A 127,507-nucleotide genomic window follows, 5' to 3' on the forward strand; every position below is an offset into this window, starting at 1 on the left:
TATGCAACTTAAATTCAGTCATGGTTGGTTTTTCCAACTAAGATTTATTAAAATACTTATTCATGTCATTTAAAGAAATGAACACAGTTCATTACTAATCGTGGAGTAAGAGTAAGTTGTTTGTAGATCAAAATAAGCTTGTTTGTAGATCAAAATAAGCACTTACTTTTAACAAAAATATAGTAACATACTTGTCCCGGAGTAAAAGTAAGTTCTTTCTTTGTATATCGAAATAAATTGTTATTTTTATTTAATGAGGAGTGATGAAAAATGTATTTGTTAAAATTTCAATTGCATTGAAATTTCATCATGATGAATATTAGAAATATCCAGTATTTTATTACCTATTCTGAGTATCTCATTTATGAAATCAAGTATTTTAAAACTGAAATTAGGTACTTATCAAGTAAACTAAGTACTTTAAAAGTTTCATGCTTAGTTGGAAATTTGATATTTTTTTTTTTACAAAATAGACATCACATGAGAATGATATGTCGTCCAAATACATCTTTCGAGGAAAGACCAATAATTGGTGAATTTACGTTGCATATTCGAATATCCAGTATTTTAATACCCATTATGAGTATCTCATTTATCAAATTAAGTATTTTAAAATTGAAATTAGGTATCTCGCAAATAAAAGTAAGTATTTGAAAAAATTTAATGCTTAGTTACGAATTTGTTTTTTTTTTTTTTTGTTTTTTACAAAATAGATATCACATGAGAAGGATATGTCGTCCAAATGCATCTTTCGAGGAAAGACCAACACTTGGTGAACTTACGTTGCATATTCGAATATCCATTATTTTAATATCTATTATGAGTATCTCATTTATCAAATCAAGTATTTTAAAATTGAAATTAGATACTTCGCAAGTAAAAGTAAGTATTTGAAAAAATTCAATGCTTAGTTACGAATTTGTTTTTTTTTACAATAAAAAAATACTTAAATGAAATGAACATGTCATCCAAATACATTTTCAATGGAAATGCGAGCATTTGGTGAACTAAAATTGCATATTCGAATATTCAGTATTTTAATATTCATTCTGAGTATTTTATTTACTAAATCAAGTATTTTAAAATTGAAATTAGGTATTTCGCAAGTAAAAATAAGTATTTCAAAAAGTTCAATGCTTAGTTGTGGATTTGTTTTTCTTTTAAAAATAAAAAAAATATTTAAATGAAATGTACATGCCATCCAAATGCATCTTGGATGGAAATGAGAGCATTTGGTGAACTTACATTGCCTACTAGAATATCTAGTATTTTATTAACTTTTATGAGTATCTCAATTATCAAATCAAGTATTTTAAAACTGAAATTAGATATTTCGCAAATAAAACTAAGTACTTGAAAAAGTTCAATGCGTAATTGCGAAATTGTTTTTTTAAAAATAAAAAATAATTAAATGAAATGAACATGTCATCCAAATGGATCTTGGATGGAAATACGAGCACTTGGTGAACTTGAATTGCATATTCGAATATCCAGTATTTTAATACCTATTCGGAGTATCTCATTTACCAAATCAAGTATTTTAAAACTGAAATTAGGTATTTCGCAAGTAAAACTAAGTACTTGAAAATGTTCAATGCTTAGTTGCGAATTTATGTTTTAAAAAATAAAAAAAATAATTAAATGAAATGAACATGTCATCCAAATAGATCTTGGATAGAAATACAAGCACTTGGTGAACTTGCATTACATTTTCGAATATTCAGTATTTTAATACCAATTCTGAGTATGTCATTTACTAAATCAAGTATTTTAAAATTGAAATTTAGTATTTTCAAGTAAAACAAAGTATTTCAAAAAGTTCAATGCTTAGTTGTGATTGTTTTTTAAATAAAAAAATATTTTAATTCAATGTACATGTCATCCAAATATATTTGTGAATTATGAGTGGAAAGAGAATGACTAACAAAAATAAGAATTTAAATAGTTTTTTATTAGTTAAAAAGGGTAAAAATGTAAAAATACTTGAGACAAGTAGTAAAAACTAAGTTGATCTTGTGTCAGGTACTAAAATACAAAAAAAAACTTGTGGGTACTAATTCTTAAATAAATAATTGACAGATGCATTTTTCTCAAAATTACCGATAATAATAATGATATATGCACATTCACGTACTTTTAGATAACAAAATTTGGATCTTAACAGTAATAATAAAATTTGAAATATTGAAGCAGAATTAAAAAGATGTATACAAATATAATTTTATTTAGTCATTATTTTTATTTTAATTGGATTTGCAATTTGGCACGTTACATTCCTTGTATAAAAAAAATTAGAATCTCTCCTAAGTCCTACCCAATATACGACTAGTATTTCTGTAAATTTTTTTGAGAATAAATATATATATATTATGAGATAAAATTAAACATATGTGTAGTAACTTGAATATTTTAAAGATCACTTGATAATAATTAGGAAATTAATGTCCATACATGTGCTTAAAGCTATTGCGAAGGAAAATTATTTTGTAACAAATATAAATAAACTATATAAAACGTCAAAAAGTCAATCTAGAAATTAAATCTGTGTTGAAAAATTACACCAGAATAATAAAAAAAAGTTTAGAATTTGAGGAATAGCTTTAAGCAGAAAAATCTTATTTAATTTCGAGGAATAGCTTTAAGCACATTCCTCAAATTCTAAGGAATGTGTTCGGCTCATAAAGCTGAGGAATAGCTTTGAGAAATGGCAAAAATTCGTGTGAGACGGTCTCACGGATCGTATTTGTTAGACGAATCTCTTATTTGGGTCATCCATGAAAAAATATTATTTTTTATGCTAAGAGTATTACTTTTTATTATGAATATGAGTATGGTTGACCGATCTCACAGATTAAGATCCGTGAGACGGTCTCACACAAAACTCACTCTTAAGAAATAGCTTTTAGAATTTTGAGGAATATCTTTGAGGCAAAATATATGTCTCAAACTTTAACATTTGACCATAAACATTAGAAAAAATGGGCACCTCGATAATTTATGCACGGTTCCACAATAATATAGTGTGACACTTATAAAATGTTTATATCATTATTTCTCGATATTCTAATTGGATGTCATTCACAGTTCTCCAATGCAATTACACGTATATTCGACCAATTTAATTCATTGATTTATTTGATAACTTTTATGAATGAATATTTTATAATATAATATTTCTTTTAACATTAACCAATTAAAATTAAATATTCAAAAAAAAAAAACTGAAAATATTTTTTTTATAATTATAATATATACTTGCATAAAAGAACCGAGACAGGCTGTTAAATATATAAATTCCACGGAGACTGGCAAACTGTATTATTATATTACTTTTTTCCACGCTGTCCAGCAGTTACAGTCCATCGAGAAGCCCAGCGAGGTTCAGGATGCCGTTGGGTGGCGGCGTAGTGTCTAGGTTGAGATCCTCCGCTTCAAAAAAGCCTCCCGAGCCTCTGCGTCGAGCCGTCGCGGATTGTTTGTCCACCGCCGCTCCGACGAATCTTGAAGCATCCCGGACATTACGGGTTTGGATACATGCCACTTCTTGCTCAATTTTTTGTTTGCCTTCAGCTTTTGTTTATTGTTCTTTACTCGAAATAACTAGTTCTTTGTTTACCTTATTTGGTATTTTTTTGGGGCTGAATTTTGATTTTGAATGTGCATTGTGGGAATTTTTGTAGGGGATGGGTTTTAGTGGGTGAATGGAGGTGGGGGTCGATTCCGGGGTTGTGGATTGTGAAAAGGGAATATTTTTCCTGAAAATGTATGTGATCAAGATACCTTGGTTATATTTTAATGTAGCTCTTACTCATAGTTTCAGTTCAAAGTTTACTTTTTGTGGTGTTGATACCATTTTTGTGCGATTTCTTTTTCCTTGTGTAAATGTTGTGCCCATTGAGGCTGAAGAATTTATGATGAAAACAGCCAAGATCAGCTCCAAGTTCTCTTTATTTAGGCCTCACTTCAGTATATTCGTGTCATTTTGCTTTGATTTACTTTTTATACTTACCCTCTAATGGGTAGGTTCCGAGAGGTGAAAGGATTTCTAATTTTGTATGACTTAGATTTTTTGTTTAAATGGCAGGAATACCTGGCAACACATGCGACAATAGACCTGGCATATGTCGTGATTCTAGAGCACACTCTTGCGGAGAGGGAACACAGGTATACTAACACTTCTTATGTAATGCTTCTGGTTGTTACATTTAATAAATGTTTCTTTTAATCATGTTCTTCCAGTAGCTTCATAATTGCTATTAATTTGTAGATTGGACCGCACATTACTCAAAATATTTGTTCAAGGCCATTGGCCATGTGGATCTTGAAATTATAATCTCGATGCCTCTTTCATAGAGAAACTTAATATTTTTATGCTCTGATGGTAGAGTCCTGCCGAGGGATCTGTTTTGAGAGTATTTGGATCCTTCTCTTGGAGAAACTTGAGATTCCCTATCGGGATATTTATTTTTTTCCATATCATGCCTTATTATGGCATGCATGAATATTGATGTTGCTATTATTAGTGATTTTAAGATTCTGAACTTGTCTTGGGATGTCATATTTTTACTAGGACAGAGGAAACTAGGCAAACAGATATATTTCTGTCACTTTCGTAGTACTCGCGGATAAAGAATGATACGCTGGCAGGGATATACGTTACCTTGATACTGCTTGATTAACTAGTAGCTTGTGTATTAAATGTTAAAGTGAGGTATGGATATTTTTTGTCGTGCATGTTAACACTCTGTTGTTTTCTTTTCCTCGAGATGAACAGATGTGTGATATTCTATTCTCTCAATTGTGCTTGAAAGTAGTCCATATGCGCCAAAGATTCCAGTGATTCAGATTGGAAAAGGAAGGCAGAGGGAGCAAAGTGTTTCTATCTTGATGAGAACCTTGGTCAGGATGATATTATTGGAGATACGACAAGCAAACGGGGGAAAGATGTACATTTTTCAAACTTGGAGACTGCATCCATGGCAGCGCTGCTTCTTCATGGACAAGTCATTGTTCCCATGCAATTGGTTGCTCGTGTTCCTGCAGCCTTATTTTATTGGCCTTTGATGCAGCTTGCAGGTGCCGCCACAGATAATATTGCATTGGGTGTCTCTGTAGGTAGCAAAGGAAGAGGCAATCTTCCAGGTGGAACATCAGATATGAGAGCTACACTTCTCTTACTTTTAATTGGTAAATGTACAGCAGATCCTGCTTCTTTCTCTGAAGTTGATGGAGAAGAATTCTTTAGGTAACTTCAAAGTTCACGCTCTTTGACGATATTCTTATATTTTAATGACCATTTAAAATAATCTATTTATACGCGTATTTGGCAGGGTATTGTTGGATGATACAGATGCTAGAGTGGCATATTACTCTTCAACTTTTCTTTTAAAGGCAAGTAATATGATGTCCTTTGCTGACGTTGAGCTGTAAAATGTGATCGTAAAAGAGTAAACCTCATAACAATTTATATTTGGCAGAGGATGATGACAGAGGAACCAGAAAGTTACCAACACCTGCTTCAGAGTCTTGTTTTAAGAGCTCAGCAGGTGAACTTTTAATTATTATTTGATTGGATGAAACATGTGGTATTGGGTTAGCTTTGGCTGTCATACCCTTGTGCGTGACTTGTATCTGGAATTTGATGCAAACAGTGGAAACATTAGTGATCAGTTATTCAATTCCTGAATTGGATAACAGCATTCTCAGAAAAGCATGCTGCTACCGAAATAGAGGAAAATAGAATATATGAATAGGAAGTTCAGTTTGTTTTGCATCCTTTGTTGTCTAAATATATGACACTGGGTTTGTTTTGATCTTAAATTTTAGTTAGTCCTTGTTCTTGCACAAGTATCATGTGTGATGTAAGTACATTGCATGACATTTGTGCCCATTTATTTACGAGCATGAATATGTGGAACTACCGAGGGATGCCTGTAACATGCAAATGATGTTTGGCGTTTGATGTTCTGATAGAGATTTTCCTGTTTCTTTCTCTGGTTTACAATCTTCTTGGCAATCTCTTGTCTTGGCTTGCTAATAATTATTGTCCCACGAAGAATGGACTTTTCATTTATTCTGTGAATTTAGTGCACAAAACACAATCTTCGAAAATACACTTTCTTATGATCATGAAGCACTCTGGAGTTTCATATGGGTTATGCTTCTCTTTACAGAGCAACAATGAAACGCTTTTGGAAAATCCATACCTCCAGATGCGTGGTTTGCTCCAACTGTCCAATGAATAGTGCTTTTTAATTTGATTGGTCTTATTTGAGGGCTTTATCTTTCACCAAAATTGATGATTGGTTTCTTGCTATGGAGTAACGTGTTTTGAAGTGAGATGCGAGATGCGAGATGCATATCTTTTATCATGCATCTTATGGAGTTGGCATATGTTCTTCAAGAGCTTTTGTTCATCAGAGTGGTGGTCATATCCAAGTGGAACAGTTGATCTTCTCTAAAATGCTGAAATATCCAGCCTGCAAAAGAAGATGTGTTTTGCATTAGCCTGATAATCATGAAATGGCTGCATGTTTGCAGTAAGATTTGCCTCTACAGACTGAAATACGAAGATCTGATCTTTGAGCCATCTTCATGTACTTACCTCCACCTTCTGTTTCCAAATAATTATCTAAGAGTGTAAATATTTCCATTTGTAATCCAAATGTTGATTGGCTAATGTTTACTATCTAAAGCCTTTGGATTAAAAGGTTTACTGTGGTTTCCTGTGTAATTGGTTACTGTGGTTTCCTGTGTAATTAGTATATATATATATATATTTTATTATTTAAGTGGGAAAAATAGTTGATGATGAATATTTATGAATTATGATGTGTTGGGCCGCCGTTGGCAGATGAAAACACTTGCTGGTGGGCCAGTGAACGACAGCCCATCAGTAAGAGAAACTTTACATTTCCACTGTAATTTCCTAGTTTTGCCACCCCTCCCCTCCACAAATACATTAGGTGTACGGTCTATCCCCTTTGCTAAATTTCCATTATGCTACTCATGATTCCTGGTGAGAGTTTCTTTCTGGATCTGTTCCAGTCGGAGTGAGTGGTTCCCCCTTTCTCCAATTGGAAAACTTGACAATTTATATGCAGTTTTATTTTTTAAATCTATTTATCACCTCATATCTCCCAATTTCTTGAGTCAGCCGAGTCCAAGTTAATGCAACTGTTACTTACTTTCCTGGTGATAATTATTATCCTTTCTCTGATGTTCATGTGGAAGCAGTATTTGGCATGTACATATGATGAATATAAAGTCTGCAGATCTGGAATTCTTTCTGATATCACATCCTTGTTCATCCAAATTGCTGCACTCTCTGGGCAAGCTTCAGAGCTCTCTGTATTTGTTTTTATGCAACTGCGAGAGGAGGGTTGGCAATAACAGAATAACCCGCACGTATAATTTGCTTAAAATTTTGGTGGCTTTTCTTGTTCTGGAACATTTATTTTTTGAAACTTTCAATTTTATATGGAATTGCTGTGTTCTTGTTTGTTTAGTTAGTAGAATCATCCTATAGGCAAAATAGAAAAGATTGTCTGTAATTATAGAACATGTGAATTACTTAATTTTGTGCAACTTTTAATGCGTACAAAAAAGTCCTATATTGATAGCTTCAACAATATGGATGGATAGATAATTAAATTTAAAAAAACGAGCAAATAAAATAAAATTTAAATAGAACCCAAAAAAGAAATCCATGAAGGATAAAGGAAAAATCTGTCTGAATTTAAACCATCAAAATAAATAAATAATTATAACCACATATTAAATAAAATAAAAAAGACCTCAAATTTGATGAAAATTATGAATATTTATTAAACTGAGCCATGAGAAATTTATGGAACACAAACCTAACCAATTAAAATACCTAAACAACCTTAGAAAATAAGTGGAAAAGACGGAGACTACCACGACCATCATTAATGACAAAGGACAAAAAGACATAATCGTAAATTCATAATTGAAGTGCCACAATTTTATATCTATATATATATATATAATAAAATAATATATAGATAAATTGTAGGATTTAACCTCCGATCCGAAAATCTCCATATCAAATTATCTATTTATTTAATTAGATAAAAAAAATTCTCTACTCGAGTCGAATATCAAATTTTTTGTCAAATTTTTGAAAATAAAATAGTAATCTCTATTAAAAAACTGTTGATATTTTGTTTGATTGTAGCTTCTAGAAATTTGGTACGAGGTATGTCGAAAACATTGTCGGAAGTCCAACATAAGAAGTAAGGGCCCACAAACTTCAAAAAAGCAAAACAAACGCTCCAATATTCGCGCGGCATCGAATATTTTTTCATTTCCTTAATTATTTCTTAATTATTGTAATTAACTATACATTGAATGGCCATCAAATCATCACCAGATATGATTACACAGGCGCTTCTTTTCACACTGAAAACTTTGATCCAATAATATCTTTTCCTTTCTATTTTCTTGGGATTCCAAGAATTCAGATTTTCGTCATACTATTGTTATTCTTCACTTCTCCGTCGAGTAAATCTCCGTCTCTTTCTGTGTTTAGTTAACTGTTTGTATCTGTCTGTTTATGTGCATTCGTCGAAATTTTGCATATAATGTGATATGGGGAAGTTTGTTTTTATTTGTTAGTTTTGATGGGGTTTTGTTATAGGATTCTTGGAGTAACTGGATACAGTAATCGTCTAAGATTCACCATTCCTTGATTTTATTTTTGCGTCGGAGAGTTTTTGAATTTTTTTGAAAATTTAGGACTTATATTAGGCAAGTAGTCTCGAGCAGTAAATCTTCATAATGACGCTTCATTTTCGGTGGAAGTTTTGAATCCTTTAAATTTTTTCATCTGAAAACATGAAATGTATAATTTCTTTAAGGACTTCAACGGTAACTTTCACTGCTTGAAGTTTATAACACTAAGGGTGAAAGAACGAAGTGATTTGTGAGTATTGTTTTAATATCTTGTTTCTTTTTTTACTTTTTCCTTTTGGGTGGAAATGTGTTGTAAGAGAGGAACCCAAGAATGTAATTTGGGACTCGTTGGTCAACTTTTTCTTGCAATTTTTAATAATGAGAGCGTACTGAATCTGATATGGGTTTTTGATTTATTGTTCTTTTCCTTTTGTTATTGGTTTGAAAATTTGTGTACAGAAAAATGGTCCTTACTTTCGGTTAAGTTTCTTTTTTCCTGTGAAGAGGTTTTTTTTCACGGAAATTGGATAAATGGAATGGACTTATGTGTTTGGAAGAGTGAAGGTCGAGGAATATGGGAATTAATGGTAGAGTGGTCTTTAAAGCAAAAGAATCAGCTGACACCAATGACAGCTCCTGGCCACCAATGTTTTTCTAATCATGAATCAGAAGCACGTTGGTTTTTTTTTTTATGGGGTCTAATGATTCTTGTTAATGGTAAAGGTTGTGAATAACTACTGTATTTGTATAATTTACGTGAAGCTTTTAGCATAATCATTAATGTTAATTCAGCAAGGATATCATTATTTTTTAAGCAAAGGTTCATTTACTTCTGACGGTATTGGGTTTTGCTTTCTGATTAAATTCGCTTGTGTTGCTAGTTTGGAGGTATTGTCCATGGTATACCAGGATATCTTCTTCGCATAGAACATATATTGTAGGATGCATAAAAATATACATTGATCCCACACAAAATTCATCCTGCTGTATGGGCTACACGGGGATTATTTCTATCGATTTAGGATAAGATATACCATTTTTTGATAGGTTATTTCTCTAATTCCTAATTTGTAAACCTGGTTGTTAAGCTGGTCACCTTCCAAGAAATTCTTGATTGATGATTTGTAACTGGCGACCATGATGTTCTGGAGAACATATATTGGCGTTTCACTTGGTCATAATGCTAAAACATTGTACTTATTCCAAGAGGTTGAGCTTTCTACTGTTGCAAGTTCACTTAATCGTCTTTTGTTCATCCTTCTTCTTGTTGTACTTTTTTTAGCAGATCACTTACAAGTTCCATGATAGATGACCAAACGTGGAGTCAAGTTGCCAAAATGAAGAAGCTATTCTTTTTCAGATCCAACGGCGGAAATGGTAATCATATCTCCCCATCATCAACAGATAAGAGAATTTATTGCGAAAAACTAGCAGAAAAGTCCAGAATAAACAAACAAGATTCCGAGGATGAGGTATTTGGCAACGCTCCATGTCTAAGAAGAAGCCTATCGTTCTCTTCCGGATCTGTTTATGAAAAGGGAAAAAAGATAAAGAACTACGCGGACCAAAATGGATCTCCATGCAGTACGAATCATCATTCTCGCAAACAATCAATTCAATCGTCCTCACGGTTGGCAGTTGCTATTTCTCTATAATAATTTTTTAGTCTATTCCTGTTTTTGCTCTTATAAACATATGTTTCAACAATTATTGTTCAGTCCTCGTGCTTTACCTCCTGAGAGGCAAACCAGGATTAACTGCTCTAATGCTGCTGTGGTTAACGATTCACGGAGAGTGGAGAAATCTGATAGTATCATTTCCGGAGTGCACACTGATTTATCTGAGATCTCTTCTCATTGCTCCAGTAATGTCTCGAGCAAGGTTTTGGACCGTTACATTGATGGTGAACAACATAATGAAAGTAATGATGTAAATATGCATTTCTCCTTGAATGATCAATTTGACAAACAAAGTGTTGTGGTTAAGCGATTGCCTTCGGGTTTACCACAAGATTCCAGGAAACAGAAACCAAAATCCCAATCTTTTAGAGAAACCAAATCGTCCCACTTTCATCCTTCTTCTAGAGTCTCAGGCGATGATGGGTTTCACCATAAGTTCCCTCGAAATCTTGCAAGAAAAGTGGTTGAGAGACTTTCCCATTCTCAACTTTTGCCTGAAATGAGGTCCAAAGAAGTTTACCCTGATAACCCTATCACCATTGAAGACATCTATGGAAGAAACTTGATAAGGTGTTCCACTGAATATACTGATGAAATAACTCAAAAAAACTGTGTAACCGATTGGAATAGCGAGACTGGTGGATCTCATCGTGAAGAAATGTCCAAATTCTTTGAGAGGCAGTCTTGTTCTGGTGATAAAATTGAAGTTAGAGAAAATATTGATGCTTTGACTGAAACAGATTTGGAGCTGTTCAAACAATTTAAGGAAGCCGAGGACCGAGCTGCACTTCTCTCAGAAGAGCTTGAACAAGGAAACTTTCTTGAGGTTAAAGGGCTTAGCTTGCCTATACTGATTCAAATCATTAGGAGTATGACAGAGGAGAAGGCAAAAATGGCCCTTGAGGTTTCATCAGTCCTGCAAGATAGGATTGCTGAAAAGGCGTTATTTAGAGAAGAACTTAAAATAGCAAGAGGAGACTTAGATTCACATACTCGGCGATTGGAGAAGGAAAAGAATGAGTTGCAGTTTGCACTTGAAAAGGAATTGGATAGGAGATCAGTTGAGTGGTCCCTGAAACTTGAGAGATACCAGGCAGAAGAACATAGGCTTCGCGAGAGGGTAAGGGAGCTAGCGGAACAGAATGTGAGCCTTCAAAGAGAAGTATCTTCGTTCAGCGAGAGGGAAATGGGTGCTAAAACCAAAATCACAAACTCGGAGAAACAACTTGAGGAATTAGCCATTCAGGTCAGAGAAGCTAAGGAAGAGAATCACTTTCTGCAGAAAAATCAATCTGAACTGAAAGATAAGGCTAGAGTTTTAGAAGAAGATCGAGACTGCACCAAAAGAAACTATAAGGAAAAGGTTACCGAGTGCAAGGATATGCATCAAGCTATCAGTAGACTTCAGAGAACCTGCAGTGATCAGGAGAAGACCATTGATGGGTTGCGAGGTCTTTGTGAGGAACTTGGAAAGAAGATTTCTTGTGAGAATTATAATTTTGGGTTGGCGAAGGTGCAAATGGAACAAATGAGACTTACTGGAGTTGAGCATGCACTAAGGAAAGAGGTAGAATCATCGAGGATAGAAATTGATTCACTTCGTTGTGAGAACATTAATCTACTTAATCGTCTGAAAAACAATGGGAATGAGGGAAAGTATTTAACTTTCAAGTTGGATCAAGAACTACAGAACCGTATGAGCTGCTTGCAAGATCAAGTGCTTCCATTGCTGATAGAGAGCAATCAAATTTGTCAGAAGTTACTCGAAAACATCAAATCAAATGCCTGCCAAATCTTGAAAATGGGATCGAATTCTGACAACGGTTTCACAGGCCAAGTTCTTGAATGTGAAGTGAAACTCCAAGGTCTAGAGAGGGCTGCTGAAAACTTAACGAGCAGCATGCAAACCATTTCAAGTGTCTTGCACGAAAAGTCCACAATTTTGCATGATAAGGTGCACCCTGTTGCTATGGATTCTCATGAATCACCCAGAAGAAAAGATGCAAAATCGGAGGTGAATTTTATTTGTCTTTTTTCCACACATTAATTTGGATTATACACATTCCATTTCTTGAAAACAAATTTTGGTTTACTTTCCAGGACATAATCCTTTCGGAGCTGAAAGCCGAGATCTTATTGACAAGTTTATTGCGTGAGAAACTTTATTCCAAGGAGCTGAACATAGAGCAGCTACAAGCTGAGGTAGCTGCAGCGGTTAGAGTTAATGACACTCTAAAATGTGAAGTGCAAAATGCGATGGATAATTTTTCTTGCGTTAACCACGAGAAGAAAGATCTTGAACTTCAGGTGAACTTAATACCACTTTTTTTACGTTTAAATGGATTTTAGATTTGTATTTCTGAATGGCCAAACTTTTCTTGTGCTCGTAGCAATCCGGCAGTATGTATGATGTGTCTATTGCACAAATTCTATTTTTAAAATAAAATCTCCTCTTCTCTATTTTTCTCTGCAGATGATGAAAAAGGATGAGATTATTGATCAACTTGAAGGTGATTTGCAAGAAAACAAGAAAGAATTGGCTATAGTAAAGGGAATACTACCAAAGGTATCCGAGGAAAGAGATCTCATGTGGGACAAGGTGAAGCAGTGTAGCGAACAGAACATGTTACTAAATTATGAGATCAATGCTATGAGAAAGAAGATGGAGGCCCTTGATGAAGATATACTTCTAAAAGAAGGCCAAATCACTATTTTGAAAGACACTATAGGTAAACCTTTCGACCTTCTCGCTAGTCCAGATTCTACCGATAATTTCTGCTGGAAGGATTGATCCTAAATTGACTGCAGAAAGAACGATTATCGTGAATATTGATTGTTATTAGAGTTTTAAGTCTTTGTTCTGATCGATTTTCTATCTTTTGTTAGCTTGTTGCATAACAAACTTAGGAAGCTTGTGATTTCTTGTAGAATTCTTGGTTCTCTTCTGTGTTTTAATAAACATAAACATATAATTGTGCAGTTGGTATTTTTTTCCACCAAGTTAGCAGTATGATTGTACTATCTGTGATTGCTTCTCAGTTCATATTATTTTCTGTATAGTTGTGGAGTTTGGTTATTCAGTTAGTCACATTTCTTGTTTTCTTAGTGCTAATTTTTCCAACTTTTGAGCTATATGATATTTTTTTTAATAAAAAAAGTAAAGTTTTAAGCTACTTGCTTGTAGATTGAACTTTGAAGGCTTCAAACTCTTGGGGGACCGGAGCCTAGGGAGGGAAAGTGCAACCTTTGAGCAAATTAGTTCATACTATTTTTTTTTTAAAAAAAATTAATTATTCTCCTTGCAAATTGAAATAAGAGCCTAATTTTTGTTTAAAAAAAATGAATTTTAATTATGAGAGATTAAATTATTCTGCTTAAATAAAGGATACAATTTAAATTTTTTTAAAAAAAAATTCAAAATTGTTGGATGGAAAATCCTCTTTATTTATTTAGATTAACTTGTCTTGCTAAAAACAAGACTTGTGAGTTGTCACTTATATCAAACATTAAATAAAAAATTTACGGATAATGTTAGTTTTAGCCCATTTAAATTGTTTGATTTGGTTAATAATGAAATTGTATTGAATGAGTAGTATCGTGTTTGATAACAGAGAGAACGCACTGAATCGACTAACGGTACTTCTCACCTCGCGCTAATGCGATTTTGATTTATCAAAAAATTAAAAATAAAAATTAACATACTGATTATTTTATTTTCAAAAAATTTACAATTTTCCCATTGTATTTTGTATCTTTTGTACATTTGGTTATGTATATTTTCAAAACTAGAATTTTAATTATATCTTTCCATTTTTGATAATTTTAGTTTATTTTATAATAGAAAATATTGATATAATACTATACATGTAATATTTTATATCAAGTTAGAATTGAGTAGACACCACATCAACATCAACGTTAAAAAAAAAGAGCTAAAATTAAGAAAACAATACAAAAACAACTGAATATCACAAAAATTTCACAATATATATAGAATAACAAAAATACAAAAAACAAATATACATAATCAAAATTATAATAATCGACGTTACGTCAACACCAAATCAGAAAAATATCAAAATTGCAAAAAAAATACAAAAAAATGGAATATAACCTAAATTTCACTATATAATATCAAAATCACAAAAAAAATAGGTGGACTATAAAATTGTTAATGGCTCATACAATTTTACTTATGAAAACACAAATTATCATATCAATTATGTAAATATAGTAAATAGAAATCAATGCATAAAATATAATATAGTTATTTGATTGTTATTTCCATGTTATTTTAAAAATCAAATTATAATATTTCAATTCATGATTTTACGGCATCAACCATAACTATACCCCAAGTGAATATTTGCGCACCTCGATGAACCATATCATATGAGGGGCAAAATGAGTAATAATGTTATAATACGAGGATTGAATTGAAAATTAATCTAAAAATGGAGCCATTTGAGAAGAAAGCAGTGCGAGAGAGAAGCAAAAGATGATCACCACAAATCTTGTGCTTTAACCGTTCGTGTCGTGATTTTGTTTGTGGAGCAAGCAGAAGCTAAGGTAATCGCGGGAGATTTTTTTTTACTGAGAATTCTGAAGTTCCTGCCGGAGCTGCGGCGGAGATCGAGATGTTGTTTCAAGTCGGCGGACAAGGGACACGTCCGACTTTTTTCGAGATGGCGGCAGCTCAGCAGCTTCCGTCCAGTTTACGCGCTGCCCTCACTTACTCCCTTGGCGTATGTGTATTCATGCTTGTCAATTCCTCGATTTTTTTTTTATCAATTTGAACTTTTTAGTCTTCATTGGATTGTTATAGCTGATGCGTTTAATTATTTTTCTGCAATTCTTTGTTGGAAAATATGATACGGCCGCGGAAATGAGTGAGATTTATTCTTATAGCGCTACTCTTGTTTTTTGCACTGTCGAATACTCAAATTTTGAACTCAATTTTCCACTCTTCGTTTCTCTGACCTGTGGAAATTGGCGGCACCATCCAAAAATATGAAATTCACTACCACTTTCTGCAGGTATTGGCCTTAAGAAGACCATTCATCCACAAAATATTAGATTATGAAGATGAGTTTTTCGCCTTGCTAATGATGGTCCTTGAAACTCACAGTTTGCGGACCACAGGTAAAAATGTCTATTCTTGGTTCAAATTTTGTTTTTAACGAATTGACATGAAACTATTAAATATTGTATTTATGACTTGAAAACATTTATAATAATTTGGATTTTGCCATTGGGAGGGCATTAATTATCCTTGAGTGACCCGTCAGTTTTTAACTGCGCAGTCCTTTTTCTGATGACAGCTCTTATTGATTTGTTTTGTTCCCCCAGATGCTTCTTTTTCGGAGTCTTTGTATGGCTTAAGAAGAAGAGGAGTTGAGATTGTACTTAGGAAGAGCAATGTACTTGCAGACTCCGGTGCTGAATTTCGTCAGACTGGGTTACAGAAACATCAAAAACTTCTTTCAGTGATGTTTCTGGTGAATACTCTCTCTTAATATTGATTCACTTTAGGAGATGGACCAATTTGTTTTAATGGGTTGAGCTAAACTATTATCTAATGGATCCAATGTTTTATTAAACTAGATCATTCACAATCCTTCGATTGTGAACTTCTATTGATTAATGTATGATCAATTGATGCTATTGTCATCTTTCCTAAACTATGAATATTATGCAGTATCCATAACTTTGAGAGAAACATTCTTAAATCTACATTCCCCTTTGTAAAGTACAACACATTTTAAGTTGTTAATTGATAAAAGGTGAAGAGTTAATGTTTGGCCTCAAATTTAACCCCTTTTTTCAAAGGAGATCTTAAAAATTGACTAACTCTTACCCCATGTAGTCCCACTTTTTCAATTTTTTGGGAAAATTCAAGAATCACCCATGTTAACACTCATGTATAGAGGCTCGTCATCAAACTTCTTCCATTTTCAGTATCAGCCTGTTTATGAGGAAACAGGGGAGTTTCCTGAATCTTATACTGGCTCGAATGTATCGGCAATATGTAGTGGGGTTTTAACATCATATTTTTTTATATTTAATCCTTGTTTTATCATTGAGAAGAATGATCTTATTATTTGGTTTCTATGTCATTTTTTTTTTCTAGAATCATGAATGCCAGCAGTTGGTGAGTAGGGTGCTTCACTTGTACTTTGCAGGTTGTATTACCGTATATGAAGTCAAAATTGCAATCTGTTTATGATAAGGACAGGCAAGCTACACTCCAGGCGAGTTTATGGGGGGATAATGATGAAAGGTATGGTGATAGTGACTACCTTGGCAGAGGTGATGATTTATTTAGGTCAAGGGTCAACTTAGATACCAGAACATCTGCTAGAGTTCGTTGGACCCAGAGGCTGCGGAAGACTGTGGGTGCTTGCTATCCTTGGCTACATGCTGGAACTGAAGGTAATTTTTTGGGGGGGGGAGGGGTGGGGTGGGGGTGGGTTCTATTGTAGAATTTTTTGTTACGCTTTTGTTTATGAGCATAATCTTTCTACATTCTGCAGAATCTCTTGTTGATCAGCCTTCTGATAAAGTGCTATTGTTATGTTCTTCAGGATTATCGTTTGCTTATCAGCTATTATATCTTTTGGATGCCACTGGTTTCTACTCTCCAGGATTACATGCACTCGGCATTCATGTTTGTCGAGCCACGGGGCAAGAGCTGGTATTTACTCCGTAAATATGAATTAGTTTTCTGGGTTTACATACTGTTATTAATACCAGCATCGCTGTATAGTCTATGTCTCTTGAAGTAGCTTGCGCATATATTGATTTTTATCCTTCTGAGGGCTAGTCTTAAAGAAATTTATTGCATAGTTGCATGTGATGTCAGAGAAGCATGCCGATCATGCTTGTATGGATATAAAGTTGTCATAATTCTGTGCCACTTGCTTCTATTCTAATTCTAACCAAATAGGTCAGCAGTCATGATATTCCTGAATTAACGGTTTACTTGATTGTGTGATGCTACTTGGAGTTTTGAAGTTGCATCCTCTTTTCTTTTTGTTGTTGATTCAGTAGTACATTTTATGTCAATGGTCAGCGTGTGTGTTTTACTTTTACTAGTTCTTGATTAACGAGTCTTGAATTTCAAGGCCATCTCATATTCTTAATAGCACTTGATTTTTCATGCATGCAATTTGTAAATTAAATTTCCTAACCTTTATTTTCACCCTTATATACTAGAATATGTGTCGTTACATCCTTGTACGCTATGTGCAATCTCTCCGGAAGAAATTCACGTATGTCATGTGTGCCAATTTTCTGAGTTTGTTTTACATAGCTTTGATTATTTCATGTGATTTATAATATTGTCTTATTATTTGTCCTTTTTTGATGTCAAGATAGATGGATACATCGTCCCAAATTTCAAAAATAAGAAGTCGTGAACGGGAGAGGCTTCGTGGCCCCCCTTGGGTAAAGGTACAAGCCAACCTCGTTATTTTATTAGCTTGGCAATTTGCACGTGCATATTTTAGTCAAGTGACATAACTAGTTATTCAATTTTCCTTGATGCCGAACAATTTCATTGAGTCCTGACTAGTTTGAGTTTGTGTAGGGTTTAGATGAATATTCGGTAGATGTTTTTCCTTTTTCAGAAGGCTATGCTATTCATAGATTTGCATCAAATGCTAATTTTCTTTGACTAATAAAATAGAAGATATCTTATATCCTATTTTCATAAATTTTAGGCTCCCACCAAAGAAAAGTCACTTTTGCTTTGTGTTTAGGTATTTTTATTAAGTTTTACTTACACCTCAGGCAATACAAGGTGGATTGCTCAGCTGCATATATGCTGTCCTGGACTATGCCCAAACTGGTTTGATTGCATCAGTATTTTTCTTTAAAGTGAGTATCCTTCAGCCTTTCATGACATTTTTCATATCCTCTTCGTTTTCTTCGTTTATCGTAATTATTTTTAGAGGCTAGGATTCTTCATGATTTGTTTCTCGGAATTATATCACCTCTCCTGCTCACTCCTATGCTTGTTTCTATTTTGGATTATAAAAACTTACTTTTTTCATTACCTGGATATAGATGATGGAATGGTGGTATCAGTCTGCGGAGGATAGAATGTCTGCTTCAGCTGTATATCCCCCACCACCACCTCCTATTCCCCCAATGGTCAGTGGCTCTTTCTGAATTAAAATTTCATTTTGCTTAATTTTCCTGGATAATTTGTCATCTATAGAAGGGCGTTCTCGGAGATAAAGGATGTGTTTGGTTGGCATTTTTAAATCAGTTTTCTCAATCTCAAATTGCTGACCAAGTGAAAAGATGTTTAATTTTGGATGTCATTTCTATTTTGTGAATGATTTTGTTGTTGTTTTGAAAGAAGAACAGTAAATAAGAAGAGTAAACTAGAATCTCCACGCTTTTCTCTTGATCCAAGTGAAGATCAATTAAAATATTCCTCAGCCATAAAGCTTGATTAGCAGCAGCCGTTAAAGCTACAAACTCTGCCTCAGCTGTGGATTGAGCGCTACTGGTTCTTGTTTTTTAGAGCTCCATGAGAAAATGCCGGAACCAAATGTGAAACAGTAGCCTGAAGTGCTTTTCATATCATCAAACGGAACCTCCCCAATCACTGTCTGAAAATCCAACCAACTTGAACTCTTTGTTGCTTTTGAATTTAATGCCAAAATCACTTGTGCCTTCCACATATCTAATCACCCTTTTTGCAGCCTTGAGATGCCATTCACTTGCACAGTGTATAAATCGAGACAAAATGCTTACAACATTCAAAATATCAGGTCGAGTTGTTTTGAGATACATCAAGCAACCAATCAAACTTCTAAAATATGCTTGATCAATTTTGTCTGCTCCATCCTCTTTACAGAGCTTTTCCTTTTGGTTCATGGGAGTGCTCATTTCTTTGCATTCTTCAAGTTTAAACTTCTTCAGATTTTTCTTGGCATATTTCTTCGGACAAATGAAGACTTCGATGCTCAATATGTTTAATTTCCATTCCAAGAAAGAAGGTCATCAATCCAAGATCTGTCATCTCAAAAACTTCCATCTTCTCTTGCTTAAACTTTTGCACAAGACTTGTGTTATTTCCTGTCACAAGCAAATCATCAACGTAAAGTGAGATGTTAAGAATTTCAGCTCCATTGTACGTGACATACAATGTTGATTCAGATTTTCTTTTATCAAATCCCAACTTCTGCAAATGTTCGTTAATTCTACTATACCAAGCTCTTGGAGGTTGCTCTATGTAAATCTCCTCCTGCAGAAAACCATTCAAGAAATCCAACTTGACATCTAACTGGTACATTTTCCAATTCTTTGCTACAATGGCGAGTAAGAGCCTGAGGGTATCGAGTCTAGCAACTGGTGCGAAGGTGTCTAACCACTCCACACCAAATATTTGAGCATATCCTTTGACTACGAGTCTAGCTTTATACTTGTGGTTAAATCAACAACATTAAACTTCGTTCTATACACCCGTTTGACTCCAATTAAGCTTGGTTAAATCCTATAGCACAATTCTGAACAGATATATTAACCGTCTATTTGGATGCTTAAAATTTTGAGTTTGGATTTGGATTTGGATTTGGAATTGGAACTGGATTTAAAAATTCATGGATTTAGAATTCCATCTTGTGTTTGTTTGAAATTTAAAAATTATATTTATAATTTCATTTCTTGTTTGAAAAAAAATTGAATTTGAAAATTTAAAAAATTTTACTTAAATAACTTCAATTATCTTTTACACAAATCAACATTTAAAACCTATTATTCACATTATTAAAAAACTGAAAAATTAAAATTAATTTTATTATATATTTCCCTGTACCATTTCAATTATATTTTTGTGTTATATAAAATATTAACTCTTATGTAATGAATTAACTACTTTTAATGAACACAAAGTGAATTATTGAAATAAAATAATCAAACATAACATCTAAATATTCAAATTTAAATTCTACGAAATAAATTTCAAAATTAAATATTCAATCATATCCTAATTTTATAAATAGAAAAATAAATTATTATTGAATAAAGCATTGTTCAATATTCATGACAACTATAATAATAGATCTCAAATATCAAAGGCAAAAACTTGTGTGAGACGGTCTCACAGGTCGTATTTGTGATACGAATCTCTTATTTGGGTCACCCATGAAAAAGTATTACTTTTTATGCTAAAAGTGTTACTTTTTATCGTGAATATGGGTAGGGTTGACCCGTCTCACAGATTATGATCCGTGAGACGGTCTCACATTAGACCCACTCAATATCAAATATGCAAAATAAAAAATAAATAAATTTGTCATGTAATCCAGTCGTGATATATAAAGATGGTAGAAGGATAATAATTAAAACAATTTGTTATGGATATTTTTTTAGGTTTATTCAAATCCAAATCTCATCAAATCTGAGCAGTGTTGAAAAGTTGAAAAGATTTATTTATACACAATCAAATCCAATCAAATCCCTTGGAATCTAATTCTATTTTTAAAATCCAACTAACCAAACGGTTAAAACCAGCATTTACAAATCCAAATCCTCACGAATCCCTCCAAATCCTTACTTCCAAACAGCTCTTTTATGTAGCCCAGGATCATAAAGTGACATTTTATGTCCTTTGTCATACTAACAAACTTAATTCCGTGCTTTGCAAATTGAATTTTGTTGCCATACAGGTTGCGAAGGATGGAATCCCTCTTCCCACAGACAAGACATCATGCCCTTTATGCTCACAAAAGCGCGCCAATCCATCAGTATTGACAGCTTCAGGATTTGTTTTCTGCTATACTTGCATATTTAAATATGTCACTCAGGTGAGACTCCTTTAACTTTGGCCTTGTTTTTCAGCATGAAGATTTAAAGCTGTTTTATGGTTTCCGAAAATGGCATAAGCATAACCTCTGGATTGAGAATCGACATCTTCTTTGGATTATAGTTAGTTTTACCATATTATTTTACCAGTAGATCGGAAAATGACCAGTTTTGATATTATTTAAATGATTACGTCTAAAGGAAGTTTCAGTCCATTTTATGAATAAGTAAAACATGTAATTTTCTCACAAAAAATCTCATTCAAATGCTTGATATCATAATGCTCCTCTCTTTCTTATTCATTACCTTTTCTAATGCCGTTTTTTCCTATTAGTAGTCTTATATGTTTTCTGCATTTTGCATCGTTACTCTGGTGAATTCATTGTTTTCGTGGTCGCAGTACAAGCGTTGTCCGGTTACATTGATGCCTGCTACGGTAGACCTTATCAGAAGGCTTTTTCATGATATATAGAAACTGGGAAAGGCAATGTAATACGGGAAATCGGTGGTATTGTTGAATTTCTTCCATAACCTACCAAGAATAATATTTTTTTCCATGAATGCGGAGAATTTTCTGTGTACTGCATATTGTTAATGTATGCAATCATAGTGCAAAAAATAATCCGATTTTATATTCTGAAGTTGAAGAAGTTCCAGCAATTAAATAAAATAAGTACCATCTTCACTATGTTACAGTAGATGAGTTTGATAAAATAGATGATTGTGGTGTAGGAGTAAGTTTGCTAAAATGAGAATATATCTAAATTTTTTAAAAAAATGATATAATTTTTTTAAAAATTATAATTTTAAAAAAAAAATCCATACCTAGTTAGTTATTTAAAATTATTATCAGAAATCAGACAAAATATATCTTTAAAATTCTTGGTTTTGATTACTTTTACAAACTTTTTAAATAAAAATTATTTAACATCGAAGAATAGTTTACGGAAAAAATAATTTATTCTCCTAATTATGATCTTACGATTATTACTATATTTATAGACACGCACGCATCAGTTCATTACATGGTCAATCAAATATTAAGTAGGAATTGATACTGTGTGTCTGAAAGTTAAATAAAAATTAAGATAATTTTAATTCATCATTGAAAATTATATCTAATAAAATTGAAAAATCGATCCATTTATTGTATGAAGTTTGAAAATGTTTTAAGTTTTTTTAGAGTGAAAATATCAGAGTTGGTACAAAGCACTCATTTATGTATAAAATAATTCAAACAATTATTTAGTTTAGAGTCTTTAGGCTGAAAGATATGTTATGATATCCAACTAGATTACAGCCAACAATTTAGGCCCACCAAACAAAAATCGGGTGTATATATGTGATATTATTAATTTTGTTTTTTCCCCAATTCTACTATTCGAATTTTTTTCAAAAATGTAAATATTATATTCTTTGAATTTCATTTTATGAATTTTCAATAATAATAAAAAAAAAAACCGATACCTAAAAATCACTCATCTTTGTGTAGGTTATACCATATCTCCTGTCACAACTTTATTGGCAAGTTTACATACCTTAGCAAACAAGGTTGGGTTGGTGTTTCATTATTTTTTAAAAAAAAAAAATAATAAACATAAAATATGGAATGGATGTAATATTATTCCATCTCATATTATGTGCAATAAATTAAATGTTGGCCGTAAATAAGCCTTAAATTATACACAATAATAGTATTGTTAAGTAACTGATACGTTAAATTCATTACAAATAACGTAAGGAGGACCACATAATTATCAAAATATCAATTTACACATGTTATGAAGGAATTCACACACATAATTATCCCAGTGACTTTTATTGAATAATTTGTGGGATAAATAATAATTTTTTATTAGAATTAAATTTAAAAGTTATCACTTACTTCTTTGTATTTTTTTTGGGATTTGAGTTACCAGATGCTCAATATATCTTAACAAATACTAAATACTAATGTACGATAAAATTTTGTGTGAATAAAATATTATCATTGTAATTTTTGTCTCTCTCAAATTTTATGTATGTTATTACTTAGTTTTAATATATATATATATATATATATATATATATATATATAGACACACACACACACACACTCGCACCATTGAAATATGAAGTGTCACATATAATTTATTTGAGGTGTAAAAGGGAAGGCATTATATGCTATGATTGGGAATTGTTGTGGTACCACCAATGCTTTCACCAGTTCATCCACATAAAAAGCCTCAACTTTATTCATACTTTATCGTGCATATAAAATATAATATATTTCCATTTTACATCAATCCAAAAGTTTAGATGATAATCTAAAATAATCAATATATATTATTTTTAAAAAAAAAAGGAAAAAAAATGATAGGTCGCAATTGTAAATGATAAATATTTTGCATGTTACGATGTATATATATAGTTTTGATATGACGTTCACTCATTGTTCAACTTTCGTGTTCATCTATAAAGTCATGTTCATTTATTAGATGTATAATTTGGATAAGTTTTTATCACATCTAATAGATAATTGTCAACTCCTTTTAAATTGTCTTATAATTTAAACTTCTGAAACTTTTAAGTGATCTATATATCTTTTTAGTTGCTATGTCAAAGGAAAAAAAAAGTTGCAATTATCCTCATTAACTATAAATTGATTTGTAGCATTTTTGTAAAATATTATATCTATTGATTCTAAAAAAAAAATATTATATCTATTGCTAATGAAACGGCTTAAATATTTTGAATTAAATGATAATTCTATTATTTAATAATCACTCTCCCAGAAAAACAATTATTGTTATTTATAAATTATATAACATGCAAATAATCAATTGAGGATAAATACCATCAACATTTGAAAGTTGAAAATTTGGAAATCTACGTTTTGTATAATAAGAAAATGTACCAAACCATCTGACTCGGCAAGAAAAAATCATCAATTATTTCAAAATCTGTTTTGTTAGATAAAAGTTGAAGTAATGTCACACTTGGGTAAAAAATTTAGAAGTTCATCTTTCTTGAACATTAAACAATTTAACAGTTTGTATACTTATCCAGACATCAACAAAAGATTTGATTTTTTTATCTCTGTTTTTCTCCTTCATCCACCAACTTCGGCAGAGACAGCTAGCTTCTGAAAAGAATCGGCTAAAAAACAACTTCCCTCAAATCAAAGTTATTCTTGTAAGTGATCTGAGTCAATCAAGTGAGTATTTAAAGTTTAAAACATAGAAATATTTTATGTATGACATCTTAAAAAAATAAAAAGAAAGAAACAGTGTTCCTAGGAAACAGAGCACCAGCACTACTGAAGACTATGAGTGATTGTTTCCACGGGGAGAGTTTGCGTTATGTCATGTTACCTCTAAAGTTTTCATTATGTATATATATATATATATATATATATATATATATATATATATATATATATATATATATATATATATATAAATGTGTATATTATATACAAAAGATTCCTCTCTGGTGCAGTGTCAGTCCCGTCTTCTTGGATTTACTGATCTCTCTTTTTTTTTCTTTTTTTTTTTTTTGCTCTTTTCTGTTGGATTTTTGGCAGAAAACGCCATTTTTGGTGCCTACTTTTATGATATTCTGAGGACATACAGTTATCTTCATTCATCTTTTTGTTGGTGCCTTTTTTTAAATCGGAGGTAAATGAATTGGATTGTTGTTACTAAAATATGTGGGGGCACATGTGTCTCTTTGCATGTCCATCTGTTGCTTCTTTCCTTTCTTCTTCCTTCTTCCTTTTGCATCCACTTGTTCTACCATAATTACATATCTTTTTCTTTTTTTACCTTCTTGGAAATTGCTGAAAACCAGTTTGAAATTAGATTACTGCTCAACTTTTTCAGTTCTGATTCCGTATTTTCACCCACTCTTTTATATGTGAAAAAAGAAGAGTGGAAAATGGATGTTTACTTTTTTCTGATAAATTTTTATGCTTTCTTGCAGCTGGGAGAAAGGTAGAACACAAGAAACACGTATAAAAATACCCAAAATTATCCCTTTTTATTCCGAACTTTTTTTGGAAAACGGGAAGTTAGATAAAGAAATTGCATGTGATTGCAGTTGGGGATTAGTTGAGAACAGATCACGTTTCCTTTTACTAGTGTTCCATTTTGAGGTCACTGTTTTCTTGGAATTGAATGAACAGTCCTTTTGTGGCAAAGAAAAGGGAATGGAGCCATTCAATTTGAATCACAAGTCTCTGGAGAGAGTTGTTTCACAGAGAGCAATTCAAATGAGCAGTTCATTTTCTTGCCAAATTTGTGCGATTGGTTTTCTTTGTGGGATTTGTTTAACCTCGTTGTTTATGGCTGCTCTCACTTCATTTGGTGCTTTTGCATTGTGGGGCAATTCATTTTCTAATGGAATTCCGAGTCTGAATTCGAGCTCCATCGGTTTCAGTAAGTTCATCATATATCCATTTTCTTGATTCCCATTATTCATTACTTGTTGAATAAATTTCCATTACCATGTTCTGGTTTATTTTTCTGATTAATGTTCTTGGTATAATTGCAATTTTTGTTTTTATCACTTTCTTCTTATTTGATGTTAGTGATTACGCTTGACCTTTTAACTTGATTTGAGGTTATCTAATTTCATCCAAAACTCACTGTTCCGTTGCTCTTAGAATACTGCTCTCATATAAAAATATATAAAATAAATAAAAATTTCACCTGTATAAAATGTGACATGATAGTCAAAACGTGCATTTTAGAAAAATCAAAGATGAAATTTGTAAACTTCTTTAACCGAATATCCTTTGTTTTGATCTTATGGAATTCGCTCCCGAGGCGATCTTTAAGGTTTGAGTCCCCGTAGGTTGCGAAAATAAATAAAGAAAAAGTGTCAAATGTGTCTTGTAAGGAGTTGGACTATCCCTAACGTTAAAAGATGCATCAACTTTACTCCCCTGTTTACAGCCAACTCCCACTTTTTTCCTTGGCAAGAAACACTGAAACCCACTTTTAAAGTTATTAATGTTAAAAATATAATGCATATTGAATTTTTTTTTTATTTCTTTACATGACAGATGGAAACTGCGATGGATTACCGAAAGAAAAGGAAAAAATTATGTATCCAAATGAAAGTATTAAGCTTGAAACAGATGATGAAAGAGTTTCCATGCTATACTCAGCATGGAGTGAAGTTTTTAACATAAGCGACGAATCAGTAGACAATGAAGCTAAGTTCTCTCATAAAGTTCGAATATCCGAAGTTCTGCCAGACGCTCCTCACCTGGAGAATTGCAAGTTAAAAGTTCAAGCGAATGATCATCTTGATCGGAGACTTGAGAACATGAACCTCCCACCGTGGACCATCTGGAAAGGTCGATTAGACGACCTTTCACTATTGTCGAATGATGAGCAACTCATGTACAACCGGGATCAAACAATATTTCAAGGAGCTTATCCTCCTTGGGTATGCGAGTTTTACTTGAAACAGATTATCTATTTATGTTTCTCGTCTATGATTAATATCGCAACTTATGAACCTGTTCTTAAACTGTAATGATATTTGAACCAGGATGTGAAACATACATTTTAATTTGTTTTATCTCTGCCATTCATTGAGATTGAGAATTCTTTTTTACCAGATTGAGGGATCCGATGAAGAAAACTATCCTCTAACTAGAAAAGTGCAACGAGACATATGGCTTCATCAGCATCCAGTCAACTGCAGTGATCCTAGTATAAAGTTTTTAGTAGCTGATTGGGAGAGATTGCCTGGATTTGGTATGGGTGCACAAATCGCGGGTATGTGTGGTCTTCTGGCGATTGCCATCAATGAAAAGAGGGTTCTCGTTACTGATTATTATAATCGAGCCGATCATGATGGCTGTAAAGGTTGGTTATGGCATACTGGATCACACTTGCGTCAAATATGCTTCTCTTTTTTGGTATACTCTGTTTCGTGATTTATTATATATTTGTGTGCTTTGTAGGTTCGTCTCGCTCTAGTTGGTCTTGTTATTTCTTCCCAGAAACTTCTCTAGAATGCAAGAGACGTGCATTTGAACTAAAGCAGGATAAAGAAGCATGGGACAATATGGTTATAACAGGGAAAGACAACTATTCTTCAAGAGACATATGGTCCGGAAGAATTCCAAGGTAAAAAAACGTTTGCGCACACTACTCGTTTGCTTTCCGATTAAACATTGTATTTGTCTTATAAATTTACTTTTTAGGGTGTGGGGTAATCCTTGGAGTATGATTCAGCCAACAACGGAGATAAACGGGAGCTTAATTACACACCATCGTAAAATGGATCGGAGATGGTGGAGAGCACAGGTAGAGTGAATCCCTTTCCAGGTACTCGATGGATGCTCAAAAATTGATATTATCAAGCTCGAGCATGAGAAATTCAATACACTGAGAAATTCAATACGTATGAGAGTCTGGCTTGAGTTTGAAATTCCTGCTCAACTCAAATTTCAAGTATTCTTAACTCTTAATCTAGTTGTGCTTGGGTAGAGCGACTTGCCTAAACTCATTTGCAGCTGTAGCCATTCTTGAAATTTTTAAAATGTTACAGGCAGTTCGCTACCTGATGAGGTTTCAGTCTGAGTACATGTGCAACTTAATGAATGTTGCACGGCATCATGCCTTTGGATGGGAAGCAGCTAAAACGGTTCTTGCATCTCATGTACAGGTTTGCCATTTCTTGGAATAGCTTAAGATACTAATAAGAGTTAAATGCACATAACAGGTTATACGAGCGATCATTTCCATATTCCACTGAAAATAAAGCTTCACCTTAGGATCGCAATCAATCTCTGTCCATTTCTTTTTCATTTTGCATTTCCACGTGATATGAATACGCAATTATGCCGTGTTTATAAATAGTTGTAAAAAGAAGACCATTTGTGATAAAACGTTACTTTTTTGAACTGAAAGGAATGTTGTTGATAATGATGTGCATGTTCTCTTGCACATTTCTTGTTTTTGCAAACTATATTTTCTTTCCTAGTCTTTCTTCACGAATCAGCCTTTTGTATTTGCCCCTTTCACCAGTATCCTGATGAGGGAAGCCGAAGACAATTTGCATTCTAACGTCCAGAGTCTCTAATCATTCTGCAGGATACAGAAGATAAGAACTCGCATGACATAGATAAATATGTATGGTCGAATCACGAACTATGGATTCCTCGTCCATTATTGAGCATGCACGTTAGAATGGGAGATAAGGCATGTGAAATGAAAGTGCTTGGACTTGAAGAATACATGCACCTCGCGCAACGAGTCCGAAAACGCTTCCCACATCTCAACAACATCTGGCTATCTACTGAAATGCAGGTTCGTGTTAATATGCACGGAGTGTTGATTTCTCAAACAGTTGTGGAGCCAAAGGGGGACTGTAAGGTCATTTTTATACATTTACATGAAAAAGTACATATAATATTATATTTTGCCCCTCATAAATTATTTCAATTTTAGTTTCATTGTCTTAATTCAAACAAATAAAATCATCCGACTCTGCCACTAGTTTCACATGTAGTTTTCTTGTAGAAATTTGGTAGCATACTGAGAAAGTCAGCTGACAATATAAATGCTCATCACTTTCGATTAGGATGTCATCGATGGATCAAAATCCTACCGGCATTGGAAGTTTTACTACACGAATGTGACACGACAAACTGGCAACATTTTGATGGCGACATATGAGGCGAGTCTAGGGAGGGAAACAGGCACGAACTATCCACTTGTTAACTTTCTGATGGCCACAGAGGCTGATTTTTTCGTCGGAGCCTTAGGCTCAACATGGTGTTTTCTCATTGATGGTATGAGGAATACAGGAGGAAAAGTCATGTATGGTTATCTGAGTGTTAACAAGGATAGATTTTGGTAGAGTTGTCAAAATTCACTGGTGTTTAGCACGATACTTTCCGAAAATCTCATCAATGGAGGAACGATATCACCTTTTTTGTTCGATAAGATACAGATATTCATCATATGTACAAATATAAGATGAAATCTGATGAGCAAAGTGAAACATGTGACAAATATTCTATCAATGATAGAATAGATGAATAGATGATGATAGGTCTGTTTCATGAAATAGGCGGATGTATGGTGTGTGGATATGAACGTTTAGGCAATAATGCACGACTTAGCCGCATCTTGGGTTCCGTTGAGACCTGTAATGGTCTTTCTGCTATTTTTATTTCCTGTTTTTGTTTAGTGAAAAATTAGCTCGTGTATTTCTTCGACAAAATAATGGATATGTATCTATTTGAATATTAAATATATACAATTTTAACAAATAAAACAAGAAATAAATGAGTAAAAAACTATGTTGTTTAATAGCGTTTTATCCATTTCAAAAATAAAAAAATAAAAAATTATCTTTTATATACATTACCTCTTTATCTAAATACATTTAAGTAGCAAAATAAGATGATATTTTTAATGAAAATGATAAAACTTATGTCAACAAATACTAAAAATTAGATTGTCCAAAAGATATAATCATATCTCAAAAAAATTTACGAAATGGTATATTAGAGAAATTTTTAATAGTTTGTATGATAAGAATCACAAAAAGAATGAAGCATTCAAAAAAGAAAAATGAATGTGAACAAGTGCGGAAAAGTGTAAGTTTTTTGATGGAATAGACTCAGCATGGGGTGTGAACATGAAATTAGATGACATTCCTTTTTTTGTTTTTAATCATTTACGGTGTTATTACCGCGTTATGTTCGACGTGCAAAAGAAAAATATTTTATGTTTTTGAGGTATGTTAAATGTCTTGTGACCAATTATGAACGGATTTGAAAGTCGTGGCCGATGACCTCTCCACCTCGGTAAAGCATGACCGAGTTTAGATCAGGATTGAAAAACGGTAAGGGACCAATCCATCCGGTAAAGCATGACCAGATATCTTATGTATGTTGTAGTGGACTTTCTCTGCCAGCCAGTACTGTGTTTTAGCATGATCAGGCGTATTTATTATGAGTCACTTGCTTTGAAAAATATCTCTACGGAAAATGATGAAGTTTATGCATTTTCAAGTATGTATGATGCAAGTATGCTTATGACAAGTTTTATGATGATGACACGTCTATGTTTATATTATTACATTCAAGTTTGAGTATGTACGTTCTACTTCAAAGATGTATGTGGTTCTATTACATATTACTTGTTATTCTCGATTTGTAGGTGAGAACGAGTATGAGGAGACGAGAAGTGGGGACCAATGAACCGGCTTGGACTGCGCAGGAGGCTAAACCCGAAGACCGCCCATATTTTAAGAATTTATAAATGTTAATTCAAATACTCTAATTTTTACGAGATTGTTTACGATGTTAAACGTTTAACTTTTTGCAAACTTCAATTGTAATTGTTTTTATTTCAAATATTTATAGACAAACAATTTATTTATAACGCAATTTGAAAGATTATTAATTTTATTTTTCTGTAAATTTTATAATAGATTAAAAAATACAGTACGTTGTATTTATTCTCGTACAATTTACATGCATCTCATCATATTATTTCCCTATAAAACGTATTTTGCAGTTTGGAAAGTAAACCACATAATAAAATAAATTGTAGAAAATGAAATCTGGTAAAAAAAAAAAAAAAAAATGGACGAATTCAGCTGTCAGCAAAAAAAATTGTGATAATAATCGGGGCCCAATTCCAGTTATTTTTAGTGGATCTATCACCAAAAGAATTTCAATAGAAAGCAAACTCGGAAATAGAATACATTTGAATCAATCTCAAGAAAAACGGGACATGAATCATGTTTTGTTACAATTTCCAAATCAAAATATCAATACAACTCAAGAACATGAGACATTTTCTAATACAACAAGGAGGTGATTGCAACAGTTCCAGTCTTCGCCTATTACAACTCCATGAACAACAGTGATCAGACCTTACTCAAATTCAAGTTTAGGATTTTTTTTCAAATCTTCTGCGACATGTAACCTACAAATTTATTATACTGACGAGATGTTTTGACACATCGAAAGAAGCCACTTTATGTCATGAAGAAGATTCGATACAAAGCTTATACCTCTACTCTTTGGATGATGTTGAAATCTCGGGTTCCAACAGCAGGACCGCGGGCATAAATCAAACCTTTTCAACTACTCAATCTCTTCGCACGGACGATGTGTCCCATTCCCATCTGGATTTCTAGTCGTCCCATGCCTTTTGTGTTTCTTGCTCTTTGCTTTTTTGGCCTTCATGCGGCGCCTTTTCTCGTTGGCATCAACCCATGTGTAGTCAGATGGTATGTGGAAAGGGTCAACTTCATCACGAAAGCTCCGGCCTTCACTATCATTTGATTGACCTCCGCGGCTGCCCCTCATCCATGAAATCCAAGACGTTGAGCTTTCCGACTCCTTTGATTTTCCATCTTGAAAATGTGCAGGGCTCGAAAGAGGGGTAGAGAACTCCTCCGTGGGTTGAAGCTCCTCAAATTTCGTAAATGTTACCAGCACTCGTATTGTTGGGACGATTGGGATGGCAATCTGTACGATAACACATTCATCAGTCAAACATGGGACAAAAACATCCAGTACATTCGAGCGAACTCTGAGCAAGAAAAGAAGCCAAGGAAAGTATCAATTTATTGCAACAGGCTCAACTATCTTTCAAATCATGCAGTATTAATCTGTACAAGACAAGTACTCCTCAACAATTACGAGAGCGTGTTCTTCCTCGAACATCAAAACTTTAATAGCATCTTCTTAACACACTATATGTGCCTTAAATACAAAATACATGACAATGTGGTTGTTTCATTGCAAAACACACGAGGGGTAACTTAAAGATGTTATATAATTGGAAATTAATTTTATCACGATGGAGTTGTATTTGCTTAAAATTTGAGAAAAGGTGATCATATTTTTACAAAAGGCTCCACAATCTAGACTAATTAATAGATATAAAGATATTTGGATGGAAAGAATATAAGGAATCATTAGAAAACATTTTGTGATGAATGCACCGTTTTATAGGCCATTTGTTCCTATTAGATCAATGGTAATAGAGAAAGAAGAAAACTAACTAAGAAACCAATCCCGGTCGTCATCTCTAGCTTCACAGCAGCTTATCTCACAATATTTCCTCATGAGGCCAACATACTGTCAATTCTCACCCTAGGCAGTGACTGATGTTCCCACAACAAAGACACCAACCACTCAAATTTTTGCATGCTACAGTATCACCATGTACACATCAAAATGGGGAGAGAGCAATCCACAAACAGGAAAGGAGATAATTTTTCCCCTTTTCTTCAGTAACTCAAAGATTATTTAAACAAAACTAATGCAGAAAATACTTGTATTGAAATAAAATTTAACATGGGACGGACAAATTTTTTGTGGTATCAAGGTAGAAATTGGGCATAGTTGGTTCCGCATAGACGTCAACTGGTTCCGCATAGACGTCAACATATCAGCTTTGCACCATCTTCGATTTTACCATCCTTCGGTAGTATCCACTTTAAAAGAAACGTGGATTATTAAATGAACTTTTCCAGTTTTTCTCGAAAGGTACGAGGTATTGGACCCTATGCTAACTTACTACACCCACCAGTTAGTCCAGAGCTCTATACATGCATGAACCAACATTTGCCAAATTATATCATCAACAAAGTGCATGAGAGGAGAGTATCGGTACATACCTTCACAGGGAAAGTGCCAAGAGGAAGTTTGGTTGTCAGCAGCTCCCGCAATCTTCTAACAGCTTTTACCTTGTTCGCGAGAATGTCAAGCAAGGGCAACAGCTCTTCCGTTTTCAAAGGGAAATCAGGTGTCAACCATAAAACAGGTCTTAAACCTTTCTTATACTCGCTTTCATTTTTTGGTTCACCAGAAGTCCCTTTCTTCTTTTTCTTCTTGCCACTTTTATCTTTTGACTTTTTAAGGTCCCCACTATCTTCCCTAAGAAACTCAGACGAAGATCTTTGGCTGTCATTGGACTTATGCTTGCTATCATCGGATGCCAACTTTGAGAATTTAAGACTCTTTGAATCCTCAGGCTCGTCTCCAGGGGTCTTTGCACCTTTCTTATTCCAACCAAACCAACTTTTCTTCTCTTTGGTAACGCCATTAGATTCACAACTTCCAAAAGAACCACCATTTAAGTTTTCATGACAGTCCTCTTCAGAGTCTTCATCCTCCCCAAAACCAGCTCCCGTGTGAAGTGCAGAATCTAACTGCATTCTTTCTTCAGCTGTCAATACATCATCATAATCGTCATGCTCACCTGCACCGGCCATTCTGTCATCTTCATTAACTGAAAATAGTTCCTCATCGGTCATAGCCCCTGGAACCCTCCTCGACTTCACACTCACCATCACATGAAGCATATCATAAACCTTGGCCTTCCAAGTTCCAACCATCTCAGTTCTTTCCTGTCTTCTCCAATTTAAATGGGAAACAAGCTCCGCCTGAGTGACATCAATTCCCGGCCTGTACATGTTAGTTTGAGACATCAAAGCCACTTCATGAGCAACTTCAGCTTCCGATGGTTGCACGCCAGCTCCTTCAAAAGCATTTGTAATCTCTTTTTCCTTGTGGGCAAGCACAATCAAAGAGCCCGGAGGCAAAGAGACATTTCCATCTTCTGATGAATGCCCCTCTCCAAGAAAGAGAAACGTTTGGTCAGAGCGTTGAATACGAAACCCATCAAACCCAGCAAGGGTCATATCTGCTCGTAGATTAGAACCACGTTTCCATATTCGATAAGTGTCTGATGGGGCAATTCTACCGATGAATGGTATAACTGAACTCTCAAAGTGGAAGCTTATCTCCATATAGAAGTCACGTATTCGGGCTGCTGAAGCCACAATCCTAGGAAGTCTACGGCACCATTTTGCCCAGGCAAGAGGCTGGTAGTGTCTAGCAATTATCATGGCAATATTCTCCTCCCGAGTACAAACTGCCTCCTGGAGCGCACTCCATCCATTCTCATTCTGAAGACTCCAATCAGCACCTGCGGCCATTAAAATTTCAGCTGAAATCGCATCACGCAAACGCACAGCGAGGTGCAATGGGGTTTCCCTTCCAGGAACATCCCGTCTGTCAATCACCGCGGACACAGCATCAGCATCACGTTCAGCAGCCACAGACTCGGCCTCCGTGTTAACCTCCCCTGCTTTCGCTAGCCGAGGGAGTGCTGCCACGATCCTTCTCAATGCTACATAATCACGCCGCAGCACAAACAAATGGGCGGGACTATGTGCATATTTTGACGAATCCTCCATCGTATCTCTTCGACTAACCCACCCCCTTGTCTCTAACCAGTTCTAATCAGCTGCAATTGCTTCTCCTATTCAACTAAACCACAGATGAAAACCAAACTCTACCGCATTATGCATAAACAATTCCCATCACCCATGATCTAAAGAGCCTAGAAATTAGAAAAGCGATACCGTTGTTAAAACTTGCAAGATAATCGCAGATATTCTCCAGCACATAAAACTTTCAAACCCAATTCAACAACAGACAAAAAAAACCCAGCCAATCTCGACAATCATTCCACTACTTCTCAGGAAATTCTGACAAAATTCAAAGCAATAAAAGTGCACAGGATTGGTACAGCAGGTAGGGCTACTGTACAAATTCCAGCTCCAAGCTGTGCTTTGGCCAGATTTAGAATAAATATACAAACGAAATCGAATAGGTTAAAGAATTACCAGCGAAGCGTTCACATGTGAAAAACTGAGATGATTTTCGAAAGAGGGAATGGAATCAGTAGAGCTCCAGATCTCAACACCCCTCGTTTTCTCTCTCTAAAGTGACGTGTGTCAGAAATTGCAGTGTTATATGGTGTATGTATAGATAGAGAATGTGTATGTATATGTACATACATTATATATAGATTTATAGAAAGCTGTTTCTGGTGAGGATTTATTCTCCTTTTTGCCCTCCGATTTTGGTTATATTACCAATTTCCACCACGCGTGACTTTTTATTTATCATTATATTCTTAATATTTATTTTTTGTCATCCACTTTTTCAAGCACAGCTTATAATATAATAAAAGTCATTAACGAACATATTTATAGTAGGATGGTATTTATAATTATGTTAAAAATGTCAATAAGATCTGGACGAGATTTGACGCTCAAAAAAACATGTTATTTCATTTTGCCATCTGTTACCATACTAAATTAAATAATGCTCTTTTTCAGATAAAAAAATTACCACAGTATTTTGGAGTATATCATCAGTTCAAGCATTATCCATTAATCAACCAACTTTTTCCCCCAAACCAGCAAATCAGACTATATTGGATAAGAGAACAATAATAGTAAGGCATAATTTGGTACATGAGATAAGAGAGAGATTGATAAATAATCTTTCATATCCCATATTTGGTACGTTTTTAAAAAGCTCATGATAATATCATGAGCCCTTGATAAATAATTTTTTAGAAGGATAAAATATCCCTAATAGAAGGTGTGATAATTTTAATCAAATGATAAAATACACAACAAATGACTTAATCACCCTCAATTTATAAATGATTTTTTATAAATCTATGCTAGTAAGTAAAAATTAAAATCAAATAAATATTTTTTTTTATTTTTATATATTATATAATATGATAATTATATAAATGATTTCGAGATAATTATATAAATAATTTTTATAAATATCAATAAAATTATTATTATCACTCGATTAACCTTAAAAATTGATATTTGATTTGACTCAAAAAATCAAGGGCTCAATTATCATATTATATAATATATAAAATTAGGTAAAAATAAATAAATCATACAAGTACTATCGGCACATGAACAAATAAAAAATATGAACTCAAGCAACAACTTTGAAATTATAAAATTTATTATGATAAAGTTAATTTTGTCATTACAATTTAATATATAAATTTAATCACTCTTATTAAAATCATATCAAACATTAAATATAATATCCTACATCTTATTTATCCTTAACTTATCTTTATATTATATATCACATATTTATCCTATCATGTGTACCAAACTATGCCTAAGAGTGAACAAAATCCACCTCCAACACGAAATGCTAGTTATCTATGTTGTTGAAGTAAATACTATATACATTGGATCAACTAAGGTACTCGGCAACTTGATGTACTTTTGGGATGTCAAACTTTGATTATGAAACACGTCTATATTTCGTCTACATGTCCGAATTATGTGCTGAAATACAAGTGTAAAATAAATGCATCAGTACCCCATACTAAAAAGACACCTGCTCCATCCAATGCATCTTTACATCTGACTTAGAATATAAAATCCAGAACCCGATACGTCGGATGATTCAAATAGTTGAAAGGTCACAACTAAAAACATGCACAGACGGTAAATAAAGCATAGCACATAAAAAAAAAAAAAAACAAGTTTTAGGAAAAGAGCTAAGAATTGGCTCTAAAAGAAGTAATTTAATAGTCGTAAAATCCTACCTCTACGTAAAGAAAAATGGACACATTTGTGATTCAAGAATCCGTTGACTGTTAGTTGCCAATCAACAATTAACGAGATACCACCAGAGCCTTTCCAAGCGTCCAAGCATGGAGAATCGAATCTTAGCTTGATGAGCAGGCCAAGCTCAAAATTTCCAATACAGTCTTCAAATGGTACCATTGGTGGGACTGAGCGGAAAGCAGATCGCTATTTGATGGATTGTCTCACAAATACAAATTTCAAGAGAGACACCTGATCACATCAACGGAGAAATTTATCAGCAGGATGAAAGAGTTGTAAACATTAAACATGTTCAATAAATTTCTTGTTTAGCATTATAAATTAAATTTGAAGCCACATACTGGGACCCAACATCTCAACAATGAATAAAAGTCAGGCCGGTCAAATATAGCATTTCTACAGCGTCAAAATGTTGCATGTAGCCATAGTTAATTCCTTCTCCTAAGTTATGTCCCATGCCAAAGAAAATAAGGTTTCACCCAAACACTGAACATGCTTTGATAAGAAGAATAACAGAAAAATCCTTTTGCCCCAGTTTTCGACTCTGCTATTTCCCAAGAAATTTCACTTATCAATTCTACTGGTCTAAAGAGTCGCAACATAACATCAAATTATCTCAAATTGGACATTGCAACGATCATAATGTCATTAGGTTCAGAAAGAGGCCAAAGGTGATAACATAGGAGCTAGGATATCATAGCACATCAAGGGAGAAAGGGGCTTGAAAATGCCACTCTTGGTGGTGCATAAATTATCTAGTGCATATGCGAAATGAGTCACATCTTGATTCCCCATTCTGATTTTGCTAGCAGAGAATGCCGGGGGGGGAGGGAGGCAATATAGCATATGGTATAAAACATAAATAATTGATCAGTTGATAACTTGTGAAAAGGAAAAACTATATTGAACACCAGCGGAGATCTCACCAAACAGACTCAAAATGGAGCCTCAAGTGAATCATCCCAGATGTCTGCACTTCCATTAGAGGCATCTTCGGCATCTTCCTCCATCGAGAGCCTGATATATTCTCTGTGTGCAAAGCGGTCCCACTCGGACAAATTTGGATTCTCACGCTCCTGTTTATAAAATAAAGGAGAAAAAAGAGTGGGGGGAGCAATCCTACGAAGCACATCCACTTTGCATTTTATTAAACATCAACTAAGAAAAAATCTCGTATTAATTTTACCTGCCGTATTAGAAAAGGATCTCGAGTCTCAAATGCCATGAATTTATTGAGGTTAAAAAGGATATTGAAAACACTGCCAGAGAGTTTAGCTCCTTTTAAGTCATTTAACGTAAAATAGCCCTCATCCTGCATGGAAGTAATTTTACGTCGTGAAAATGTCATAATGGGTAGATATCAACAGCTCAACATAAGAATTATAACATGTTCTTAATGACCTAATTGCTAATTTATAAGAATGTTGATGTTATCAACTTGTCTAACCACAATGGTTCACAAGATACTGTATGATTCAGTGTTATAAACAATCTCACAAGTTTTTACATTGGTGCTTTAAACGACCGAGTCAATACAAGCCAAAAGTTCCAGCATAATACTTAGTTCATAGCAGTCTATTTCATCTTCTGTTTCCTTTTAGGACCTTTCTGGAAGGTCAAATATTTATCAGAAAATAAATCTAAGTCAAGAACGATCTCTGGCTTACACAGCGAAAACCTGCAAACACAAGGTTGCGTACAATTTGAGAAAGAAACAACGCGGCCATACAAAAAAGTACACAAAAATACCAGGGGGTATAGTCTATGGCGAAGCAAAAGGTAGGAGCATGACAACTAGCATCGCAACAGTGCATCATAACAGAAAAATGTTGTTCAGAGAAAGGAAAAAGGGGGTCATACTGCTCAGAACTATTTTATAAACATGAAGTACATGTAAAAGAGATGTATAAAACTCAAAAAAAAAAGAATAAGATTTCCGAGGGAAACTCACCTCTGGATTAATCATGTCGACTATCTGACATAAAATATCCTCAAATAGCACAGGCTCTTGGGCCATGCACTCCATTCTGTGCAGCTGCTCTTCATAAAAAAATTGCATTTCATTTCTTGTAACAACTCCATTTCCATCTAAATCTATGCATTTGAACCTGATATAGGATTACTAGCAGGATTGTTAAAAATGCTGGCAATTATGTTATGGGTTTAACAGACAAACAATCAAACTTCAGAAGATTTATTTCAGAGCTAGTGTGCAACATCAACCAAAATAATTGTGAAAAGAGATAATGTAATGAAGTGTGTGACAAAGGAGCATAATATAACTCTCTAGGCTATGTTAAACATAAGCAGTTGCATTTTAGAAAATAAAATAATGTCAGATACAAAAGTCCAAAATGAAAAATAAGAGAGTCATTTGCATACTTTTCAGCTCCTATAAAAGAGTATAAGATAGAACCAATGCTCAAACGCTTTCTCCGTGAAGCCATATTCTTCCATTAAGTGATCAATCAGCAAAGATATGACCAGCAGCATTATGACTTTTCTAAGCCACTTATGGAAGTCGGCGCTGTTCAACCCATCTAGTGTTCTGAAAAAAATCAACCTCACAATTTCCTGATTACCCATCTTTTTCCTCCACTTATGAGATGGGAATACAAACAATTAAGAATCATAAATCTCAGGTACTATTTTAGCTCCCACACCGTGAATATCAAGCACCAAATTGAGAACTTCATTTACAACACAGAAATTATGTAAAACTCAGAATGAATGGCCTATAAAGCTGAAAAACCAAAGTCGACCCATTGTTTCAGTTGATTAGTAAAACCACACTTACCAATACTCAAGACTGGGCTCAGATGATTTATCCTCCTCGGACAATATGAAGTAAACAAAATCTTCATATCCCATCTTTCCTTCAACCTTGCTCGTGAACTTTCTGGGTACCTAAGAAAAATCCAAATATTTAATACTTAGAAAGATTAGAGAAGTGTTCTGGTACAAGAAAATATTTCTTCAATTAATCAGAAAGTGTGGCTGGTATAGAATAAGGCACACACAGAACACAAACCTGGGAAAATATTCTACCAACAATCCTGTAGGTAAGTGCGTGGTTACCATATCTAATAAGGTTCTCTTTGTCAATCAGGAAATCATGGTCCGTGTCAAGCTCCCAGAACTTGCAATATATAACATAAAAATGCTCATAGGAGAAGTACCTGAAGCAAAATAGGAAATGACGAAGGAAAAAGACGAATCATGAGGAAAAAGCAGGTACGTGCATTTGGCATAGGACAAATACAAGAAAGATGCAAAATAATATCACTAGGATATGCACACTCTTACATTAATAACATGTAGTACAACTTCCTATATCCCAATTCGAGAATGTGACTTTTAAATTGACATTACTAGAGTTAGGAAAAAGGATGCTTTCATATTTAACATGTAAAATGTGAGCAAGCAAACCACATATAGCTGCTAAGTAAGAATACTTTTGAAAATTTAATTCAGAGCTCCTCACAGAGAGATAAGTAGAGCCTTACTCCATTCCCTCTGTTCGGAATGATCAGCACCCATTCTCTCGCTCCTGCCTTCATTTCGAATAATGTATGGAAGTGTTCAAAAAGTAAATGCAAGCAGTCAATAGAGAAAGAGGAGCAATATTTTTCAGAATCATTTTTGGCAACTCAATGAAAGCAAGAAATGAGGCAACATCAGGTGGGAAACCTAGAAGATATGGATTAAATCTAAGGTTTCCCTAGTCCAAGAATCCCAACATGCAAAGAAATATTACAATAAGCAACTACTTTCCTTACCGCAAGACTTTGTTGATATCCTCTTCCTCATCGGCATGTTGCATTGCAGCAATTAAGTTTGAACGCCTAAGCTCCCTGAGGGTAAGATGGCCATTACCCGATCTATTCACGTAGTAAAATATTCGGTATATCACTGTTTCAGCTGGACATAGGAAAGAAATGAACTGTCAACTCAACCACAGAACATGATTTTCATGTAAAAGAGTATCAACGGGAAATCAGTGAATCAACGGAGCCGGTATCAGGAAACAACATCATTGACTATCTATAGGTCTACAAAAATATTATACATAAACCCTAAGATACATAGGCGGTGCTCCGACAAATACGTAAAACAGAACCTAAAGACCAAGGAAGATAAACAGTATATTGATACCACCAAACATGTCTTCACCAAATCTCTTAGGCAAAAGACAAAGGAAAAAGTGTGAAATAATTTATTTTAGGCACATCAAGACATAAAACTTCGAACCTAGCATCTGAAGTTAGTTAATCATTTATGATTAAGTTAGTTCATGGCAATGGTTCAAGCCTTCAATACTCTGATAACTATTTAATTAAAGCATATTCACGGATGACACAACAATTAAAATTGTGAATTCTAAGTGGGATTATAAATATTATCTTATGTGTTACAAAGAGAGGGACGACGAAAAACAAAATGAGATCGCCTCTACATGGAATGTCAGCCTTACATTATGTAGGACACTCATCAATACTTAAGGCATATCCTTAGATGACACAGCAATGAAAACTGTGAATACTCAGTGGGTTTATCAATCTTATATCTTAAGGAAATCAAAACATACTGAAACTCTACATGGACTGTCAGCCTCACATATATGCAGGGCACTCCAATTTTCCAAACTCAGAACATACTATCAGTTGAAGTTTTCTATTCTTGCTTTGCTTCTTTCAAGAGTAACCAGCTGAAAATCTTATTCTGCGATCTTTCAAAACAAGTATTGATACATTATGTGCAGAATATAATTTCAACACGGAATCAAGAGTAATATAACAGAAATCGTGTCAAAGAGGATAAAGAGGCACTGAAGAAAATCATGATAAAGTAGTATTGTACATTTCATTCAATACTAAGGGTGTGGTAAAGCATCTACAACCACCCTCACTAAAAATCGATGATAATCTCTTGCAATACAATGTTTATTACTCTATCGACGTCGGTGGAAGTAGATTATAATTTTTCATGCTGATCCCACTAGTGAGTAATCTAGGATTCTACTGGTAAAAGTAAATTCACAAAACACCACTTTTTGGTCTTTGCAAATATAAAACAAGTTAATGTGAGTTTAACAAGATAACAACACAAATTAACGTGTGGCTATCCTTATGATCCAAGTTTTAGAATCTCGACTAAATTTTAGTAATACTTTCGAATATTTCTCCACTTGTGCATTCCTGAAATTCAAATTTACAAAAAGAAAAATACAAGACTGGGCTCAGGTGAAAGAAATTGAGTTTAGTGAACATGAAACCAAATTGGAAAATACAGAAGAAAATAATAATTGCAAGGAAACCATTTATTAATTAGTACAACCACGTCCAGGCAGGTAATAATCTGAAAGACATCTTTCAGGTAACTGTGAAAGCCTGGCGGTGACAGTGGCAGTAGCAATTAGATACAGTATAATGAATATTGAAGAATAAAAAGCAGCAGAAAATAACAATCAAATTAAACCATATTCAGATCCAAACATAAGTCGAAATAAATCAAACAAAAAAGAATTTGGGACACGTCATTGAGAGCATACCATATCTTTCCTGAAATTCAGGGGTACTCTGCAAGAATTCCAACCCCGGATGAGTTGCCAGAAGTTCGCGAAGCACGGGTTTGAAATCATCCTACAGTCAAATGATGATATTCCCGACAAATGCATGAAGATAAGTAACACTTGCAACACCTCGTCTTGCTTAATATGTTAAAAGAAAATCACTATCAGCCATGACGTAACCTGAGTTAAATATTTCAGATCAGGCTGCTTCAAGATTGTGAATATTTGTGTTCCAGCATCACTTGTGAGCAGGTGTCCATTGATCCAATAATCAACAAAGGCATCCCTGCTTGCCAGTTAAATGGTCTAAGCATGTACATCACCCGTAACAAGATTGGTCAAATACACGAGTCAAGGTGTAAAAGCCAACCGCTAACTAACTGTAACTTATTCAAAAAATTGTGAATGCTAACCCAAAAATAATAATTTCAGTTGAATAAGAGATCAACTGTCAGAGTAAGGCTAGGTCTGTAAAACAATTACCAAGCTATCCATTTGCACTTGAGTTACTTTGGTTCAGTAAGATGTTTAGAAATGCAATTAAATAAAAGTGATTACCCCAGTAACAGCTAAACCAAGAGCTCAAATTGAGCTTTTTTTAAATCACTTAAATAAAAGGCTCTGGTTGAATAACATGGGGAAGGAAGATTTCCCCAGGGCAGGCAGATTTTTGTGGGACTAGCATCAGTAAACTGCATATTAAACTTTCACATGATGAATCTTTCATTGGATACACACAAGGAGAGCGAAAAAGATGAAACACGAATCTTTCATTGGATACACACAAGGAGAGCGAAAAAGATGAAACGTCAAAGCGAAAATAATAACACGTGTTGATGAACACTAAGTAAGCCCATCCGAGTGAAAGGTAACACTGAGATCAACGTTGGAATAATAGAAACTATAACACCATATAACAACAGATGAATTTACATTAATGAGGCTCACTTTCTTCTGGCACAATAAATTCAATAAATGTGACTGATTAAGAGTTAAGAGTAGCTAAATTATTTTGTTTCCTGTTTGGTTAAGCCAATTTCTTCTCATCGATGTGCAAGCACGAATGACTTAGCATAAGAAATCTTAAAAATGTGGAAAGATCAACAGAACAATGCAATCGCAACCATAACAACACACCTGGTCACGATTCCAGTGCAATCACTATCAATCTTCCTGAAGAGAACGGTAGAGAAGAATGATGGGAGCTTGCAAATCTCCTTCGTCACCAGTTTAAAATCTGATAATATACGACATTATATGCGCAAAATCATATCACGTACTAATAGATGACATTTGTGTTCCTCGTGGTCAAATCAAAAATCCCAAATGTGTTATAAATAACCACAATAACTATTAAACTTGAATTTTTAAGAACATAAAATGCAAATATTTCGTGAAGCACACCATTCATTTGGAGTCCATCCATGTGACCATAAAAAAAATGATTCACTCTAAACAAGCATCGCTCTTTCAACTCATTTGGTGGTGGGCGGCCATTCAGAAAATAAAACTGCAAAAGTTGTACAATACAAATGACCGCTTATCAACAAAAGCAGTGATGTAAATAAAATTTTAACGCTTTCCACAAACATTTCAAGCTCAAACATATTCACCTGAGGTATAAGCTCTTTTACAGGCTCATTCACTAATTTCAGGGGAGAGCCAAATGCAGATGGCCCTGGCCTATGTTTCATGATTCGAGGTGAACCCGATGAGCTTCTAGGTGAAAGTGGAGGTGTACTCCCAGCAGGAAACATAGAAGGCAATGCATTATTTGCTCCAATATTTGTGCTAGATGACGTACCAGATACATTAAATGGATCACCTCCCTTGGCATTATTTAGCAAAGACTTTACCTGTAATTCATAATTGGATCTTTGAGAATTATAAAAATTCCTCTTTCGGCTAAAAAGCGAGAGCATGATCCAGCGGTGTCTTGAATCATGATCCAAGTATTAGGTTACTAGTGATTAATTTTTGCAAATAACTAGAAACTTTCTTAAGGTGAATAAAATCAAATTAAGATAAATATAGAAATGGCAAATATATATGCAGATATGTGAAACCCCAGTTGGATATTTAAGCAACAACTTACGCCAAATGTCAATAGCTCCGTTAACAAATAAAAAGTACAAGCACAACTATAAACTTGACCAAAGTGTTTGAGCTCTTAAGTTCTTTGTGATTAAAACTAACAAGCATAGGACAATCTGGATCCAGCTCCGGTTAGAAAAGAATTGCCCCTTTACATCCCTGCCTTCTGACAACAACGATAATAACATTAACGGACTACAAACAAGCAAAAAATCAGATTCCGAAGAAAGGATTTGCACACTGGAACTCACTTTGTGACTTTAATCCTATTTTTTTTAGCTAAGACCCCTTTTTTCCCCAAGTAAGGGTCAAAACTGGCCAACCCATGCCAAGCTTTGAAAACTTCATCAGGTTCAAGAACGTTCTGTCTTGAGTTGAACTCAAATGATACAAAATTCAGTGGTTGTTAATATCATTGTTTCATCTCGGTTCTTATCAAACCAGATTTCACGCCCAGAGTTGAGAAAAGAACATTTTCCCCATTCTTTTCCTTCCAGTACCTCGTTTAACAAGTGACAATTACATCAATGAAACCATACCGTCAACCATTTCACGCAAATCGGTGAAAGTATATTAACCAAATATAACCTACCAAATAACAAAAATGAGTAGCATAAAACATATAAGTAAGAAAACTTCCAGTACAGAAAAAATTATTGTACGATCATGAATTATCACCAATCACCAACAGACTAAATGTCCAACAAGTTCAAGAGAAAAATACCAAAGAATTGGCTTCAGGAAGCGAAAGCCACTGATCAAACAGATTCTCGACGACGCAAATGTTAGCTTTTATAGCCAAAGAAGACACCTCGGGAAGCTGCAGGAGTTCGGCATCGAGGCTCGCAATATCGGCATTGACAGCATCCATATCTTTTCAGAACCTCAACTTACAAATCCTAAAATCTACGAACGCGCTTTGAAACATCAAAAAGAACCTTAAATTACTCAAAATGACGGATTTCGATTTTCGTTTCTCCGAGTTAAACAATTCACGAATCTTCGTAGATTCCAAATCGGAGACGGGTTCCAAATGTGCGATAGCTACGAATCTGCGCACAAACCCTGGATTCGATTGAAAGTCAGATCGGAGAGCACGTCGATCGATCGCAAACCCTTGAGAGCACTGTAAAAAAGGCGTTTATTTGTTGGGAAACTCGGATCTCTTGAAAGTAAACGGGAAATTTAGGGAAAAGGGATAGTGATTTATTTAAAAAAAAAAGGATTTGAGGAGTCAATTTACATAAATGTTCTTATGTTTAAATATAAATATATTATTAAATTTGATTTAGAAACTTTTAACTATATTCACTTTCATTTCAGTCGACTCCAAATCTAAATTTTTTTTCCGTCGACTTTTTCTCAAGACAATTTATCTTTCACGTTTATTTCGATTCATTGGGATTAATCAATTTACTTGAAAAAAAAAATAAATCCATACTTAAAATCGACCACTTAAAATCGACCAAAATTTTGGTCGACCAGACTCCTAAGCAATTGGTCGACCAAGACCAAAATTTTGGTCTTGGTCGACCAACAAGTTTTGGTCTTGGTCGACCAAGACCAGAATCTTGGTACTTGGTCAAAAAATATAGGTCGAACAAAGTTTGGTCGATCTCAATGCTTGGTCGACCCGAGCAGCTTTGGCATGGGAGAACATTCCCTTGGTCGACCAAGGTATAAAGACCCAAATTAGCGACGGATTGTATTAACCTGTCGCTATTAGTGACGGATTAAAAAAGTCGTCGGTAATCCGTCGCTAAATAAATCCGCGACGGTTTTTATAAAGCGTCGCTATTAGCGACGGTTTAAATAAACCGTGCCACTAGCGACGGTTTAATACGATCCGTCGCTAAATAAATCGGCGACAGGTTTAAAAAGTCGCTAATTAGCGACAGTTAAATTCAAACCGTCGTTAATTTCTGGGTTGACCTTGTTATATTTGGGTCGACCAGGTTGATTTTGGGTCGATCAAGGTTGCTTTTGGGTCAACCCTTTTTTTAACACATGAATCCATATATTTGACAAATATGACCGATAATTTTTTAATTTTGACGGATAATTACACAATTTTTACCAATGTTGCATGTTTTTAACATATGGAACATATAATTTCACAAATATGTTCTATAATGTTACATGTTTTGACATATGAGTCACAATTTCACAACTATGTTACATGTGCTTTGACATATGAGTCACAATTTCATAATTATGTTAGATGTTTTAATATATGAATCACGATTTCACAACTATGCTACATGTTTTAACATATGAATCACAATTTCACAACCAACTATGTTACATGTTGTTTTAACATATGAATAATAATTTCACAATTATGTTATATGTTTTAACATATGAGTCACAATTTCAAAACCAACTATGTTACATGTTGTTTTGACTAATGTTGCGTATTTTTAACATAATTTCACAAGTATGTTCTATAATGTTACATGTTATGACATATGAGTCACAATTTCACAGCTATGTTACATGTGTTTTGACATATGAGTCACAATTATGTTATATGTGTTAACATATGAACACAATTATGTTATATGTTTTAACATATGAATCACAATTTCACAACCAACTATGTTACATGTTGTTTTAACATATGAATCACAATTTCACAACCAACTATGTTACATGTTGTTTTAACATATGAATCACAATTTCACAATTATGTTATATAATATTACATGTTTTAACATATGAATCACATATTTAACTGGGTCGACACAATTTCACAATTATGTTATATGTTTTACCATATGAATCACAATTTCACGACTATGTTACATGTTTTAACATATGAATCAGTGTTTTAACATATGAATCAGAATTTCACAACTATGTTACATGTTTTAACATATGAATCATAATTTCACAAATTTCACAATTATGTTATATATTTTAACATATGAATCACAATTTCACAACTATGTTCCATGTTTTAACATATGAATTACAATTTCACAAATTTCACAATTATGTTATATATTTTAACATATGAATCACAATTTCATAACTTTGTTGCATGTTTTAACATATGAATCACAATTTCACAAGTATATTATATGTTTTAACATATGAATCACAAATATGTTACATGTTTGAATATATAAATCACAATTACATAATCACAAGTATAGTATGTTCTATAATGTAATATGTTTTAACTTATTATGTTATATGTTTTGACATATAAATCTCAATTTCACAACTATGTTACTATTTTAACATATGAATACAATTTCAATTGAATTAAATGGTTTAACATAAAAATCACAATTATATGTTATCACAATTTCAATTGAATTACATGTTTTAACATAAAAATCACAATTGCATGTTTTAACATATGGATAATAATTTCACAACTATATTGCATATTTTAACATATGAATCACAATTTCATTACATAATATTACATGATTTAACTATATTGGGTCGACAAAGTAGCATTTATGCATCAACTTGGGTCGACCCAAAGTTCCAGCCTTTTGAGTATACCCAAAATTCCAATCTTTTGGGTCGACCCAAAATTTTATTGATCGACTAAGAAGAAATTTCTTTTTGGTGGACCAACATTTTGGTCCTTTGGTCTACCAAAAAGAAATTTCTTCTTGGTTTCTTCTTGGTAGACCATGGTCCTTTGGTCTACCAAGAAAAAATTTCTTCTTGATCGACCAAAAGACCAACACCTTGGTCGACCAAGAAGAAATTGGTGTTGGTCGACCAAATTTCTTCTTGGTCGACCAACACCAATTTCTTCTTGGTCGACCAAGGTGTTTTTCTTGGTCGACCAACATCAATTTCTTCTTGGTCGACCAATTTTTCTGGGTGGAAGGATAGATGGCTCGTAATTTTAATTGGGAAATATGTGTGTCGACCGAGAAGAAAGAGAAGAAGACAATTAATTGATTAAGTTAAAAGTTTAATTACGGCTAATATAATAATCAGGAGTCAATTCTTTGTTTCTTAAAAAAAAATTCAGAGTCCTCGTTTTTTAAATAACTTGTTTCTCACTCCTACTTTTTAAATTGTCCCAAAGTAAACCAGACCAATAATGTGCGAAGAAAATATATTTTTTGAAAAATGATATTTATTATTTATTTAGGCAAAAAATTGTTTAAGACGATGTCACCACATATCTTTTATTTAGGTCATTCATGAAAAAAATATTATTTTTTATGCTCAAAGTATTACTTTTTTTGTGAAAATAGATAAAATTGACCTGTTTCACCGATAAAGATTCGTGAGACCGTCTCACAAGAGACATGCTCATTTACTTAATACTATTTTGAATTTTTTATCAGTTTTATTTTTAGACTATATTAAAATAATATTATTACAAATAGGATACTTTTACACGGTTGTTTGATCACACCTTCGTAAAATTCTAGTTAAAAGTTTAGCCATAAACATGATGTGCGTAAACACAGAATAGTTTAGAAGAGTTCACGAAATACCTGAAATGTAGCTCCAACAAATATTTTTGGACAAGATAAATATGGTAATAAAACAACAATGAATCTTTGTATCCTAACGAGTTACTATGAATCACTGGATACAACAACAATTGATCTTTATTTAATAACTTTCATCTATCATTATACAAAATTATTCATCAATTTTGACAACAACGTACAGAAAACGTATAACATCAAAAATTTTCGAAACCCATACTGTTTTTTTCTATTCTTGTTGGTGGAACTGAGTTAAATGTCGAACGCATGTTCAAAAAATATGAACAGTCTTAAAAGTTGAAGACTTATATCCAAAAATAAAAGTTTTAGACTTGATATATGCATACAGATAGAAATTGAGAATGAGTATACAGCCGTTTTCTCACAAATTCAAGCAAAATCGATCAATGTACATGCCTCTGACCATAAAAATGTTGCTTCAACCAAGTAACAATTTATTCCACAACATGTCAATTCACAAAAAAACAACTAATGTGACTCAAACCCATAATCTAAATCCTACAAAAGCAAAACCCCTCTTCAAAACATATTTACATACAAACTACTGTTTATATGAAGTTCAAACAACTAATCTGCCAGTTATTTGACCAAGAAACCAACAGAATTCCATGACAACTACAGGTTAGCATTCAGGCGACTCGAAAAAGGCGACAAGCACAAATACAGAGCGCTTTCAGGAGCACTAGAAAAGAACTAAGCATTGGCTTTACAAAGAACTAAGCATTGGCTTTACAGAAATAAATAACAGTATCATTTTCCTATATCTAGGGAGAAAGAAAGAAAATTAAAAGCCAACATTTTATCTTTGGCCGATAACTTGCAAAGTCAGCAAATGGTGTGCTCTCATCAAATCTTCTCAAATGATCATGGTATAGAATTAACAATATTATAGCTTGCTCAAAATTTTCCAAACAATCCTCGAACATATTATCAGTAGGACAGAACGCAGAGATGTATCCCGTTTGGATGATTGTCCCACAAAATACTGCTACATAGCCATCCGGATTGATACAAGGAATTCACTATATACATCTGCATAAAGGACCAAGTGAAGTCGAATAAAAATAGAAATATGCAGGCGTCATCTTGTCAACGCAAACAGGTGAAGACTAGTTCCATTTCAAACTAAAACAAGACATCAGATTAAAATACAAGACAGGCAGTGAAAACTAGAGTCTTTAGAGGTTTAAGTTTTAACTCGTCAAAATATCGTCATGAGCATCCCATCCATAACTGGACCGGACCAGTCAGCAAAGTTTTGCGAATGTGAACAAATCAACCCAGCACATCAATGGGATTGAGAAGTAAAACAATGAGTTCAGTTTTCCACATCACCAATTCTACTCCTTTCTAATAACATTTGCTTTTTTAAAACTTCTTGCCAAATAATATTAAATATTTCCCAACAAAAACAAGACTTCCACCAAAAAATAATCTCAATATTGGGTTTTTTCTTATAGTTGCGAATGTGAACAAATCAACCCAACACATCAATGGGATTGAGAAGTAAAACAATGAGCTCAATTTTCCACATCACCAATTATACTCCTTTCTAATAACATTTGCTTTTTCAAAACTTCTTGTCAAAATATTAAATATTTATTATTGAGTTTTTGTTATAGTCGAGCTTCGTACTGTTTCAAATTTTTCATTATGTCGGAGACATGACAGCAGGTAAGTAAACAAGCTATCCTCTTAGAATGAGGCTCAGGGAAAGGAGGTGCTGGTCATATACGCGGACATCGAGGATACATTTTTCATTGTGTTGGAGAAAAGCCACTGGGGAAGTGAAAGAGCTATCGTCTGAATGAGGCTGAGGGGAAGGCACTACGAGGTGCTAGTCTTGTAGTCATGTACACGTCTACAATCCTACACGAGTCATGATTTGTTTCAATGGCTGATAATGAGGCTGAGGGAAAGGAGGTGCTGGTCTTAGAGGCGTACATCAAGGATAAATTTTTCATTATGTTGGAGAAAAGCCACCAGGGAAGTGAAAGAGCTGTCATCTGAATGAGGCTGAGGGGAAGGCACTAGGAGGTGCTAGTTTTTTAGTCAAGTACATCTACCATCCTACACGAGTCATGATTTGTTTCAATATTCGTGTTTCAATGGCTGATAATGGAAGGATATATCAGCTGGTAAAGCATTCTTTTTAAGGGTAAACAGAATAAGCATGGCCATCATCCATCACCTTACAACTCTTGGTGTTGGCTACATAGATCTCCAGCGCTTCTTTCTTCCTCAAATGAAAATCTAAATCATCTCCAAAATGACTATGGGCCAAGTGGATTTAAGGCGTTCTCTCATATTTTGAGTCATCGATCTATATTTCACCCCATTTCCTCCAAAATGCAAATAACTGATGTTAGCTTCAGTTTAACCACACACATCTATCAGTAATCTCATTGTCTACCCAATATGTATCTATTCATCACATTTCAAATTCAATTCAGTCTCATGTAATTGCTCATCCACCAAACTTCATGACTCTGGACTATCTTTTCATGTACCTACATTAAATGACAATTAAAAGTGCAGCACAATAACTGGTTGTCTTTTCCAACCACTGTTACTCACAATCAAAGTGGATCATCAGATACAAAGGTCTCCAAATGCACATAAATCATTCAGCAACGGAACGGAATTAATATGTTGAAATGGATATACATCTCAACTCCGGTAGGGATCTAACCTCACAAGTCAAAAAGGAGCCTCGAGTGATTCATCCCAAACATCTGCACTTCCATCTTCTGCATCTTCCTCCATTGAAAGCCTAATATACTCTCTATGTGCAAAGCGATCCCACTCGGTCAAATTTGGATTTTCACGCTCCTGTTCATAAAACTGAAATTGCTCAAAACAGAGTAGGCCAAGAAACTCTGATAAGCACATCCAAAATCGCATAACACTTTAAAGAACAAATTTGCACCGACTTACCTGGCGAATGAGAAAAGGATCGCGAGTCTCGAAAGCCATGAACTTATTGAGATTAAAAAGGATATTAAAAACACTCGCTGATAGTTTGTTTCCTTTTAAATCGTTTTGCGTAAAACATCTCTCATCCTGCAATAATATAATTTGTATGTCACGCAAGGATGTAATAATTTAATTAAGCATAATAGAAGGATGCATAAACTCAAACCATCAACTAAGACATTTGATATAAAAATGCACCAACAAAGTCTTGTTCAACTATAGCAATTTAAAGAGATACTGCATGGTTCGGTACAGATTCTAGTTCAACTATGGTAATTTAACAGATACCGGATGGTTCGGTTCTCTTAAAAATCTCGTGACTTTCAATATTAGTAAGTGCGTCAAGCAGACACTATCCTATTGTGGTCTAGTCCGTGTGCTGCTTCTTTTTAGATGTTTTTTGGGAGGAAACAACTAATTAATTGTTTTTTTATTTAATCGGATAAGATTCAACTTTGCAAAATGACGTCATTAAAGCAACAGGCTATAATAGCAGAGGGAGACAACAAAATCATACATGAAGTGGCAATAAGCACAAGGATTCTATGGTCTTCAATGACAAAACATCTGAAAGACACGAGCTAAAGTACAACAAAAGCTTGAAGGGGGAAAATTGACTCAAGGGAAGATAAATAAATAGGCATTTTGCTTTCTACCTCTCTTGATCACTAAAAGCACATGCAGGGAAAAGAAAGATGGGCATGAAATAATCTCTTAAGCAGATTCACCTCTGGATGGATCATGTCAACTATCTGGCATAAGATATCCTCAAAAAGTACAGGTTCCTGGGTCATGCACTCCATTCTATGTAACTGCTCTTCGTAAAAGAATTGCATTTCATTCCTCGTAATAACTCCATTTCCATCTATATCTATGCATTTGAACCTGATAAAAGAAATTGTGTTTCAAATGAAAACCATAGATTCAACAGATAAGCCATCTCTCTTCTTGAGCACGTGGGGTACTACTGACCAAAATAGTGGTGAAAAGAAACAGATGCGATGAACTGAATGCTAAAGCAGCACAATCTAACTCTCTTGGCTTGGTTAGCTGGTAAATAATAAGAATTTGGGAAAAAATGAGAACTAGATTTGAAGTACCTCAACAGAAACCAGAGTAAGAAATTGATAACAATCCTAAATTCATCTCTAAGCTTTATCTCCCACTCCATGCATTTCAAAGAGCATTGAAATTTTAGTTTTTTCTCCAAGGGAAATTTCGCAAAACACTAGAGAGGGAAAAAATCAACCCATAAAGTCAACATCACAAGTGTCCACTTGTTGAGAATAGCATCACACTTACCAATATTCAATACTAGGATCAGATGATTTATCCTCCTCCGATAGTATGAAGTAGACAAAATCTGCATATCCCATCTTTCCTTCAACCTTACTTGTGAACTTTCTGGGAACCTTTAGCAAAAAGTTCAAACATAAATTACATAGAGAGATAAGTGAAAAGTTCAAATAATAATATATGACTTTCATCAATTAACCAAACACTGTGGTTCGACAAGAAAACGGCGAATAGAAAAATCAAACCTGAGAAAATACTCTATCAACAATCCTGTAGGTAAGTGCATGGTTACCATATCTAATGAGGTTCTCTTTGTCAATCAGAAAATCATGATCCGTGTCCAGCTCCCAAAACTTGCAGTACATAACATAGAAATGCTCGTAAGAAAAATACCTGCAATGGGAAGATGGCGAAGAATGGGGATTAGAAGATGAACAAAAATGTGAATTGAAATTGGACTCTTGAACATAAATCATCTGCTACTCAATCTCTTTCAATTTAAGGAAGTACCATGTTAAACTGAGACACGGTTTAAATATATAGTAAAAGGTATGCACTTTGGATATTATTTGGTACAAGTCAAATTTTTACTTTTAAGTGAATAAAAGACATTTGGATATCAAGAAAAAGAATATTAATAGTCAACAACCAATAAAGAGAGTATTAAAGCGAGGACATGATCATCTGAGATTGTTTTAAGAATCTCATCACACAAGGCATATCATGAACAACCAGAAACACAAAAACTGATGACGTTGACTGTACGAATAGAAAATCTCCTCCAAGCAAAAAGGAAAAAAAAAACCTTGTGTTTACCGTAAGACTCTGTTGATATCCTCTTCTTCATCTGCATACTGCATAGCAGCGATTAAGTTTGATAGTTTCAGCTCCCTGAGGGTAAGATGCCCATTACCCGATCTATTCACGTAGAAAAATATTCTGTATATTACAGTTTCGGCTGGACACAGCAATTGAACTGTTAACTCAAACATTGAAAGCTGATTCCTCAACAGTCAAACAAATAAATGAACTAACTCCAACAGAAACCAGCAGATCACACAGAATCAAGATTGACACGGCTTTTTATGGTTATAGAAAGTATAGGGCAACGTGTACATTGACTACCTGAAGGTAAGGGGAGAAATTTTCTTATGGTCTTTTGTCATCTGACTGACAGGTTTTAGTCTGACTAACGCAATAACAAAACCTTAAGACCAAGGAAAATCAGCAGTTTATTTTTCAAAACATAACAGTGTGATCTCTTGGGAAAAAGAAAGAGGAGAAAGGCATGTGAAAAAAAAGTAAGATGGCGTAAAAAAAATTACTTCGTACCTAGCCACTTTTAGTTGGCCTACCATTAAGTGTGAAGTGGCTCATGGTCATGGATGAAGTTTTTAAGACTCCAATAGTCAATTCTTGAAGTATATTCACATATGATAAAGATAAAGAGATGGTTAATAAGTTCACCAATTACAGAAGAAGTGAGAGACAAAGAGAAATACAACAGACCCAAAAACAAATGGAATGTTAACGTGAGGTTAAAAAGAAGGTCTACGGAAATTTCTTGAATCTTGCCACAAAATACTCCACTTTCTAATTAGGAAACATAGAGATGTTTTCGGTAAGAATAGATAACAATCATATAAATAACCATTCTTCTGTTTCATTATTCAACAGCAAAAATTGAGAGACAGAGTTATTAACATTGTGAAAGGCAGTGCTTCAGGTTGCAGTGGTAACAGTATATTTAAGCAGAAAGACCGTTTTGGACATACCATATCTTTCTTGAAATTCAGGTGTACTCTGCAAGAACTCCAGCCCTGGATGAGTTGCCAGAAGTTCTCGAAGCATGGGTTTGAAATCATCCTACAATAAAACATAGCCAGCACAAGGAGAGAGATAATCGTGACAATCCCTAAACTCAACTTCCATAATTTATTAAAAGGTCATGGATGGTTGTCGTGTAACCTGCACCAAATATTTGAGATCAGGCTGCTTCAAAACTGTATATATTTGTGTTCCTATATCTTTTGTCAGAATGTTCCCATTGATCCAAAAATTTACAAATGCATCCCTGTTAACATATCATTAAATGGGGTAACGAGAGTATGTTGCATCAAAACAGGACTGGCTAAAAACACGAACCAAGGAAATATATACAAGCTGATCATAAATAAGTCCCTAACTGATCCATTATAATATTGCTGAAGTTCGCTTTCATATTGGCGACCACACTTATATATGTACCGATCACATTCTCATCCGATAAATGGTTAAAACTTAAACAATGTGTATGATTTGACAAACACTTGGTATAGAGTGTCTTCTAGATTTAGTTGATTATTCTATCTCCTTTACCCGCATTCATGTAAAGAAAGTAACAATTCATTCAATATCTATTACTATTTATCAAGGGAGAGACTCTTAAAACAACTAATTTTGGTATGGATGGTGAAGCTCTTTTTGCTTTACCTAAAAAACCTTCATTATTTCAAACTTACTGTCCTATTCTAAAGAAGTAAATATTACTAAATATTTTAAAACATTATTTAAAAAAATCCATAATTTATACTTTCATTTAACTTCTTTCAATTATATATATATATATATATATATATATATATATATATATATATATATATATATGTTTTTTAATAATAATTTTTTCCAATTTAATTTAGATTGTAAAAACTAAAAATATTAATTCGAATACATAAATTTATATTATATTCAGTACTTATACACACGCTAATATACTAGTTTGCATGAGGTGTGGGCAAAAGTTAACGATAGTAACACGGCAATTACCTGGTCACTATCCCAGTACAGTCAACATCAATCTTTCTAAAAAGAGAAGTGGATAAGAACGATGGGAGCTTGCAAATTTCCTTTGTTACCAGTTTGAATTCTGAAAACCAATGAAAAAATAAACATAGAAACATACCATGACTTTTAAATGTATGTTCGTTCCATATGATGCTGTCATAAGTTCCAAATGCATTGGTTGACAAAATAGCAACAAATAAAACTGAAAATTTATATCGTTATTGACTAACCATTGATTTGGAGTCCATTCATGTGACCATAGAAAAACTGATTGACTCTAAATAAGCATCGTTCTTTCAATTTGTTTGGTGGTGGACGGCCATTTTGAAAATAGAACTAAACATGTTGCAATAACCAAGTAATCAATATATATTATCAGAGATACAAACAAAAGCAGCAGCATTAATTTCAACAATACTAATGCAACCTGAGGTATAAGCTCTTTCACAGGTTCATTCACTAATTTCAGGGAAGATCCCAAAGAAGACGGGCCTGCCTTATGTTTCATGATTCTAGGGGAGCCTGATGAACTTCTTGGCGAAAGCGGTGGTGCACTACCAGCAGGAAACATTGAGGGCAATGAATTGGTTGCTGAAGCATTCCCAATAAATGACGTTCCAGACATATTCAAAGGACCACCTGCTTTGGCATTATTTAGCAAAGACTTCACCTGCAATTCATCGTAGGATCATTGTGAATATCTATAGTTCTTTATTTAGCAAAGACTTCACCTACAAATTCTTGAGTGTGATATGAATTTGCGAGCAGTACTATTGGTTTAGGCTAAGAAGATCACAATAGAGCCAAACAATACTTAGTTTACTATTTGGTTTATTTCCAATATATAATTTTTCTTGATTTTAATTATTGATTTAGGTTGGTTTAGTATTTATGGTTAACAATCTGATCACTTATTTACATGCATGTCAATTAATCACAAATCGGAATATGATTGATAAATATAGCAACATACTTCAATCGACACATGGTTAAAACTCACTAGAAATAGTACCTAGTACTTTTAATGTGTGTTTTTAGGTAGAAAGTAGAAACTGACATTCTATAAAGATTTAATCATTTAAATATGATTAAATTCAATTATGAATAATGTGATGTTAGAATTAAATATGTTTATTAACTCAATTCATCGTTTAATAAATAAATTAGGGATTTCACGTTGATTGTCAAGAATTAAATGATTAATTGAATTTTAACACTAGTCAACATAGTAAATTTCGGTGTCATTATGTGTTTTAATTCTTTATTTGAAGTTGAATCTGTCATTGATTTTTGAATTGGTCGTTTTTGAATTGTAATTGTTTTATTTACATATTTTCACTATAAAAAACATTCGTTGAAAAACGCACATGCATGCATCCCTAGTTATACGGTGTTCTTGGCCCTTTTTTTTTTAGCTGATATAGTAAATTAAAATATGATAGGAATAACATCGATAGATCTCACACATGATCAAGATTGATGTTGGATTAATGAATAGTTTTTTTGTTGCAGTGTAATAATTGTTTACAAGAAAAATATAGAATTACATTGTTACCACCGGTTAATATAAATTTTGTTAAAACAGCGGATAGTTTACGACTTTTATTTATATTTCCAGTTTGATATGTTGGTCTACAAGATATTTGTGTGTGTATAGTAGAGTAATTAATATTTTGAAAACACTAAAGTGAGAAATTAAATACATAATCTTGAACTATCTTTCTAGAATGCACGACTTTCTTGAGATTACAAATGGCGTGTGATGTGGAATATAATAGCTTATCAAAGTTGAACCTGTTTCTTTCGTCTAAAGTCAGATGAAGTGGTCCTAATTATAACAATAATTTAATTATGTTTCCCTTAAATTTCCTGTTCAAGACAAAACGACGACTAAGTTGGTCAGCTTATACATTTGGGATCCCTTTCCTACACAATATATCATGCTATATATTCAATTCAATATTGACCAAGAAGTGTTGGGTTTCACATATTAATTTGATGTTTTGTAAGAAAAAAATTGCTCCATATTATACTTTACTCTTATGATAAATATGTAATATACTGTGTTCCTATCAACGCAAGCTACTACAGGACGTAAGTTTTACTACGTTTTGATATGTTTTGAAATTATGATGTCGTTAGAATTGAATACACGTCATATATGTTGTTCTTGACATGTTAGACAGCGTAGAATCGAAGTCAGATTAAGAAACAGACTGAATATGGAATTGTTATGAATTTCAGAGTTGAATTGACTCATAATTGATATCAGATTTGTGCGGTGGTTGATTGTAAATTATTGGAATTGGTATAGACTGATATAGTATTATCAGTATCGCAAGATTGTACTGTTGTACCGTCAGAATGTGATAAAACAGAGATGTCATGATTTGATTAGAAAATTGATACAGTATATTGATATTGTCATTTCCAGATTGAACAGTGACAGACTTTGAATCAAGACTTCGACTGTATCAGAGCGACAACAAGAAAGGTATAAATAAATGTTGATTCGGGATTGCACAACTCGAGTTAGGTTTGACTGGAGTTTCCCAAAATCACATACTTTATTTTATTGCATTGATATTTGGAGATTATCAGATTGATATGTTTAGTCTATTGAATGATAGCAGAGCCCGAGTTTGAGTCTAGGGCAGAACAACCTAGCTAGGGCAGAACCGCCGAGTCTTTCTCAGAACCGATAAGACCCTAGACTTACGGTGTATCGATGAGCTTTAGATGTAGATCGACGTCTATTGTAGACACTCGATACAGCATACCAAAGTCTAAATTTAGATCGGGATCCCTAGATTTGAAATGAGTCTTAGATTTAGGTACAGATTTATATCGATTCATGTAGTCAGATTTGATGCATTTTTGTATGATTGTTTATGCTTTTATATATGTTTTATATGATTGCATTTAATACATTGTTTGTACTGGGATATTTATATCTCACCGGAGTTATCCGGCTGTTGTCTTGTTTGTATGTGTGCATGACAACAGGTGGGACAGGTACAGGGTCACAGAGGTGAAGAAAGATCGAGATTAGAGTGGTGATTCCGGACTTGGACTAGAGATAGAGTTTAAACACTTGATAGTTAGGTGTTGAACCTGAGATGTAAATTATTGTATGTTGTATTAGATTTATACTTTTATACTGATATGTATAAGAATTTGATTCCATTACCTTCCGCATTTTAAAAAAAAAATTAGACCTTGTTTATTATAATTGATTAATTTAGTCCCAAAGACGATTAAGAAAATGATTAGCGTCCGGGTCCCCACATATAATATAAGGATAAGTTAATGATAAATAAAATGTAGGATATTATATTTAATGTTTGGTATGATTTTAATAAGAGTGATTAAATTTATATATTAGATTGTAATGACAAAATTAACTTTATCATAATAAATTTTATAACTTCAAAGTTGTTGTTTGAGTTCATAATTCTTATCTGTTTATGTGTCGACATTGTTTGCATGATTTATTTATTTTTACTTAATTTTATATATTATATAAATATAATAATTGATCATTTGATTTTGTGAGTCAAGTCAAATATCAATTTTTAAGGTTAATCGAGTGTACTAATAATTTTATTGAGATTTATAAAAAATATTTATATAATTATCTCGAGTTCATTTGTATAATTATCATATTATAATATATAAAATTAAATAAAAATATTTATTTAATTTTAGTTTTATATTAAGGTCGAAAAGACATTAGCTTTTTACAAGAGAAAACTTTAAGTATTTATATAATTATATCGAGTTCAAAACACCTTAATTATTTAATAATTAAGTCATTTGTGTTATTTTTTATCATTAAATTAAAATTATCACATCTCATAAAAGGGATATTTTATCCTTGTATAAAATTATTTATCATGGACCCATAATATTATCACGGACTTTCTAAAAAGGTACCAAACTTGGGATAATGATGATTTTTTTATCAATCTTTTTGTTATCCAGTGTATCAAACTATACCTTAGATGTAAACATTCAAGCCGATTCAGGAGTTTTTGAAGCCTGCTCTCGAAAATATTTGATTTGTGTTCGAGCTTATCGAATTTGAGTCGAATTCGAACATCTTCGAACTTTTTTCAAGCTGAACTCGAGCCTAAGTTATTTGTTTAATAGCTCACGACCCTTATTATTTTATTAATATAATAAAATCGTATATTAAATAAATAAATCTCGAACATTTCTAATATTTATTTTCGAACAATAGTTCGCGAACTATTTCGAATCTTTCCAGCTAATCCGAACCAAATTCGAGCAAATTTTTAAAAAAAATTCCAAAGTTCGAATCCAGCTCGAATTCGAAAAAAACTAATTCAAACATTAAAATTTTCATCATATCAAGCTCGTTCGGTACGTGTACACCCCAAAACCCTTCCCAAAAAAAATAACTCCATTTATTTATTTATTTTTCAACTTTCATCGTAGTAAAACATTTTAAATTACACAATTGTAAACAAATCACATGGGAGGGAGATTTATAAGTGGATAACAAGTGACAAATATTTACATATAGTGGGAGGCCCTCAAGCATATTGCACCACAAAATACCAGTAGAATAATTAATGCAGGCAATATTTTCATGAGTGGATCTCATGTGAGACCGTCTCACGGATCATAATCTGTGAGACGGGTCAACCCTACCCATATTCACAATAAAAAGTAATACTCTAAGCATAAAAAGTAATACTTTTGTATGAGTGACCCAAATAAGAGATCCGTCTCACAAATATAATCTGTGAGACCGTCTCACACAAATTTTTGCATATTTTCATATATTTAATTTCTTCAGGTAAAGATGTCAAAAGCCGGCCTAATATAATAATGATGATAAATTATTATTTTTAGAATGATAATAAATGTTTTATTAGCGATAAACGTTGGAATCTCGGTATTGACTTGAGATCCCTTGTTCACCGGTATCAGAGATTTGAATGCGCGTATAAAGAAAATACAAGATAGCTTATCAAATTGCAAGGGACCCGGCGACCACGTGAATTTTATACATGTTCTTATTCTTTTTGGCATTGTTTGGTGCCAAGTATGAATCCAGTCTTGGTTATGTATTTTTTCCATCCCACGTTTATTAATTATAATAATGAATTTATCGTATATTTTTCGTCGTCTCGTACAATAATCCAAAATGTACAAGAAAAAAAGTGTGTCTAATGTGAGACCGTCTCACGGATCTTAATATATGAGACGAGTCAACCCTACCAATATTCACAATAAAAAGTAATACTCTTAAAATAAAAAATAAATAATATTTTTTCATGGATGACTCAAATAAGAGATTCTTCTAATAAATACGACCGATGAGACCGACTCACATAAATTTTTACATAAAAAAAAATGGAGAAATTGATATTATTATGCTTCATGCACATGTTAAATGACTAATTTATTTGAAATAATTTAAATTACACATTCAAATCTTGGGACAAAAAAAGATGACCAACAAAGACGCAGGGGCTTTGAATGTAGACGTTAAGCCTAATAAAGTAATGTTGGTATTTTTACTATTTCACCTCAGATAATTCACCAGTCTGTCCGTCTGTCTGTCAATTCGGCGATGATGACTACCGGGAAAGAATATTCTGTTTATATCCATTTGGTAAAGTAAAACAAATATTATTTCAAATAGAATATTTAATTTTCTTCATTTTCTCATTTACCACCGAACAAAAAAGACTAAATAGCCATTTATAATAAAAAAAAAAATTTGTGAGACGCTCTCATATAAATTTATATTTATAAAACGGTTCGATCGATTCATATTTGAAGTAAAAAATAATATTTTTAACACAAAAATTTATATTTTTTGTATGTATCGGATAAAATGAAAAATTTATCTCATAAAATTATTTTGTAAATTAATAATATCTGTGAGTTATGTGACCTATCTGCTCAGTTCCTTAATCATCTAATTTTGTTACATATTTGAAATTTACCTGACAACTTTAAAAATTAATTGTTTTTATTTTATGAAACACATCTAAATTTACAATTCACCTATAACAATCATTTCTAGCGAGTTTCTTAAAATTCACTATTATAAATATGTTTATTAAATTTGAATTATTATTTTATTTAAAAATCACATAAAAAAAACCAACTGTAGAGATAAGCAAGGGAACAATATTGACAAGAATAACGCGAAGGCCACATCAAGTATTTTTTTTAGTCGTGTCTCGAATTTTGCTGCTTAAAAAAAGAGAGGACAAAATTACACAGACTTTTTACAAAATTATTGCAAACTATATTTCTCTGCATCTCAGTTACAGCTTTATACGGAAACCCGGGGAAAACTCGGAATTGCCACTCTCGAGTTCACTCTATGTACATCTCCACGGGAGGAAAGAGAAGAGGTACGAAAGTCATTTCACATGCCTCAGGATAGATCCGCCATTGATGCTGGCTCTCCTGCGTTTATGATCCAGGGATGCACTGAAGAAAATTTACCAAAAAAATTTGAGAAGTGATTTTAAACAAAATTAGGAAAAATTATTTCCAAAAATCGAATCGATTCAAGAAGCTTAATTGTACAGACTACTCACTCAACACTTGTTCAGCGGAGAATCTTCTGAAAACATCCCGACAGAGCATCTTCCTCAAAAGATCCTTCGCCTCCGCCGACACAGATCTGAAAATCTTTGGCGGAAACCTAACGTTCCCCCGCAGAACCGCCTCGAATGTCTCCGCCGGACCGTCGCCGTAGAACGGCGGCACTCCTGCGAGCATAATGTACAAAATCACCCCACAGCTCCACACATCAACTTTCTCATTGTAAACCCTCCCCATCAACACCTCAGGCGCCACGTAATAAGGCGTCCCCACGACCCCACTCATCACCCCTCCCTCGGAAACTCCGAACCACGCCGCGGATCCGAAATCCGCCAATCTCAACCGTCCCCGAGAATCGAACAAGATATTGTCAGGCTTGATGTCCCTGTGAGCTATTCCCAAACGATGGCAGGAGGCGACGGCGATGATCAATTGCTTGATAATCTCAGCTGCTTCCGGCTCGGAGAACCTGTGACCCGAAGAGATACGGTCGTACAAATCTCCACCGTCACAGAGATCGGTGACGAGGTGGAGGTAATCGTCGTCCTCGTAGACGCCGTGAAGGCGAAGAATATTGGGAGAACCGGATAGAAGGTGGAGGATTTTGGGTTCAACGTCGAGGCAGAGGCGGTCGTCTGGGTCGTCCGAAAGGGAATGCTTGTGGATGGATTTACAAGCAAAAGAGTCGGAAGCAACGGCGGAGACGGCGACGGAAGAGTGAGGGTAACAGCGGTAAACGACGCCGAATCGGCCGCGGCCGATCTCTTCGCACAATTGGTAATATGTCTTCAGGTTTTCGCACATTATAGGATTTTCTGGGAAAAAAGAGATGATAGTTAGCTGTCGGGGAGGGCTTATTTATATACAAATATTTAATATTAGTAATAAAAGGTATATAAAAGGAATATTCGGATGGGAGGGATTCTGGGGAGAGGGGTTTTGGGCTATACGGTGTCGTGTGCAGCAAAATTAAACGGCAAATTTGGTCGTTGCAGTCGCACAGGTTTACTTTATTTAATTAAAATTATTAATAAATAATTATTATGTTTTGAAAGATAGATTCAATTAATCAACCTTAAACTCTTCAATTACGTCTCACTCTCACAGTTGATGTCATTGGTAGATTTCATGCCGCATCGGCAATCTTGTCAATTTTTATTAATATATATTAGTAAATTATTATGTATATACGTATGAAAGTATAATCATAATTTATATAAAAAAAACTATTTTATTAAACGTTTAGTTTAATACTAATTTATAAAATTTAGTGAGATGTTATGTTTCAATTTCATACAAGTTGTAATGACAATTTTGAGAACACAAATATGGGTGTAAGTTTTAAAGAGGGATTCTCATGTAAGACCGTCTCACGTATCCTAAGTTGTGAGACGGGTTAACACTACTAATATTCACAATAAAAAGTAATACTCTTAGCATAATAAGTAATAATTTTTCATGGATGACCCAAATAAATATCTGTCTCACAAAATATGACCCGTGATACCATCTCACACAAGTTTTTGTCAGTTTTGAAATGTTATTAAATGTTTAATTTTGTGTTTAATTTAATAGTAATAGATATAAATTAGTGAGGGTCGTAATGCAATTTCAGAGAGATAATATTGAAAATAAGTTCTAATGACAATTTTGAAATAAAATATTGGTGTAAGGGTAATTTGAAAAACAAAATATGTGATAATCTTTATATAACAATATAAATTTTTTGAATATTTTGTCGATATGTGAAGTTAACGTGAATTGTTGGGAAAATCATAAACAAAATTAAAAAATATGAGGTACAACATTTGGCAAAAGACAAAAACTTGTGTGAGACAGTCTCACAGATCGTATTTTGTGAGACGCACATCTTCTTTGGAGCAAACATGACAAAATATTATGGAGTAGGTATCTTGTGAGACGGTCTCACGAATCTTTATCTGTAAGACGAGTCAACCCTACCGATATTCACAATAAAAAGTAATACTCTTAGTACAAAAAGTAAGACAAAAACTTGTGTGAGATGGTCTTAAGGGTCATATTTTGTGAGACGAATATCTTATTTGGATCATTCATGAAAAAATATTAACTTTTATGCTAAGAGTATTAATTTTTATTGTGAATATCGTTAGAGTTGACATGTCTTACATATAAAAATCCGTGAGATTATCTCACAAATCATTTATAACATTGATAGTTTGTTATTAGTTTTAAGTCGTACAAATGTACATGCTTCATGTTTCAACTTTATATCGTGAGAATCCACTTTTAAATGTCAAAGTGGATATAGCGAGTAAATTATGTGGAAAAAAGATAAGTAGCACAAATAATAAATTTAAAAGTATTGGGAAATAATATTACTTATGTCAAAGTGGATATAGTGAGTAAATTATGTGGGAAAAAAAGATAAGTAGCACAAATAATAAATTTAAAAGTATTGGGAAATAATATTACTTAGTGGGAGTAATTGTGAAAGTTTTTTCTAATGTAAAAGTGAAACGTATACGTGTGTTCATTCGAAATTTGGTGTACCTTGAATGTCCCACCACATGAGGCCACGTTACTAGTCATGACAAAATTTACGCTTTCACGATACAACGACATTATTTTATATGGTTTTTTTAATTAAAAAATAATTTATATTAAATAATAATATGGTTTTTTTAATTAAAAAATAATTTATATTAAATTATAATTAATAAATTTGACACTTTTTTAATTTGATAAATATTAACTGAAAAAACTTCAAATCGCAACTATATAGTCTATTCTTTGTTCACCATCAATTTAATACGGATTGGATAATTTTTTATCACCACAAATTATTTTGAATTTTTTATCCATACATTTTTTAAAGATTTCTATATTTCCGTACATAATTATTATTTTCAACCGAAGAGACCTACTCAATTTATTCCAAAAATCTCATGAAAATAGACACGTGAGATGGTCTTATGATAGACATACTTAATTTACTCATCGTTTATAGGAGTGGTTCACTGTACAGAAAATCATATATCGTATATCGTACTAACAAATTAAGTTATAATAAAATATATATCGATATCGTAACGAAACTTTCGTTTATTGAGTCTCGGTATACGAAATTTTATGTACGTGTAACTAGTATATCGATTATACCAAAAATTGCGGTATACCGAGATTTCGATATTACATCGATATATAATGTTTTAAACTGGAAAAAGCCTTATTTATTTTTTTAATTTTTGACCTTATTATCTAAAAATATATAAAATTTTATATATTATTTTTGTATAACACAGTGTCGTACCAAAAAAATTGGTATCTTTACTGGATCGTATCGAAATCTTGGATATACTAAAAATTTCGGCAAATTCAATATTTTTCAGTACGATAACCTGGTGTACTGAAATTTCGATATTTTTTTTACCACCTTATTCATTTATATAACTTCGAACAAAATTTCATAATATTTATCAAAGATAATATGCATTATTTGACGTGAAAATGAAAGATTGTCTTCTCCGGAAACATTCGCGTATTCTTTCTATACCTCTCAAACAAATGCACTATGTAAAAAAAAAAAAACCATTTCTTTTATCCTGTAACTTTTCTAAAATACACGTTTACCTCTTTTTTGCAGATAAAACAAAATCGACCATCATATATATTTTCTCAACATATTTTATTTTAAAAAAATTAAATACCTTTTACATTTTTAAAATGTTATATGTATGATATATATTAATATATATATATATATATGATATATAATAATAATATATATATATATATATATATATATATATATATATATATATATATATATATATATATATATATATATATTAAAGTAAAACTAAATATACTTCGAATATAAATTAGTTGACGAATTCTTTTACCTATCTATTTTAGCTAGAATCGAACTATGAGGTTTAAAGTCTTGACGTTGAATGGTCACTTTCATAAAATAAATAGATAAATACACGTTTCTGTCCATTTATTGCTATTATTTTAACCTATTCTCCATGTATAATGTAACCACAAGAATGATACATGATGTAAGCTAACACACACACACACACATAATATGTTGTCCACTGACTCCGACCACCACTAAGATAGGATTCGCTTAGCGTATGTATAATTTTGATATATTTCATCACGTCTAATAGATGAATGTCACTTCAATGATAGACATATAACTAGTGGTGTAAACGAACCGAACACGTTCACGAACTTTTCGAGCCGATTCGAATAATATTTGGTTCGAATTCGAAATTATCGAATTCGAGCCGAACTCGAACATGTTCGAATATTTTCCGAATCGAATTCGAGCTAAAATTATATTGTTCGATTGTTCGCGAACTGTTCGCGAACTTTAGCATTATATTTAAAAAATAAATAAAATATTATTATTATTATATATATATAATATTATATATAATATTATAATATATAATATATATAATATTATTCGAGTTCGAATCGAATTCGAATCAGTTCGAATCGAATTCGAATCGAAAATAATAAAAGTTCGAGTTTCGAATCGAGGTTCGAATATGTTTATTCGAATTCGAGCTCGAATACTAAAAATTTGATAAAATTCGATTCGATTCGATTCGTTTACAGCCCTACATATAACGTTCAATAAATAGATAAATGTCAACTCAGTGATAGGCACAAAGATGAATGTGGTTGATATATATATATATATATATATATATATATATGTGTGTGTGTGTGTGTGTGTGTGTGTGCAGAGGCGGATTCACGGCGCCCCCGAATTTTTTTAAAATAATTATTACTATATAAGATATTTTTTATTATTTAGTATATATATTATTTGACCATAAAAAATAAAGTATCTATAATTAGTTTAATGGTTATAGACTTTCAAAATTTAACGTTCCATTCTCTGCAAATTTTTTTCAAAAAATTAAATCAAAGGATCAAAGGCCCAACTTGAAACTCTCATAGTTGGTGGTGAGCCTGCCCCGCCAAAAATATAATCATGGATCCGCCTCTGTTAATATATGTATGTATATATGTATGTGTGTGCATGGACGTGATGTAAGCTTGTGTGTCATGGTAGTAGCCGGCAATGCGTGATAATGATATGTAGTGTACACATATTTATTTTAGCAGTTATAATATAATGGCCGGGATTATTGTATGGTCATACTTTATTATTATATTAAGGGGCGAGGATGATAAATGACATGTGATATACGAATTATAAAATCAATAAAAATATATATAATAATTAATTTATAAATTTAATTTCTTATTAAATTTGTGTCAAAATTTGCTTAAAAAGATATACAATCAGATAATATATATATATATATTTTTTATCTCGCACCAAAGGATGTCTAAGAAATATTTTAAAATTCTTTAAATACATATTTTTCTTTCTGAGAATTGATCATATGATATTATTAATTCAATTATTTGAGTGGCGAAAGAAAACAATTGTTTGATGCTGATTTCTGAGTTGAAATCAGGTAATTGAGGGAGAGAATGTTATTTTTCTATGTTGGATCTTTCAACACGGCACTTTTATTGTACAATTACACCATAATCTTATTTTTTTTTTTTAAAGGAATATATATAGATTGGAAAATTTCAATTTTGCCTAATTTTTTTTAATTTTTATTTTAATCTTATATGTAGTTAAATTTCAATAATAAGAAAGTATTGTTTATTTAATTTTTTTTTACAAATCTAATCATTTTTCATATGAAATGTTAATATAACACCGCATAATTGGTGGTCGGATATGAGGATTTCTGGGTATGAGTATGGGTATGGAGATGGAGATGAGCAGTTAAAGAATCATATTCATACACGAAAACACAATTATAATAATATATATAATTTTTCAGATATGATGTTAATTCCAATATGCTTTTGTTTAATGATATTTGTTAGATGAAATGCAGAAATTATTAGTACAAATTTGATGCTATTTTTATTGGATCATGATATTAGGATAAATTATTTCTAATATTTTTGTTATATTTTTCTATATTATTTAATTTGATGATTTTTATATTTTTCTCCTTTTTATTCTAAAAAATTTAATAAATATCCATAACTTACTAGAAATAAATCGAATTTAAGAAAATGCAATTATAAGTGGTAATAAGATATTTGGATTGTGTATGAATATCCAATCATCTGAAAAATATAGAATTGAAGACGAAAATGAAATTAAATACCCAACTGAAATAAAAAAAAATAAAAATAAAAATAAAAACGAATAATATAAAATCTTACTTAAATTCGACTCATTATCATATATATGTTCCATGATATTTGCCGTTTATTTAAAAATAATATATTTATTAATAGTCAAAAACATTGAAAATGGGTATGCGGCATGCAATTTTCCAGGTAAGCAAAAAGTGTGAAAAGGGATTACAGGGGGATCCACTTGACATGAATGGTTCGGTATATGTTTTTCACAAAAAATATGAAATTTATTAAATTTGTCTGAATGTGAAATTTATTCATTAGTTTTTTTTTTTAAAAAAATAATTTTGCCTAGTTTTTAACACTGACAGAACCAATTTAGTGATTTTTAACTATATAATATTATCGGATCGATAGATTTTAAATAGTTGAAAATTTCAAATAAATAATAACAAATTCATTGTTTCGTACGAGTAAATCCACTTAACGATGAATTTCAAATCTCACACATTTATTTTTAAATTATTGTGATAAAAATTTCAATACATTCAATATAGAGTTATCATGAATCGTGTCTTCAAGTACTTTTCAAATTCAAATACTTCAATCAGAATAAAACCAAAAATAATTTATCGTAGTTATCAGTTGTAGCAGATTATATATTGTTATTGATATAATTTTTTAAATTAGTCAATTGCTCATCGACCCAAAATTGTTTTAAACTATAAAATGTATAAAAATTATTTAATCGAGACATAAATTTCATTTTCCTCTTAAATTATTGATTTAGATTGGTCAAACCACAAATTTTCTTCCCAAAAGGGATTCAAATAGTCATGTTCAAAATCACTAGAAGGATTAGGGGGAAAAAAAGACTTTTACTCATTTTCCCTTATTTTCTCAAGAAAGACTTTCTCGATCACGTGATTCCGATTATAAAACTATAGACCCAAATTATACACACAAAATATATGATTTTTGATTGTTTTGATGAATTTATATTGCATGAATTTTAAATCAACGTTAACTTTAATTTGTGTTAATATAACGGTGATTGTGATAGATTTGAAATATATCGATTTCATTTCATATCCATTGTTCGTATCAATCTCTTGTGATCAAATCATTATGTCCAAACGAAAAAAAGTAAATTCATTCACATCTTAATGAAGTTTCATCATTATTTGGTATATTGCTAGCAATTATGATACTGTTGTGTGTTATTTTCAATCAATTTGTTTGTAAACACTTAGTTGATATTATCAATTTTCGATTTTTTAGTAGGTCTCTTATGAGACGTTCTCACGAATCTTTATCTGTGAGACGGGTCAACCCTACCCATATTCACAATAAAAAATAATACTCTTAGGCTGTGTTTGGTTGAGTGGATTAGATAAGGATAGATTAATAGTCAAATATATATCGTTAAAATTTTAAGATGTTTTAATAATAATTTTGACCCAGTTTAAGATTCAATTTTATTAATCAATTAGTTATCCATAAAATTGGATCTTAAACCGGGTCAAAATCATTATTAAAACAACTTAAAATTTTAACGATAAATATTGGACTATTAATCTATCCTTATTTAATCCGCTCAACCAAACACACCCTTAACATAAAAAATAATATTTTTTCATGAATGGCCCAAATAAGATATCTATCTCACAAAATACGACCTCTGAGACCGTTTCACCTAATTTTTTGCCAAAATGCTTTTATATATTCAACTTACATATCTTTTATTTTTTTCCATAAATTTTTTAAATCAGTTTTAGAGAAATTATTTTGATTTTCTTCCTCATGATTTGAAATACAAATTCTATTAAATTCTTCATTGTTCAATAATTTAAATAACCGAACTATTGTAGCTCAATACTCATCTCTCAATCGATAATAACAAGTAACGAGAAAATTGATTCTTATTTCAAGAAACTATGTTTTGATGATAATATTGTTTTATTTTGTTTTTGTTTTTGTTTTTTTTTTTTTTGAAATTCTTGTAATAACTGGTTGGAATTTCGATAATTACAATAATTTTATATTTTTGTGATGTTTTTTTAGGCAAAAAATTTATTTCATCTAAAAAAATGTTTAGCTTTATCCACATAAAAAGTGCAACCTCACGTCAAGTTCTTTTTTAAAAAAAGAAAAAAGTGCAATACGAAACTCAATCATTGTTAACAAGGCAAACCAACATTGGACACTTGTAGGTTTACACTTACACTTGCACAAAGATAAACTCAATAATGGATTAATTATTTCATGTCTGAATTTGTACACACATTTGTCGTACGATGGATAGATTAAATTGGTTCCACATATTGGAAATTGCTAGTCTTGTGGATATGATTCATTGAATGGTGGAAGCTTTTGGACAATCCATCTTTATATTTGTTTTCAATTTTGGGGAAGGGTAATGGTGCTGGTTACGGGTGTGCAATCCGCCAATCCAAAGCGAATAAGACCTAAAAGCGATTTAACCGATTTAATAAAAAAAAATGAACTAATCGGAATAGTATAAAAATCGATTAAATCGAATAGGTACCGAACTTTTAAGTACAAAAATGAGAATTTTGTGATATTATTTTAAAAAAATTCATTGATAGAAGTAAAACTGTTATATTGTGTAAACACGAAAATTCTCGTTAGACATCTCATTAGTCAATTTTGTGAACATATCTTCAATCTTGGTCATCCATGAAAAACTATTACTTTTTATAAATAAATATAGACATACAAGCTTTTTCGGTTACTAAGACGAAAATCACACAGACATGGTTTTAAAACCTGAAAACCGAACTACCGATTGATTGAACCAAAAAAATCGGTTCTGTCGATTTTTTCGGTTTAACTGAATAGTTGTGCACACCTAAGCCTAGTGGATAATGATAACCGAATTACTTTTTTTTATCAAAGACTTCATCTCGAACTTGGTTTTAAGTCAGAAGTATGTGGAATTTGGTGGATGGAGATGAATTTAGATGAGAAAGGCAGGACTATTCTCATTACAAGTTTTAGACTTGGATGAGAGATACAAACCCTCAATTAAATGATTTTCAAATCTATTTTTTTTTTTGTTACTTTTTAATCATTGTTATATTTCAAATTCTTATTTAATGAAACAATTTGAAATTTATCGATAGGTCGAATCAAATCATTCAATCTGAACGAAATTTGTGGGACACAAGACAAAAGAGAGACCTCAAAGAATCCACACGTATTAAGTTCCTGTACAAAATTTTAGAACATAAATTGAATATATGATGTCAAAATACATCCCCAATCTTGTAAAAGGGCCATTCAAGTCAGGTGATCTAAACAAACGTAGAACAATTTTTTTTTTTAAAAAAACTACTCATTTGGAAAACTTTGTCAAAAATAAATTAGCCATAAACAGAGTTGTTAGTTCGTTACTAGCTTAACACATGATCCGCCGCCGCTCCATCTCAGGTCGGGTTCTGGGCCTTTGGTTCCCATCAGTATTTCATCTCATGCTCCAGGTATACAGGCGAGCCAAGCATATCATCAATTCAATACAACAACAGCATCATTGGGTCATACAACTAGCAGAAATAACAGAAGGTCCTGTTTCTTTGAGCGTCCCTATCTCCACAACCCCGGATAAACGCTCTTATTGAAAGATGCTCCGAGGCGTACGTTGCGAATGAAGCCAAAACAAGGGCTCCCACAACCATCAAGCCTAACCTGTTCATAAAGACATATAGTTAAGTTGGTAATAGTTCTATTCAACATGCTGATCAGTAGGCGCCTGATTAATCACTCCCAAATCCTTTTACAAATTTCCTAATTACTGTGGTTTATTTAGCAAATAGGTTAGCCGTGCAATCCAACAACTAGGTTAAGTATAAATCCCAAGTTAAGTAAAATTAGAATAGTAGTGCATCAGCAAATGAACGGTACCAGTAAGAAGCTGAAATATCACAAATTTGAGCAAGATTTATTAGTTCTTTATTTGTCTAATGCACTATCAGAAAGAAACATATGAAGTAAAAAGACAACGTTAAAAAGACCAGCAATAAAGGTTTCCTGGGGAAAAAATGAACCTAATTAACAATCATTAAATTTCAAGTCAGAAGAATGGAATTAAAATTTTAGGAGTGCTTTATACACTTCCAAATATCATTCCATTCTCCGCAAACAAATAATCAATTGACAATTTCAAACAAACATATGATAACTGTTATGGGGACGAGGGCCAAGGCTCTGCCTCGGTCCACCCACTGCTTGTTCGAGCTGATTTGCTTATCTTTTTATTCAACATTGAGACTCAGTAGTCGGCGATAAACCATCTAAATCATCACAGATTGTTCTCAACAGGGTTCATCACGTCCTTCCTCTTTAACAAAGGCAGAAAGCGAAAATAACACCAACCCATAGTCAGCAACAAATTCTAAAATCTAGTTCAAACAACAAGCTAATATATCATGTGAACCCGAACACATTCAGGACTACTCTAGATATATTTTTCTGGGTACATTGTCTCGTACACAGGTATTATAGCCCTTATGAAGGAAATCTGAGTTCATGATGCAATGTATCATCGCTTTCAAATGTCTAGACGATAGGTCCATTTGTTAGGCACAATTTCATTGGATTTCCCATCTTCCTGCCAATATTCTGTGTTGTTGTAAAAGTCAGAAATATTATGATTCATGACTAAATGAACACATGAATTAGGATTTCAAATATAGAAGCATCAAACTCAAGCATTTCATTACCTGTCCTCAACAACTTAGAATTCAACACTTAGCAATCCTATGGAAATGCTTAGAACTAATGACTTGAATTTTAAAAAGGCATTTTAAGATTGAAAACCCACAGATTAACATATAGGTAATCAGAATATCAAGCTTCATCGTTTCTCATTAAAAAATATATCAAGCTTCATATTTTAAATAAATCTTCACAGAGCATCATATTTTACTTGGGTCCTCTAACTTCACCATAAGAGTCATTATTTGTTTCAAGTGGTGGCTATCCAAATTATTAAGCTTCATATTTTAAATAAATCTTCACAGAGCATCATATTAATTTTACTTGGGTCCTCTAACTTCATTCACCGTACACATAATTATTTTCTCAAGTGATAGTTATCCAAATTTTCATGCATCCTTTGTCAATTACTTGAAGGGGGTCAATGTTTAAACGGAACTTTATGGTTAGCTGTCAACTGCTTAAAGGGCCAAATTTTGATCCAACTTGACTATTAATCTTTTTGTCCTCCACAAAATTTTTAACATTTCACTAGAAATAAAATGACTAAGACTAAATCTAAAAATAAGAAATAAATAATATCCCCCTCATGAAAAACTTGAAAGAAAAGAGTACTTCTGAGTTCTGAGCAACTAAGCAAATGTTTAATACCTGAATCCAAGTGCCTGACATGTAAATTGATACTATAGGAATAACCCAACTCAAAAGCAGGTCAAACAGCAGATCACTAGAGACTTCCAGAGCATATAAAAGGAACATCTTAGCAAGCCTAGTTGTAACTAATCAACACTCGCACCATCACAAAAGCTGAAATGGTGTAAAATGTAGAATTTTGTACACTAAAACTAAAAAAGCTGAAAGACAATGCCATTAACACACAAAAATACCTTAAAAATAAAGCAGTGATCCCCAAAAGACAAGGTAATAGAGGAGCTGCCAAGGCTAGTGATGCCAGCCCAAGTCCATAATACCATGCAGAGGCATCACAAGACGACATTTGTCTTAAATGACCTGAAAAAAACCAAACATTATAACTCCAGTCATATGGATACACGAACATGCTAAACTAGGTACTTTTCTGCAAGTATAATACCTTTTCCAGAATCATAATCGTATGATGCAGGACTAGATGAAAATGATGATGCTTGATTGCCCACATGCTTCCCCCATTGATGGATAACAAGTAGATAACTTCCAAACAGTATGAAGAAAATTGTGAAGGTCCATTCATACACAAGAAGCAAACCAGTCCATGGCATTATTTGCCGAGGCACAATCAACATTGAGAATGCAAGGGACAAAATTGCAGCTGCGAAACATATAACCACTGACATCGCACCAAGAAAAACAGGCACCTTATTATACGCAGCCTTTGGGTACTGTATTCCAATACACCATCACGTGAAAATAAAAACCAGAAGGTATAGAATATAGCTCAACAATTTATTGTATCTGTACATCACATCTGCTAAATAGAATGCAATATCAGTATGCAGAGTGTAGCAAACTTTTGCGTGGAAGTGCTCAATTTTATTTTTTTTTACGAAAATCGGAATTAAGGATCATCCACATAATCTTAAAAAGAATATTTCAGTATAATCTTAATCTGGGAAGTATAACACACCTGCTGACTAGAACTAATGGTAGAGGAACTGACCGCAGAGTAACTAAGAATACCTCCAGATCTGAACTTGTAGAAGATGTGTCTAACGTGATCAAACAATGATCGTGTCTGTGTGTACGAGCAACCATTTCAAAAATAAACAATAGAGAGTACATTTACAAGCATTCGATGAATAAGAAGATTAGTTCCAAACCTGTAAAAAGGAGCGATAATAACAGAAAACCAGGAATACAAGTGGAAGCAGAATTAGAAATTTGACCACTACTTCATCTTTTGGATTTTGACCCCCAGCAGTTCCTGGGAGACTTGCTTCAAGCTTTACCCTAGCATTCTAGGTCATATCAGCAAAAACTACAATAGTCAACCAATTGGTGATGTAGGAGAGACACAAATATCGCATCCCTTAATAAAAGCAGATAAATCTCAATAATACGTGGACTTAAAATTTCAAAAATTACCTGCCAGACATCGACTGGCTTAACAAGCCAAGATGTCCACCAATCCCAAGGCTTAAGAGGACCAAGCGTATAATGAATAACACGGAGTTCTTCCTCATCAACCATCCACTACAAGTTTGGACCAACAAAAAGGAGGAAAATCAGAGGATTTTCGGTACATAGGTGGGAGTTGAAGAAATTCAAGGGAGTCCAGTAACTTCCTACTTTGAAAATACTCTGAAAATTTTCAAAAGATAGCACCTAAATCGGAGCTCTCTTTCTTTATTTAGTTGAACTAATTCTGTTAAACAGGACATTTATCAATATGTAGCTATCATTTTTGAATGAATGCACATTATTTGCTTGAAATGTCCCTTCTTCCTCTAGTACATGCCTCTTATTGCACCTTGACATTTTTAATCCAAATGTACATATTACCGCTGCTTCAACGGTTACTATCCACCACCAATTTTTAAGAGACGTTTAAATGTGATGGAATATAATAAGTTCAGCTCCTGTAAAACCTATACAAAGTCTCAACTCTTGAAGCACATATTTCAGATTAAACTTCTGGTGAAGCACATGTTAAATCTTGTCTTCATAAATATAATAGATAAATATGTCGAATAACTACGCCACCCAACCCATGTACCAATAAGAAGAAGAACATTTGGCAACACACAATTGACAAATAAAATAGAAAGAGTTACAGATATACTGAAGAGGCACCTTCCTTGTGCCTGCTCGCCAGCCTGAAGTAACCGCGTTGTACCTTCCCTCATATATTCGTCACATTTATAAACAAAAATAAATCAGCTATGGAGCTATGAGATGTTACCTTATTGGCAAGCATATAAAGACCAACATCTGCATTGTATAAAGTAGAAAGTCTCTCCATTTTGGGAATGGGTCTAGATTTCAACTCCTTTGGGGATGCATGAGGGTCAAATAAGCGTGCACTGGCAAAGTCGGGGTAGTATGAGTTGAGAAATCCTTGGTCACCTGCAGAGTGGAGGGAAGAGTTTGGAAAAAAAGGAGAAGGAAAAAACTCAATTAGTCCTTGTGACAATTATTTGAGAAATTTAGCACTAAAACAATTATTCAAGGTAAACATGACATCTCCATCTTAGTTTAATGACACAAATAGTCACACCAAAATATTATTCATGCAGCACGTGTTCACCACAAAAAACCACAGAAATGGAGGAAAACCAGTATACTATACCTCCAGTGTAAGAATACATGGTGGTCACTTTTGTCATCATGTCGTTGAACACTTCTTCTGATGGTTCAACCAACATCACTCCTGAATTCAGCCTTTCTGAATGCTTTAAGTTGGCACAAAAGTTTCGACACTTGAAAAGATCATCAATGCTCTTAACCACAATTGTATCAGCATCAAGATATACCACTGCCAAAATACGAAAAGTTCCAGAAAGTTTTATAAAACACAAATTATATAAGAATTTAACCTACAACAGACTTATTGCCTCATTGTTAATACAAATGGTGATCACCTTTTTTGTAGTCTTGTCATATTAAATATTTTAAGCTTTGTGTAGACTCCCCAAAACCTTGATGGACGCACTTGATTGGGATTTTCCAACAAACTAATTGTTTTCACAATCCAGCCATCTGCCTGCATGATAGAAATCAATTATAACTTTTGAAAAATAAAAAAAAAAATAAATAGCACCTGCACTATCATCCTTATCATCACCATCTCAACACCAATTTCATTATCCAAAATAAGGACCAATGAACCGATGTCCCTGGTTCTGAGACTGGAAATAGAAGAAGCCACCAAAGATCCTCCCCTTTGGTAAAAAAAACAAAAAAAGGTTTAAACAGGAAAAATTAGATCTTCAAAAGCACAGGACCAAGACCCTTTGAAATACTTGTGCTGCCCATATTAAAAAAGCAATAAATTCTACAAGGATTTTGTTGCAACGCAATTTCTGATCAATAACGTCATTACATGTATTCATCAAATATACTAAACAACAAGAACGGAACAATATCACAACCCCATCCCAGTCAGCAAGGCAGTGTCTCGAGATTACAGCGTATTTGTAGGAAAGTACAATTACGGCATCCACTCGAAGTTATTCATTACTTCGAATTCAAAGTAAACTTTAGATGAAAATAACATATCCCAATACTGACGAAGGAAAACCAAAAAAACTTTCCCAGATGTAAAATTTAAGCTTGAAATTGGATTATCCTAATCTCCACAACAAATAAAGCCAGCGTCGCCCTTAATTACAAAAAACTCAAATCAAAGTACAGCCACTACAATACTCAACACCAACAAGGAACATCGCGCAATTCATAGCATACGACCTATACTGGGAACATCGCGCAATTCATAGCTTACGACCTATACTGTCAATCCATTAAGCAAGAAAAAAATAAATAACGGAGAAAATAGCAAATACCTTGAGCAACTTTTTAGCATAATTGGAGACTCCATCAGAAGCCAAAGTAACCATATCCTTGGTAGAACCCGTGTCGCGAATCGACTTTCCCAAAACCCGCACGCCGAGTAGGAATTCATCGCCATAGAGTAACGTGACGTAAGCTTCTTTCGAATTCTGAGATCCCAAAGTTTTCTCGCAACTGCATACTCCGATCATCAAAATCAATAACACCGAAAGAGTAAATCGTAAATTCAACTTGTTCGCTTCCATAATCCTTCAAAAATGGGATTTTGAGAAAGGTTCGAAGATCCGTCGATCCAATTCAACGTAAAACTGGATGGGTTTTCCACATTTCGTTTTACCCGGTCTGTTTGTCGTCTCCAACCAGGACTTGTCAACTTAAAGGATTTAGTAATCTTATCTTAATATAAACTTTATAAAGTAAGTAAACTCAAAATAAATAAAAATATCGATAAAACAATTTAATTTTTTTAGACCCTCAATAAGTATTGCTTTAAATCTTTTTAAATTTTTTTGAAAAAAAACTTATAAATCCATGATAAGGAAAAAATTTGTGTGAAACAGCTTTATGAGTCGTATTTTATGAGACAAATCTTTTATTTGGGTCATCTATAAAATAATATTACTTTTTATGTTGTGCATTACTTTTTATTGTGAACATCGGTAGAGTTGATCCGTCTCACAGATAAAAATTCGTGAAACCGTCTCTCACAAAAGACCGAATTATCCATTAATTATGTAATATTTGTCCTTACAAGATTTACTAAACAATTCGAAAAAAGCTTGTTTACTCCACAAAAAGTTAATAAAAAAACAGTTAAAAATATTTTAATTTTGGATAAATATTAAATTACATTTAAAGATTAATTTATTGAGTATGTATTTTGTGAGACGGACTCATGAATTTAAAAGTTTTTCTTCTTTCTTAATTTTAATTTTCTAAATTAAGATTATTTAATTTAATTTTAAATTCAAAAGAGGAACAAGTTCATAAAAAAAACACTAAAAAAAGAATAAACAATAAATTATAAAAAAATACTTAAAAGCAGGAGCCGGGGTTTGTCATTACCGGTCTATAAAAAAAAAGAAAATTTTATTTAATTCAAGAAACCCTAGATGGCCTAGACAAGGATCGTTATCCTGCGTTCACTCACTTCCCTCCCTCCCCACCACTTCGCACACAAAATTTTCCAGCAAACCCTAGATCCAGCGACAGGGGAAACCGAAAAAAGTTGCGAAGATGAGGATCATGATTAAAGGTGGTGTTTGGAAAAACACCGAAGATGAGATATTGAAGGCGGCAGTGATGAAGTATGGGAAGAATCAGTGGGCACGAATTTCTTCTCTTTTAGTTCGTAAATCCGCGAAGCAGTGCAAGGCGCGTTGGTACGAGTGGTTGGACCCCTCAATTAAAAAGGTAAGAGCTCGATAAAGTAAATTAGTGACAGTGCAAATTGGGGAAAATGGGGGTGGGGGTTGAATTATATGGATTGAACTACTGTTGCTAATTTTATCTGATAATACGTTTACATCCCTTCTTTAAGCCATTACGATATTATTAGTTTTCTTTTTCCTTATTTTTGATACCTTTGGGAAGGGTTGATTATGTGTTTTAGATGTAGAGTTATTTCAAAGTGTATAAATTTAAGCGACTGTTAACGCTTTTGCACCTGGAAGAGTGATGTGTTTTTCTCTTTTGCTATGCTGCATGGTTGAGTATGTTTATGTAATTCAATATATCTACCAGAGAAATGTCGGAGGAGATTTAAAACCTTATAGTCATTATAACTTTTATCATGTCATCCATGATTACTGTGCTAGATAACACAATCTGTGTATGTGCTATGTAGACTGAGTGGACCAGAGAAGAAGATGAGAAACTGTTGCATCTTGCTAAGCTCATGCCCACACAGTGGAGAACTATTGCCCCGATTGTGGGTCGTACTCCATCACAGTGCCTTGAACGATATGAGAAGCTCTTGGACGCAGCATGTGCTAAGGATGAGAACTACGAACCTGGTGATGACCCAAGGAAATTGCGTCCAGGAGAGATTGACCCAAATCCGGAATCCAAGCCAGCTCGTCCTGATCCTGTGGATATGGATGAGGATGAGAAGGAGATGCTTTCTGAAGCTCGAGCTCGGTTGGCCAACACAAGAGGCAAAAAGGCAAAGAGGAAAGCTAGAGAAAAGCAACTTGAAGAGGCCCGGAGACTTGCTTCTTTGCAGAAAAGGAGAGAATTAAAAGCTGCTGGGATTGACATCCGAAAAAGGAAGAGAAAGAGAAGGGGAATTGACTACAATGCGGAAATTCCCTTCGAAAAGAAACCTCCCCCAGGCTTTTACGATATTGCTGATGAAGATCGTCCAGCTGAACTAGTCAGCTTCCCAACCACCATTGAAGAACTTGAAGGTGAAAGAAGAGTTGACAGGGAAGCACGTCTCAGAAAGCAGGACATTGCGAGGAACAAAATTGCTCAGAGACAGGATACTCCATCAGCGATACTACAAGCCAACAAGCTCAATGATCCTGAAACAGTAAGAAAAAGATCTAAACTTAATCTCCCTGCACCACAGATCCCAGACCATGAACTAGAGGCGATTGCTAAGATGGGTATTGCTAGTGATCTTATTGGGAGTGAAGAATTAACTGAAGGGAATGCTGCAACACGTTCTCTTCTTGCAAACTATGCAGAGGCACCCCGGCAGGGTATGCCTTCATTGCGAACACCTCAGAGAACTCCTGCAAGCAAGCAGGATGCCATTATGATGGAGGCTGAGAACCAGCGGAGGTTGACTCAATCTCAGACCCCCCTGCTTGGAGGAGAAAATCCATTGTTGCACCCATCAGACTTTTCTGGAGTCACTCCTAGGAAAAAGGATATTGCAACTCCGAATCCCCTCTTGACTCCCTCAGCAACTCCTGGAGGTGCAGGGCTCACTCCTAGAATTAACATGACACCTTCACATGATGGGTATAATTCTTTTAGCACGACCCCCAGAGGTACTCCAATGAGGGATGAGCTGCACATAAATGAAGAATCAGATATACATGACAGTGGCAAGTTAAGGCAATCTGATTTGAGGAAGGAACTGGTTTCTGGTTTGAAAAACCTTCCACAACCCAAAAACGAGTACCAGATTGTTGTTCAATCCTTCCCCGAAGAGGATGAAGAACCTGAGGAGAAAATCGAGGAGGATATGTCTGACAGGATAGCTAGAGAAAAGGCTGTGGAAGAAGCAAGGCAACAAGCATTACTCAAGAAAAGATCGAAAGTGCTGCAAAGGGAGCTACCTAGACCCCCACCTTCTTCCCTGGACCTTATTAGGGGCTCTTTAATTAGAGCTGATGAAGACAAAAGCTCTGTTGTACCTCCAACATTAATTGAGCAGGCTGATGAGTTGATACGAAGAGAGCTTCTTTTGTTACTGGAACATGATGAGGTGAAATATCCATCAGAAGAAAAACCTGCCAAAGAGAAGAAAAAAGGGTCTAAACGTGCCGCAAATGGGAAGTCTGTGCCCTCTCCTTCAATTGAAGACTTTGAGGAAAATGAGCTGACAGAAGCTGACACATTGATAAAGGAGGAGGCCCAGTTCATTCGAATGGCTATGGGCCACGAAAAGGAATCACTTGCTGAGTACATAGAGGTGCATGAAACATGTTTAAATGATATCATGTACTTTCCCACTCGTGATGGCTATGGTTTATCGACCGTTGCCAACAATATGGAGAGACTCACCGCTTTTCAAAATGAATTTGAAAACACAAGGAAGAGGATGGATGATGATACTAAAAAGGCTCAGCGGCATGAGCAGAAGATTAAAGTTCTTACTAATGGCTATCAAATGAGAGCTGGAAAACTCGGGACGCAGATCGAGGCAACATTCAAGCAGATGGATACTGCGGGAACAGAACTTGAGTGCTTCCTTGCTTTGCAGAAGCAAGAACAACTAGCAGCCACACGGAGGATCAGTAATCTCTGGGAAGAAGTTCAGAAACAAAAGGATCTCGAGCGTATTTTACAGAAACGTTATGGTGATCTATTACCAGAACTTGAAAGGATTCAGAATCTGACAGATTTGTACCGATTGCAAGCAAAAAGAGAGGAGGAAACTGCTGCAGAAGACAACTCCCTTGTATTGTCGAGTTCTGAGGCAGAGCCTGCCGATCAACCTGCTGCACATGATCTCGAGACGCCACCATCACCTTCAGCCATCACTGATGAGATAAACTCAATGGAAGTTGATACTAATGATGTCTTGAAAGCCGATGCATGAAATTATGTCTTGAAAAATATTGGCGTGTCTATTTATTTGTAACAAGAGCTGTCGATTTTTATGTTCTAGAGATGAACATGGGGTGAAAATGTCGATCCATTTGATTTTTACGGGAAACATATTAGCCACCAATAATCATATTTCAAATGCATGGAAGTCTTAAATTGAAGAGATTAGACTGGATTTACGAGGACACACTCTTTTGTTTACGAATTGTTGTAACGGTTGATTTTGTAAACTTAGTATTCTTGGCGGTTATTTTTTCCTTTGTGGTTTAAACTCGATTTGAAACTCAATTGACCGATGTACTACTAACTCTACAATATGGTAAAAACTTGTGTGAGACTATCTCATGAGTCGTATTTTGTGAGATGGATCTTTATTTGGGTCATTCATGAAAAAGTATTATTTTTTATGTCAAGAGTATTATTTTTTATTGTGAATCTTGGTAGGGTTGACCTGTCTCACAACTTAAGATTCGTGAGACGGTCTCACATGAGACTCACTCCTATAATATAGTGGGAATATCAGAAAATTCGACCTCAATCCTATGATACGGACTACTAGGCTGCTACTTGCCAACTAGGGCATCGAGCGAAGACTTTCCATATCTAAAAAAATGAAAAGGGGACGAAATTATATTTTATATTTGATGTTTTAAATCGTTCCTTGGCTCTTTCCTTTCGGTTACAGTACAGGATACCACAACTAATTCACGACTCCTCCATCGAGCAATGCAACTTGTTTAAATAAGTTTTATTTACACAAAATTATTTGGAGTTAAACGTTCTAAATACTATTAAATAGAAATTGATGTCTCAAACACGATAAATGCTTAAACAATATATTGATGATTTTTTAATTAAAAAATGGATAAATTAAATGTTAAACAGAATTTGTTTGTGCGAAGAGTAATATGATTTGGAGCATCAAATATAACAGAAGATTTCGTGCTCGTAACATAGGATTTCATCCCAAAAATTTCACGATCAATATCATGATATAAATTAATTGAAAATGAAAACACGCATGGTCTTAAATGGCCAAATTATTAAGACATGAATTTCTACTATAAAATAAAATTTTTAGAAAATGTTTCTAAAATTTAGAATTTTACCAAGTTCATATATAAGTAAAAAAAAAAAGGGAAACGTGCTTGCTCTAACTTTCAACATGGTGTTTTTTTTTGTGGAGAAATCATGTATTATTTGAAAATAATTTTATTTCATGAGATTTACAAGCTTTATTTATATGGGACGTAAATTACTTGTCTGAAATAATTATTAATAAAATCATCATTTAAATCCTAATAAATATCGAATAATTGCTTTCTCCCGTGAGCGTCTCTAGACGATAAAACACAATCGCATAAAAAATTTAATTGGATTTATATTCGTAACTTTGAGTTTATATTAATTTAAGGCCAATTGTGTGATGAATTAAATATTTTTTTAATAAAAAAACACTCATTAATTCAATAAAAAATAAAAAATAAATTAACAATAAACCTACCTAGAGCAAAAGATTTCGATGCCGATAATTTTAATACTCTCTCCAAAATTCAATTAGACATAAGTTGTAGTAATCAACTTGAGCCTAGCCATCTTCATTAATATTAGACTTGTCTTTGAATTTTTGTTCAAATTGTACTTTAATAATCTTTTCAAATTTTAATTAGAACTCTTCTTGAATATTAAATGACTCGAAACAATACATAAAGATGACAATTTCACATTAAAATCTATGTCTTGCTAAGAAAATATAGACATTCAACAATAAATATAACTATATTATGCATACATTCATGCATTCAATATTTGTTTGTTACGTGCTAAAAAACACTTAGGTTTAACATAACAACGTACAAATTAGACCACTTAAGTAAACCGCACGAGACAAGTTCATGTGATAAGCTAAATTGATAAAATTGTTTGTGAGGAAAAAAAATCAAACACGTCACATTTATTGTTGATCTAATAGATTGAGAATTCATTTTTGTAAGGAATATATGGAATTCATATTTACTCCTTATTGTAAGAATTAATATTTACCTTTATTAGCGGTTAATTATGGTCCAAAATACCGCTCAAAATGTTACAGAAACAGTAGAGCTGTCAAAATGAGTTGGATTTGTTAGGTTTTGCTCGTGTAACTAACAAATATATGAGTTGGGTTGATAATATTTTGATCCGTCCAAATAACCCTGCTAAATGATGAGTTGTCGTGACTTCTGAGTTGCGAAACAATAAAAAAATTTAAATAAAAAGTGACAGATTATATTAATAATACCAAAAAATGAGGGTCCACTCAGTTTCACGACTCTAAGTGTTGGGGCATTTTTTGGTTTTCTTAAAATTTTCTACGGTGGGAGTTTTAGGCCGAGAATAATTTTAAAAATAATGAAAACCTACATTATTGTTTTGTTAAATATTAATTGTGTTTTATGTTACATCGAAAGTTTTATTTTCGATGTGTTTGTATAAAATAGTCAGTCGATCATCTAACTGTAAAATAAAAAAATGTTAATTGACCCATATTTTTTTTGGACAAAAACTTGTGTGAGACGGTCTCACGGGTCGTATTTGTGAGACGGATCTCTTATTTGGGTCATCCATTAAAAAATATTACTTTTTATGCTAAGAGTATTACCTTTTATTGTGAATATGAGTAGGGTTGACCCGTCTCACAGATTAAGATCCGTGAGACGGTCTCACGTGAGACTTACTCTTTTTTTTTTCAAAGATGAGATGATCGATTAATCATCTTGTACAAAATGAAAAACAGAAATACATCTCCCGATATAAGATAAAGTTACCCCACTATAAATATCCATCTGGCTATTTTAAATGAGTTGATAAAAATATCGATTTTTATTCATTAAAATTACCATTATGGTAAATTTTAAAGGGGAAATTGCTCATAAATCCCCAAACCCAAACTTAACTTGTCCCTAACTCCCTAGCCATCAAAAACTTTCTTTTAACTCCCTAAACCTTTAAAATTGACAAAACTACCCTTATTCTCTATTTTTTTTTAATTGATCCTCCGCGCTTCAGAAATGGTATCAGAGCATGGTTAATTTATTTCAAACACGAAAATTTTATTATTACTAGTAACTAAATGTATGAGAAGGAGAATTTCGAAAAAATTATGAATCCGAACCGTAGTTCGAGAAAAATAATTTACAAGAATTATTCCAATACTTTGGAATATACACAAGTTCATCTAACTATTGTTAGATATCAGAAACAGGAGAACAAAGGTATGTTCCAATGGTGACCATCAAGTTATGGTACAGATCTGATGGAAACATCAGACATATGACAGTATATGTCATGTATCAAGAAATGAAAGGATTTAGGTATCCCCGAAATCATTTCAATCTCTATTCCAGAAACATTAGTTTCCGAATAGATCTATTCAGATGTTCTATAAAACATCTGCAACAACTCATTGAATCAGGGAATTTATCTCCTGATGAAAGACAGCAGTGTTTGCAAAACCTTGCATACACAAAAGGTAGACTCTTACAGGCAGAAAAGACCAGATCTTCAATGATCTGTTAAATATGCCGGGAACTACCATCCAGTTCGAAATCGAACTTATTTCCCTGGAAATAATTCAATTAGAACAAGAATTACAGCGAAGTACATGCTTCACTGAATCCAGAACAAAAGGTATGCGTTTACGAGGACTAAAGAACCGTAAAAACATACTTCAAAATCTACTCAGAAGAAATTCTTCAGAGAACAATGGATCTGTATAAACAGAAGATCTACGAAGGGAAGCAACAGCACCCTCAGGTAAAAATTTATGTTTCAGAATAATAAATTTCTGGAGATAGTACCAGACTCCTCTAAGCTCTCTCTGGATCTTAGAGAAATACAGAAAACGGTACAAAATTATGGCAATATGCTATATTATGTACCTCAAAGGATTGAAAAGGTCCTAGAGAAACAAGAAGAAATTCTTGAGATCTTAAAGGATATTCAAACAAGAATACAGAAACTAGAACAACAACCAAGTTCTAGTAGAAGAACTTCAGGAGGTTGGCTACCACCGTCCTTTGGTACCGAACCTTTGTTACATCAACAAGGGAAGGCCAGAGTGGTGTCAAAACCCTTAACTGAAGAAGAAAAGATGATCAATCTAATCAAGTCTGTCTCAGAAAAGAAATTGATCTGATGACAACTTTAGAAAGGATTGGTTTGGAGGATCTACAAGAACTTGCGGAATCTTTCGCAAATCTCAAAGTGGTAGATCTAAAGATGAATACAGCAGTAGGTGAAACACTACCTGCAATAACCTGGTCATCTTCTCAGGAACCACCAAGGGAAAGTATGGGATCTCATAATGTAAATATGAGAGAATCTCAAACTGATTTCCATACAGGTGGAGGATCACACCCAGCGGGAACAAGGGCAAGGAGAACTCAAATTCCTTTGCACCAAACACCCTATGGGAAAACTGTTTTAGATCCTATACATCCTTACGGGGTTATGCTTAACCTTGATGTATTGGACTTCAAAAACAGAGAAGATCTCATAGACGATTGGACATCTGCTATGAGGATTGCAGCGGGAACACTTGATCTCAACAAAGAAGGATTCATTAAACTTTTGGAAATGAGTCTTATGGGATCAGTAAAAATTGCTTGGGACATGACTTCACCAGACATGAAAGAGTCAGTCCTAATGGGGGAATCTCTTAGTGAGATCGCTGGAAAAATGGCTACCCTATTCAAAGCACACTTTATAGGGGTAGACTATTTCAACAGTCAAGATACAGAGAAGAAGAAAAAATATACTCAAGCTCTGTATAGTCTTGAATTACATGATATATGTTTGGTAGATGAATACATTATGCTATTCACCAAATATAGATGGAATTCAGGAGTCGAAGAAGATATAGCTATGCAGCTTTTCTTCGCAAAAATGCCAAGTCCTTGGAGAGAAATGCTCATAAGGGAATACGTACCTGGTAATCCAGATACATTGGCAAGAAGAGCCTCTTTCCTCAAAGGAAAATTGGCAGAATGGTGTCACATGGCAGCATTACAAAAGAATTACAAACGACTAAGGGGTATCAACAAAAGAACTCCTTTGTGTTGTAAGGAAAATGATCTTCCAACAATTATTGGAAGTAAACCACAGAAGCATAAAAGGAAGCGTTTTAGGACTCATCCTTATGCACGAAGTGGAAGAAGTTCTTGGAAACCAAGAACCGTATGGTCTAGACAGAAAGCCAGATCTTATAAATCTGGACAAAGAAGCGGACCATCGAGAAGTAGGATATCATCCCAGGCATCAAGTTCATCTCGAAGCACAGGAAGAACACCTACAAAGAAAACTTTCAGAAGAGCTCATACTAGAGCCAATGAAAGTTTCAAGGATTGTAATTGCTGGACATGTGGAGCAAGAGGTCATATCTCGACCAATTGTCCAGAAAATGAGAAAAGAGGTATTAAACGTTTTGATCCTACTCCGGATATTGAAGAAGCAGTTTATTACCAAGATCTCATTCAAGTATACCAATTTGAGGACATTGCCTCAGATGAGAGTATATATGAAGAAGAGGAAGTCTTAAGTCAGGAAGAATCTGATGGAACAGAATCGGAATCTGACTGAAGACGAGGTGTTTCGACACGAAACACATGAAGATTTGTCTGGGTTTTTTAGCCAGACAACAATATCTCATAACATGGTTCAAAGAATCATGAGAGAAAATCCGAGTCTACAGAGATATCAAGGTTTCTCTGCAGGACAGGTAGAAAAGTTCTTAGGAAGTCTTGGCCTAAGAAACAGAAAGCATCATCTAATCTATAAAGTTTCTAGAAGGGAAATGGCAATCCCAATGGAACTTACAGGAAATAGAATGGAGATGCAGTTAATTCCTTCCGAAGAAATAAAGGAGGAATTACAAAAACTCAAGATAGAAGTAGCAAGGACTATGTCCTGGATTCATATAGGAGCAATCCAGATTATGATAAAAGCTACTTTCAAAGAAGGGATAGATTCACCAATTGATATCGCCATATGCGATAAAAGAATGGGGAATCTACAAGATTCAGTACTGGGAACAATCTCAGGAAACCTCTGTGCGGGAAAAATTGTAGGAGTAATCTATCCAAGGATAGCCTACAACCTGGCAGATCGAGATTTCAGCCGAGCCTTGACATTACATCAGAACTTCAAGGAAAAAAGGTTGATGAAGGAAGGCAATAGACCATATTCTATTACCTATCAGATTTCATATGCTCTATCTAATACACATCATTCTGAATTGTTTATTAGAAACGAGTTTATTGAAATACCTGAGATATTTGGAAAAGTTGCGCAGGCAATTTATCCAGAAAGAATTGAGTTTCCTTTAATACAGGAAACAGATATCCAGATCCAAGACAAACCGATTCTACAGAGAAATCAAAGTCTTAGACTGGAACCAAGAAGACTATCTTTTCAAGGAGATAGAATTACAAGTTACAGATGGGATAAAAAGCCTGTCATAGAAACCCAACAGGAGTTGAAAAGTTTTTCCACAATAGGAAAACTCAGATGCCCAGAAGGTTGGAAGGAAGTAGAAATAGTATTTGATATTACAAAACAAAGGAATCAATTTCCTTGTAATTCAATATACTATTTGGAACAACCGATGATAGGAACTTACCAAGGACTGATTAATATCGGAGAATTGGAGGTTCATATTCAAGGAATTCCAGGAAAAGAATCAGAACGATTGATTCTTGGGCTAGAGTTTCTCGAGGAACATAAACCTTGGAAACGTCTAGAGTATGGAATGGAGTTTATGGCAGAAGATAAAATGTGGAAAATCCAATGACCACAAGTCCATTCTCCATATACATTCCAGTAGGAATGTTGTATGAACAATATAAGGCAGAATACTTTGCTGCATATATTGATTCAGGTGCTGGAATATGTACAGCAAAACGAGGAGTTTTTCCAAGTAATTTGGAAGAAGAGTTACCCAAGATTGCTGGAAGAGATTTTTCCAGAAGAATCTTAATCTTATGTAAAGGGATTAAGATGACTGAAATCATGATTGGCGGTGCTGGACAAACACCTTGGTACAAGGTAAAGACACCACCAATTTATTTTCATGATACAGGAGCTGACATATTGTTAGGAAATAATTTCCTACAGATGTTCAAGTCCTATACACAAGAAAATGAGACTAGAAGATTAGTGTTCACAACACCATGTGCCCACAAAATCATAGTCCAGAGACTTAGGGAGGCATTTTACAGAAAATTGCCAATCCAGTTTCGCAGCAAGCGTGGTGATTCAGGAAAACTTCTGAACCCAAAAATGAAGGATTCAAGACGGTTTGGAGAAACAATGCTCCAGTTAAGAGCAGATAAGGAACTCCAACCAGAAGATATAGAATGCCTTAAGATAACTCTACACACAAATGAAGTAGAGTTTGAATCTAAGGTATCACTGGAAGATGTCAAGAAGAGGATCAAAGAAAATTATAACGAAGATCCCTTGGCATGGTGGGACAGAAATCAACTCAGGGCTTGCCTTAAGATCAAGGAAGGCAAAGAGTATGAATTTGTCCGTTGTAAACCCATCCCAATGAACATCATTGATCAGAGGGATATGCAGATTATAATCAAGGAACATTTGGACCTTGGATTAATCAAAGCAGGTATGTCACCATATAGCAGTCCAGGTTTTCTGGTAAGAAACCATGGTGAAATTAAACGAGGAAAACCCAGATTGGTTATTAATTATCAAGAAATTAATAAGATTCTGGAGTTTGATGGGTATTTTATACCTAGTAGAGAACACTTGATTAGTTGCATTCGCAATGCCAAGATATTCTCTAAATTTGATTGCAAGTCTGGATTCTATCAGATTCGGATGCAGGAAGAAAGCAAGAAATTCACAGCTTTCTCCACACCTCAAGGACATTATATTTGGGAAGTATTACCAATGGGATTGGCTAACTCACCCCAAATATTTCAAAGAAAGATGGATAATCTTTTCAAAGATTATTTCAAGTTTATGTTTGTTTACATCGACGATGTTTTAATAGCATCCAAAGATATGAATGAACATGTTAAACATTTGGAGATTTTCTCTAATGTTTGCAAGAAAGAAGGACTGGTTTTATCTGAAAAGAAAGCAGTCATTGCTACAAGAAAGATTGAATTCCTCGGAATTGAAATCGATGAATCAGGAATAATTCTGCAAGAACACATAGTAGAAAAGGTGCAGAATTTTCCAGAGAATCTCAAAGACAAGAAACAACTTCAAAGTTTTTTAGGGGTTGTTAATTTTGCTGGGATGTTTATTAAAAACCTAGCAAAACACAGGAAGGTGTTCAGTCCATTATTGAAAAAGGATGCTAGATTTATATGGACAGACGAACACACAAAGGGACTTATCCATTTAAAGAAGGTTTGCAAAAATCTTCCAAAGATGGCTATTCCTCAAGACGAGGATGATCTGGTATTATATACCGATGCCAGTGATCATTGGTGGGCTGCAGTATTAACAAAGCTCACACCAGATGGAGAACAACCATGCAGATATTGTAGTGGGTTATTCTCAGATGCAGAAGCCATAAGATGGCATATCAACGAAAAGGAATTTTATGCAGTAAAGAGGGCTTTTGAAAAATGGCCGTTATTTTTACTTGCAAAGAAATTCACTTTGAAAGTTGATAACACTCAAGTCAAAGCCTTTTTGAGGAATAGAATTGAGTCTAAACCAGAGAAGGCTAGATTATTACGATGGCAAGCTTTATGTCAAAATTATATTTTTGATATTATGATAATAAAATCTCATGAAAATATTCTTGCAGATTTTTTAACAAGAGATGGACAGCATTGACATTGATGCTATTATCAAGATGCAGAGGCATTTGAGGGAACACCTTGAAATGCTTCAAACCGAGTTCAACAAGTTAGCTGTTAACGCAGAAGTTGCGGGAAGGCTACAACAAGCTGATAAGAGAATTGTCTCTGATCGAATTACAGGATGTTTACAGGCATATACTCAGTTATGGTCTGTAACGCAAAGGCCTATCCTCCAGGGCATTGAGAGACCACTGGTTTCTCAAATGGAGAGTTTTCGAGTACAGGACTCTATACCTGTAGCGGGGGATTCAAATACCCCTTGCACAAGTGTTAAGTCGGGATCATCACGAGATGAGTCGGCTGAAACAAAAATTGAGACTCCTGATCCTTATCTTGAGTCCTCAAGTCAACCCTTCACCTCGGGGATTGAAGAGGGAGAGATCAACCTTAGGCCTCGTATTGACAAAGGCAAAGCTAAGGTTGGTACTAATGAAGGTGTAATTTCTCCATTCCAGGTTTATCAGCAGAATTGGGAGAAATTAAAAACACGTATTGGCATTAACCCAGCTACAAATAGGGTTGATGTTTCGGGAAAATATCCAAGGGTATGGATGAAACCTAATTCATATCCCAAGGAGGTTAAAGCTTGGTATGAATTTGGGGCTCTTGCCTCAGTTTATACTACATCACCCAGCTTTCCGGAGATTTCATGTTTACCAAAATGGATCCAGGAAGCTGTTCACGAAACTTGGGCAAATAATGATTATTTGTCCAGAGGAGATATTCTGGAGTTGTATTTTTTCAGTGCAGCACCAGAACCAGCAGGGAAAGGCACACATGAAGCCTTTCATTTCATCAAGCTAAGGAGGCCAGATTTAAATGTCCAGAAATTCATCAAAGACCCTCCGACAGAAGAAACACCCCTGGTGTCTTCAATTACCGAAGAAGATATTTCTACCAGAAGAGCTTGGGGTATTTGGGTCTGTCTCACTGAGATGGACAAAGTCAAGTTTCCGTTCAAATTCTACAATCATTCGGTGAACGGATCATTCCTGTTGAATACCATGACAGGAAAAACAACAAGTTTCGCAGAAGATTTATTTGAAAAGAAAAGAAATCTTTTGTGGAACAGCAAGCTACCGGCAAGCAAAGAGACTCGCCGAAAGTTCTGTAATATGGCACACATAGGAAGATGGTCGGAAAACATCTGCCCTGAATGCCAAATACAGAAAGAACCAGAGTTCGGTAAAGGTTTCAAACCGAGATCTGATCGGAAGCATTTTACCGAAGCAAGGACAAGTGGGGAAGGACCACATGCACATTTTCCTCGAGGATACAAAAAATCAAAGATTCTTCGACAAAATTAAAAGGGACATGTGACCCTCCATTACAAAAGCAAGATCACTACCATATGAGTGATAGAAACAGGACAACCACTAATCAGTGGTAAAAGACAAATGGACCACCAATAACAAATGGTGGATGACTCAGCAAGCATTGGATACCCATCTAAAAGGAATCCAATGAATAAAAAATTAACTGGTCCCGAAAAATTCATCCATAAATAAGGACAGAATGAAAACCAGTTAACACACCAGAATCAAAACTTAAAAATGTATCGAGTATATTTGAAAGTTTTGAAAAGAAGGATATCATACAAGAGGAAAGAGGCAGAAGCTCTAAAATGGTTAGTAAATCATTTTAAAGAGTATAAAAAAGATGAAATTACTGCCGATATCCTAGAAACTCATCGTCATTGGTATCTAAAAGAGATAAAGGAAGATGAGAAGTTGATGTCCAGATTAATAATCTAGACAGGGACCCTTCAACCACTACATGGTCCCCTAGCAAGCTGTAAAGGCTAATGAAGATTTGAAATCCGAGTTTCAAATCCGAAGAAGCCTTCTATAAATAAAGACGGAAGAAGGAAGTGAAGATCATCAAACATTTTCTCCATTTCTTTCATACAAGGTTGTAATATTTTCTTTCAAAAGTTTTATGTGTGTAGTAAGTTCAGCTACGAGGAGTAGCTAAACAAGTTTCTCCTCCTCTACAGGAGGTTACTATGTAATAAATAAATGTTTGTGTTTGAATAAAAGAGATCTTTGCTCTTAGCCCCTCTCATGTATTATTTTCAAAATTTGATCTTTTGCTGTACGCTCTAAGGTAGGAAACGAATTAGAGCTGTGCTAAGTACTGCTGAAGGAATCTGCTTAGTAACCATCGGTTGCGATTGTGTGGTTGGACTGTGAGGAGCAGTTCGTAAAATACGGTGGATATAACCCGGTGGTACTCTAGTCAAAGAGGTAAAAGATTTAATTTATTTTACGGAAGCATGATGGGCTTTTTATTACAAAAGAAAATCAATTATTTGAAAAATAAGGTTGAAGGGTAGGATGGGAAATTTTAAAGAAATGGGGAGTTGAAACAAAGTTTTAGTGGGATGGGGAGTAAAAGAGAAGTTGAGAATAGGTATAGGGATTTTTTGACAAGTTGCCCAATTTTAAATTTAATGACATAAAAAATATATATAGGCGTTAGGTATGATAAAAGACTAGTAAATAAATAATATTAGAAATCGGGGAAATCTTTGCTTGCTCAATCTGCTGATTGCGTTCATGCAGGGAATTCCAGCTACCTTCCAACAGACACCCGCTAATTATTTCGCTTAAATGCCGCCCCTCCGAATTCCTAGAAACAAGAAAACGGCGAACACCCGCCGATTCAACCAATTCATTAAACCGTTGGTTCAGAGTTAAGGGGAAGAGAAAGAAGAATAGTGGGTAAATGAATCATCAATCTTCTGAAGGATTTTTTTTGTCAAATTTTTGGGTTACTTGTTTGTCACATGCTGGTGATTTCTCTCCATGCACGTGTAGCAGGGTTCTGTACGTTTGTCAAACGATGCCAAACTCATTAATTGTGGCTTTTTCTTGGTGATATATGACTGAAGATTTCACTGGAAAAGATTCCTCTTTTTCCTCAACAGTGGTGGGGTTTAGTTTGTAGGTGGAAAAGCAAGAATCATTTAATCTCAAGTTTGGATTTTTGTTTTTTTTTTTTTAAAAAAAAGTGTGCTTTTTTGGTATATAAATGCGTTACAGCTTAACAAGGTTTGCTTGGCTTTTCCTTACTTCACATAGTGTGTATTCATAGAACTGGGAGGTACCCAAGAACAATATTATCGATAAAACTATAGATTTTTTTAGTCATATCTGAGTATTTTGAGTAGTGTACGATATTAAATGTGTTTGATTTTCTTTTTCTTAATGGGTTATTTTTAAAATTGCTGGCTTGCCTAATTTAGGTAGAAAAACCACAATATCCGTGTGTTTATATTTCTGGGATTTCTTTTGCGATCTGAATTGGGAAAAATGTCTTCCTTTGCTGATGTGATAAATTTTGCATCTTTTTATGCCTCAGGAAGTAACTGAGCAGAATAATCTCCTTTCATTTGGTGGCCGAAGGGAACTTGTGCATTGCATAAGGTTTGTTCTGCAACTCTATACTGCTGTTTATTTGATTCGCATAAGTAAAATTATAGGACAGAGGAGCAATGATGATTCTAATTGAGGACTTTGTATAAAACTCGACAGCAAATTGGAATGAAATCTTAATATAAAGTGTGTGCCGTCAGTGATTATTGAGCCCTCTATGGTTTTCTTTATTCTTCACGAGGATAATTAATATAAATATAGTCTTAAATCTTACTTTGGTGGCAAAATTTACATTTTGTATTTCAAAAAATCGCACATGAATTTCAAAATTTTCACATCAGCTTGAACCGGGTTGTCGGGTACCCTGCATCCCTGCATGCATTGATGTTACTGGCATCATGTCAATTATCCCAAAAAATATATTAATTGCTGCTGAGAGAAGAAGATTTGTGTGTTTTTTATAACTTGAAATTGAACAATAGTAATAGACTTTTATTTGTTGGCTTGGGAAAACAGGAACATGTGAATGAGAAGCATGAAAGAGTCTTTAATCCAAAATTTTCAAATGGAAGACAAGATACTTTTTATTCGTTTTTACATCTGTTATTCAAATAATGGGAACTTATTTTTTCTCTGTTTTGATAATATATGAAGGATGGTGACTCGAAGAGTTGATATGCGCTCCGACACCGTTACTAAGCCAACCGAAACCATGCGAGCTGCAATGGAAAACGCTGAAGTAGATGATGATATACTAGGTTGCGATCCAACTGCGGCTCGACTTGAATCAGAAATGGCAAGAATCATGGGCAAAGAAGCAGCCTTATTTGTGCCATCAGGCACTATGGCCAATTTTATTAGCGTGCTTACTCACTGTCAAATCCGGGGGAGTGAAGTAATCCTCGGAGATTATTCTCATATCTTCATTTATGAAAATGGTGGCATTTCCACCCTTGGAGGTGTTCATCCAAGAACTGTGAAGAACAACGAAGACGGGACAATGGATATTGATCTAATTGAAAATGCGATACGGGATCCAAAGTTTGATATCTGTTACCCGATTACCAGGCTCATCTGCTTGGAGAATTCACATGCTCAGTAAGTGTATCATCTTTGGGGATAAAATTTTGGTTGAGTTTTGAATGATCCGCACTTAAATGTTGTTTATCCTGATTTGTATATCTTAATCGAGTATGAAAAAGATTGTGTTAAACACTTGACATTACGTCCCTGTTCTTTTGAAAAAGATTGTGTTTATCCTGATTTGTATATCTTAATCGAGTATGAAAAAGATTGTGTTAACACTTGACATTACGTCCCTGTTCTTTTGAAATTTACGACTGTTGGTTTATTTATATGATTTGTTTCATTATGGATAATACCCTACTCATGCAGCTCTGGGGGCCGATGCCTTTCCGTAGAGTATACAGATAAAGTCGGAGAGCTCGCAAAGAAGCATGGTTTAAAGCTTCACATTGATGGTGCTCGCATATTCAATGCATCTGTGGTGAGTCGAATTTCTTCCATATTCACATCAACCAAACCGATCATATCTAAAGTTAGATATGATTGTTTGTAGGCCCTTGGAGTTCCAGTTCATAGGCTTGTACAGGCTGCTGATTCTGTGACGGTTAGTTTCATGCAATATCTAAAGTCTAATCATGTTTTTTGTTTGTCATATTGGGGAAAAACTTCAGAATTAAGTGTTAATTCATTCACGTAGGCTTGTCTGTCGAAAGGTCTTGGTGCTCCAGCTGGAACAATTATTGCTGGTTCAAAAAGCTTCATTTCCAAGGTGAACTGCCGTTTCGTTTCAATTAGACGTCCATGTGGGCATTGATAAAGAACTATGTTTTTGTTTCTACTCTGAGTTAAAAGCTGAAACCCTTTTTTGTTGCATAATCGTTGAAGGCAAGAGTTCTTAGGAAGACTTTAGGTGGTGGCATAAGACAGGTCGGTATATTATGTGCTGCTGGTTTAGTTGCATTACAAGAGAATGTGGCAAAGCTTGAAAACGACCACAAAATTGCCAAGATTTTGGCCAGTAAGTGTGTACTTTTATACATGTGTGTAAGCCCTTGCATAGAATCATCTATATAATACTTAATCGTCGTTGTTTCTCAGAGGGGATTGGCGAGATTGAAGGACTAAAAGTTGATTTAGCTACTGTGGAAACCAACATTGTAAGTTCCATTTTTTTTTTTTTGGTTTGATCATTTTTATGCTTTTAAATTCCATACTTGTAATGTCATTAACGTAACGTGAGCTTTTATACATTGATCTTTATTGAGTCAAAGTTCTTTTGAAGATTTTTAGTGCTGCCAGTTTTCATCCGCAACTGTATCTTCAGAACTTGTTTGAACAAAAAACTAATGCCAAAATCCCTCTTCCTCAAGAAAACTATTTACTCTAGCAACCTTCTGCTCTATCTCAAGTGAAAATTTTTAAGTTGTATCTACAATCTTTTGAAAAAAAAGGTAAATATTACATACCAAATTAAGTCCGCCCAAAATCCAGTTATGACAACTATAAATCTCTATCTGATATAGGTGTATGTTGAGGTTTCAAAGGATTTAAGCATCACGGAAATGGAACTGCTCGAAATTCTCGAAGCACACGGCATATACGCGATGCAAGAAGGCCCGCGAATGTATGTCTCTTCCTCGATGCATTTGTCTACATGTGCATCCTTGTGTCATTTTTAGCTTACATAAATAATACAATACCCATAAATTCATTTTCAAAGCCAGCTAACTTACTACTAAATTAGGATACAAAAAATATATTTTCACTTGCTCCTGTTATGCATCAGGATTAGGCTAGTGGTTCATCATCAGATCTCAGAAGATGATGTTCACTATGCACTGTCTTGCTTCCAGGTGATTATTTAACATCATCCTTAAATTTTCCTAATTGATAAATCAAATTAATTCTGTTGATCCCTCGTATTGTATTTTGCAGAGAGCTATAACCGGTTTCCCAGCTGAAAATGGTGGCAATTAAGGAAGGCATATATCTATTGTTAAGTATTTGGTAATCTGTTTGAGTTAAACTAATTCTATGGTATTGGACTAGTTAACTGAATCATTAGTAATGGACAAGTAAACGCTATTTTATGAAGTTCTTGGTGATCATGGTTCGGTTTATACGTTTTTCTCGTATGGTATATACAGTATGATTAACTAAAATATGTATTTTTTTTTTTACATAAAATTCAAATGGGATGTCAGATTATTCAACGGAACGTCATCCTGCTTTTCAAGTTTTACGTAATTAATTTTGTGATACAGATATTTTATTTAGTCACTCATGAAAAAATATTATTTTTTATTGTAAATATGAACATGATCTACCCATCTCACGAATAAAAATTCATAAAATGTCTCGAGACCTACTAAATATGCAACTCTTCATTACATTGTATTCTATTTTTCTTGTTTTTCACCTACCTCTCTTGTGGATTCTTTCTTTAAAAGATGGTGGGCAGGATAAATATGCCAAAATAAAAATGTTTAATGAGAATCAAATATTGTATTTATCCTACTTTGTTATTTAAATTGAAATTGATATTGAAATAGAAATAGAAATAGAAATAGACCAGCTTGAAAGTAAAAAAAATAAAATTGAAATAATCACATGGTTTTCATCATAGAATGAAGCATGAGAATCTAATAGCGAATAAAAAAGGGCAAAAACTTGTGTGAGACGATCTTACGGGTCGTATTTGTGAGACGGATCTCTTATTTGGGTCATCCATAAAAAAATATTACTTTTTATACTAATAGTATTACTTTTTATTGTGAATATAGTAGGGTTGACTCGTCTCACAAATTAAAATTCGTGAAACGATCTCACATGAGAACCACTCATAACAAAAGATAGCATCACAGTAAAAGAGCAAACGTGTAATGCCAAGCAAGAAACATGCATCAAAACCAATCAAGAGAAAGTAATAAAGGGAGCACTAAAAAAAAGGAAAAGAAACAAAGGTCGAACTCATCGAATTTTTTTAACTGATTTTACAGATAAATTCCATTCGTGATTAATTATGCTTTTCAAATTAAAATAAAAGAACACAAAATCGTCTACATCATCGTCATAACACATTTTCACTAGATGTTGGATCGACTACGTGAATATTAGTTTTCCAAACTAAGCTATTTTCTTACATTTTATCTTTTAAATTAATATCTAAGATATCTTTCTTAACAACATTTATTCAAATTTTCAACTGCTTACCTCTCTTTCTACTATTTCCATTAACCGATCAATCTAAGATATATCGGATTGTAATCATGGTTGTTTTGGGAATTTGAATCAAATTTAGAGTTTGAATAAAAATCATGCATGTCTCATGAATGTAGGAGTGTCTTTTGGCTCTCCGAGTTAGTTGTGACTCATTATTGTGGAAGTGTATTTTGACTTTCCAGATTCTCGAGTTAATTGAAGATTTTTTGCTCTTCAAATTCTTGAGTTAATGGAGAGATTAATTGAGTTAATTAATCTTACATGACTTTTGGTGTGCATTTTGGAATTTATAAACAGTGTTTTCATTTCCTCATTTCAAATACATGAAAATCTTATCTCTTTCAAGCATTCTCTTGAATTTCATATTGTTAGCTTTCCATTTGGCTTTTGTTAAATTACGGTGATAAAGTGAAGGTACGTTTTTCAGTTCGTCGTAGTAGTGTCTCGTGCTAAGTCACTGTTGGTTGTTCTGTTGTATCTTGAGAAACAGACGTCCAAGACAATCTTCGAAGCACATACAGGAGGAGACAAATCTGTTTTAAGGACAATGTACTTCGTACATGTCTCGGTTTGGTTTACTTTAAACTTTGCTCTACCGTGTTTTCTTCACAATTTAGTTCTCTGGGTTTGGAAAGTTTACTGTACTTTATCGTTCGATATATTATGCAAAAATCTTAAAACATAATATCATTACGAGTTTACTTTCAGATATGACTTCTGAAACAAACATGTTGAGAGAAACTCGTTGTGTTGTCCAAATTAACACATGAATTTCTACCGTAAATTTTTTAGAAAAAAGTTTCTAAAATTTAGAATTTTACCAAGTTCATAAATAAGTTTTTTTTTTAAAAAAAAAAAAGGAAACGGGATTGCTCTACATTCAACATGGTGTTTTTTCTTTTTTTAAGGAATTATGTATTATTTGAAAATAATTTTGTTTCATGAAATTTACAAGCTTTATTTATAAGGGACGGAAATTACTTGTCTGGAAAAATTATTAACAAATTCATCATTTAAATCCTAATAAAGATCGAATAATTGCTTTCTCCGTAAGCGTCTCTAGACGATAAAACACAATCGCATAAAAAAATTAATTGTATTTATAATCCTAACTTTTTGTTTATATTAATTTAAGGCCAATTGTGTGATGAACTAAATATTTTTTTTAATAAAAAAACACTCATTAATTCAAAAAAAAATTTATATTAACAATAAACCTAACTAGAGCAAAAGATTTCGATGTCGATAATTTAAATACTCTCTCCCCCAAAATTCAATTACACATAACTTGTAGTGATCAACTTGAGTCTAGCCATCTTCATTGATATTAGACTTGTATTGACTTGTCTTTGAATTTTTGTTCAAATTGTACTTTAATAATCTTTTCAAATTTTAATTAGAACTCTTCTTGAATATTAAATGACTCGAAACAATCCATAAAGATGACAATTCCAAATTAAAATCTACCTCTTGCTAAGAAAATATAGACATTTAATAATAACTATAACTATATTATGCACACATTCATGCATTCAATATTTGTTTGCTGCGTGCTAAAAAAACATGTTGCGAGAAAAAAAAAAAAAAAAAAAAGAATCGAACCCGTCATATTTATTTGATGGGCTGTTGTGAGTTGCGAGACAATCAAAAAATTTAACTAAAAATTGACAGATTTTATTTACAATACCAAAAAATGTCGGCCCGCTCAGTTTCACGATTCTAAGTATTGGGGGATATTTAGGTTTTCTTAAATTTTCCACGTGGGGAGTTTTAGGCCGAAAATAATTTGAAATAAATAATGCAAACCTACATTATTGTTTTGTTAAATATTAATAGTGAGTTTATGTTATATCGAGATTTTTATTTTCGATGCGTTTGTATAAGATGGTCAGTCGATTATCTCAACGTAAAATGAAAAAAAATGTTGATTTGACACAAATTTTTTGTTTTAATACGAGATTATCGACTAATCATCTTATATAAAATTAAAAACAGAAGTAGATCTAAAAACAGAAGTAGATCTCTCGGTATAAGATAAACTTACCTTATTATAAATATCCATATGACTATTTTAAATGAATTGATAAAAATATTAATTTTATTCAATAAAATTATCATTATGGTGAATTTTAAATTTAATGGCATAAATAATATATAGGCGTTAGGTATGATAAAAGACAAATAAATAAATAATAGAAATCGTGGAACTCTTTGCTTGCTCTATCTGCCGACTGCGTTCATGCAGGGAATTCCAGCTAAATCCCAACAGACACCCGCTAATTATTTTGCTTAAATCCCCCTCCGAATTCCTAGAAACAAGAAAACAGCGAACACCCGCCGATTCAACCAATTCATTAAACCATTGGTTCAGAGGTAAGGGGAACAGAAAGAAGAATAGTGGGTAAATGAATCATCAATCTTCTGAAGGACTTTTTTGTCAAATTTTTCGGTTAATTGTTTGTCACACGCTGGTGATTTCTCTCCATGCACGTGTAGCAGGGTTCTGTACATTTGTCAAACGATTCCAAACTCATTAATTATGGCTTTTTCTTGGTGATTTATGACTGAAGATTTCACTGGAAAAGATTCCTCTTTTTCCTCAACAGTGGTGCGGTTTAGTTTGTGGAGGGAAAAAGCAAGAATCATTTAATCCCAAGTTTGGTTTTTTGTTAAAAAACAGTGTGCTTTTTTGGTATATAAATGCGTTACAGCTTAACGAGGTTTGCTTGGCTTTTCCTTACTTCACATAGTGTGTATTCAGAGAACTGGGAGGTACCCAAGAACAATTTTATCGATAAAACTGTAGATTTTTGTAGTCATAGCTGAGTATTTTGAGTAGTGTACGGTATTGAATGTGTTTGATTTTCTTTTTCTTAATGGGTTATTTTTAAAATTGCTGGCATGCCTAATTTAGGTAGAAAAACCACAATATCCGTGTGTTTATATTTCTGGGATTTCTTTTGCGATCTGAATTGGGAAAAATGTCTTCCTTTGCTGATGTGATAAATTCTGCATCTTTTTATGCCTCAGGAAGTAACTGAGCAGAATAATCTCCTTTCATTTGGTGACCGAAGGGAACTTGTGCATTGCATAAGGTTTGTTCTGCAACTCTATACTTAGTGTTTATTTGATTCGCATAAGTAAAACTATATGACAGAGGATCCAAGATCATTCTAATTGAGGACGTTGTATAAAACTCGACAGCAAATTGGAATAAACCTTAATATAAAGTGTGTTTCGTTAGCCCTCTATGGTTTTCTCGATTCTTCACGAGGATAATTAATATAAATATGTGTTTCAAAAAATTGCACATGAATTTCAAAATTTTCACATTAGCTTGAACCGGGTAGTCGGGTACCCTGCATCCCTGCATGCATTGATGTTACTGGCATCATGTCAAATTATCCCAAAAATATATTAATTGCTGCTGAGAGAAGAAGATTTGTGTGTTTTTTATAACTTGAAATGGAAACAATAGTAATAGACTTTTATTTGTTGGCTTGGGAAAACTGGAAATGTGAATGAGAAGCATGAAAGAGTTTCTTCAACCCAAAATTTTCAAATGGAATTCTTTTTATTCGTTTTTACGTCTGTTATTCAAATCATGGAAACTTATTTTTTCTCTGTTTTGATAATATATGAAGGATGGTAACTCGAAGAGTTGATATGCGCTCCGACACCGTTACTAAGCCAACCGAAACCATGCGAGCTGCAATAGCAAAAGCTGAAGTAGATGATGATGTACTAGGTTACGATCCAACTGCGGCTCGACTCGAAGCAGAAATGGCAAGAATCATGGGCAAAGAAGCAGCCTTATTTGTGCCAACAGGCACTATGGCTAATCTTATTAGCGTGCTTACTCACTGTCAAATCCGGGGGAGTGAAGTAATCCTCGGAGATTATTCTCATATCTTCATTTATGAAAATGGTGGCATTTCCACCCTTGGAGGTGTTCATCCGAGAACTGTGAAGAACAACGAAGATGGGACAATGGATATCGATCTGATTGAAAATGCGATACGGGATCCAAAGTTTGATATCTGTTACCCGACTACCAGGCTCATCTGCTTGGAGAATTCAAATGCTCAGTAAGTGTGTCATCTTTGGGGATAAAATTTTGGTTGAGTCTTGAATGATCCGCACTTAAATGTTGTTTATCCTGATTGTGTTAACACTTGACATTACGTCCCTGTTCTTTTGAAATTTACGACTGTCGGTTTATTTATGTGATTTGTTTCATTATGGATAATACCCTACTCATGCAGCTCTGGGGGCCGATGCCTTTCCGTAGAGTATACGGATAAAGTGGGAGAGCTCGCAAAGAAGCATGGTTTAAAGCTTCACATTGATGGTTCTCGCATATTCAATGCATCTGTGGTGAGTCGAATTTCTTCCATATTCACATCAACCAAACCGATCATATCTAAAGTTAATATGATTGTTTGTAGGCCCTTGGAGTTCCAGTTCATAGGCTTGTACAGGCTGCTGATTCTGTGGCGGTTAGTTTGATGCAATATCTAAAGTCTAATCATGTTTTTTGTTTGTCATATTGGGGAAAAACTTCAGAATTAAGTGTTAATTCATTCACGTAGGCTTGTCTGTCGAAAGGTCTTGGTGCTCCAGCTGGAACAATTATTGCTGGTTCGAAAAGCTTCATTTCCAAGGTGAACTGCCATTTCATTTCAATTAGACGTCCATGTGGGCATTGATAAAGAACTATGTTTTTGTTTCTACTCTGAGTTAAAAGCTGAAACCCTTTTTTGTTGCATAATCGTTGAAGGCAAGAATTCTTAGGAAGACTTTAGGTGGTGGCATGAGACAGGTCGGTGTATTATGTGCTGCTGGTTTAGTTGCATTACAAGAAAATGTGGCAAAGCTTGAAAACGACCACAAAATTGCCAAGATTTTGGCCAGTAAGTGTACTCTTATACATGTGTGTAAGCTCTTGCATAGAATCATCTATATAATACTTAATCGTCATTGTTTCTCAGAGGGGATTGGCAAGATTGAAGGGCTAAAAGTTGATGTAGCTTCTGTGGAAACCAACATTGTAAGTTCCATTTTTTTTTGGTTTGATCATTTTTATGCTTTTAAATTCCATACTTGTAATCTCATTAACTTGAGCTTTATAAAACTGATCTTTAATGAGTCAAAGTTCTTTTCAAGATCTTTAGTACCGCCAGTTTTCAGCCGCAACTGTATCTACAGAACTTGTTTGAACAAAAAACTAAGGCCAAAATCCCTCTTCCTCAAGAAAACTATTTACTCTAGCAACCTTCTGCTCTATCTCAAGTGAAATTTTTAAGTTGTATCGACAGTCTTTTGAAAAAAAGTAAACATTACATACCAAATTATGTTAATTCACTCGACTAAGTTTTTAAGTCCGCCCAAAATCCAGTTATGACAACCATAAATCTCTATATGATATAGGTGTTTGTTGAGGTTTCAAAGGATTTAAGCATCACGGAAATGGAACTGCTCGAAATTCTCGAAGCACACGGTGTATACGCGATGCAAAGAGGCCCTCGAATGTATGTTAGTCTCTTCCTTGATGCATTTGTCTACATGTGCCTCCTTGTGTCATTTTTAGCTTACATAAATAATACAATGCCCCATAAATTCATTTTCAAAGCTAGCTCTTTTCTTGAAAGAACTTACTATTAAATCAGGATACAAAAAATATATTTTCACATACTCCTGTTATGCATCAGGATTAGGCTAGTGGTTCATCATCAAATCTCAGAAAATGATGTTCACTATGCACTGTCTTGCTTCCAGGTGATTATTTAACATCATCCTTAACTTTTCCTAATTAATAAATCAAATTAATTCTGTTGATCCCTCGTATTGTATTTTGCAGAGAGCTATAACCGGTTTCCCAGCTGAAAATGGTGGCAATTAAGGAAGGCATATATCTATTTTTAAGTATTTAGTAATCTGTTTGAGTTAAACTAATTCTATGGTATTGGACTAGTTAAGTGAATCATCAGTAATGGACAAGTAAACGCTATTTTATATAGTTCTTGGTGATCATGGTTCGGTTTATACGTTTTTCTCGTATAGTATATACAATATAATTAAATTAAATATATTTTTTCCCCATAAAATTCACATGGAATGTCAAATTATTCAACGGAACATCATCCTGCTTTTCAAGTTTTACGTAATTAAAGTTAAAAAAAATAGATATGTTATCATTTTTTTTTCAATTTATATCCATCTTAAATGGGGTTATTTCAGACAAATATCTAATATTATAGCTTTTGTTGGGTCGTCAAGCATTTTTCTACAGCAAGCATTCTCTTGGTACGACTTTACAATTTTTACAACTAACTAGGTCTGCTCTTCTTTCGATTTCTTATATTATGCTCACTGCCAAAAGTTATTAAATGATTATATGTCTTCTTATAGAAAATATTTACTGTCCCAAAATCACTAGATAAAACAAAGTCTAGAATCCTCTCCGACGACCAAGGGTGAAGGTTCGAGCTCCGAAGACAATAAAAAGCCATTATAATTTAACAAAATATCCAAAATCACAATTACATCTTACCTTTTACATTTGACTTTTGAGAATTTATGTATGTGATCCAAAATATAAAAAAATGGGAGTTTCATTCAACCGACGGTGGACATTGAACTTTGCCATTGAACTTTGCTCTCGATTAAATTTCAGCATCGGATCCTACGTATCCTTGGTACAAATACTAGCCAGGAAACACCAGTTTCTAAAGCTCACAAAAAATAGAAATAAAGAATTGCATTTTTATTTATTAAAATGATGCTCCTTTAAACTATGTAAGTAACAAATCATGCTCTTCAGCGACTATGTCTAAAAATTGTGAGAACGCTATTAATGGACCATGTATGCGTGACCGAAAAATGATGCTCGGTATTTACAAGACTGAAGGTTAATTGCAAAGAACCCGATTTCGAACATAGAGCTGGAAAATCTAAGCCGAGCCCTCGCGAATCTTCTCGTTAAGAAGTCTGATCACCAATCTTTGTTCATCAGTTGAATTCTCGTTCTGTAAAAGTCCATGTAGTGTATGCAGCTGCTCCAGATTAGCCTTCTTGAAGAGGCTATTCAATATTCTCACAACCCCAGGATGGTTCTTCTCGATTTCTTGATCATTCAAGGGCTCATACTTCAGGCTGAAGGTGCCACTACTTTCTCCAGATTGGGATTGCTGAGGAATCTGCATAAGTGGCCGTGATTTCCAGTAATTTGAACATACTCGATTTTGATCCATAGCTTGAATAGCCTGCTCAACAAAATGCACTGCTGTGAGGGGCGTGTGTGATAGAAACAATGTCCCGGGGAAGCTATATTCTACACTCGCAATCATTTGAACTGACTGCGTTCAAAGGAATGCCCAACCAATCATCTCAAAGACCGAGCAGTTCGTATTTGAAGATTGAAGTATGGGTTTGCCTCATATCAAGTACGTGCATATAAGGAGGAAAAAGGAAAATTAGCATGCTCAACGTAATAGAGCCTTAATTTGATTTACCCCATTGCTTATTCAATCAGACGAAACACCAAAAACTGAAGGGAAAAAAGGTGTACTAGTTCAAAGCACTTGCCTGCACAATTGCTGGTGAAGAAAAGCCAAACATCTCCATGCCATCTAAACTCCCAGGAGGCTGCAAAGGAGGGAGGTTCTGTCTTCCTGACTTATGTTGCTTCGTGATCTCGTGATTGACTCTTTCCCGAACCATTTCCCAGCATCTGGCAGCCGAGACATGAACAAATATTTCACTAGGACGGTGCTCCAAAGAAACCTATAAGAATTAGATTAAAGCTGATGGTGAAATCAGATATGAAACAAGTAGGAAAGGGAACAACATTCATACAACTGTAAGCTAACCAAGATAATCTCAAAAGAATTCTGAAATCATTAATTAGGGAAAAAGGAGGAAGCATACAATTTTTTCCAGCCAATTGGTCTAACAATTTCGATATAATTATATGACGCATAAATGGATGTAAACAAAAATCTTGTACCATAAATAGAGGCCCATCCCATCCAGCATCCAGAATTTCAGAGACATAATAGCACATATTAGATGGATCTAGTACATCTATATACCGCACTCTACTTCTAAATCCTGCATTCAATAAAAAAAACTCACATACAATACCATATCAACAAAATCCTGAGCAGAAAATATAAGCTTGATGTATGATTGGTACACATCTGACCACTAGGATAAATGGCCCGACAATCACACCATTGCTTTCCAGCATGCACAGATCCAAATTTCAAAGCTTCAACATTGCAATTAATTCTCCTAACAACTTTCGCAATTCGAGGCCCCTTCTGGCGATAATATCTGTCCAGTATATTCTGCGAACTTAATGGATTAGATGACACACTTTGTGAATTTTCACTTGATGTATAATCAACATCCAACTCCGATTTTTTATGATTATCTTCATAACTGGATCTTCCCTTGTCATTTTGTAGGTTAAATCCCAAACACGCATTTGCCTCATCAAGTTCAGAAGTCTCTTTCTTCACTGATACACAGTTACAAGAATCTGCATCATTGGAGGGCACCTTGAAGCAAGGATTGGTCGGTGAAATATCACCAAGATTTGCTTCACCTTCTTTCTGGTCTTCAGCCTTCATATCCTCTGAACTAGAGCCATGCTTCACTTTGTCAAGCTTGTCAACAGGACCAGCAACAGCTGCTGTTAAGGGTGGATTGTTCAAACAGCTCACAGGATGGCAAACTGGTTTCAACACATTTCCTCCATGTTGTGCAGAATCCTCCAAAAAAGTTTCTTTATTGGGTCCTTCTCCCTCAACATCACTCAGGAGTATAACATCTTTGTGTACATAAGCTAATGACTGCTTCGCCAGAGGTTTCTCTGTACCTAAATTTTTCCTACAAGACACATTTCGACTACCAACTTGAGAAGGCTGAGGTGATAATATTTTTATTCTGGGAGTTGACTGTAAATTGGTTTTCTTGTGGCATAGAGAATTATGTTTTGATGCCTCATTTTCTGGGGAGGACAAGCTTGATGATGGCTTTACACTTTCCAGTGCCAATACCACCTCAGATGGCTTCTCCTTCTGGCAAGAGTTTGTGCTGCCAATGAATTTCATTAATTTCAAACTTTTTCCATCCATTTGCTCTATAGAAGATAATGCAGTGGGTAGGGAATTTGTCCCGTTAGAAGCCTCTTGAGAGGTATTATGAGATGATTTGACGACAATCTCAGAATTTTGCATATTGTCTTTTGAGACATAAGAACTTAGGGCAAGTCCGAGATCGAGCCTTGCCCATCTATATATTGCACTTAATTTCCCCTCCAAAGCTTCAACTAATAAGTTCAATTCAGCAATGTCGTAACGAAATAGAAAAAACTTGGCACCCCATGAACATGAACATAACTGTTTCGCATGGTTCAAGCATGCGTATTTATCAGGAGAACAACGGTGACAACCTGCAGCAGACAGGTGTAGGTCAAAAAGGCATATACTGCACTCCCTCTCACTATTAGCATCAAATGAGCACTCCATCTTCAATGCCTGTGAGGATTTGCAAAGGCAATCCCTCCGCAGCCGCTCCATCTCAACCCGAGCCTATATTAAAGTACAATACAAAAACTCCTTCAGTTAGTCTAAGAAGAAAAGTATATGTACATAATGTATCAGAATGAATAACTTTTACAGTTAATAATATAATAATACAGATAATCAACAGTATGAATCATCAAAGAAATATAGGTTTTTCTTCTGTTCTGCGATGAGATGTTCCAAGATTCAGTGAAACTTTATAGATGCATTATAAAAAGTGGTTTCAAGCTAAATATTGTATCACTTGATTTCACATCAATCATGCATGTTTCAAAAAATCATGTGTTCATAAATACCTTGAGTGCTTTTGATAATATCCCATCTTTTCCACAAACATCCTTCCATCTTAAATTGTTTTGAGTATACTTTCTCAATAAGTTGTACTCCCAATTTGCTTTCACAGCTTCTCTAGCTGCACCAAGCAATAACTTATCGTGTGAAATGGTAGATTTTCTGCCTTGCTCGCAATAAAGCTCAATAGCATCCTGCCCATGTGGCAACCAATCAACAGGAGCAACATTAACAGCTTCAGCACAGTTGAAACCACAGTTGAACCCAGCATGATATGCTCGAGGGAACGTCAGGACAAACTCTCCTGGATTTTGAACACACCGATAAACGGGCACTCCTTCAGACTTCAGGATCGATGGGGAAAGTTGGGTAACCTGCATATTATTCATAGTCATGGGGTGAGCTTTGGATATCTGTATCCAATCCAACTCAACATAAATGGCAAGCTCGTTCACTTGAATAATGTTTAATATCCAAGAGACCCACCGTCTAAAAAGCAAGCTCGATTCTATTTCATACTTCAGATACATTTTTTTCATATATAAGTACCCCATCATCATGGTTGAATATCAATAGAAGTAAAGACTTGAATGTTGGCTGAACATTTTTTTACTTTCATTTTTACTTTTGGAAATGGTCTATTAATTTGCCTAATGCTTCAATTACAAAAAGGAAAATATATTTATATTTTCTTCAGCCAAACTAGATTAACCAATATCAGAGCTCTGGAACAGAAGAATGAATTCAGTAACCTTAGGCAACACAATGACAAGTGTAATTTGTACAATGAGAAATTTAAGAGTGATGAAATGTTGAAATTGCTGTACTGATCAATTAATGGTTCAAATTTTGAATCATCATCATCCATGCTATGCGTGTGTAGGTGTGTACAAATGTGGACATGTATTAGTCCTGATTATCATTTGTGTTTATCAATTTAAAGGGCAATCGTATTCTATATAACAAACCAATTCGAAAATTGCTAAATGTAACGTTCGATAAACTGATCTAATCGTCCTCGCTCCATCTGTAGGTAGCATCTTATGCTATTGAAGAGATTCAGCTTGCTTAAGAAAAATCAAGTGTGTGCATATCTATTTTTCCGAGGAAATGTCTCCGATTACACAAAACCAAGAGAAAGCGCAGACTGCGGAACGAAAATAAAAATCTGGTAGAGATCTACAAAAACTTTTAGCAATAACCCATTTTTTATGAAAAAGAGTTAATTGTGAACGCAGTGGTGCTTCCCAATAAAAATGCTTGATATGCAGATTTCGGCATTCAAAAGCATCTGAAGCTCAGCAATAGGCAAAGAATGTTGGATTGAAGTGCTCAACCTACCAACTTATGAAGCAGGTCTGGCTGTTCTTCAAATAGATCGGGCAGGTGTTTCTTCATTGCTGCCTCCAATTTCACTGCATCTGATCCTGGAACACCATACCACATTTTTGGAGCCCCCCAATGCATGTAATTCAATGAGTATAAGTGGTGATCCTCGACATGCTGGAACCAATTAATAGCATGTCATAAAAAACAAGAGAATAAGAAGCATCAATAATCATCAAGGATTAACTACTGCAGAAACACCAAAAATGAAGAGCAGAAAAATTCATGCAGAACACATTTTTTCATCCATATGAAGTGGTTATATGCTCTCTTTTCTTAAAGTCCGTGGGAGATTAAATTTAGGGGCTAAGTAACTTCGTTTTGATTTATCTTCTTACCATAAAGACAATGTATATCAATAACATAAACATCAATTAGTTATTCCATAAAGAAACCAACAACTCTTTCCAGATTTTTTCAAACAGATTTTGACAAAGCTCCCTTTATTTTTTCTTTTTTAACCATGTGCTAGCACACAACCATTTGAAGAACTATGTAGCTCGTCACATTTGATAAAAACAGAAAAAAACTACTTTGATCATCGACAGCAAGCTTTTCAATTCACAAATGAGTAACACCAGAACTAGTGTATAAGCGTCGAGGGTAAAAAACTCATCCATTCGCTTTAACATGAATAGCAGTGTCTAATTCAAAAACAAACAAGAATAGAAACATATAATTCAAACTGCGCAATAGCATTGTCTAATTCAAAAACAAACAAGAATAGAAACATATAATTCAAACTTAGCAATAATATAAATGAGGTCGTCCTGAAATCTAAACAAACATTTATCTGTTTTCGAACAACTGCATATAGCCAAACACACAATACAACATCTGAATAAACAAGATAGAATAAATAAAGAACCAAGTATCATCCAAATGATCACTTCTGTATCTTTAGTTATGCTTAGACTCTGGCCTTCTTTGTCAAACCGCCATTCAACACTAGAAATGAAAATGTGGTAACGCAAAAGCACCAAAAAGTCTTATTTATACGAACTTTTAATCTTAAAAAAATTTCCCTAGTTCAGTAATATCAAGTATTGGAAATGTTGCATTAAAAAATTGAAGGAAAAATATATAGGAACCGTAAGTTTGAAGCAACTTTTCCAGCTACAATCAACAATTTAAAAGGAAATTTCAACTTTTTTGAACAAAGCGTGATGAGAGAATTGTTGGTAATTCTTTTGAACATCACAAATGACCACGAAAACCAACCATCTTGATATCAGCAATTAAATTATTTAAACAAATAACGGGCACTGTGACCAAGAAAGTTATGAGATTTCTTTCAGTACCCAGCAAAATGAAGAAAAACACATTCCGATGTACAGCCAAGGAATCAGAACACCAGATATATCACTGCTCTCAAACGAAAGAACAGAACCAGGAAGCCTAGGGAAGTTATTCAAGTTCCATCCTGAATTGACATACTTCAAGTCAGAAGCAGAACAAACTTGGTGAGAAGATTTTTGGAAACCCACTGCCAAATACTCCTGTTTCCAGATCAGCCCCATAAAGAACCTTTAAAGAAAGAGATGGTTATAATAGACAAAAGGAAAGAGAAAAGCTGAGATGACATGACCACAAAAAAGGTATTAATAATTTAAGATAAAATTTGAAACCTTACATCAATTTCTTCTGTTGGTTTTTCCACCATCCTCCAATATTCTCCCTCAATACTCTCAACTGTAGGCTGCCACTGTTCCTCATACATATTTATGTTACATTCTGATACCGAGGGACTACTGTTTTTTCTAAAGTATTGGGCCATGAACACATCGGAATACTTTTTAAATTCGTCCATGGTAAACTCGGGACCGTGTTCAAAGCCAAATCTATCAGCATCTACTAGTTCAACTTCACCTGGAATCTTGACTTCCTCGTCATTCTTTATATAATCAACTTCGTTTTTCATAGATTTTCTCTTTTTGCTTCGCTTGTTATAATTGACTTGTAATATCTTTCTCATAGAATCCCGATTTTGCAGTTTTTCAATCCGCTGAACACGAGTGACAAACTTAGACCTCTCCCACATATTTTTTTCCTTGAGAGGACAAGGAGGTTTCCATGAAGCTGGAGGTACTATACGACAGATCCCATATGTTTCTGCTCTAGAGCGTATACTTGCAATGTATTTTATAGTATCTTCAAACTCCTGAGAGTATAATATGAAATGAAATCAACTTCATCACAAAATTCTTAAGATCCATAAAACTTAGTCTCAAACAATATATCACTATTCAGACCGACATAACTGTCAGGTAAATCAGTGAATAAAAAAAATGTGGGTGCCTATAGTGGCCGAGAAAAAAGAACCTCTTCAGAAGGATAAAACACAGGAGCCTCCTGAAGATCAGGCCTACGAGCTGCTTCAGGACGCCATTTTGCAATAACCTGTTCCATAATTCACATGAATCATCTTAGCTTCACATACATCCGCCACTTGACAATTACAATAAAACATGCTGGTTGCCTGTTTCCAACATTTGGAAATCCTTTCCATTTGTAAATTTGGCTTAGCAACTCAGTTCTAAGCCGTGAATAATAAAATTGATAAAATTCAAGCTTCACAACAAAAGAAAGCTATCATCGAATACATGTTTTCACGGTTGTGCAGAGAAGTTAGTCCATCCCAATTCACGCTTCTTAGACAATTCAAAAAGATACAAAATAGAAGGCTGACCTTTTGGCAGCTGCTACACTTTTCACACCCACGGATAACCCCCTTTGGAAGATGGTGCCCCATGGAAATTGGCTGCAGACATAAAGAAAAACTATAAATAAAACTGAACTCAATAATAAAGCCAAAATTAAAAAACGCAGAGAAAAAACAATAAATAATGAGATCAACCTTCTTAAACTCGGATTCATCCCCAGAGTTGTTATCAAACTCGCAGTATTTAATCCAAGGCCTACGCCTAGAGCACTTCGAGGTTTTTAAATCATCATTACAGTTGACCGTCGTTTGCAATGTGACAGTTTGTGATTGAGTAGCACAAGCAGAGGTGGTTGATAGAGTTACTTGATTATCTTCCACTCTGTTAAGAGTGAAGGGTGCAAGTGACTCAAACCCCGGTGGAATTGATGGTAAATCCATATTATCTTCTTTGACACAAGGTCCAACAAGTTCTGTGGCCATCACCACTGAGAAAATGAACAAACCAAGAAAAGATACGCAGGTGAAGTAATTACTGTAATCGAAGTGAATAAAATTATACCCATCCTTATATCAGTAATTAAAAAACAGGAAACGAATTTACCTAGAAATAAATCATCACTGACCTGAAATTGGAGTCAGCTAAAATGACAAACTGTCCCTATCTCAAAAACCAACTTGACATGGAATCGAAAATTCCAAATAAGTAGGTGTTTTTTCAATATTTCTAATATATTTATCTGCTTGATCAGCAACAAGAAGAAAAATGTCAAAATAACAAAGTATCTGAAACTTGAAAGCAAAACAATAATAAAGCAAGCAAGTACAAACACCAGTGGTTCCATATGCTACATGAATCAAAATTTCACTCTGAAAGCTGTAAGTTCTAAATGTGTTTGAAACCAGAAAGCAGGAGACCAATTTTCAAAATAGCCACGTACTTCAGCAGTAAGAAATCCCCTCAAGAAAACCACAAAAAAACTAATCAAACGTCCCTTAATTCAAATATTTGTTGAGACATAGGGAAACAGCATAAATTACCAAGGACGGTATGGATCTACGTAAAGGAAACAATAAACTTACATATAAAGATTCGTGGATTCAAATCCATTTCTAGCTAAATCTGCTCAGACTTGAAATCCCTCAGCCCACATATCACAGAAACAAAATATACTCAGGAAATTAATCCAAGTAAAACATGCCAGTGTATCCAGATTTGACAGATCTACCCTAACCCAGTTCAACCCATAGAAGACTTAATCCAGACACAATCCATCCACTTAGATATTCTTTCTAAACAAGATTAATTTGTAAACAGCAATATGGGGTTCAAATTCTTCATTTGTTAATTCAAATCGAGATAAACCTTACAACAAATCCAAATATTTCCATACTGGGTCTTGAAAAAAGTACAAAAATATCCAACCACACAACATCATGACTTCTTAGTCTCCAGATTCTAAAGAAAGCATTGAAAGTATTTTAACTCCGTCCTCTTGCAAAATTACAATTACAATTTCTTTAACAACAAAACCCTAATTACAAGAAAACACATAGACCATGTCCACCTTTGAGATAAAAATTCTCTTTCTTCTACTTCACTTTTAGTATTGTACATATTTCTTCACAAGAAGAAAAAGTATTGTTTTCATCGGAGAACATAAATCAAGTAAATAGGTTAGGTCAAATTGTCACATTAATGTGAAATTTTAGTTTTAAAAATTAAGATATTAGTAATTACCATTATCATGTTCTTATGTCGATACATAATGTTGAATTTATCAAATTATTTTGGCAAAACAAAAAATAAAAAATAAAAATTGATCGCAGTGTTTTGATCTTACCAGATGGGATATTGGGTTGTGGTGGGGCTTTTTGTCCTTTTTTATAGAAAAGTGGCGTGACGCGTGAGGACTGACTGCTTCCCTTCGGTCTGGGCTTTGAACCCTATTCTCCGCAGACTAATAGATGAAAAGTGATTTTTTTGTTGGCAAGAATTTGATTAAGGCGATTTGACGAGTCTTATTATGTGAGACGGATATTTTATTTGAGTTATTTATGAAAAAATATTATTTTTTATGCTATGAGTATTATTTTTTATTGTGAATATCAGTAGGATTGACCTGTCTCACAATAAAGATTCGCGAGACCGTCTCACCAGAGACTTACTCTTTTTGTTTTTCATTTATGAAACTCGGTCTTTTGTATGTCTCAACCCAAATTTTGTTTTTGGTTTTTCTTCGGTTTAATTCAAATTCAGAAGTTACCTTCATATTGATATGAAACTGACGTTTTGACAAATTTTTTTATCGTTTTATAATTGGAAAAAAATTAAAAGTGTGTTTGGACAAGGTTTTTGTAAAAAAAATTATGCTTTTTTAAATTATTATCCAAGTATAGTTTAAAAAAATTGAGAGATATTTTTAAATTTTTTAGAATAATACAAAAGTTGTGCAAATGTATATATTTATAGTGAAAACGTCTTTTATAAAATAGGTGTTCAAATACATATTTATTCTTAAAACAACTTTTAAAACATTTTATTCAAATATTTTATAAATATTTGTCCAAACTGAACCCCTAATTCTTCAAAAGTAACTATTTTGGTAAATAAATGAATTTTTTTTTAATATACGCTCTCACTCTAATATATTTGTCTAATCCATAGTTAATCTACGTTATTCTATGTTACACTTGAAATATTTTTCTTTTATGATGTGATCAAATCTTAGTTATTTAATCATCAATTTATATATCAACGTCGACTTTCATTAAAATGTGATGATCCACGTGATCTACAATGGTATTGGAATATAGATATGTACACAAAATAAGGGGGTATTTTGATATTTAACTCCAACAAGGTTATTTTGATATTTTTATTTAAAAAAATTCAATTTTTCATTTTTTTTTTTTTGTGCCAGAAATCTCACTTCTGGTTTTTTCTCAATTTATTTATTCACAATCTACTTTTCTAAAACTATGGTAATTTGCAAATATTCCCTTGCGAGATTACCTTCGTAATAGATTCCTAATATATTAAGTAGGCTAGGCCCAACTAAAATCAAACTGCCCCCAAATTTACGGCCCCATAAGTCTATTATTTTTTTAGGTGGGAAATTATTGGACTCAAGTTCCATTTATAATTTCGCAAAAAAAAAAAAATCATATTCTTCCATTTTACTGATCAATTTTATGTGACAAATCTTCATCTTGACTCGACTCATTAAAAAATATTAATCTTTATGATCATCCGAGCTCAACGTGTGAAATGTTCTATTAGGTATAGTTTGGTATATAGGATAAGAGAGAGATTGATAAATAATCCTCCTTATCCTACCGTTGCTACCTTTTTAGAAAGTCCATAATAATATCATGAGACCATAATAAATAATTTTATATAGGGATAAAATATCATTTTTATAAGATGTGATAATTTTAATCTTATGATAAAAACATTGAGATAATTATATAAACGATTTGTATAAATCTCAATAAAATTATTACTATCAGTCGGTTAACCTTAAAAATTTATATTTGACTTGACTCACCAAATTAAGGGCTCAATTATCATATTATATTATATATAAAATTATGTAAAAAAAATAATAAATCATGCAATTCTGTCAGCGCATAAACTGATAAAAAATATCAACTCAAGCAACAAATTTGAAAGTATAAAATTTATTATGATAAGGTTAATTTTGTCATTACAATCTAATATATAAATTTAATCACTCTTATTAAAATCATACCAAATATTAAATATAATATCATACATCTTATTTATCAGTAATTTATCCTTATATTATATATCACATGTTTATCCTATCATGTGTACTAAAATTATGCCTTATATTACATCATACTATTTAATTATTGTTGAGACCATATACTAATTAATTTTTTTATTAATTTAGTGAAATTTTATTTACGATTGCTATTATACATTTATTTATCTATACTTTTAAAATTCAACCATATCTTTTTTATATTTTCACATTTTTAGATAGTCTATCACTCCTAATAAAAATAATAATAAGAAAACATTAATTTGAAAATAACAAAAATTATTATATTTAAATAAATATTTTAATTGTATAAATAGTGTGTGTTTACACTTTCTATATACATCTCTCTTTATTTTCCATCAAACTAAACCAACGCATAATTAAATATAAGCAAACGATGTTTTCTTAAATTAAAATGATTAAAACTTTTTTTGAAGATAGATTATAAAAATAAATATTTCTTTTTCAAAAAAATATAATTTATCGGTTCACCACAATTTTGAAAATGACAAAAAATTCAATGAGACGGTCTTATAAATTAGTTTTGTGATACGATTATCGGGCTGGACCTAACCTATGAAAAATTATTATTTTTTATATGAAATTATTTTTCATATAGGTATGAACCTATTCGACCAGTCTTACCGATAAAACTCATAATACCGTCTTATTTTTAAAAATAATTTATATTAGGATCAAACGCTTATCACTAAGTCAAAAACTATAGGTACTAGCCAGGGCGTAACTTTATTTTCTTATACGTGTGGCAGCGCAGAGTGCGCATAATTGTGTTCTAATGGGTCGACCTTGTTTGGCCTATTAGTCCGAAAAGTGTGTCTAGCTGCTGCTGCTATCTCATATCCCTTTGAGATCAGTCTTATTATTTTCCTATCGTCGATCATGTCCATGAGAGATAGTATTACCCGTTAAGATCTGATGTAACTCATTTACGTCTCACTTAGCCAACCATATCAAACGGTGTAACGTTAGCAGCTTAACGTATGAGAACTTCTCAAAAGATCATACATCACAATACTACTTTCACTCTGTAGTGACCCGTTCCAGAATCACCTACTAATCAGAACTTAAGCATGCAAAATTAACATTTAAAACTAAATCAGGTAAACAGCGGAAAAACAGTAATACAACCCAATCGAATCTGTAAGTACAAAATACTTAAACAACCAGATCGAACTAAATACTAAGAACAAATACCAACAACTACAAGTCAACCTCTGCCAGCTCCCTGTCCACTCCCTCCTGGACCGTCTAACCTGAGACCTGCCCCATCGAATAGGGTGTCCAAAACAGAGAAAAAACCGAGGACGTGAGCATAAAACGCTCAGTACCGAAAGCATGAGTATACAAGACTATGACATGCATGTATGCAAAATGTACTGGATACCAGGATCTGGGTATATCGAAATACTGCTCAGACAAATGACGTCAAGGTATGTAGCACTCTGCGCCGTCGCACCAGGAGGTGGCTCCCATACCAAAATAAACCTGTGGATATACCGGTGACCTGACCACCGTCGGCCAACGGGGTCCAACCATCCACAACAAACGAGGGCTGAGCACCCTCTCAACAGGCTATCTCAAAGATAGTCAGGCTCAACATGATTATGCAAATGCCGCATAATAAACCATGCATCATATGACAGATAATAATGCAACATATAAACATGCAACACATAGTAAAGCATACTCAATCCTGCTATCTCGGATAGTACTTTCGTACCTCAAACCAGTAGATCCTAGCAATCAGCCCTAGAATCAAGCCTACAATCCAAGTGATACCATATCACTAAACCACATCTAAAAGCCTTAACTAGACTAATAGATACTCCCAAATCTCAAAGGGAACCCAGAACTATACCTGCGTCCGTAGTCAGCCCACTGATGCCGCTAGCCCCCAACTAGAGCACAGCTCCGCTACAAAACCAGTAGCTCCCCGCTAGTGCCCGAACCTCGGGAAAAGACTAGAAACCCATCAGAAACGACTAAAACGCTCTGGAACTCTCGGAATTGGCGAGTGAAAAGTGAAGCCTCGCGCTTCTATTTATAGACAACGATCGGACGATCCGATCCACTCCGGACGCTCCGATCCGGTACACTTCGGACGATCCGATCCACTTCGGACGATCCGAACATTGCATGTCTTCCACGTGTCCAGCCACCTGTCTTCGGACGATCCGAACCCTGATCGGACGATCCGAACTCTGACATGACATGACTCGTCTGACTCCGAACAGAGCGGACGATCCGAACCCACTTCGGACGATCCGAACCAACTTCGGACGATCCGAACCCGGTTCGGTCCTTCCGATCCCACCGAAATACAATTAATCCAATAATTAACTCAAATTAGGCATCGGGATACTACATTCTCCCCCTCTAAAAAGGATTTCGTCCGCGAAATCGAGTCTGAAGAATGACAATTCTGAACAACAATACATTCAACTTAAGAATGAATTACAACTGAAAGCACAACTGAAATTGCAATCATAACTGAAAATACTACAACTAGAACAATTCTGGATGCTCTGACCGCATGCGACTCTCTAGTTCCCAAGTAGCTTCTTCAGTACCTCGGCGCTGCCACTGCACTAAGACAAGAGGAATAGTCTTATTCCGCAGTACCTTATCCTTCCGGTCTAAGATCGAAACCGGTCTTTCCACAAAAGACAAATCCGGATTCAGCTGAACTTCTGTTGGATGTAAAACATGAGACTCATCCGCTACGTATCGTCTCAGCAAGGACACATGAAACACATTGTGAACACTAGACAGATACGGTGGCAAAGCTAATCTGTAGGCCAAATCTCCCACACATTCTAAGATCTCAAAAGGACCAATGAATCTCGGAGATAGCTTACCCTTGAGTCCAAATCTCAGAATCCTCCGAAAAGGTGATACCTTGAGAAACACTTTCTCGCCTGCATCAAAATGAAGAGGTCTGCGCTTGGTGTTCGCATAACTTGCTTGTCGATCCTGAGCAGTCTTAATCCGCTGTTTGATCACAAGAACTTTGTCCATGGCCTGCTGAATCAATTCTGGACCCTCGACCTGTCGTTCTCCGACTTCTTCCCAGAACAGGGGAGTACGACAACGTCGACCATACAATGCTTCAAACGGAGACATACCAATACTCCTATGAAAACTGTTGTTGTATGCAAACTCTATCAGTGGCAGATGATCCTGCCAAGCTGGCCCGAAATCCATCACACAAGATCTCAACATATCCTCAAGAGTACGAATAGTCCTCTCTGACTGACCGTCAGTCTCTGGGTGATATGCAGTACTCAAACTCAAGGTAGTGCCCAAAGCTTGCTGAAAGCTGCCCCAAAATCTAGACGTAAATCGAGGATCTCTGTCACTAACGATACTCACGGGCACACCATGAAACCGTACAATCTCCTGAATGTACAACCGTGCCATCCGATCGAAAGTGAAATCTCTGTTATATGGAAGAAAATGGGCAGACTTAGTAAGTCGATCCACTACCACCCAGATAGCATCTCTATTCCCCACAGACATAGGCAAGTGAGTCACGAAGTCCATCGTGATATGCTCCCACTTCCACTCTGGAATAGGAAGATTCTGCAACAAACCTCCAGGTCGTCGATACTCAGCCTTCACCTGCTGACAGACTAGGCATTTGGAGACATACTGATAAACATTACGTTTCATACCTTTCCACCAAAATCGAGTCCTCAAATCCTTATACATCTTGTTGCTCCCTGGATGAACACTCAACTTGCTACGATGAGCCTGGGACAAAATCTCCTCCCTCAAAGTGTCATCTTCCGGTACAACAACACGACCAGATAAGCACAAAAGACCCTCGGACTGATAGTGGAATCCAGAAGTATTATCTCCATCAGCCAACCGAGCTAATTTCTGAACCTTAGAATCAGACATCTGAGCATCTCTAATCCGAGAATACAAAACTGGCTCGGACAAAATAGTAGCTATACGGATACTCTCTGTTCCCTTCCGATGCTTACAATTGAATCCCATCGAACAGAAATCCTGAATAATCCCAGATACCGCACAAGTCTGAAGAGCAGATAACCTCACCTTGCGGCTAAGAGCATCGGCCGTGAGATTCGCAGATCATGGATGATACTTGATCTCACAATCGTAATCTTTGAGTAGATCCATCCAACGACGCTGACGCATGTTCAACTCAGCCTGAGTGAACAGATACTTCAAACTCTTATGATCAGTGAAGATCTCAAATCGCTCACCATACAGATAATGGCGCCAGATTTTCAAAGCAAAAACGATCGCTGCTAATTCCAGATCATGAACAGGATAGTTTTCCTCATGAGGCTTTAACTGTCTCGACGCATAAGCAATCACATGCTCATTCTGCATCAGAACACACCCTAGTCCCTGCAAAGAGGCATCGGTGTAAACACTGAAACCACCAGATCCAGACGGTAAAGCCAAAACAGGCGCAGATGTCAAACGTCTGCGAAGTTCCCAGAAACTCTCTTCGCACTCTGATGTCCACTCAAATGAAACATCTTTTCGAGTGAGCTGAGTGAGTGGCTTAGCAATCTGAGAGAAGTTGGCAATGAAACGGCGATAATACCCAGCCAATCCCAGAAAACTGCGGATCTCGGCTACTGTCGTCGGACGCGACCAGTTCAATACCGCTTCCACCTTGCTCGGGTCAACTGAAACTCCCTCGCTAGAAATGACATGACCAAGGAATACAACCCTGTCAATCCAAAACTCACATTTACTCAACTTCGCATAAAGCTGATTCTCGCGAAGTGTCTGTAAAATAATCCTTAAGTGTTGTGCGTGTTCTTGCTGATCATGCGAATAGATTAAGATATCATCTATAAACACCACAACAAACTTATCCAAGAAATCCCGAAAAACCCGATTCATCAGATCCATAAAAACTGCTGGTGCATTCGTCACCCCAAAAGGCATAACCAGAAACTCATAATGCCCATACCGGGTCCTGAATGCAGTCTTCGATATATCTCCCTGATGAACTCGAAGCTGATGATAACCAGACCTTAAATCAATCTTGGAATACACAGAGGTACCTTGCAGTTGATCAAATAAATCATCAATCCGTGGCAACGGATACTTATTCTTTATCGTCGCACGATTCAACTGCCGATAATCTATGCAGAGCCGCATAGAACCATCCTTCTTTTTGACAAAAAGAACTGGTGCTCCCCACGGGGACACACTGGGTCGAATATACCCCTTGTCAAGAAGATCCTGCAACTGCTGTTTCAATTCTTGCATCTCCGATGGAGCTAAACGATAAGGAGCCCTAGAGATTGGTGCCGTGCCTGGCACTAAATCAATGCCGAAATCCACTTCCCGAACGGGAGGAAAACCAGGAATCTCCTCGGGAAAAACATCCGGAAAATCGCAAACCACTGGGATGTCACTGATACCAACACTAACTGCGGACGAATCAATAGCATAGATAAGGTAGCCTTCCCCGCCCGACTCTAAAGCACGACAGGCTTTCAGAGCAGAAACCACAGGCATCGGGGGTCGCGCTCCCTCTCCATAGAAAAACCAACTGTCGCCCTCAACTGGACGAAACTGCACAAACTTCTGATAACAGTCCACAGTAGCTCTAAACACAGTCAGCACATCTATTCCCAGAATGCAATCAAAATCCTCCATCGCAAGAATCATCAAATTAGCAGTTAAAATATTACCCTCAAACTCTAGAGGACAACCCAAAACTAGACGTTTAGCTAACACCGAATGACCCATCGGTGTGGAAACAGATACCACAACGTCCAAAGAAGTGAAGGGTAATGCATGACGCTTAGCAAACCTCGCAGATATGAATGAATGCGATGCACCAGTGTCAATGAGAACGTAAGCAGGTAATCCACATAATAAAAACACACCTGCGATAACTCTCTCGTTCTCCTCAGCCGCCTGATCCTGGTTAAGAGCAAAGACCTGCCCTTGAGTACGCGGTCGGAGGTTAGAACCCTGAGTAGACTGTCCCTGCTGTGGCCTCTGATGAACTGAAGCCTGAGAACCAGATCCTGATCCTCCGCCCGTCTGTGGACAATCTCTCTTCATGTGGCCCATCTGACCGCACTTGTAACAAGCACCCGCAATTCTGCGACAACGCTCCGTCGGGTGATCCTTCCCGCAGTGCTGACACGGGCCCCTCTTCTTCCCAAAATGGTGAACTCCTCCAGATCCAGAAGAAGAAGAAGTAGATCCAGCTTTCTTAAATGCTTGGGCGCGGGGACCCAAAGAACTAGTAGGACGAGCAGACTGCATGGCTCGACCTCTCAACAAACTGCCCTCAGCCTGGCGACAACGATTTACAAGGCCCTCATACGATGTCGGATCATCGCAGACAACAACCCGATCATAAATCTCCTGATTGAGGCCCTGAAGAAAATGGTTATACTTGGCACTAGCATTGTCACTGACATGCGGAACATATGGAAGCAACTCAAAGAACTTCTGCTGATACTCATCAACAGACAAACTTCCCTGCTTCAGATTGATCAACTCAATCGCCTTGGTCTGCAGAAGAGCTGGCGGAAAATAAAGCAACATGAAAGCGGCTCGGAAATCGGCCCAAAGAACTCGACCCTGTCGCAATACTATCGGTGCAGAGGTAGACCTCCACCACTTGCGCGCACCACCCTCCAGCAAGAAATCAAGGGTATCAATCTGCTGCTCCGCCGAGCACTGAAAAGTCTTGAAGCAGCTCTCCATCCTCTCAAGCCAGTTCTCCGCAACATCCGGAGTCTCACCGCCCGAAAGAGGTTTCGGCCCCATCTGCAAGAACCGATGCATACTAAAACTCCGAGGCTCATCACGACGGTGTTGACGACGTTCTCGATGCTCTCGACGACGTTCCCGATCGTCGCGGTCTCCCCAGCGTCCAACGCTTCCATGACTACTAGCATCGTCGTCAAAACCAGACATCTCTTAGCTACAAAAGTTACCAGAGATTAAACCCAAAAGAACAGTTCTAAATCCCAAAATCTTAATGCATGCTCTGATACCATAAATGTAGTGACCCGTTCCAGAATCACCTACTAATCAGAACTTAAGCATGCAAAATTAACATTTAAAACTAAATCAGGTAAACAGCGGAAAAACAGTAATACAACCCAATCGAATCTGTAAGTACAAAATACTTAAACAACCAGATCGAACTAAATACTAAGAACAAATACCAACAACTACAAGTCAACCTCTGCCAGCTCCCTGTCCACTCCCTCCTGGACCGTCTAACCTGAGACCTGCCCCATCGAATAGGGTGTCCAAAACAGAGAAAAAACCGAGGACGTGAGCATAAAACGCTCAGTACCGAAAGCATGAGTATACAAGACTATGACATGCATGTATGCAAAATGTACTGGATACCAGGATCTGGGTATATCGAAATACTGCTCAGACAAATGACGTCAAGGTATGTAGCACTCTGCGCCGTCGCACCAGGAGGTGGCTCTCATACCAAAATAAACCTGTGGATATACCGGTGACCTGACCACCGTCGGCCAACGGGGTCCAACCATCCACAACAAACGAGGGCTGAGCACCCTCTCAACAGGCTATCTCAAAGATAATCAGGCTCAACATGATTATGCAAATGCCGCATAATAAACCATGCATCATATGACAGATAATAATGCAACATATAAACATGCAACACATAGTAAAGCATACTCAATCCTGCTATCTCGGATAGTACTTTCGTACCTCAAACCAGTAGATCCTAGCAATCAGCCCTAGAATCAAGCCTACAATCCAAGTGATACCATATCACTAAACCACATCTAAAAGCCTTAACTAGACTAATAGATACTCCCAAATCTCAAAGAGAACCCAGAACTATACCTGCGTCCGTAGTCAGCCCACTGATGCCGCTAGCCCCCAACTAGAGCACAGCTCCGCTACAAAACCAGTAGCTCCCCGCTAGTGCCCGAACCTCGGGAAAAGACTAGAAACCCATCAGAAACGACTAAAACGCTCTGGAACTCTCGGAATTGGCGAGTGAAAAGTGAAGCCTCGCGCTTCTATTTATAGACAACGATCGGACGATCCGATCCACTCCGGACGCTCCGATCCGGTACACTTCGGACGATCCGATCCACTTCGGACGATCCGAACATTGCATGTCTTCCACGTGTCCAGCCACCTGTCTTCGGACGATCCGAACCCTGATCGGACGATCCGAACTCTGACATGACATGACTCGTCTGACTCCGAACAGAGCGGACGATCCGAACCCACTTCGGACGATCCGAACCAACTTCGGACGATCCGAACCCGGTTCGGTCCTTCCGATCCCACCGAAATACAATTAATCCAATAATTAACTCAAATTAGGCATCGGGATACTACAACTCCTACACACTTAACCAAACGATTTGTTTTACAAAGTAGCAAACTCAGCATGTTTAGTATGTGACATCAAATCTCAATTTATTAAATAAACAAACATGACATTAAGTTAAAAAAATATTAAGGCTGTAACGACTCCGGACTCTGTAAATTTAAGTGTAACGTCCGCTATTGATGGTGACATTTTGCAGTACTTGCATTACTTTTGAAAAAAAAAAATCAATTATTATTAAAAAACACTGGAAATTTCAGAAGTTTTGTTTTATTTTTATATGATATTTAATGCAACTGGTAAGAGCATCTCCAACCCATCTCTATTTGGAGGAAATCTCCAAAATAGAGTATGGGTTGGCGCTCCAACCCAACTCCAAATGCTATCTCCATTTTGGAGATTGCAATAGTGATCCTCCATTTATTTGAAGGTCAATATGGAGATTCCACCAAATTACTGAAATGCTATTATAACAATTGCAAAATAGTCTTTTTGTATTTTTATGTATTTGTTTTGATCCATTTTACATTATTATATTTCAAATGATTTAATTAATTAATTTTAATGTTAAATAATTTTTATACTTAGTTAATTTATTTTAATTGTTTTATTATTTTCATGATTTAAATATAAGTCTATTATTTATAATAATCACGAAATGAAAATAATAAACAAGATAATGACCACAAAAATTAATAATATATTATTTTAAATAAACTGAGTTTAATACATGTTTTATTGTATTATGTTTATCGAATTAATTAAGTTCGGTTATAGAATACATTATGTAATTATATAATTATATTTGTGTTTTTGAAAACGAAAAAAAAGAAATGGAATGTTTTGTAATATTTTTAGAGGATATATGTTGGAGAAGGTTTTTAAAAATAGAGATCATAAATCTCTATTTTAGAGGATAGAGGATGAAAATAGAGGATATGGGTTGGAGATGGCCTAAAAAAACATAACTACGTGAATCCTACAACTAACACGTAGATAATATCATATTATTTAAAAGTAATATCTTTTCCAAAACAAAAAATTGTTAGGGAATTCAAAACCATATTTTTTGTGGTTTCTGCTCCACCACATTAAAAAATAAATAAAAAATTCATTCATTTATCTATTTTATAAATAAATATATATTTCTATTAAAAAAATCAAACAACTTTTTTTTATCGACCATACACTCAATTCAAATGTTCCAACTATTATTTAATGGGTAACATTATCGACTCACAATATCAATTATACATTTATTATATTTATATATATATACATAATTTATATTACCCTCGATAAATCCTTTGTTGTTTAATTTCTTTGGAATATCTTTCGTAAATCCTTTTATGTTTTGTAAAACTCCAAATAAGAATCTTATATTCATTATTATTCTGGAGTTTAAATTTCTCCTTTTCTTAGCTCAATTTGAGTTGAAGATGATATATAGGCTGGAAACCAATAATCTCCATGTGTGCGAAAGCCACTAAATAAAAGTTTGGTAAAACAATGTCACGTATCAGATTCCTCCTTGATTCCAAGCCTCAGATGGTATCAGAGCCATGGAAATAGTTTGGTTAATAATTTAGCACTTTTTATTCAAATGAATATTTTCAGTTTAAAAGAAACTGTTAATAACAGTTTAAATGAAGAATATGATTTACCTGAAAATTTAGATTTATTGAATAAATGGACTATTCCTAAGATAGAATCTAAAATGATCTATAAGTTAGGAACCTTTGAAAAAATTGGTTTTAAACAAGTAGTTAAAACTACAGAATCATCAGTACCTCTTCATAATGAAGAAATGGTTATTAGATTGTTAAATAATAAAGATATTATGCCTTATATGAAAAATTATAAATTTATTCATATAGGTTTAATTCAAATTGCTTTTAGACCTTTAACTTTAGAAGGTTTACCAGAAAGCTTTATAGCAGCTTTAAGAGATGGTAGGAATTTGAATTGGAAAAAATCCTTGATGGGAATAATTCAATCTAGCCTGGCACATGGTCCAGTATATTTTGATGTTTATCCTAATTTATCTTTATCTTTGTCTGATATTAATATATTAGATTCTTTAACATTAAATGTTAAAACTCATGGTTATAATTATACTCCTGGCACAGAAGTCATATGTATTTGTTATCGTATTTATTATAAACCATTATTTACATTGAATCCTATGTGTAAAAGAATAGATAAAAAATTAAATGAAACTATTTCATAGAAACTAATTTTAATAGATCTAATATTACAACTCGAAGATCTATAAAATGGGAAGAAATTGAATTCTGGATAATTGAACAAGTTGTTCCTAGAAATCCTATAATAAATAGAGATTTACAACAAGTTATCCAAAATAATGAAGGATCTGTTCAAATACAGTTTAATAATGAACAAAGAAGATTATTACAATCTTCTATTTATGCTAGATCAAGATCTAGTCATTCTTTTATTTCTCCTCTAGATTATATGGTAGATATACCACTAACTTCTAGAGCATCTACTTCTCAAGTTAGAGAAGAATTAGAATCTACTAATATAGTAGATGATTTAATTATAAATCAAAATAATATTGTTCATAAGAGTAACTTTCAAAAAGTTAGAGAAACTGATACAATTTCAGAAATGAATTTTAGTATTTAAATGGATAGTAAACCAAAAATTGATTTTAATAAAGGATCTTCTGCTAGAGCAAAGA

General features: G+C 34.3%; 13 protein-coding genes and 1 long non-coding RNA gene across 32 annotated transcripts; 8 read left to right on the forward strand and 6 right to left on the reverse strand.

Moving 5' to 3' along the window:
- Positions 1-3,344: 3,344 nt before the first annotated feature.
- LOC140804755 (uncharacterized) lies at positions 3,345-6,308 on the forward strand. 3 transcript variants are annotated; one of them, XM_073160868.1, is made up of 6 exons: positions 3,345-3,524; positions 4,085-4,164; positions 4,775-5,245; positions 5,331-5,391; positions 5,478-5,546; positions 6,174-6,308. In XM_073160868.1, exons 3-6 carry the CDS (start codon positions 4,977-4,979, stop codon positions 6,243-6,245), a joined length of 471 nt encoding a protein of 156 aa, XP_073016969.1. In that variant the 5' UTR covers positions 3,345-3,524; positions 4,085-4,164; positions 4,775-4,976; the 3' UTR covers positions 6,246-6,308. The 3 variants fall into 3 exon arrangements, with proteins under 3 accessions (XP_073016969.1, XP_073016970.1, XP_073016971.1); XM_073160869.1 differs by having other exon boundaries at positions 4,815-5,245; XM_073160870.1 differs by lacking the exons at positions 3,345-3,524; positions 4,085-4,164 and adding an exon at positions 4,197-4,711 and having other exon boundaries at positions 4,815-5,245.
- Positions 6,309-7,022: 714 nt separating this feature from the next.
- Positions 7,023-13,191, forward strand: LOC140804653 (uncharacterized). 5 transcript variants are annotated; one of them, XM_073160737.1, is made up of 5 exons: positions 7,023-7,403; positions 9,983-10,327; positions 10,416-12,390; positions 12,477-12,683; positions 12,850-13,191. In XM_073160737.1, exons 2-5 carry the CDS (start codon positions 9,999-10,001, stop codon positions 13,165-13,167), a joined length of 2,829 nt encoding a protein of 942 aa, XP_073016838.1. In that variant the 5' UTR covers positions 7,023-7,403; positions 9,983-9,998; the 3' UTR covers positions 13,168-13,191. The 5 variants fall into 5 exon arrangements, with proteins under 5 accessions (XP_073016838.1, XP_073016837.1, XP_073016834.1 ...); XM_073160736.1 differs by lacking the exon at positions 7,023-7,403 and adding an exon at positions 8,389-8,526 and having other exon boundaries at positions 9,980-10,327; XM_073160733.1 differs by lacking the exon at positions 7,023-7,403 and adding an exon at positions 8,389-8,526.
- Positions 13,192-14,799: 1,608 nt separating this feature from the next.
- LOC140804799 (peroxisome biogenesis protein 12) lies at positions 14,800-21,867 on the forward strand. The gene is made up of 10 exons (XM_073160935.1): positions 14,800-15,121; positions 15,413-15,518; positions 15,726-15,874; positions 16,559-16,808; positions 16,961-17,070; positions 17,754-17,828; positions 18,168-18,254; positions 18,444-18,530; positions 21,059-21,196; positions 21,595-21,867. The coding sequence occupies exons 1-10, from the start codon at positions 15,014-15,016 to the stop codon at positions 21,664-21,666; spliced, it is 1,182 nt and encodes a 393-aa protein (XP_073017036.1). The 5' UTR covers positions 14,800-15,013; the 3' UTR covers positions 21,667-21,867.
- A 2,302-nt stretch (positions 21,868-24,169) lies between these two features.
- Positions 24,170-29,372, forward strand: LOC140804374 (uncharacterized). 3 transcript variants are annotated; one of them, XM_073160363.1, is made up of 9 exons: positions 24,170-24,368; positions 25,158-25,612; positions 26,242-26,630; positions 26,806-27,055; positions 27,154-27,319; positions 27,397-27,499; positions 27,744-27,860; positions 28,289-28,504; positions 28,779-29,372. In XM_073160363.1, the coding sequence occupies exons 2-9, from the start codon at positions 25,384-25,386 to the stop codon at positions 29,055-29,057; spliced, it is 1,749 nt and encodes a 582-aa protein (XP_073016464.1). In that variant the 5' UTR covers positions 24,170-24,368; positions 25,158-25,383; the 3' UTR covers positions 29,058-29,372. The 3 variants fall into 3 exon arrangements, with proteins under 3 accessions (XP_073016464.1, XP_073016463.1, XP_073016462.1); XM_073160362.1 differs by lacking the exon at positions 24,170-24,368 and adding an exon at positions 24,487-24,554; XM_073160361.1 differs by lacking the exon at positions 24,170-24,368 and adding an exon at positions 24,613-24,853.
- A 1,471-nt stretch (positions 29,373-30,843) lies between these two features.
- On the reverse strand, positions 30,844-35,020 carry LOC140804299 (uncharacterized). Of its 3 annotated transcripts, none has more exons than XM_073160205.1 (3): positions 34,863-35,020; positions 32,847-34,576; positions 30,844-31,689 (listed from the first exon to the last, which is right to left on the reverse strand). In XM_073160205.1, the coding sequence occupies exons 2-3, from the start codon at positions 34,428-34,430 to the stop codon at positions 31,303-31,305; spliced, it is 1,971 nt and encodes a 656-aa protein (XP_073016306.1). In that variant the 5' UTR covers positions 34,431-34,576; positions 34,863-35,020; the 3' UTR covers positions 30,844-31,302. The 3 variants fall into 3 exon arrangements, with proteins under 3 accessions (XP_073016306.1, XP_073016307.1, XP_073016305.1); XM_073160206.1 differs by having other exon boundaries at positions 32,847-34,724; positions 34,863-35,014; XM_073160204.1 differs by having other exon boundaries at positions 32,847-35,010.
- Positions 35,021-36,415: 1,395 nt separating this feature from the next.
- LOC140806161 (probable serine/threonine protein phosphatase 2A regulatory subunit B''delta) lies at positions 36,416-45,492 on the reverse strand. The gene is made up of 13 exons (XM_073162660.1): positions 45,035-45,492; positions 43,830-44,072; positions 43,621-43,726; positions 43,354-43,453; positions 42,397-42,502; positions 42,196-42,286; positions 40,424-40,565; positions 39,676-39,823; positions 39,442-39,551; positions 38,596-38,752; positions 37,831-37,956; positions 37,571-37,720; positions 36,416-36,875 (listed from the first exon to the last, which is right to left on the reverse strand). The coding sequence occupies exons 1-12, from the start codon at positions 45,179-45,181 to the stop codon at positions 37,580-37,582; spliced, it is 1,617 nt and encodes a 538-aa protein (XP_073018761.1). The 5' UTR covers positions 45,182-45,492; the 3' UTR covers positions 36,416-36,875; positions 37,571-37,579.
- Positions 45,493-49,302: 3,810 nt separating this feature from the next.
- LOC140804382 (serine/threonine protein phosphatase 2A regulatory subunit B''beta-like) lies at positions 49,303-56,595 on the reverse strand. Its single transcript, XM_073160375.1, has 12 exons — positions 56,332-56,595; positions 56,135-56,240; positions 55,887-55,986; positions 55,047-55,152; positions 54,854-54,944; positions 53,895-54,036; positions 53,324-53,471; positions 53,085-53,194; positions 52,511-52,667; positions 51,744-51,869; positions 51,499-51,638; positions 49,303-49,838 (listed from the first exon to the last, which is right to left on the reverse strand). The coding sequence occupies exons 1-11, from the start codon at positions 56,527-56,529 to the stop codon at positions 51,507-51,509; spliced, it is 1,416 nt and encodes a 471-aa protein (XP_073016476.1). The 5' UTR covers positions 56,530-56,595; the 3' UTR covers positions 49,303-49,838; positions 51,499-51,506.
- Positions 49,835-51,077, forward strand: LOC140804383 (uncharacterized). Its single transcript, XR_012112170.1, has 2 exons — positions 49,835-50,807; positions 50,864-51,077. It is a non-coding gene; the product is annotated as an uncharacterized lncRNA (long non-coding RNA).
- Positions 56,596-62,088: 5,493 nt separating the features above from the next.
- LOC140804469 (phosphoenolpyruvate carboxylase kinase 1-like) lies at positions 62,089-63,346 on the reverse strand. Its single transcript, XM_073160507.1, has 2 exons — positions 62,495-63,346; positions 62,089-62,384 (listed from the first exon to the last, which is right to left on the reverse strand). The coding sequence occupies exons 1-2, from the start codon at positions 63,303-63,305 to the stop codon at positions 62,329-62,331; spliced, it is 867 nt and encodes a 288-aa protein (XP_073016608.1). The 5' UTR covers positions 63,306-63,346; the 3' UTR covers positions 62,089-62,328.
- Positions 63,347-71,882: 8,536 nt separating this feature from the next.
- LOC140804291 (inositol phosphorylceramide glucuronosyltransferase 1-like) lies at positions 71,883-78,294 on the reverse strand. Its single transcript, XM_073160186.1, is given in 11 exon segments — positions 71,883-72,389; positions 74,306-74,429; positions 74,512-74,797; positions 75,043-75,150; positions 75,236-75,373; positions 75,501-75,608; positions 76,318-76,481; positions 76,705-76,890; positions 76,997-77,009; positions 77,011-77,118; positions 77,918-78,294. Coding segments are annotated over 11 exon segments (1,629 nt in total). The 5' UTR covers positions 78,170-78,294; the 3' UTR covers positions 71,883-72,247.
- Positions 78,295-79,020: 726 nt separating this feature from the next.
- Positions 79,021-82,376, forward strand: LOC140804286 (cell division cycle 5-like protein). Its single transcript, XM_073160180.1, has 2 exons — positions 79,021-79,337; positions 79,771-82,376. Exons 1-2 carry the CDS (start codon positions 79,161-79,163, stop codon positions 82,198-82,200), a joined length of 2,607 nt encoding a protein of 868 aa, XP_073016281.1. The 5' UTR covers positions 79,021-79,160; the 3' UTR covers positions 82,201-82,376.
- An 11,751-nt stretch (positions 82,377-94,127) lies between these two features.
- LOC140804325 (low-specificity L-threonine aldolase 1-like) lies at positions 94,128-97,609 on the forward strand. The gene is made up of 11 exons (XM_073160267.1): positions 94,128-94,189; positions 94,448-94,512; positions 95,116-95,559; positions 95,857-95,968; positions 96,041-96,091; positions 96,185-96,256; positions 96,373-96,505; positions 96,586-96,644; positions 97,011-97,111; positions 97,274-97,340; positions 97,423-97,609. Exons 3-11 carry the CDS (start codon positions 95,117-95,119, stop codon positions 97,462-97,464), a joined length of 1,080 nt encoding a protein of 359 aa, XP_073016368.1. The 5' UTR covers positions 94,128-94,189; positions 94,448-94,512; position 95,116; the 3' UTR covers positions 97,465-97,609.
- LOC140804324 (low-specificity L-threonine aldolase 1-like) lies at positions 94,452-104,756 on the forward strand. 9 transcript variants are annotated; one of them, XM_073160263.1, is made up of 11 exons: positions 100,913-101,082; positions 101,740-101,808; positions 102,354-102,797; positions 102,975-103,086; positions 103,158-103,208; positions 103,302-103,373; positions 103,490-103,622; positions 103,701-103,759; positions 104,140-104,240; positions 104,421-104,487; positions 104,570-104,756. In XM_073160263.1, exons 3-11 carry the CDS (start codon positions 102,355-102,357, stop codon positions 104,609-104,611), a joined length of 1,080 nt encoding a protein of 359 aa, XP_073016364.1. In that variant the 5' UTR covers positions 100,913-101,082; positions 101,740-101,808; position 102,354; the 3' UTR covers positions 104,612-104,756. The 9 variants fall into 9 exon arrangements, with proteins under 9 accessions (XP_073016367.1, XP_073016364.1, XP_073016361.1 ...); XM_073160260.1 differs by having other exon boundaries at positions 100,915-101,110; positions 101,740-101,804; XM_073160259.1 differs by having other exon boundaries at positions 100,915-101,082; positions 101,740-101,804.
- A 689-nt stretch (positions 104,757-105,445) lies between these two features.
- On the reverse strand, positions 105,446-114,439 carry LOC140804323 (putative lysine-specific demethylase JMJ16). The gene is given in 14 exon segments (XM_073160257.1): positions 105,446-105,974; positions 106,297-106,494; positions 106,718-106,821; positions 106,916-108,308; positions 108,599-108,967; positions 109,935-110,096; positions 111,281-111,454; positions 111,456-111,506; positions 111,613-112,140; positions 112,302-112,379; positions 112,669-112,740; positions 112,837-113,129; positions 113,246-113,381; positions 114,210-114,439. Coding segments are annotated over 12 exon segments (3,729 nt in total). The 5' UTR covers positions 113,125-113,129; positions 113,246-113,381; positions 114,210-114,439; the 3' UTR covers positions 105,446-105,662.
- Between the last annotated feature and the right edge of the window lie 13,068 nt (positions 114,440-127,507).

The sequence above is a fragment of the Primulina eburnea genome, chromosome 11, assembly GCF_022965805.1.
Source record: "Primulina eburnea isolate SZY01 chromosome 11, ASM2296580v1, whole genome shotgun sequence".
Classification (NCBI taxonomy): Eukaryota; Viridiplantae; Streptophyta; class Magnoliopsida; order Lamiales; family Gesneriaceae; genus Primulina; species Primulina eburnea.

Excerpts from the sequence above, each read along its gene's own strand:
- LOC140804755 (XM_073160868.1), top strand. The coding sequence starts at position 4,977 with ATGGCAGCGCTGCTTCTTCATGGACAAGTCATTGTTCCCATGCAATTG. Across the intron at positions 5,246-5,330 it reads GATGGAGAAGAATTCTTTAG|GGTATTGTTGGATGATACAG; the intron begins GTAACTTCAAAG and ends CGTATTTGGCAG. Across the intron at positions 5,547-6,173 it reads TTGTTTTAAGAGCTCAGCAG|AGCAACAATGAAACGCTTTT; the intron begins GTGAACTTTTAA and ends TTCTCTTTACAG.
- LOC140804653 (XM_073160732.1), top strand. The coding sequence starts at position 8,865 with ATGTATAATTTCTTTAAGGACTTCAACGGTAACTTTCACTGCTTGAAG. Across the intron at positions 8,948-9,982 it reads GTGAAAGAACGAAGTGATTT|ATCACTTACAAGTTCCATGA; the intron begins GTGAGTATTGTT and ends TTTTTTTAGCAG. Across the intron at positions 10,328-10,415 it reads TCAATTCAATCGTCCTCACG|TCCTCGTGCTTTACCTCCTG; the intron begins GTTGGCAGTTGC and ends ATTATTGTTCAG.
- LOC140804799 (XM_073160935.1), top strand. The coding sequence starts at position 15,014 with ATGTTGTTTCAAGTCGGCGGACAAGGGACACGTCCGACTTTTTTCGAG. Across the intron at positions 17,071-17,753 it reads GAGCCACGGGGCAAGAGCTG|ATGGATACATCGTCCCAAAT; the intron begins GTATTTACTCCG and ends ATGTCAAGATAG. Across the intron at positions 17,829-18,167 it reads GTGGCCCCCCTTGGGTAAAG|GCAATACAAGGTGGATTGCT; the intron begins GTACAAGCCAAC and ends CTTACACCTCAG.
- LOC140804374 (XM_073160361.1), top strand. The coding sequence starts at position 24,636 with ATGTGTATATTATATACAAAAGATTCCTCTCTGGTGCAGTGTCAGTCC. Across the intron at positions 27,056-27,153 it reads CGATCATGATGGCTGTAAAG|GTTCGTCTCGCTCTAGTTGG; the intron begins GTTGGTTATGGC and ends TGTGCTTTGTAG. Across the intron at positions 27,320-27,396 it reads TGGTCCGGAAGAATTCCAAG|GGTGTGGGGTAATCCTTGGA; the intron begins GTAAAAAAACGT and ends TTTACTTTTTAG.
- LOC140804299 (XM_073160205.1), bottom strand. The coding sequence starts at position 34,430 with ATGGAGGATTCGTCAAAATATGCACATAGTCCCGCCCATTTGTTTGTG. Across the intron at positions 31,690-32,846 it reads TTGGCACTTTCCCTGTGAAG|ATTGCCATCCCAATCGTCCC; the intron begins GTATGTACCGAT and ends GTTATCGTACAG.
- LOC140806161 (XM_073162660.1), bottom strand. The coding sequence starts at position 45,181 with ATGGATGCTGTCAATGCCGATATTGCGAGCCTCGATGCCGAACTCCTG. Across the intron at positions 38,753-39,441 it reads GAGCCCAGTCTTGAGTATTG|GTTCAAATGCATAGATTTAG; the intron begins GTAAGTGTGGTT and ends ATCCTATATCAG. Across the intron at positions 37,957-38,595 it reads TCGACATGATTAATCCAGAG|GATGAGGGCTATTTTACGTT; the intron begins GTGAGTTTCCCT and ends ACTTCCATGCAG.
- LOC140804382 (XM_073160375.1), bottom strand. The coding sequence starts at position 56,529 with ATGTCTGGAACGTCATTTATTGGGAATGCTTCAGCAACCAATTCATTG. Across the intron at positions 56,241-56,331 it reads TGAAAGAGCTTATACCTCAG|TTCTATTTTCAAAATGGCCG; the intron begins GTTGCATTAGTA and ends CAACATGTTTAG. Across the intron at positions 54,037-54,853 it reads TGAATTTCAAGAAAGATATG|CCGAAACTGTAATATACAGA; the intron begins GTATGTCCAAAA and ends TGCTGTGTCCAG.
- LOC140804469 (XM_073160507.1), bottom strand. The coding sequence starts at position 63,305 with ATGTGCGAAAACCTGAAGACATATTACCAATTGTGCGAAGAGATCGGC. Across the intron at positions 62,385-62,494 it reads CTCCGCTGAACAAGTGTTGA|TGCATCCCTGGATCATAAAC; the intron begins GTGAGTAGTCTG and ends AATTTTCTTCAG.
- LOC140804286 (XM_073160180.1), top strand. The coding sequence starts at position 79,161 with ATGAGGATCATGATTAAAGGTGGTGTTTGGAAAAACACCGAAGATGAG. Across the intron at positions 79,338-79,770 it reads TGGACCCCTCAATTAAAAAG|ACTGAGTGGACCAGAGAAGA; the intron begins GTAAGAGCTCGA and ends TGTGCTATGTAG.
- LOC140804325 (XM_073160267.1), top strand. The coding sequence starts at position 95,117 with ATGGTGACTCGAAGAGTTGATATGCGCTCCGACACCGTTACTAAGCCA. Across the intron at positions 96,257-96,372 it reads CAAAAAGCTTCATTTCCAAG|GCAAGAGTTCTTAGGAAGAC; the intron begins GTGAACTGCCGT and ends TAATCGTTGAAG. Across the intron at positions 97,341-97,422 it reads ATGCACTGTCTTGCTTCCAG|AGAGCTATAACCGGTTTCCC; the intron begins GTGATTATTTAA and ends TGTATTTTGCAG.
- LOC140804324 (XM_073160258.1), top strand. The coding sequence starts at position 101,410 with ATGCGTTACAGCTTAACGAGGTTTGCTTGGCTTTTCCTTACTTCACAT. Across the intron at positions 101,805-102,353 it reads GAACTTGTGCATTGCATAAG|GATGGTAACTCGAAGAGTTG; the intron begins GTTTGTTCTGCA and ends TAATATATGAAG. Across the intron at positions 103,760-104,139 it reads CTTCTGTGGAAACCAACATT|GTGTTTGTTGAGGTTTCAAA; the intron begins GTAAGTTCCATT and ends TATATGATATAG.